Below are 144,179 nucleotides of genomic sequence, written 5' to 3' on the forward strand. Positions count from 1 at the left end.
TTTGTTGACGTGGATCGTTTTAGACTTTCTAAAGGTCTGTTCACAACAGTCTGTCGAATGAATGAATGAATGAATCGTTAGGGAAATTGACAGACTGAATAACACAGTTTTACATGAATATGAACTCTGTCCTGTCACTATGTTGTGTTCTTTATCCTATAGATGCAAAAAGCTTCTTAAAATAATAAACATAATGAATGAATGAATAAATGAATCATTCAGGAAACTAACTAAATAACACAGTTTTACATAAATATGAACTCTGTCCTGACACTATGTTGTGTTCTTTACCCTACATATGCAAAAAAGCTCCTTAAAATAATAACAATAATGAATGAATGAATGAATGAATGAACGAATGAATAAATGAATCATTAGGGAAATTGACGGACTAAATAACACCGGTTTACATGAATATGGACACTGTCCTGTCACTATGTTGTGTTCTTTATCCTACATATGCAAAAAGCTTCTTAAAATAATAACAATAATGAATGAATGAACGAACGAATGAATGAATGAATGAATCATTCAGGAAACGGACTAAATAACACAGTTTTACATGAATACGAACTCTGTCCCTATGTTGTGTTCTTTACCCTACAGATGCAAAAAAGCTTCATGGATGAAAAAAAATGAATGAATGAATGAATGAATGAATGTATGAATACATGAATAATTCAGGAAACGGACTAAATAACACAGTTTTACATGAATACGAACTCTGTCCCGTCACTATGTTGTGTTCTTTACCCTACAGATGCAAAAAGCTTCCTAAAATAATAACAATAATGAATGAATGAACGAACGAATGAATGTATGAATGAATAAATCATTCGGGACAGACTGAATAACACAATTTTACATGAATACAAACTCTGTCCCGTCACTATGTTGTGTTCTTTATCCTACAGATGCAAAAAAAAAAAAAAAAAGCTCCTTAAAGTAATAACAAGAATGAATGAATGAATGAATCCCTCGTGTTGAGTGTGTATGGTGGGTAATCTGGGTATGGCTGGTGTAGGAGGACCCACAGACCCACAGACCCCACCTCTCCTCTCCTCTGCTCTGCTCCGCTTCTTGGCGACTGGCCCTGTTTGCTTTTGCGCATTGGGAGCGACGTGGGGAGGCAGTTCTGCGGCTTTTGTTCCTCCTGTGATAAGTAATTATCCGGTTTGGCGGGTTTTGTGTGAGTGAAAGGGTGAGGACAGACAGGTGTGTACGTGAGTGCCCTGTGTGTGTGCTTCTGATGCCTCAGGTTTAGTGCTGGGTGCTGGGTGACTATAGTGGGTTGTGTGGAGGGTGGTGAGGTGAGGTGTGGTGTAGTGTTTTTCTATCTACGGACCCGCGCAAGTCCCGAATTTACATCGTTTTACACCGCAGGTGAGTAAATGAGCCAAATCTTACCAGTCATGTGTTGGTTGCAAAGGTGGGAACAGGCTATGTAATAGGTAAATTCATATCAGAACATTAGTGTATAATCGGGAGATGCTTACTGCATGCTGCACATGCTTTATGTTCATTTGCGTTTCTCAGATGCGATACTTGTTGCACCAGTTTTACTCCCATATCTGCATCGACGTATTTCCAGTTGTTTTTGGACTGGGATTTGATTTTCTAAGGGTTACACTGCTATGTTTTCTGGTGGTAAATGAATTCTAACTGGCAGTACCAATTAAACCAACAGTGGAAATGCTGGTTGGTGTTCTAAATTGAAACAGTTTTGAGGTACCATCTCATAACACTACTGTTAAAAGTGCTCACTGGTGAGTGTCCACCAACAATGAGCAGAGATCTTTGGAATTCCTGAAAGGCCATGTGCTATTTTGTGGTGTGTTAGTGTATGTGCTGGTATGAGTGGATTAGACACAGCAGCGCTGCTGGAGTTTTTAAACACCGTGTCCACTTTCTGTCCACTCTATTAGACACTCCTACCTAGTCGGTCCACCTTGTAGATGTAAAGTCAGAGACGATCGCTCATCTATTGCTGCTGTTTGAGTCGGTCATCTTCTAGACCTTCATCAGTGGTCACAGGATGCTGGATATATTTTTGGTTGGTGGAGTATTCTCAGTCCAGCAGTGACAGTGAGGTGTTTAAAAACTCCAGCAGCGCTGCTGTGTCTGATCCACTCATACCAGCATAACACACACTAACACATACCAGATGGACTACAGTCAGTAATTGTAGAACTACAAAGTGCTTCTATATAGGTGGTTTTAATGTTATGGCTGATCAGTGTATATAAATAATAGATCTTGAGGTTTAATAGCTGGGCTGAATGTATATGTTGACATTTGGAGCCGTGGTGTATAAACAGTCTGTACGTTTCTTTGTTTACTTCTCAGTGATTGAACTGTGTTGAAGTTCTGAAGAGTTCCTGTGGAATCCTTTTATATTTTCATCCTTGGAAAAATGTGGAGAATTTGGATCCTGCTCGCTGCTGTTTATTTTGAAGGTAGGATGTTTGTGTCAGTCTCAATCATTCACATGTAGCTGCAAGAGTGTTTTTTTTTTTAAGATTTGTACTTGATTGATTTCCTTCTATTCATTTACAATGTAGAAAAAAAAACCAAATACTTCTGCAGATACATGACATATATACTGAAGAGTAAAGATTCAAGTAAAAACTGTCAACATAAACCATAAACAAGCAAAAGAAGTAATAATAAAATAATAACGAAATGAAAAACATAGTAATACAAGCATGTATCCTCATAAACTTACATGCAAACCTACAAAAGAAAAAACTTCTCATTTTTAGAGAAAGCTTTTTTAATGCTGCTCCTCATAGGCTAATGTCACAGACCAAATACAGTATAATGAAGAACTACATAACATTCAAATATCTGGTTCTATCCTTTCCCCTTCCTCATTTTGCCAATCATGCATTGATGGGGTACCTGGACAATTTCCATTCCCTAAGAATTATTTGTCTTCCAGTCATAATACATGTATGGATCCAGCTGGCCAGAGATTTTGGCCACTGTATCAAGATGCAAGAGTCATTTTTTAATGCCACCACATTGTGATCCTTATTCTGGGTCAAGGTTCCTTGCAAATGAATTACGTGTAACTAAGCTCTCTGGACAAACAATAGCTTGTATCCATAAACAGCAAAGCAACGTTTTTAACTGTCAGCCTGCCCACCTGAATGAAAGTAAGTGAAACCAAGTTGTTTCTAAGGTGTCATTAAAGCGTGTAAAAGACAGTAGAAACACAGATAGTGTAGAGTAAAATTGCTCAGAATAAGGGCGTCACAGAGGGGCAGCAAAATACTCTTATGTTCATTCAGGGTCATGGTATCCTGGTCAGGGTCAAAATGTGTCTGATTTACTGGGAGAAAAAGCAGGAAACACTCCAGACAGGCCACCAGTCAATTACACGGCACACACACACACACACACACAAACACACACACACACACTGAAACTTTTCTAGTGGCTCCACTTGACCTGACTGTGTGACTTGTGGGAGGAAACCGGAGCACCCGGAGGAAACCCACACAGACACAAGGAGAACATGCAAACTCCAGGCCCTTCTTGCGGTGGGGCATCCTTGCTACCCGCTGCACGCTGCACCACACCATGTTATTATGTGCAGTTTTGGAATTGGAAACTCATGAAAAAGAATTGACCGAGTTTGCTGGGGTCACAGACAGTTTACTGGGCCTGATGTGAGGTATCACTGCTGAATTCCAAACACCTAATAACAGGACACAGTTGTATAAGATTGCAGGAATAACTGCAACAGTTAAAAAAGCAGTCCCAACTCTTACACCCGGCACAGAAAACAGCTTGGCTACAGCGGGCGGAGACACTGTAGGACTGTAGTAGATAACTGGACAACTGTGGTATGGTCAAATCAATAGTGGTCAGCTGCCTCTATTCTGATTAAGACAATGAAGCTTTATATTTATTTAGGGAATTAAGCTTCATGTGTATTTGATACAAAGCTCCAGAAACTTGGACTTGATCCATGCCTCTGGGCATTTGTTTATGAGGAGTTCTGCATGTTCTAGCAAATCCACGTGTATTGTTTCTTTCACCTTCACCACATGCAGAATGTGGATTGGCTATTCAAAATCGCCCCCAGGTCTGAGTCAGGTGTACGGTATCCTGTGATGGATGGGTTCCCTGTACAGGATGTACTTTTGCTTTGCACCCTGTGGGCGACACTGGCCCGACAGAGACTTGGACCAAGATAAAGGTGTAAAAAGAAATGTAGTAAAAAGAAATAAATAACTGAATGAATTTATTATTTGGAGTAACAAGTAAAGCCCTTAAAGATGCGCCTCCAAATCCTAGCTAAATTGTGCACACTAAGACACCAAGAATCCTGACCTGATTGGACTGGTGTTATAACAATGATAATAATAATAATAATAATAATATTTATTTATAAAGCACCTTTCATACAGCTGTATGTAAAGTGCTTTACAAAACAGAAACTAGCACAGATACATTTCAATTTTAGGGATAAAAAAAGAAAACAATAAAAAAAATCTTAATTACAATTAAAATTAATAAGTTAATGAAAGAAACAACTTTCATTACATATAAGAAACAACTGTTGGGAACCCCAACAGACTCCAAAAACGTGGGACTACATGGACATGGACTGTTTGTCCCAACCAGGTATCACTGCTAACTAGAGGATGATTAAAAATGCGAGAAACTAAAATCTACTCGCCTGAAAATTGTTAAGAGGGAACCAACATGTTGAAGAACAGCTACTAGAACTTCACCCATAGACTAGTTTCAGTAATTGATGATATACACAGTTAAGGCATAACATTATGACCACCTTCCTAATATTGTATTCTGACACCTTTCTATCAGAACCAGCATGAACTCCTTCAGCAGTTGGAGCTACAGTAGCTCGTCTGTTGGATCGGACCACACGTACATCAATGAGCCTGTTCGTTCCTTGGACCACTTTTGATAGATACTGACCACTGCAGACCGGGACACACCCCACAAGAGCTGCAGTTTTGGAGATGCTCTGACCCAGTCGTCTAGCCGTCACAATTTTTCCCTCGTCAAACTCGCTCAGATCCTCACGCTCGCCCATTTTTCCTGCTTCTAACATCAACTCTGAGGATAAAATGTTCACTTGCTGCCTAATATACCCCCCCCCCCCACTAACAGGTGCCGTGATGAAGAGATAATCAGTGTTATTCACTTCACCTGTCAGTGCTCAGAATGTTATACCTACTCGATGTATAGTGTATATTAACAAGATACACTATACACCGATGTAATACATTTACATCTATTAAAAAACTTACATTGGTATTTTTGTTGTTGTTGTTCTTGTTGAAACTCGTAAAAGGATGTGGTTCTCGGGTGGCACTAGCCCACTACCGCTGAGATCCGACTCTCAGTGGTGATTTTAGGCCGATCGGGCATCTGCACGGACATGATTGGCTAATTTGCAGCCTAGCCACTTGTCAGTGCACTCTCTGTGCTGGTTCCCAGGCCAAGATAAAAATAGGAATACTGCATCAGGAAGGGGACCTGTGTAAGAAAAACTCCCAGTCTGGTGTGAGGACGAGCTTTAAATATGAGAGCAGCCGAATAAAAACAGGAACGCAGGAAAACAGGCCACCTTAAATCCACCTTAAATCTCAACTCAAGTCTCTGTTCCAGGAGTAAATATTTCCAATTCTACATTCTTAGCGTTTCCTTTTTCTCTGCAGGGTCGTGTGCAGCACCTAAGACCTTTTATCCGGAAATAAAGCACGGCAATCAGTTGAAGATCAAGCTGGCGAGCGGTGGAGAAAAGCTGGAGTTTACCCCTCCAGACGAATCGCAGACGATTAATCTGTACAGCAGATTTTCGTCAGCGAAAAGAGGGAAGGTTGTGGGTTCGGGAGAGGACCGACGCTTCGTCATTTATTCGGTCAACTACGACGATCAAGGAACCTACAAAGTGCTAAACTTTTGGAATTCTGTCTCTTCCACCTATTTTGTAAAGGTCGTCTGTAAGTAGTTTTGCTCGTTTTTATTTCTTTTTTAAGTCTTTCATTCAATGAGAGTCTAAAACTATGTTTCTTGATTCATTCTCAAGCCAAAAATTCTACCACCCACTGTGTGGTCGGCGAGACCCTGAGCATTTCCATGGACGGCCTTGCTAAGAATAACGTCACGCTGCGTTTCTCCGGTGAGGAATACAACCTCACTTTGGTAGAGCGTGGCAAACCTGTGGGTAACGCCCATCCTGATTACCTGGGACGGATCCTAGTGTCTAACGAAAATGTCCAGGTGCAAAACGTCAATGTGTCTGATGAGGGCAACTACACGCTCAGCGATGGTAAAGGTCGCAAGGTCCTGGTCGTCAATATGAACGTAGTTGGTAAGTTTCTAATAAGAATTCTATTATGTTTCCTTAAAACTGTCAGTCTGAACATTCATTCATTCATCGATCACCAGCCATGTCTAAAAGAGCGCTGATATCAAAGTTTTATCAGCTCCACTTACCATATAGAAGCACTTTGTAGTTCTACAATTACTGACTGTAGTCCATCTGTTTCTCTGCATGCTTTGTTACCCCCTTTCATGCTGTTCTTCAATGGTCAGGACCCCCACAGGACCCCCACAGAGCAGGTATTATTTAGGTGGTGGATGATTCTCAGCACTGCAGTGACACTGACATGGTGGTGGTGTGTTAGTGTGTGTTGTGCTGGTATGAGTGGATCAGACCTCACTGTCACTGCTGGACTGAGAATAGTCCACCAACCAAAATTACCCAGCCAACAGCGCCCCGTGGGCAGCGTCCTGTGATCACTGATGAAGGTCGAGAAGATGACCAGCTCAAACCGCACAAGGTGGACCGACTAGGTAGGAGTGTCTAATAGAGTGGACAGTGAGTGGACACGGTATTTAAAAATTCCACTCATACCAGCACAACACACACTAACACACCACCACCATGTCAGTGTCACTGCAGTGCTGAGAATCATCCACCACCTAAATAATACCTGCTCTGTGGGGGTCCTGTGGGGGTCCTGACCATTGAAGAACAGCATGAAAGGGGGTAACAAAGCATGCAGAGAAACAGATGGACTACAGTCAGTAATTGTAGAACTACAAAGTGCTTCTATATGGTAAGTGGAGCTGATAAAATGGACAGTGAGTGGTTTTAATGTTATGGCTGATCACTGCAAATAGAAGCTTAATAGGAGGGATGGGCGACACGCAAAATTGTCAAATGCCCCGAAATCAAAGCTCAACAAAAACGCCCTCGTCAGCATCACATGGAAATAATTCCAAACATTCCTGGACATAGTCTGAAAGATCAGCTTTCACCATGTTTCCCCATATGCATTTTTGGGAGTCTGGGAGCCAAAGCTTTCAACACACGTCTGCTGCTAACTGTTAAGTGCAGTAGAGGATCAATAATGATACCAACAGCCATCTGGTAAATAGAATTTGGTCCAGTAATGGTTTAGCATGGTCGTATTACAGCTAACACAAAACCTGTTCCTAATAATAATGCTTTCAGAATTCATATATTAAACCAGAGTCGTTTAATGAACACCAGAGTAAATTTAGGCTCCCAATTACATTTAGTGACCTCCCAATTACTACATTTGATCATGATTGTACCTTTTATAAGAAGGTCTGTATTGCAGATAACACTTTTATCTAAAGCGACTTACAGTTATAGATAAAGCCCTACCTAATTCACGGACCGTGAAACGAGCCTTTTCCCATCTAATATGCAATTTGCTGTTAAATTCTAAATGTAAGGTTTGTGTTTAGCCATTTAACATTTTTCATTTGTGTATTGTATGCAATATGAGGCGTCCTAGCAATCCTACAGTAATTAAGTTAGTGTAAGAGACCTTTCTGTGCTGTCGTGTGCTGACGTGTGACGTCTTTCATGTTTGATGTGTGTGTGTTACGTATTGGGAGCATTTTGTCCCATTGTGGATTTCATAATCAATAGAAAAGTGTGTTTCTCTACACACGTGATCGTCTCTGTGCTGCACCTCAAAAGAACAAACCAGTAAAGTTTTCTGCTCCCGATAGTTTGTCTACGTTCAGTTTATTTCTCAGTAAACTCTAAAGACGCCCGATTACACTAACAATTGCGTAGTCAAAACTGATTCTCTGGAACCGGACGGGGTGTGTGAAAACACAAACGAGTACAGTAGACCCTTGAGTTATGAACGGTTTACCATATGAACATTTCGGGTTACGAACGATCTTTTTCAACTTAACGTAAAAACAAATTTCGGATTACAAACTGAAATTCGTGAAACACGTGACGTCACGAACACGTTCACTCCAACCGTCTCTCTCTCTCTCTCTCTCTCTCTCTCTATATATATACAGTGTATCACAAAAGTGAGTACACCCCTCACATTTCTGCAGATATTTAAGTATATCTTTTCATGGGACAACACTGACAAAATGACACTTTGACACAATGAAAAGTACTCTGTGTGCAGCTTATATAACAGTGTAAATTTATTCTTCCCTCAAAATAACTCAATATACAGCCATTAATGTCTAAACCACTGGCAACAAAAGTGAGTACACCCCTAAGAGACTACACCCCTAAATGTCCAAATTGAGCACTGCTTGTCATTTTCCTTCCAAAATGTCATGTGATTTGTTAGTGTTACTAGGTCTCAGGTGTGCATAGGGAGCAGGTGTGTTCAATTTAGTAGTACAGCTCTCACACTCTCTCATACTGGTCACTGAAAGTTCCAACATGGCACCTCATGGCAAAGAACTCTCTGAGGATCTTAAAAGACGAATTGTTGCGCTACATGAAGATGGCCAAGGCTACAAGAAGATTGCCAACACCCTGAAACTGAGCTGCAGCACAGTGGCCAAGATCATCCAGCGTTTTAAAAGAGCAGGGTCCACTCAGAACAGACCTCGCATTATTCGTCCAAAGAAGCTGAGTGCACGTGCTCAGCGTCACATCCAACTGCTGTCTTTGAAAGATAGGCGCAGGAGTGCTGTCAGCATTGCTGCAGAGATTGAAAAGGTGGGGGGTCAGCCTGTCAGTGCTCAGACCATACGCCGCACACTACATCAAATTGGTCTGCATGGCTGTCACCCCAGAAGGAAGCCTCTTCTGAAGTCTCTACACAAGAAAGCCCGCAAACAGTTTGCTGAAGACATGTCAACAAAGGACATGGATTACTGGAACCATGTCCTATGGTCTGATGAGACCAAGATTAATTTGTTTGGTTCAGATGGTCTCAAGCATGTGTGGCGGCAATCAGGTGAGGAGTACAAAGATAAGTGTGTCATGCCTACAGTCAAGCATGGTGGTGGGAATGCCATGGTCTGGGGCTGCATGAGTGCAGCAGGTGTTGGGGAGTTACATTTCATTGAGGGACACATGAACTCCAATATGTACTGTGAAATACTGAAGCAGAGCATGATCCCCTCCCTCTGGAATCTGGGTCGCAGGGCAGTGTTCCAGCATGATAATGACCCCAAACACACCTCTAAGACAACCACTGCTTTATTGAAGAGGCTGAGGGTAAAGGTGATGGACTGGCCAAGCATGTCTCCAGACCTAAACCCAAAAGAACATCTTTGGGGCATCCTCAAGCGGAAGGTGGAGGAGCGCAAAGTCTCGAATATCCACCAGCTCCGTGATGTCGTCATGGAGGAGTGGAAAAGCATTCCAGTGGCAACCTGTGAAGCTCTGGTAAACTCCATGCCCAGGAGAGTTAAGGCAGTTCTGGGAAATAATGGTGGCCACACAAAATATTGACACTTCAGGAACTTTCACTAAGGGGTGTACTCACTTTTGTTGCCGGTGGTTTAGACATTAATGGCTGTATATTGAGTTATTTTGAGGGAAGAATAAATTTACACTGTTATATAAGCTGCACACAGAGTACTTTTCATTGTGTCAAAGTGTCATTTTGTCAGTGTTGTCCCATGAAAAGATATACTTAAATATCTGCAGAAATGTGAGGGGTGTACTCACTTTTGTGATACACTGTATATATATACAGTGTATCACAAAAGTGAGTACACCCCTCACATTTCTGCAAATATTTCATTATATCTTTTCATGGGACAACACTATAGACATGAAACTTGGATATAACTTAGAGTAGTCAGTGTACAACTTGTATAGCAGTGTAGATTTACTGTCTTCTGAAAATAACTCAACACACAGCCATTAATGTCTAAATAGCTGCAACATAAGTGAGTACACCCCACAGTGAACATGTCCAAATTGTGCCCAAATGTGTCGTTGTCCCTCCCTGGTGTTATGTGTCAAGGTCCCAGGTGTAAATGGGGAGCAGGGCTGTTAAATTTGGTGTTTTGGGTACAATTCTCTCATACTGGCCACTGGATATTCAACATGGCACCTCATGGCAAAGAACTCTCTGAGGATGTGAGAAATAGAATTGTTGCTCTCCACAAAGATGGCCTGGGCTATAAGAAGATTGCTAACACCCTGAAACTGAGCTACAGCATGGTGGCCAAGGTCATACAGCGGTTTTCCAGGACAGGTTCCACTCGGAACAGCCTTCGCCAGGGTCGACCAAAGAAGTTGAGTCCATGTGTTCGGCGTCATATCCAGAGGTTGGCTTTAAAAAATAGACACATGAGTGCTGCCAGCATTGCTGCAGAGGTTGAAGACGTGGGAGGTCAGCCTGTCAGTGCTCGGACCATACGCCGCACTGCATCAACTCGGTCTGCATGGTCGTCATCCCAGAAGGAAGCTGACGCACAAGAAAGCCCGCAAACAGTTTGCTGAAGACAAGCAGTCAAAGAACATGGATTACTGGAATGCCCTGTGGTCTCACGAGACCAAGATAAACTTGTTTGGCTCAGATGGTGTCCAGCATGTGTGGCGGCGCCCTGGTGAGAAGTACCAAGACAACTGTATCTTGCCTACAGTCAAGCATGGTGGTGGTAGCATCATGGTCTTGGGCTGCATGAGTGTTGCTGGCACTGGGGAGCTGCAGTTCATTGAGGGAAACATGAATTCCAACATGTACTGTGACATTCTGAAACAGAGCATGATCCCCTCCCTTCGAAAACTGGGCCTCATGGCAGTTTTCCAACAGGATAACGACCCCAAACACAACCTCCAAGATGACAACTGCCTTGCTGAGGAAGCTGAAGGTAAAGGTGATGGACTAAACCCAATTGAGCACCTGTGGCGCATCCTCAAGTGGAAGGTGAAGGAGTTCAAGGTGTCTAACATCCACCAGCTCCGTGATGTCATCATGGAGGAGTGGAAGAGGATTCCAGTAGCAACCTGTGCAGCTCTGGTGAATTCCATGCCCAGGAGGGTTAAGGCAGTGCTGGATAATAATGGTGGTCACACAAAATATTGACACTTTGGGCACAATTTGGACATGTTCACTGTGGGGTGTACTCACTTATGTTGCAGCTATTTAGACATTAATGGCTGTGTGTTGAGTTATTTTCAGAAGACAGTAAATCTACACTGCTATACAAGTTGTACACTGACTACTCTAAGTTATATCCAAGTTTTATTTCTATAGTGTTGTCCCATGAAAAGATATAATAAAATATTTGCAGAAATGTGAGGGGTGTACTCACTTTTGTGATACACTGTATATATACAGGGGTTGGACAAAATAACTGAAACGCCTGGTTTTAGACCACAATAATTTATTAGTATGGTGTAGGGCCTCCTTTTGCGGCCAACACAGCGTCAATTGGTCTTGGAAATGACATATACAAGTCCTGCACAGTGGTCAGAGGGATTTTAAGCCATTCTTCTTGCAGGATAGTGGCCAGGTCACTACGTGATGCTGGTGGAGGAAAACGTTTCCTGACTCGCTTCTCCAAAACACCCCAAAGTGGCTCAATAATATTTAGATCTGGTGACTGTGCAGGCCATGGGAGATGTTCAACTTCACTTTCATGTTCATCAAACCAATCTTTCACCAGTCTTGCTGTGTGTATTGGTGCATTGTCATCCTGATACACGGCACCGCCATTGGATGCACATGGTCCTCCAGAATGGTTCGGTAGTCCTTGGCAGTGACGCGCCCATCTAGCACAAGTATTGGGCCAAGGGAATGCCATGATATGGCAGCCCAAACCATCACTGATCCACCCCCATGCTTCACTCTGGGCATGCAACAGTCTGGGTGGTACGCTTCTTTGGGGCTTCTCCACACCGTAACTCTCCCGGATGTGGGGAAAACAGTAAAGGTGGACTCATCAGAGAACAATACATGTTTCACATTGTCCACAGCCCAAGATTTGCGCTCCTTGCACCATTGAAACCGACGTTTGGCATCGGCACGAGTGACCAAAGGTTTGGCTATAGCAGCCCGGCCATGTATATCGACCCTGTGGAGCTCCCGACGGACAGTTCTGGTGGAAACAGGAGAGTTGAGGTGCACATTTAATTCTGCCGTGATTTGGGCAGCCGTGGTTTTATGTTTTTTGGATACAATCCGGGTTAGCACCCGAACATCCCTTTCAGACAGCTTCCTCTTGCGTCCACAGTTAATCCTGTTGGATGTGGTTTGTCCTTCTTGGTGGTATGCTGACATTACCCTGGATACCGTGGCTCTTGATACATCACAAAGACTTGCTGTCTTGGTCACAGATGTGCCAGCAAGACGTGCACCAACAATTTGTCCCATAATGTTGTGTGCATTGCAATATTTTGAGCAGAACTGTGCTCTTACCCTGCTAATTGAACCTTCACACTCTGCTCTTACTGGTGCAATGTGCAATTGATGAAGATTGGCCACCAGACTGGTCCAATTTAGCCATGAAACCTCCCACAATAAAATGACAGGTGTTTCAGTTATTTTGTCCAACCCCTGTATATAGTGAGCGAACATTCGGACAGCGGACGATGTTTTTTCGGTGTTTTCTTTATATTTTGTAAAATTCAATATTAAAATGGCCTCAAAGAATGTGCAGAGAAAGTGTAGTGGTGAGAAAATGAACAAATCTATTACTATCTGTTGTTGTATAATTACTCCTGCCAGTAGGTGTCACTGTGTATCAGACAGAGGGGACAGTGAGAGAGAAGAAGGAATTCGGCTCAGTAAAGTATTCTTTCTTTTGTGTAATTACACCTACAAAATACAACACTACTGAAATAAAGAAGGAAATAATAGAGAAATATGAGAGTTATTGTTGTTTCTGGTAGATACATTTTATATATAAAGAATGAAATGTATTATGGTGTATGATACAGCACACGTACTGTACTGAAATGTGATGTGTGTTTATGTACAGTACTACTGTGTATTGTTGTTTATTATTGTTTATACAACAGTTAGTTCCGACCTTACAATCTGATTGGTTGAGAAGCGTTCTAACTGTGCTGATATTGGTGATAACAGCACGGTCTTTTCACACCACAACTGTATTACTCCGCTGACGCGTTGCCAGTAACGACAAGCTTCATGCACACAAACGCGCACACAAACGCGCACGCAGGCGACACCGACCTTATTCCCGATCACGTTTTAGATCCGTTATGTGATATACAATCTAGCGCACTGTGTAGGGAACATAAATCAATTGTCTAATTCACTATCTAGTGCACTATGTAGGGAACATACTGTATATCCGTGATCTGATACACAATCTAGTGCACTGTGTAGGGAACATTAATGTGTTTGTAACGCGAACAGTTAGCTTAATAGCCCAGTTAGCAGCTCCTAGAAGTTCTGTTATCACCCATAATCCTTTGGTGTGTGTGAGAGGTTTTTTATTTCTTTTTTTTTTCCCTTCGGAGGTTCTTGCCTTTTTCTTCTTCTTCTTGTTGTTCTTACCTCCCTAAAATGAGTTTTTGCAACTTGGGATGTCTGCTTCGTAGTGTTAAATGCTCGCCTTCGGCTCGTGCCTGCGACCAAATCACAGCCGTGATGTTATTGGCGATAACACACTCCCTCTCGTGTTCTATTGCTTAATTATTGCAGGAATGTCTATTCTATAATTTAAGATTTAAGGGTAAATATACGTGTATTTATAACAAAAAAGAGCATTTAAGACATTAGAGAGGTTAGGGGTTAGGGGGGGTTTGGGGGGTCTGTCACGGATTAATTCTGTTTACATTATTTCTTACGGGAAAAAACAATTAAGTTCGTAAGTCAAGGGTCGACTGTATTTCTGTATCTGTTAAGGTAGCTGTGCTGTGGATTGTAGCTTCCACTGATCCTATCATGTAATTTATGAGTGAAATGTGACACTTTTCTTTAATAATCTGTGAAATCTGTGATTAAAAAAAAAAAAAAAGGTCTGTAAAATTTTGAGTTTGAGCAATTGAGGGTTAAGGGCCTTGCTCAGGTGCCCAACTGTGGCAACTTGGTGGTGATGAGGCTTAAACCTGCAACCTTCTGAGCTAACACTGCTCTGTAGATGTGGGAAATGTGATTCTTATATATGTGGTTATGTAAAGGTAAAACATCATTTTGTAAAAACGTTTTTACATCCGACAACCATTCAAGTGGACACGGCTATTTTCTGGTCCTCATCCTTTGAATAGTGTAATCTGACAAACCCCCAAATAATATATTTTATAAACTTAGTGCTCATATATGTGTCTAAGTGATGATTGAATACACGATTTCTATTATCTTTGAATAGAAATAAAGCAGTGAGACATTTTGTCCACCCAGAACATTGCGGCTATATTAAATATTGTGGGTGTGTTGGTAAACATCTACAAAGCTCATAATTCTGTAGACGTGAATGCAGACTCGTGAACAGACACAGATCACAGGTGGGTGGTTTGTTCAGCTTTCGGACTTGACTCCTGGGATTTGGTGTTACGGGTTTAGTACAGCCAGTGATTGACAGTAGCTGTGTGTCGGCCACTAATAGAACACCGCTAATGGCTCTATAACACCAAACCTGAATAGAGAACACGTTTACAGAGACAGTAAGACAGCGGGGTGTTTTATATTACTGTAAAACCTCTTAAATTTGCTCATAGGGAATTAAAATCCATTCATAAGTCGTAATGCTTTCTAACCATTAGAAACCACGTTTTACACCGTGTTGTAATTATAATTCACATTACAACTCCTCATCCCCCACACAATCCAGTTAATCCACCTATCTGCCTATACATTTGCCTATATATATATATATACAGGGGTTGGACAAAATAACTGAAACACCTGTCATTTTAGTGTGGGAGGTTTCATGGCTAAATTGGACCAGTCTGGTGGCCAATCTTCATTAATTGCACATTGCACCAGTAAGAGCAGAGTGTGAAGGTTCAATTAGCAGGGTAAGAGCACAGTTTTGCTCAAAATATTGCAATGCACACAACATTATGGGTGACATACCAGAGTTCAAAAGAGGACAAATTGTTGGTGCACATCTTGCTGGCGCATCTGTGACCAAGACAGCGAGTCTTTGTGACGTATCAAGAGCCACGGTATCCAGGGTAATGTCAGCATACCACCAAGAAGGACAAACCACATCCAACAGGATTAACTGTGGACGCAAGAGGAAGCTGTCTGAAAGGGATGTTCGGGTGCTAACCCGGATTGTATCCAAAAAACATAAAACCACGGCTGCCCAAATCACGGCAGAATTAAATGTGCACCTCGACTCTCCTGTTTCCACCAGAACTGTCCGTCGGGAGCTCCACAGGGTCAATATACACGGCCGGGCTGCTATAGCCAAACCTTTGGTCACTCGTGCCGATGCCAAACGTCGGTTTCAATGGTGCAAGGAGCGCAAATCTTGGGCTGTGGACAATGTGAAACATGTATTGTTCTCTGATGAGTCCACCTTTACTGTTTTCCCCACATCCGGGAGAGTTACGGTGTGGAGAAGCCCCAAAGAAGCGTACCACCCAGACTGTTGCATGCCCAGAGTGAAGCATGGGGGTGGAACAGTGATGATTTGGGCTGCCATATCATGGCATTCCCTTGGCCCAATACTTGTGCTAGATGGGCGCGTCACTGCCAAGGACTACCGAACCATTCTGGAGGACCATGTGCATCCAATGGCGGTGCCGTGTATCAGGATGACAATGCACCAATACACACAGCAAGACTGGTGAAAGATTGGTTTGATGAACATGAAAGTGAAGTTGAACATCTCCCATGGCCTGCACAGTCACCAGATCTAAATATTATTGAGCCACTTTGGGGTGTTTTGGAGAAACGAGTCAGGAAACGTTTTCCTCCACCAGCATCACGTAGTGACCTGGCCACTATCCTGCCAGAAGAATGGCTTAAAATCCCTCTGACCACTGTGCAGGACTTGTATATGTCATTTCCAAGACGAATTGACGCTGTATTGGCCGCAAAAGGAGGCCCTACACCATACTAATAAATTATTGTGGTCTAAAACCAGGTGTTTCAGTTATTTTGTCCAACCCCTGTATATGTATATATATATATATATATATATATATATATATATATATATATATATATATATATATATATATATATATATATATATATATATATATATACATACACATACACACTGATGAGCCATAACATTAAAACCACCTTCTTGTTTCTACACTCACTGTCCATTTTATCAGCTCCACTTACCATATAGAAACACTTTGTAGTTCTACAATTACTGACTGTAGTCCATCTGTTTCTCTACATGCTTTTTTTTTAGCTCCCTTTCACCCTGTTCTTCAATGGTCAGGACCCCCACAGGACCCCCACAGAGCAGGTATTATTTAGGTGGTGGATGATTCTCAGCACTGCAGTGACACTGACATGGTGGTGGTGTGTTAGTGTGTGTTGTGCTGGTATGAGTGGATCAGACACAGCAGCGCTGCTGGAGTTTTTAAATACCGTGTCCACTCACTGTCCACTCTATTAGACACTCCTACCTAGTCGGTCCACCTTGTAGATGTAAAGTCAGAGACGATCGCTCATCTATTGCTGCTGTTTGAGTCGGTCATCTTCTAGACCTTCATCAGTGATCACAGGATGCTGCCCACGGGGCGCTGTTGGCTGGATATATTTTTGGTTGGTGGACGATTCTCAGTCCAGCAGTGACAGTGAGGTGTTTAAAAACTCCAGTAGCACTGCTGTGTCTGATCCACTCATACCAGCACAACACACACTAACACACCACCACCATGTCAGTGTCACTGCAGTGCTGAGAATCATCCACCACCTAAATAATACCTGCTCTGTGGGGGTCCTGACCATTGAAGAACAGCATGAAAGGGGGTAACAAAGTATGCAGAGAAACAGATGGATGACAGTCAGTAATTGTAGAACTACAAAGTGCTTCTATATGGTAAGTGGAGCTGATAACATGGACAGTAAGTGTAGAAACAAGGAGGTGGTTTTAATGTTATGGCTGATCGGTGTACATTAGTTGATTATTTTAATTATCAGTAATCGGGTAATTGGATATGACCAGATTGGGAGGAAAACTGGGAAAAATGCAAAATAAAAGGCATCATGATGTAACGTAAAGCCTCCACAAGGGGGTGTATGTGTAAAGTTCATCACGTGTTTGTACCTGTTAAAATGTGTTGATTTAATTATTATTATTTAGATTTTTTGTGAATATTCTCAGTACAGTAATGACACAGTTTGGTCGTGTGTGTGTGTTCTACTGGTATGTTACACAGCTGGGTCATGTGTGTGTTGTACTGGTATGTTGAGTGTATGTGGACATTGAAGTGTGTCAGGCACAGTGGTGTTGCTGGGATCTTTAAATACCTCAGTGACGGCGCTCCAACCAAAAATATAAAACCCGACGGCGTCCTGTTATCAGAAAGTGTCTACAGAATCCCACCACAAACGTTACTGCACTTGTATGAGAGCATTTCAAGAAAGATGTCCAGGCGAAATCTGGTTCTACTCTTTGTTATATCATTGCTTATTAATATATTATAATTAGTGCCCTACAAAATTTACTGAAAAATGTGCTTAATTTCACAGACCTCGTTATTAAAAATTCACAGATTTGACTGATTTTTTAAGAAAAAGAGACACATTTTACTACAAACATTAAATTACACTAAATTAAATTAAATTGAATTGAATGATAGAATAAATGGAAGAAACAACACACAGGATAGCTACCTTAGTAGTTAAAATACAGTAGAAAAATCTGTCATGTTTTTAGCTCCTTTACACTTCCACATCTTGGACATTTTGTCTAACCGATTGCTGGTGTAACCGAGCGTCTTTACATTTGACATTTTCTGCCATTTAGCAGACGCTTTTGTCCAAAGCGACTTACAGTATGCAGTCTAAGCACTTGAGGGTTAAGAGCCTTGCTCAAGGGCCCAACAGTGGCAACCTGGCAGTGGTGGGGTTTAAACCAACAACCTTCTGCTTACTAGTCCAGTACCTTAACCACTACAACTTCCCTTTTTAGAGTTTGCAGAGTTCATAAAGAGCTCATACAGAAAGAAATAAACTGTACATAGATAAACCATCACAGGACAGAGATGATCACGTGTGTAGAGAAGCGACATTCTATTGACTCTATTGATTATGAATTCATTAAAGGGACAAATTGCTCACACACACATCAAACATTGTCAGCACACGACAGCACAGAAAAAGTCTCTTACACTAACTTAATTGCTGTAGGATTGCTAGGACGCCTCATATTGCATATTGCGCCCCATATATCATACAGTACATGAATGAAAAATGTTAAATTGTTAAACAGCCGTGAATTAGGCAGGGCCTTAATTATAATGTGTTTCTGTTATTTTGTCTTCACTTCAGTCTATGTGCAACTTGCTTTTTGCTTTTTATATTTGACATTGACTAATTTGTGCTGGTCATAGTACACTGTATGACCAAACAGGGTGCGGACGCTCGACTGTGATCTTGGTGGGTGTGCCAGTGACTGCATTTTTTTGACTGATTAACGTACGAATGCCCTTTGGTGTACAGACTAAGCGTGCCATGTACGAGGGTTCTTTTTATTACTCTATCTATTAAGAATTGTAAAAACAAATGACACCCCTTTTCTACATGTTCACCTTCTGATGCATTTGTCCAGCGTCGTACCAACTTTTTAATGCCGTCAGCACTAAATGTTTTCGGTTGAGCTCGTAGCCACTGATGCGCCGCTGCTTTCACATCATCATCACATGAAAATCTTCTTCCCCTTAAAGCTTCTTTGAGCGTCCAAAAAGGTGGAAATCAGATGGAGCTAAATCCAGACTATAAGCGTCTCTCAGTCTTTCAGACACGACTGATTACTCCTTAATATACAAGTGTGGAAACTTTTTGAAGATCCGTCGTATTATATGTTTTATTCTTTTTCTGTAGAGGATTCGTTTTCTCATGTTGTTCCATTATTTTGCTCTGCAGAGCGTCATGAACACTTTAATGCAGCCCCTCTTACGTACCTGCTCCTGTTGCTGGGTATACCAGCCGGTGTTTGCTGTTGCTGTAGAAAGAAAATCTTTAAAAAGAGGTATCAGTCCACCACGTCCACTACCGTCACCACCGCCGTGAAGTATGACAGCTCGGTTACTCCAGCAGGACCCCCACCAGCCTACCACAACCCTGCTGATCCAGCAGGTCCCACACAGGTAACGTACTTACATGTGTACACACACAGTACAGACATGAGCGGACCAGGGTTACGATTTTAAGGGTTTAAGAATTACTTTTAGAAGTTCTAACATGGGCTGATCTCCACTAAACAGATTCAAACTCCAATAAACAGAAGTGATGCAGCAGCAGTGTTGCTGGGATCTAAATCTAAAAAACTAAAACGATCGAATTGAAATATAACTCATTCTGGTCAGGACTGTGGAGGGTCCAGTTCCCCAGAATCACTGGGTGCAATGCTCAAACACACCCCAGACCGGTTGCTAATCCATCGTCGGGCCTTAGGATGAAGTTCCATACGTGACCCTTCATTCTTTCATCGGTGGTTATAAATACAGCTCACAAAGCAACCCGTCTGTATGGAACACTTTTCTTTCCTCAAGGTATCGGGGGGAAAAAAGCCAAGCTGTCACCTTGTGCTGTGGGGAAAGTGCTCAAATAGTCACTTATAATTTAAATTTAAGGTGCCAGTTTCTTGCACAGCCAGTGGCTGTGTTAAGCTCGCTCGACTGTGTACACGTGTGTCAGATCTGTTTTTCTGTCGTTCTTGGATTACATTTGACATACTTTATTTTCGACCCTGACAATGAGACCACTGTTCTTGTTCTTTGTAATGGGTGCTGTCAAATTTGACCTGTTTTTTTATTCGGGCACTGAGAAGTCACCAGCTGGAGTCAATTATAATCACTAACGTTGGATTTTGGTGGCCGTGCCACAAAGTTAAATGACATTAAACAGTAAAATGTAAAATCTGTAAAATCTAAGCTGCTGTATGTACCACAGTACGAGGGATCATGTTACAGTGTGGCCAAAACACCTGAGATTAATACTTAGGAAAGGTGTCCACATACTTTTGACCATTAGTTGTATTAGTGCTTCTTTGCTATTTTAAACGTCATTATTTTTTGTGCTTTCCGTGTGATTTTGATGTCTAAATTGCTTTTATTTTCAGGTTTATTACCCCTACGGTGGACCTCACCCTGCTGTAGGTCTCTCTGCTGAGTGCATGCTTGTGTTGTTAGTGTGTGTGTGTGTTTGTCATCAGTCTTCATCCATCACACACACCATGTCATGTATGAAACATACGTTTAACCCAACGGTCCGGCCGGCAGCAATTTTACGCCTCGTCATCTCCCCGTGTTTACACCGGAAGCGTCATCATTGCAGTTAATATGACAAGTAAACTGTGTTTGTTCTTTGTGATGGTTGCCGTCTATTTACAGAGGTTTGAATGGACAATTTCCCAGGAACCTAAAGGAGCTCAGTGTTTTACATTTGCAGCACTGTCGCCTCACGGCAAGAAGGTCCTGGGTTCGATCCCCAGGCGGGGCGGTCCGGGTCCTTTCTGTGCGGAGTTTGCATGTTCTCCTTGTGTCTGCGTGGGTTTCCTCCCACAGTCCAAAAACATGCAGTGAGGTGAATTGGAGGCACTGAATTGCCCTATAGGTGAATGTGTGTGTGTGCCCTGCGATGGACTGGCGCCCTGTCCAGGGTGTTACTGTGTGCCTTGTGCCCATTGAAAAGCTGGGATAGGCTCCAGCCCTGATTGGATAAGCGGTTGAGTGAGTGAGTGAGTGAGCACTTGGCAGACACTTTTATCCAAAGTGACTTATAGCACTGTGACCGTATACAGTCTAAACAACTGAGGGTTAGGGGCCTTGCTCAAGGGCCCAACAGTGGCAACCTGGTGGTGGTGGGACTTAAACCACCCACCTTTTAGTTCAGAACGTTAACCACTAGGCTACAACGCCTCGGTGCTTAAGTCTTATTGGTAATCTCCTCACTGCTTCGCTCCTAGTTTGCACAAAGTTAAACTTTGCTCAAACGTTTGCTGCACCTCCTGTAGCCGGAACTCGCCAGAACCGCTGCCCGTCTGACCGTAGGATTAACTACCCAGACGTCATCGTATCTAATCACAACATTATAACAGTTTGATGTCATTAGTAGACTAGTGTTTGTATAGAAACTGTCCCTGACTGATGTGAGCGGGTCTGTGTGTTATTGTGTCGCTATGTATGTTTATTAGACAACATCAAGAAGTTACAGCGTCCTTGGGACTATAAAAGTTGGGACACTTATGTTTAAAATAATGTCCTGACCGGCGCCCAGGTGGCGCGGCGGGATATTCCACTGACGCACCAGCACCGAGTTTCTGAACTCCCAGGTTCGAGGCTCGGTGTTGCCACCGGTCGGCTGGGCGCCATCTGGCGGGCATAATTGGCAGTGCGTGCAGCAGATACTAATTGGCCACCGTATCTGCAGGGTGGGGACCGGGCTATTTGTGGGTGGGTGGGTCTTCATGCGCTGTGTAAGGACCCTGATTGGCAGGAGGCACGGACGAGAAGAGGAGGGCTGTACACGTGTAAAGAAGGCGTGGGCGGCGGTGCGCTCTCCTCGGATGCAAATCTGGAGTCTGTCAGCAGCGGAAAACAAATTGGATGCACTAAATTGGGAGGAAAAATGGGGAGAAAATGCATAAAAATAATAAAATAATAATAATAATAATGTTCTGACTAATTAAATGTCAGGATTTAATCGGTATTTAACCCTGGTTAGTTAGCACTTCTATGAACCACCGTTGGCAGCCAATCATCTTTTCAGTTAAATTTAATTGAAAAATTACAGTTTTGACCAATACGGAATTCTGCAGGTCATAAATAAATCCATTAATAAAAAAAAAAAATAGGGATTAATATTTGGCATTAAGTTTATTTGGGATTAAGGTCATGTTTTACACTTCAGTTCCATTCATGACACAAACGGTAGTTACTCATTACATATATAATTACACAATGCCAAACACCGCCACCGCCACAGTAATTTTGTATCTCCACGAAACCCACACAGACACGTGGAGAACATGCAAACTCCATACAGAAAGGACCTGGACTGTTCCACCTGGGAATCGAACCCAGAACCCAGGACCTTCTCACTTTCAGGCGCCTGTGCTACCCACTGAGCCACTTAACTGGGCCAGTCACGGACAAACATATTCTAATGGAACGGTGGGGCGGTCCGGTTTCTTTTCTGTGTAGAGTTTGCATGTTCTCCCCGTGCCTGTGTGGAGTTTCCTCCCACAGTACAAAGACGTGCAAGTGAGGTGAACAGGAGGTACAAACGTGTCCATCACTGTGTTTGATATTAAACTTAAACTGGTGAATCTTGTGTAACCAGTAACTACCGTTCCTGTCATGAATGGAACCAAAGAGTGTAAAACATGACGTTAAAATCCTAATAAATAAATAAAGTGAGGGCACTGCGGGGCGCTGCATATTTTGGATACTAAACCCCTAAACACTACAGAAACAGCACCATGAGTTAAAGGATGCTCAGCTGTACAGACTAACACTGTTCCATGTTGGTTTGCAGAACTACAATCCAGGCTATCCTGTTCAACCTGAGAGTGCTGTTTACCCTCCTGCTAATCCCAGTCTGCCTCCACAGCCACCACACAGTGGTCAGCCTGGGCTGTATCCTGTCATCTCTCCCAATCCTGTAAGTGTCCGTTAATGCTATTTATTTATAAAGGTCGCGTCACTTAACTTGCGTACACTATATTGCCAAAAGTATTCACTCACCCATCCAAATCATTGAATTCAGGTGTTCCAATCACTTCCACGGCCACAGGTGTATAAAACCAAGCACCTCGGCATTGAAGTCCAGCGTGGTACCGTGATGCCACCTGAGCAACAAGTCCAGTCGTGAAATTTCCTCACTACTAAATATTCCACAGTCGACTGTCAGTGCTATTATAACAAAGTGGATGTGATTGGGAACGACAGCAACTCAGCCACCAAGTGGTACCACGTAAAATGACAGAGCGGGTCAGCGGATGATGAGGAACATAGTGCACAGAGGTCATCAACTTTCTGCAGAGTCGATCACTACAGAGCTCCAAACTTCATGTGGCCTTCAGATGAGCTGAAGAACAGTGTGTAGAGCTTCATGGAATGGGTTTCCATGGCCGAGCAGCTGCATCCAAGCCTTACATCACCAATCGCAGTGGTGTAAAGCACGCCGCCACTGGACTCTAGAGCAGTGGAGACGTGTTCTCTGGAGTGACAAATCATGCTTCTCCGTCTGGCGATCCGATGGATGAGTCTGGGTTTGGCGGTTGCCAGGAGAACGGTACCTGTCTGACTGTATTGTGCCGAGTGTAAAGTGTGGTGGAGGGGGATTATGGTGTGGGGGTGTTTTTCAGGAGTCGGGCTCGGCCCCTTAGTTCCAGTGAAAGGAACTCTTAATGCTTCAGCACACCAAGAGATTTTGGACAATTTCATGCTCCCAACTTTGTGGGAACAGTTTGGGGATGGCCCCTTCCTGTTTCAACATGACTGCGCACCAGTGCACAAAGCACAAGGTCCATAAAGACGTGGATGAGCGAGTTCGGTGTGGAAGAACTTGACTGGCCTGCACAGAGTCCTGACCTCACCCTGATAAAACACCTTTGGGATGAATTAGAGCAGAGACTGTGAGCCAGGCCTTCTCGTCCAACATCAGTGTCTGAGCTCACAAATGCACTTCTGGAAGAACGGTCAAAAATTCCCATAAACACACTTCTAAACCTTGTGGAAAGCCTTCCCAGAAGAGTTGAAGCTGTTATAGCTGCAAAGGGTGGCGACATCATATTAAACCCTATGGATTAAGAATGGGAGTCACTCAAGTTCATATGTGTGTGAAGGCAGACGAGCGAATACTTTTGGTAATATAGTGTAACTTGCTGATCCCTCATTCAATAAAAATGTGAGCTTCTGTCTTGTCTGTCTTTGTGTTAAATGCAACATTACCGATGGATACAAGTTGAAAATAATGGTCGTGTCTTTTGCTTCCTTATAGCCTTTCAACTCAGAATATAACAGCCAGAACCCTGTTTATCCTCCTGCATCCGGACTTCCTTCTCCTCAGCCTCCTCAGTGGGGAGCCGCTCCCTACAACCCAACGTCTCCGGCTCCAGTTCCGGTTCCAGCTCCAGTACTGTTAACTTTGTCTTTTACTTTGCTACAAATTCTTTTGAACTCAAAATCATTGTTATTATAATGAATCTTTGTGCTAAGAGTCTCATCTCGGGTTCACAGGGTTTCGGTCCGGTGATGTATCACGCTCCTGCTGGTCCTGAGCCAATCAAATCAGAGATCTCGAGACCTGAAGCGTCTGCTTCCACTCCACTGCTCCCCCCTTCACAACCTGGGGTAACGATTCAGCCCTTTTTTACTTTGCAGATCTTGTAATATTTTGTAAAATGCACAAACCAAAACTTGAAGCTTTGTGGAACTGCAAAATCACAAAGAAAAGATTTCCAGTGTTTTTACTGACTGGCTTAGTTGTAGTTTGTAAATACAGCGGAACCTCGATTTAACAGACCTTCATTTAACGGATATCGGATTTAACGGACAAAATCTGGAAAACCGAACGTTCAGTGGTTCCAGTAGTTCAGTAATCGTCCGTTAGCTGGCGCTCGTCTCTCTGTTTACATGAGTGAGAGTCTTTATTTTGTCGGGAGTCTCGCTTTGTTCTCGCCTTTTTTTCAGTGTTTTAGACAAGAGAAGTGCTCAGTGAGAGAGGAGCATCTAAGTACTGCTGAAAAGTTAGAACTTATTAAGAAGTGAAAGCGGTGTTTCTGTAGCTCGTGTATGTGAGGAATATGGTGTGAAGTTAAATCCAGGTTCCTCTGTACAAACAATTGTTGAATTTGCCTGCTGTAACGAATGGGCTACGTGACAAGAGGGCCGGACAAGATTAACACAAGACATGAAGAAGACTAAACACTAAACAAGAGTTCTTAGCAGGAGCAAGAACATAAGCAAGAACAGCAAAATTGTCTCAGTTGAAGGATCCACAGCTGCTCCCTTAAATGCCCAGTGCATGACCTGCAACAAGGAGCAGCTGTGGATCATTAGCTTTATTGACCAATCCTTGCAAAGGAACCAAAAACAAGACCGCCTCCAAAATGTGCTCCTGGAGAGAGGGGAGTGGCAAAAACATGAGCTCCAGGAGCATTAAGAGGCTTGAAACTTACTCAAAATAGTTGGGACAGGGGCATATTTATCGCTGTTACATCAACTTTCCTATTAATGACACTATTTAATTGTTTGGAAACTAAGGATGTTTGTCCATTTTTGCTTGATGCAATTCGTTTCCTGTCTGAGATGACATTAGCTTTCTGTATATAATTGTATAGAATTGATGTCTGGCTTTCTCTTTGCGTATTGGAGTTTCAGGTTGCATTTCTTGATGCAGAGACGGACTGTGTTAAGTGACAATGGTTTTTCGACTTTGTCACAGTAGCATGATGGTTTTTAATGCAGTTGTAGCTTAGCGGTTAAAGTACTGGACTAGTAATCACTAGTAAAGGTTGCTGAGTCAATTTTAACCACTGCCCTTAACCCTGAATCTTTTTACATTATTATGTATGGTTGGTGGTAAAAAACCTAAATTATTTGCAGTAAGAGGGATTTTTTAACTGACTGGCATTTCTGTCATTAAGTTTGACCTGCAAACACTGAGACGTTGGTGGATCCTCCTTTTATACCAGTCATGATTCCCTCACCTGTTACCAATCCACCTGCTTATTATGACATTTTTTGCACGGCGCAGCTTCAGTATTCTTCAGTATTCTAAAATATTCTCGCCTTTTTTTATGTTTTAAGGTAAAAACACTAAAAGCAAAACATTAAAAGCAATTTCTTTGTACTTTTGTCAGTTAATTAAACATATCCAGAGAATTAACAAATCACTGATTGTTATTTTTATTGCATTTTATATCACGATATCTTTTTTTTTTATTTTTTATTTGTGCTTGTAAATATCTGTGTCTGTTCCTCTACTTCTGTTAAATTAGTGTTGAAATTCTAACAATAAATTAAATACTAATTTAACAAAATTATTTATGCAGGTCAAGTCAAATTTATTTATATAGCTCTGTTTACAATAGACATTGTCTCAAAGCAACTTTACAGAATCCAGGACCAACAGACCAAAAACCCCTATTGAGCAAGGAACAACTCCATTAAAATCACAGGAAGAAACCTTGAGAGGAACCAGACTCAGCAGGGACCCCCATCCTCCTAAACTAAATTAAATTGAACTGAAAGTTATAACTAGCAAAAAATAATGTGAGTTCTTCATTGTTCAGTCTGTGATAAAGTCCGTTGTAAGTTCTGGACATTTTTGGTGCAAACACGCCAGGTACTCGTCACATCTAGTAGGAGCAGCATTGTTGGCACTGCAGTTTCGACTTGCAGTCTTTAACCTCGAGAGGGTGAACTTTTAAAAGTATTTATCATGTTATTAGATCTTTGTTTTTTATTCCTGTACTGCACTGTTAAGAAATTAATAATGAGTGTTGTTAGTGCTGTTGTATATAACATTTTGTTTGGAGTAACTACCTATTACTCTGCATAGATAGCTAACAACGTTGGCCAGTAAATGTTTTCTAATCAGTAAAAACTGATCTGCTTGTAAATACAGCGGTACCTTGAAACTAGACGTTCTGGGAGTGGCGTCGAGTTTTAAAGACGTTGAGTTTCAAGGTATTTTTCCCCATAAGGATGTTTGGGAAACCTGTTAATGCGTCCATGGTCGTGTGGAGCTGCAGATATTTTAGGCTCATGCAAAATAATGAGGTTGTTTTTAATACTTGGACACTTAAAATAACTCAGATATAATATAAACACACTGAAATACAATTACAAACAGTTAAACATCAATAAAAATACAATAAAAGCTGCACTTTAGTTTTACTTCTTTATTGTTTCATTATGCTTCTAAATCGTGGAGAGGCTTGATCTTGGAATACCGTATTCCCTTCAGTAAAGGCGCATTCACATGAGAAGCGACAAAATGTCAAGTTTAAGAGTGCGTTGAGTATCAAAGATTTCGAATTTAGGGGACGTCAGGTTACAAGACCCCACTGTATCTACAGTTAAGGTCAAAATTATTAGCCCCCCTTATGAAATCAAATAAAACCTTTATCCTTCCAATGACATGGGCCATAACCTTAAGTGTTTATAGTTTGTGTGCGTCCACAAGAACAAAGACAACATCTGCATAAGGTCAAATGAACATTTTTATTGGTTTGCTGAACTGAAACAAGAAAAAAGCAAAAAATGCAATGGTCAAAATTATTAGCCCTCTAACAACTAATAGTCAATAGTGTAGCCTTTCTGATCCAAAACTGACAACAACCTCTTCTGATAATTTCTAACCAAGTTGGCACATGTCTCCTGAGGGATTTTAGCCCATTCTTTCGTGGCAAATTGTTCAAGATCATGCAAATTGCTTGGTCTCCGAGCATGGACCCGAACCTTAAGCTCCCTCCACAGATTCTCGATCGGATTGAGATCAGGGCTCTGAGAGGGCCACTCCAGAACCTTGATTTTGGTGTCTTTCAAAAAGTTTTTGACTAACTTTGATCTATGCTTCGGGTCATTGTCTTGTTGGAAGACCCAGCGACGACCTAACCCTAGACTGGCAGCAGATGTCTTGATGTTATTCTTCAAAATATCCACATAATCCTCTTTTTTCATGGTCCCATGCACCCGAACAAGGTTTCCTGTCCCTGAAGCAGCAAAACAGCCCCACAGCATTATGCTTCCACCAGCATGCTTCACTGTGGGGACAGTATTTTTAGGGTTGAAGGCCTCGCCCTTCCTACGCAAACTAAAGCAGCATCCATATGCCCAAACAGCTCAAGTTTGGTTTCATCAGACCAAAGGACAGACTTCCAAAACTCACCCTTATGTTTCAGATTGTCTCTGGCAAAGTTCAGTCAGGCTTTGGTGTGCCGCTGTGAGAGCAACGGGGTTTTTCTTGGACGATGACCACGAAGTCCACCACGATGAAGAGCCCTCACAACAGTCTTGCATGAAACATCAAGTCCAGAGGAAGCCAACTCAGCAACAATCATCTTTGCAGAGGTCCGGGGATTCTTGTTGACATCTCTGATTATTTTTTGCTGAAAAGTTTTGGAAATCTTGCGTTTTCGACCACGGCCAGGTTTATTTTTAACAGACTTTGTTTCTTTGTGCTTTGCGATGATGCAATGCACAGCTGTTCTAGAAACCATGAAACGCTTGGAAATGGCAGTATATCCTTCCCCCTGAAGATGAAGGTCCACTGTCTTCTGTCTGAGGTCCAGACTGATTTCTTTGCTTTTTGGCATGATGATATTGCTTCTTACAAAGATTATTGAGCAACCCTTGAGTATCCCTTTCATTCAAGCAGTCAAATGATACTAACTCTGCTTCTTGGATTCACTTAAATAAGGTTCAGTGCTAATTGATTGCTCAGGTGTGTTTTCAAACCTATTTGACTGCTCAGGTGTAGTTTCAAACCCAGTTCATTTGTTTTGAAAGCACAAAATCACATGGGGGCTAATAATTTTGACCATCTCAGTTTTCACCAGATTTTTCATAAAGAAATCTTGAATATTTATTTTACATTCTAAAGTGTACCAAAATGGGGCCATATCATTGATGAATGATTTACTATATGAAATTTTATGAATATTGCAAACATTGGGCAGTATTTTAGGGAAATATTCAAAATTTCCTAGGGGGCTAATAATTTTGACCTTAACTGTATATCTGTTCCTGTACTTTAATTTGAACGTCATGTTCACGTTATCTGTCTCGTTTGCCCAACAGGCAGGGCAGCCTCCAGTTCCATATACCGGCGATGTTCTGAGCTCCTCGGACTCTGCTGTTCAATTCAACATCGACGTAGGAAAGAACACCACTTCCAACTTCCTGTAGTTTCTTAGTCTTCAGTAAATAATACAAGAGCCGGGTCATTCAGAGCCTCATCTGGACCAGAGACGACAAACCATGTTGTTCCTCAGGCAATATTAATCTCATAACAGGAAAGAAAGATGCTGCTGCATTATAAAGGGTTGATTTTTTTCAAGGGACGTTTTAAATGCTGATTTTAGCTTTATTCTTAACATATCAGGGCGTTAGTGTGTGTCCTTAAAACTCATATTATGAGAGAAACTCGGTACATTTACATTTTCAGCATTTAGCAGACGCTTTTATCCAAAGCGACTTACACAGTGAGCGGAACACAATGAGCAATTGAGAGTTAAGGGCCTTGCTCAGGGACCCAACAGTGGCAACTTGGTGGTGGCGGGGCTTGAACCGGCAACCTTCTGTTTACTAGTCCAGTACCTTAACCACTGAGCTATCACTGGCGGTACTGACCTAATAACAGTAGTTAAGCTGGATTAAATGACGGATTCCTGCATTCATTACATAAATGTGATTTTATCTGCACTTAAGTCATAATAAAATACAGATACATAATCTGTAAACCAGTAATAACATAAGGATTGGATTTGTTCCATTATCTTCCCCCTCTTATTAGTGGTGGTCACAGAAAAATTAAAGGAAGACACCTTGAGAGGATCCAAACTCGAGGACTTCCATCCTGTTTGGGTGGCCTGGAGAATAATTTGAATGAATTTAAAGTTCCTCCTATGGCTGCCTTGATAAAACCATGCAGAAGGTGGATTGATCGCTCTAAATTGCCTCGAAGTGTCAAATGTGTGAGTAAGTGATTTCCAATTTCCAAGTGTCTGATGCCTGGCAGTCGACTGTGTCACCATCCAGGGTGTTTTCCTGCACTGTGTTTAGTGATTCCAGTCAGTGCTGGTCCACAACCACCCCAACAAAAAAGCATTTACTATAAATGACTGAAAATGACGGAATAATTAATTAAATAAGTAATTGTCCTAAAAATTATATTTCCACTTCTATCTGTGGCTGTCATTTCAAGTTTCAGATTTATATTTGACATTTCGTCTGCTAGAAGCAGCATTATTTGGGTCTACAGTATAAAAGTGTAAATTAAAAGTGAAGGAGAAGCAATTTCTAATTTGAGATTGATCTAAAAAATAAGGATTAATAAAAACGTAGTGAAAACCTAAAATGTAAAAGTTATTTAGTGTTGAATTAGTGTTGAAATGCTAACAGTAAATCAAATACTAACAATAAAAAAGAATTACTAACTAAATTATGAATGCAGGTCTAACAATACATAATTATTAGTCTATAATAGCCAACATGTAATAAGTTCAAAATCTAGCCACCAAAAATAGACTTTAAAAGTATTTACCATGTTATTAGATCTTTGTATTTTTACTGTACTGTAAAGAAAAAAAACAAAAAAACATGAACGTTGTTAGTGCTATGACATTTTGTTTGGAGTTCACCACTTTGTGCACTGATATTATTCTTATATAAGCTGTTTTTATTTTGATAACCTATCGCCAACAGTAACTACCTTCTACTGTACATAGCTAACTAACAGTGTTGGTCAGTAAATGTTTTCTTATCTAAACGTTGAATGTTGATAAATGAATGTGAATAAGCGAACTGGTTTCATGGGTTTATTTCACATGCAAAAAAATGCTGAACGCTCGTGATCTTCCATCCCTCACACGGCGCCGCATCAAGAACCTCCACTCAACACTAGCTGATATAACCACATGGGTGAGGGATTAGTTTATCAAACCTTTATCAAGCGCTACAATACAGAGTTACATGAAAAAGAAGCCTTATGTTAACCATGTCCAGAAGCAGCGTCGACTTCTCTGGGCTCGGAGGCATCTAGGATGGACCATCACACAGAGGAAACGTGTATTGTGGTCAGATGAATCAGCATTCCAGGTCTTTTTTTTGGAAAAAGACAAAAAGGATCCAGACTGTTATCAACAACAAGTCCAAAAGCCAGAGTCTGTCATGGTATGGGCGTGTGTCAGTACCAGGGTCTGTCATGGTATGGGCGTGTGTCAGTACCAGGGTCTGTCATGGTATGGGCGTGTGTCAGTACCAGGGTGTATCATGGTATGGGGGTGTGTCAGTACCAGGGTCTGTCATGGTATGGGCGTGTGTCAGTACCTGGGTCTGTCATGGTATGGGGGTGTGTCAGTACCAGGGTCTGTCATGGTATGGGGGTGTGTCAGTACCAGGGTCTGTCATGGTATGGGGGTGTGTCAGTACCAGGGTCTGTCATGGTATGGGGGTGTGTCAGTACCAGGGTCTGTCATGGTATGGGGGTGTGTCAGTACCAGGGTCTGTCATGGTATGGGGGTGTGTCAGTACCAGGGTCTGTCATGGTATGGGGGTGTGTCAGTACCAGGGTCTGTCATGGTATGGGGGTGTGTCAGTACCAGGGTCTGTCATGGTATGGGGGTGTGTCAGTACCAGGGTCTGTCATGGTATGGGCGTGTGTCAGTACCAGGGTGTATCATGGTATGGGGGTGTGTCAGTACCAGGGTCTGTCATGGTATGGGGGTGTGTCAGTACCAGGGTCTGTCATGGTATGGGGGTGTGTCAGTACCAGGGTCTGTCATGGTATGTGGGTGTGTCAGTGCCAGGGTCTGTCATGGTATGGGGGTGTGTCAGTACCAGGGTCTGTCATGGTATGGGGGGGTGTCAGTACCAGGGTCTGTCATGGTATGGGGGTGTGTCAGTACCAGGGTGTATCATGGTATGGGGTGTGTCAGTACCAGGGTCTGTCATGGTATGTGGGTGTGTCAGTACCAGGGTCTGTCATGGTATGGGGGTGTGTCAGTACCAGGGTCTGTCATGGTAAAGGGGGGGGGGGGGGGGGGTGTAAGTGCCCTTGGTAAAGTTAATTAACACTTCTGTGATAGCATAGTTAATGCAGAAAAGTAAGATAGAGAAAAAATAATTAATCTAGAAAGTTTTTTATTCATCAGTAGCCAGTTTGTGCCATTTATGCATTTTTCCTTTTGTAGGGAGGCACAATGGCTCGGTGGGTAGCACTGTCGCCTCACAGCAATGAGGTCCTGGGTTGGTGCTTTCTGTGTGGAGTTTGCATGTTCTCCCCGTGTCTGTGTGGGTTTCCTCCCAATGTCCAAAATCATGCAAGTGAGATGAACTGGAGATACAAAATTGTCCATGACTGTGTTTGACATTAAAGACTTAAACTGATGAATCTTGTGTAATGAGTAACTACCGTTCCTGTCATGACTAACCAAGAGTGTATGACGTTAAAATCCTAATAAACAAACAAATAATCTGGCACATCAGCATCACTTTTTGCAAGAAGAAACAACCAGACTGACTTTGTTGAAGAGGTTTAAGGTAAGATGCTCATTTTTGTCGTTGCTTTTCTAAACTTGCAGCCATAGTAACATACAGTTTTACATAACATTCACGAGTCATTCTATAATTTGGGGTACATTCCATGTCCAATGATAATAATTATATTTATTCTAACTATTTTCTTTAAAAATGTCATATTTTACCTATTAATGGAAAACATGTTGTAATATCACAAAAACATTATGCGCATCATATGCTTCATTTAGCTTGAAATTTGTCATGATGTTCCTAAATGAACAGTTTTTGCTGTGTCTGTTTTTTAAGTTGAGGATGCCTTGGTTTCAAAATAATGAATAAAATTATTAAGGGCAACAACATCTATTTTTTTTTAACTTATTTCAAAAGTTTAAATACTAAAGAAAAATAATATTTTTTAAATTGAGTTTCTCTTTTAAATAATTGAAATATCTTTATTTATTAATGTCCCCAAAAGTTCTGTCAACTAAGTTACTAACAGAACTCCACTCAGCAACTCAAAAATGGTTTGTTCTAAAACTACGTGACCAGCATTACATGATATCATTTATCTCTGTGGAGGGTATATTGAACAAACTGTGGTGAATGTTCTCTTATTTTTAAAAATATTTTATCTATAATAGAACATTGTCAATGAGTATATTAATTGACCGTCAACTATGTTACATTGTTATGGTTAATTTTTTTTTTATAATTTTAATTCAAATGTATGTTCAAATTAGACATTACTCTGTTCAAGAAATGACATGTGGTCAGCCAGGCAAGGTCTACCACTGAAGTTATGGGTCAAAATAGGGAAATTGTCAACTATGTTACCTGTCAACTAAGTTACCTAGTAGTCTACATCTACTGTCCCTTTAAAATAAAAATACAAAAAATTAATGTTTAAGCTTTGCAAATAGTGGATATGTTACACTAAAGGAATATATTAACTTGAACCACTGATTGTTCTGTTGAGAAAGAACATTGTTTTTGTACTTTTTGGTGATGTGAAATGTACCCCAAATTATAGAATGACCCTCACCTTAATTTTACTACCAGGATTGATTTGCATACTTTTACATAAGAGTGACAAAGGTGTATAAAATAAGTCATAAACTTGTACGCGAACGTCCCCTTGTGGAGGCTTTATGTTACACCTTATAAACCACCACAGTGGATTGTAGAGCAGAGTTTGTTTGTTTATTAGGATTTAACGTCATGTTTTACACTTTGGTTACAATCATGACAGAAACGATAGTTACTCATTACACAAGATTCATCAGTTCACAAGTTTAATATCAAACACAGTCATGGACAATTTAGTGTCTCCAATTCACCTCACTTGCATGTCATTGACAACAATGTAGTGGAAAAAAATAACCCAAATACCTCTGGTTGTATAAAACGTCTGTAGTCTGTGATATAATGGAATAGCATCCCATAAACAAAAAACACATCACAGTTTCATATCAACAAGTCTTTAAACTTTATTTAATAAATAAAGCATAACAGTAGATTCAAATGTAAAAAAATTCTTCCAGACAACATAAGTGTGGTTATTATAAGATTATTTCTACCTCTGTACTGGAGCATGATGCAAAATATCCACATTATTACACTCAGTAAGACTTTATATACAGACTCCACAGTACTGCATAATAGTTTCATTGTTTTACAACCTCAAATTAATGCAAATGTGATGCAAATAAAAAAAAAAAAACATTCACTTTACATTTACTTTGGATTTTACTGTATTTAATTGCAGACAGAACAAACCCGAGATATTTCACGTTTTGTCTGGTCAGCTTAATTTCATTTGTTAATAAACGTCCATTCCTGCATTTAAGGCCTGCAACACATTCCAAAAAATGCAGGGCTAGTCTCTGAGGAACAAAGATGATCAGAGGATCCAGTTTGTCAACAAATGTGTGAGAAAATGATTGAAATGTTTAAAAACAATGAACCTCAAATAAAGATTAAAAAGGATTTGAATATTTCTCCCTCTGCAGTGCATGATATCATTAAACCATTCAAGGAATCAGGAGGAACTTCAGTGCGTAAAGGACAAAGACAGAAACGCAGGGATGGATGTTTATTAACAAATGAAATGAAATATCTCAGGTCCATACTGTCTGCAGGGAAAAGTCAGTGTGTGTATGCATTTTCAATACCGTCACAGAGCTGGCACGTGCACAAGTGCCTGATCATTTTTTACCCACACTGTTGATCAAACGATGCTTTGCTTTGGCGATTATCGATAACTCAGTCATTAACATCCCTGATTAACACTTTTTAAACCAGGTATCCTGTTTTATTTATTTGGTAAGAAGCACAATTACTCTGATGTTATACACCGATCAGCCATAACATTAAAACCACCTCCTTGTTTCTACACTCACTGTCCATTTTACCACTTACCATATAGAAGCACTTTGTAGTTCTACAATTACTGACTGTAGGCCATCTATTTCTCTGCATGCTTTGTTAGCCCCCTTTCACCCTGTTCTTCAATGGTCAGGACCCCAACAGGACCACCACAGAGCAGGTATTATTTAGGTGCTCATCTATTGCCGCTGTTTGAGTCGGTGTTCACAGGACGCTGCCCACGGGGCGCTGTTGGCTGGATATTTTTGGTTGGTGGACTATTCTTCGTCGAGCAGTGACAGTGACAGTGAGTGCAGAAACAAGTCGGTGGTTTTAATGTTATGGCTGATCGGTGTATATATTATATACATATATAAAAGTTCAGATTAGAACTCCAACAACGTTGATCAAACGATGCTTTGCTTTGTTGATTATCGATTACTCAGTCATTAACATCCCTAATTTTTAAACCAGGTATCCTTGTTCTATTTATTTGGTAAGAAGCACAATTACTCTGATGTTATATTTTGATATAACATCTCCCTGACCAGGTCACATGACCTAGAGAACCAGAATATTGGGTTATACATAAATTGTTGTTTACACAAAACAACCAAAACGGCCAAATGTCATTATTAGCCCGAGCACATCCACTTAGCTAACTCATCAGTCAGTGTCAGTTAGAAATAAAGGACCAATGAGAATCTCTGTGAGAGACTGTGAGAGTAAATATGTGGCCAGCATTGTGATTGGAAGGCCAGCACGAGGGTGGTACAAGCGGTGAGAAATATGGAAATTAGCAACAGTCGGATGCAAAAATGCAAAAACAAAGACAAGATCAGAGTTGGTTGGGTTCATTGTCCGTCACTGCTCTTTCATTTTGTTCTCCACCTCTCCGAGCCTTCTCTCCATCCTCTTGACCTTCTCCTCCAGATGGGCGTTGGTGTCTCCTCTGAAACATGAAGGTCCGACGCCCAGCAGGACCGAGACGAGCACCAGAGCAGCTAATCTTGTGGCTGTGGTTTCAGTACTCGCACCAGTATCGCTCAGGATCATAACGAATGCAGCGACGGCTAAACCGACCTTCAGCCAGAACAGGGTTTGCCTCACGACACCCACAAGGATGCGGATCATCAAGGAGAGCAACCAGTATCCAATCACAGCTAGCAAGGCCCACTGAGCCACGAAGATCACACCTTCAGGGGTGATGTGCTTTACAGGCAGATCAACTGGGGAAAAAGAGAACAGTAAAGTTAACATCATGAATCTCAATCGTTAATTATTATAATGCAATAATGCAAGTTTTACTGACAGTCAAGTCCAGCGGCGGTCAGCAGTTCAGTGATGTAAACAGCGGCCACGTTCAGAGCACTAGCTGTAGCTTCAGACATCACCTTTATTACATCCTTTATGGTCTGTTTAAAGCAAAAAGAAAATTAAACAATTAAAATAGTTGGTTGTTGAATCCCAAGTTATCTAGTAATTATTTGTGACCTGTTTTCCAAAAGGTCCAGTGGATTCAGTAAGTATTCAGACCCCCTGAATGATTTTTGTGTTTGAAATTAGATTTTACATGGACAGAATTGCCATTTTGACCCAGAAATCAACAGTTAATACAGTAAAGCAAGAACATTTTAAGAATGAATGAATAAAAACACAGACATTTCTTTCATTTCGAAAGTATTCAGGCCCTTTGCTGTGGCACTTCAAATTGTGGTCAGGTGCAGGTCAAGTTTTGATTTTGAGATAAAAGTCGAAATGATTATGAGAATAAACTAGAAATATTATGGACAAACAGTTGTGCAGCCGTCATAGGCTTGTCAGTTCAGAGAAGCACAGGTCTCAGTACCTGGATGTGGTTATCCAGTAACCCGCGATTACTTTGGGGTGGTTGTTTGTACTGTACGCTTCCATCCACATGACATGACGACTAAACCCGTCAATGCAACCATTTACAGCGATGCCATATGGCTTCAGTTTATTGTACGAGTCCATAAGGCTCGGTTGAAGTACTGGCGACGATGCAGACCCCGAGTGCACCGGTGGCGCACGTTCTTCTAACTAAACACAGTTTATTGCAAAGCCGTTTCAGCCTCCTCACGCTAATAACACGCTGGTGCTGATGTGCAGGAGATTGTGGATTAGCCCTAAGTAGCCCTTTGCTGTGGCACTTCATATTGTACACCCTGTCCCTACATTCTAGACTCTAACTTTATGTTTTCTAAAATACACACACATACATATTGCATCACAAATAGTGCAGAACACATTGAAGATGTTATTGATTTCTAATGAATATTCTAATTAAATAAAATGTTAAATTTACTGAAAATATGCATTTGTGTCCAGACTTTAGGGACACCCTGTAGTTGGGTAAAACTCTTTGGGTAAAATATCAAGCACTATATCACCAACATAATAGCATCCTTATGGTGAACCATGCTGGTGGCAGCATCATGCTATGTGAGTGCTTACAGCAACAGGGACAAGGTAAGAATTGAACGACTGACAAATAAAGCCTAACACAGAAACCTCCTCCAGAGTGCACACAAGCTCAGACAAGATGAACGACACAAAGCCTCCTGCCAAAACAACACTGGAGTGGCACAATAAGGCCAATAAGTCGTCACATGACCTAAAGATGGCAGTTCACAGATGCTCACAATTCAAATTGAAAAAATTTGCCATGAACAATGTAATAAACTGCATGAATTCAGGCGTTCCAAGAAAACTTGCAGCTATAACAGCTGCCAGAGAGGGTATGAAGGGTCCTGGACGTCTGGGGTCGGGGCAGTCTGGTGCTCTCATGTTTGTCAGATTTACTGGCACTACATGTTGGCTTCTTGCCTCTAGAACTGAAGCTGCCCACCACAATGTAATTATTGTAATTATTAGGCTGTAATAATTCGGGGTGCCAGAGTCTACAGCTACTCTCTATAAAACTGATATTTTACTCGTAACGATTTCACATTGTAACTACATCTTCTGTTGTTTTACCCCGAGGTGGTTCTGACAGAAACGTGTTTACCCTCTCGAAGGTTAAAGACTGCAAGTCGAGACTGCCATGCCAACAATGCTGCTCCTGCTAGATGGGACGGGAACCTGGTGTGTTTGCACCACCAATTTTTATTTTTTTTGCTAGTTATAACTTTAAGTTCAATTTAATTTTGTGTGTGTATGATTTGTGTAAATCCTATTTATTTAAATAAATAAATATTTTATCCTCCACGCCACCCAAGAAGGATGGGGGATTGCCACTGTCGCCCTCGGCTTGCTCAATAAGGGTTTTTGGTCTGTTGGTCCTGGATTCTGTAAAATTGCTGTAGGGTTGGGGGATTGGTGTAGATTTACTGACCATACTCTGAGTCAGGTAGATTTAGTAATCTAGTGTCAAAGTCTGGCCGAATTATCAGTTGTGTTACTAAGCACCGCTAGGCTACAGCTTGCGGTATCAAGGAGTAGGTTGTCTGTTACAATCAACATGAGACAAAAGGTAAATGGAAAAATCTGACCCAGAAACTTGGTACTGGACTAGTAATCAGAATGTCGCTGGTTCAAGCCTCACCACAGCCAGGTTGCTGCTGTTGGGCCCTTGAGCAAGGCCCTTAACCCTCAACTGCTTAGACTGTATACTGTCCCAGTAATGTAAGTCGCTTTGGATACAAAGCCTGTGCTAAATGCTGAAAATGTAAATGTACATCGATCAGCCATAACATTAGAACCACCTCCTTGTTTCTACACTCACTGCCCATTTTATCAGCTCCACTTACCATATAGAAGCACTTTGTAGTTCTACAATTACTGACTGTAGTCCATCTGTTTCTCCACATGCTTTGTTACCCCCCTTTCATGCTGTTCTTCAATGGTCAGGACCCCCACAGAGCAGGTATTATTTAGGTGGTGGATCATTCTCAGCACTGCAGTGACACTGACATGGTGGTGGTGTGTTAGTGTGTGTTGTGCTGGTATGAGTGGATCAGACACAGCAGCGCTGCTGGAGTTTTTAAATACCGTGTCCACTCACTGTCCACTCTATTAGACACTCCTACCTAGTCGGTCCACCTTGTAGATGTAAAGTCAGAGACGATCGCTCATCTATTGCTGCTGTTTGAGTCGGTCATCTTCTAGACCTTCATCGGCGGTCACAGGACGCTGCCCACGGGGAGCTGTCGGCTGGATATATTTGGTTGGTGGACGATTCTCAGTCCAGCAGTGACAGTGAGGTGTTGCTGTGTCTGATCCACTCATAGAGAATGATCCACCACCTAAATAATACCTGCTCTGTGGTGGTCCTGGACTTTGAAGAACAGCATGAAAGGGGGATAAAAAAGTATGTAGAGAAGCAGATGGACTACAGTCAGTATTTGTAGAACTACAAAGTGCTTCTATATGGTAAGTGGAGCACGTTCTTGTAACTTCATAACAGGTCTAGAAGGGTGCACTTACTTTTAGCAGGGTATCCACCGCATCTTTACCGACCAGTGAAACCAGGTACTTGTGCGCGTTCTCGCACAGGCTGCCCGCAGACGAGAGCGCGCTCCGCCACACCGTCCACACCGTCTCAGACTCACAATTACATCCGGGTATCGCGGAGAGAATAAACAACAGCGTGAGCCCGAACCGAGCCATTTTAATCCGCAACACCTACACAGACAGGCTGCTTTCTCTCTGGTGTAGTTATAAAGTTTAGTTTAGTTTAACCTGTAATAACTTTATAAACTTGGAATGGTTTGATCAGCGCTGAGACTGGAACTAGAAGCGCTTAAATCCGCGTTCGCGATCAGTTCGTGCACGCGCATTTACAAGCTCCGCCCACCAACAGAGAGCTACTGTGGCGTCAAATCCTGAGCACAACAAACTGAAACTAAAAGCTCGAGTTTTGAGCTTAAACCTTCATAAATACAACGTTTTTAAAATAAAAATAAGTTTATGGTTTATTTATAATTTAGATCTAATTCTGGAATGTTTTGGAATAGATTATAAATGATTTTAATTTCCACTTTCATGTTTAGTCTGATATGTCACTGTGTCACTTGATGCCAGAGATGTTCACAAGTCACAAAATACGAGTCTGAGTCGAGTCACGAGTCAAGTCACGAGTCAATATAATCTACACAAAACATATATTGGAAATGTAGCGTAGAAATAAAGAAATAATCTGTAAGTTCAGATAAAAAACAACAACAGATTAGCGAGTGTATTTAGCCGTTTTACTTTGTGCCTTTACTTTCCTCCTCATTGTGTAAATGAATGTAATTTCTGTAACAAGAAGGTTCCAGTTAAAAGCTTCAACTGATACGTTTTGTTTTCATTATAGAACAAAAGCGCTCGATAAATCACGGCACAGCGGCCAAAATCCCAAACACAGCAAAAACAATCATAACCGCTGCTTACCTTAGCTTCTGTTCTTCCAGATGCTATTACATTTATAAGCGTGCGTCCCATTAGGAACAGAATCCGTTATTTTGTAAATGTGCTTATAATTAAAAACCTCCAAACTTTTCCCGGTCGTGAAGTAAAACAGGAAGTCGTTAGAAAGCCGATCAAACGTTTCATTACCACGTCATCTGTGTGACGCAAACTGAATAAATGCAAATAACAGCATTTCTTACTAACAATTACAATCAGAAGCTCTGATTGGTTCAGGAAGCGTCTTTCAATTATTAGCGCCGATTCTGTAGGAGCGTTCCATTCACCCCATTTGTTCCTGTGAAGTGCACTACGTAGGGTATTCCACCATTTTAAGTAGGGAGCGACGCTTCATGACTACGCCGGAAGCTGGCTGGAACATTTACCCATTGCGTGTGTTGCCGGTTAAGACGGCCGGAGCATTATTATTATTATTATTATTATTATTATTAGAGAGCAGAAAATGACACGATCAGAATGATGTAGGATCATATATATATATATATATATATATATATACAGTGTATCACAAAAGTGAGTACACCCCTCACATTTCTGCAGATATTTAAGTATATCTTTTCATGGGACAACACTGACAAAATGACACTTTGACACAATGAAAAGTAGTCTGTGTGCAGCTTATATAACAGTGTAAATTTATTCTTCCCTCAAAATAACTCAATATACAGCCATTAATGTCTAAACCACCGGCAACAAAAGTGAGTACACCCCTAAGAGACTACACCCCTAAATGTCCAAATTGAGCACTGCTTGTCATTTTCCCTCCAAAATGTCATGTGACTCGTTAGTGTTACTAGGTCTCAGGTGTGCATAGGGAGAAGGTGTGTTCAATTTAGTAGTACAGCTCTCACACTCTCTCATACTGGTCACTGAAAGTTCCAACATGGCACCTCATGGCAAAGAACTCTCTGAGGATCTTAAAAGACGAATTGTTGCGCTACATGAAGATGGCCAAGGCTACAAGAAGATTGCCAACACCCTGAAACTGAGCTGCAGCACAGTGGCCAAGATCATCCAGCGTTTTAAAAGAGCAGGGTCCACTCAGAACAGACCTCGCGTTGGTCGTCCAAAGAAGCTGAGTGCACGTGCTCAGCGTCACATCCAACTGCTGTCTTTGAAAGATAGGCGCAGGAGTGCTGTCAGCATTGCTGCAGAGATTGAAAAGGTGGGGGGTCAGCCTGTCAGTGCTCAGACCATACGCCGCACACTACATCAAATTGGTCTGCATGGCTGTCACCCCAGAAGGAAGCCTCTTCTGAAGTCTCTACACAAGAAAGCCCGCAAACAGTTTGCTGAAGACATGTCAACAAAGGACATGGATTACTGGAACCATGTCCTATGGTCTGATGAGACCAAGATTAATTTGTTTGGTTCAGATGGTCTCAAGCATGTGTGGCGGCAATCAGGTGAGGAGTACAAAGATAAGTGTGTCATGCCTACAGTCAAGCATGGTGGTGGGAATGCCATGGTCTGGGGCTGCATGAGTGCAGCAGGTGTTGGGGAGTTACATTTCATTGAGGGACACATGAACTCCAATATGTACTGTGAAATACTGAAGCAGAGCATGATCCCCTCCCTCCGAAAACTGGGTCGCAGGGCAATGTTCCAGCATGATAATGACCCCAAACACACCTCTAAGACGACCACTGCTTTATTGAAGAGGCTGAGGGTAAAGGTGATGGACTGGCCAAGCATGTCTCCAGACCTAAACCCAATAGAACATCTTTGGGGCATCCTCAAGCGGAAGGTGGAGGAGCGCAAAGTCTCGAATATCCGCCAGCTCCGTGATGTCGTCATGGAGGAGTGGAAAAGCATTCCAGTGGCAACCTGTGAAGCTCTGGTAAACTCCATGCCCAGGAGAGTTAAGGCAGTTCTGGGAAATAATGGTGGCCACACAAAATATTGACACTTCAGGAACTTTCACTAAGGGGTGTACTCACTTTTGTTGCTGGTGGTTTAGACATTAATGGCTGTATATTGAGTTATTTTGAGGGAAGAATAAATTTACACTGTTATATAAGCTGCACACAGACTACTTTTCATTGTGTCAAAGTGTCATTTTGTCAGTGTTGTCCCATGAAAAGATATACTTAAATATTTGCAGAAATGTGAGGGGTGTACTCACTTTTGTGATACACTGTATATATATATATGTATGTATACAGTGGGGAAAATAAGTATTTGATCCCCTGCTGATTTTGTAAGTTTACCCCCTTACAAAGACTTGAACAGTCTATAATTTTTATGGAAGGTTTATTTTAACAGAGAGAGACAGAATATCAACAAAAAATCCAGAAAAAAAACATTAAATAAAGGTTATAAATGAATTTGTATTTGATTAGGTGAAATAAGTATTTGATCCCCTAGCAAAACGTGACTTAGTACTTGGTGGAGAAACCCTTGTTGGCAAGCACAGAGGTCAGACGTTTCTTGTAGTTGGTCAGCAGGTTTGTGCACATCTCAGGGGGGATTTTGGCCCACTCCTCTTAACAGAATCTCTTCAAATCCTGAAGGTTTCGAGGCTGTCGCTTGGAAACTCGAAGTTTGAGCTCCCTCCACAGATTTTCTAGGGGATTAAGGTCTGGAGACTGGCTAGGCCACTCTAGGATCTTAATGTGCTTCTTCTTAAGCCAGTCCTTTGTTGCCTTGGCCGTATGTTTTGGGTCATTGTCATGCTGGAAGACCCATCCACGACCCATCTTCAGTGTTCTGGCTGAGGCCAGGAGGTTCTCATTCAAGATTCTACGGTACATGGCCCCGTTCATCAGCCCCTCAATGCGATGAAGTCTTCCTGTACCCTTAGCAGAGAAACAGCCCCAAAGCAGAATGTTTCCACCTCCATGTTTGACAGTGGGGATGGTGTTCTTGGGGTCATATTCAGCATTTCTCTGCCTCCAAACACAGCGAGTGGAGTTGATGCCAAAGAGCTCAATTTTGGTCTCATCGGACCATCTCACATTCTCCCAAGCTTTCTCTGAATCATTCAGGTGTTCATTGGCAAACTTCAGACGGGCCTGTACCTGAGCCTTCTTGAGCAGAGGGACTTTGCGGGCACTGCAGGATCTCAATCCATTACGGCGAAGTGTGTTACTAATGGTTTTCTTGGTGACTGTGCTCCCAGCTCCCTTGAGATCATTGACAAGCTCCTCCCGTGTAATTCTGGTCTATATATATTGTCACACGTAACTAATGTTAACACATGCTGCTGATTTTTGTTGTCCACAAGTCATTTTTTGCAAGTCATGAGTGAAGACTGAAGAAGTCACTTGGATGAGTGATGAAACGTTTCTCTACAATAAACTTGTGTCTAGATGAACTGATTCAACTTTAAGGATGTCACTGTGTGTTTTGCCAGCGCTTTATCCTGGTCAGGGTCTGAAACACCCCAGACAGGTCGCCTCAGTCCATCACAGGGCACACACACACAGACTTACGGCATGTGTTTGGACTTGTGATAAGAAACTAGAATATCTGCATGAAACCCACGCGGACACAGGGAGAGCATACAAACTTCACACAGAAAGGACTCTGGACGCCTAGCCAGGGAATCAAACCCATGCCCTTCTTGCTGTGAGGCGCCAACGCTACCCTAATTTAATTTTTGATATCGTTTATTTTTTAGTTAATAAAGTAAATTAGAAGTGAAGGAGAAACAATTTCTTATTTGAGATTGATCCAAAAAAAGAGAAATCTAAAATGTTAAGGTTATTTGATAAAATGTAGCTATTAACTCTTTGTGCTTGATAATAAAATGTAAACTATGAATTAGTGTTGAAATACTAACAAGAAATTAAATACTATCAATAAAACATTACTGACTAAATTATGTATGCAGGTCTAACAGTTAGTGTACAGTAACCAACATGTGATAAGTTCAAAATCTAGCCACCAAAAATAGACTTTAAAGGTATTTATCATGTTATTAGATCTTTGTATTTTTACTGTACTCTTGTACTGTACTGTAAAGAACTAAAAATAAAACATGAATGTTGTTAGTACCATCCGTGCATGTGCTCCATGCAGAGAAACTTTGGCTTCATCTGGTGGCTCTGAAGGAAACTGCCTCTGTTTAACAGCCTCAGCAGCTAAACCAATAGATTTCCACCATTAATTATCATGCACACGCTGCTCAGGTGGCGCAGCGGTAAAAACACACGCTGAAACCAGAGCTGGGATCTCAAATACATCGTATCGAATCGAGTTTATATATACCGATCAGCTCTGTGTACGGCGAGCCACACCCTGATCAGCATTATTCCTCAGCCCTGTGCAAGCGGCATCAATCAGCCAGCAGGGGTCGTAATTGCCCCAGTTATGAGGACCCATGATCCAGCTCAGCTATGAACAACAGCCAATCATTGCTCATGCAGCCGCCCAGCCCAGCCGGGTGGCAGAGCTGAGTTTCGATACGAAGTATTCAAGCTCTGGTGTGCTAGCGTACTTTACCGCTGCGCCACCTGAGCGGCAAGAACTTGATGACTGATGATTTTGAAAATGACTGCAGCCTTTTTGTTTGATTGTGTTTTTGCTTTTTTTCCCTTAATAGATCGGCCATGTTTAGTGTTACCCTCAACACTATTCGTGTTCTATCAAGTTTCTGTAAGTGGGGAAGCACTTATTTTTTCCTCATTATTCCTCTATTCTGTTCATACGTTTTTGTACAGTAATAAAGTAGAAGCACTGAGATGAGTAGAAGATGGTGAAAGACCTCAGCCACCTCAAACATCAGACTCGTCAGTGAAATGCTTCCACTCACTGAAGGCCAACACGGAGAGACGAAGGAGAAGTTTGTTTCCGCAGGTCTTTCGGAGCTAAACCAGGACTCAAAGTAAGACAATACAGCAATAACATAATTGTAAGTCATCTGTTTTTACCCCATAAATAATCCCATAAATTAAAACACATCATCGTGTCTCACATCAACAAGTCTTTAAACTTTATTTAATAAATAAATTGTGACACAGTGAACATGTCGATGATGTGTAACAATAAGATGAACAAAAACACGGAGCAGAACCAGTTCAGAACATTCACAATGTAGTTTTTAAGTCATTATTAATATAAAATGGAAATGTGAAATGTTTCAGACAACATGAGTGTGGTCATTATCATTATCATTATCAAGATCATTTCTACCTCTGTACTGGAGCATGATGCAAAATATCCACATTATTACACTCAGTCAGACTTTATATACAGACTCCACAGTATTGCAAAGTAGTTTCATTGTTTTACAACCTCAAAACAACACAAATGAAATGCAAAGAAAATACAAAAAAAACATTCACTTTAGGTTTACTTTGACTTAATTGCAGATATTTCACGTTTTATTTGATCAGTTTTTATCCATTTGCTACTTAACATCCATTCCTGCATTTCAGTCCTGCAACACATGATAAGAAAGTTGGGGCAGAAGCAGTTAAAGGCTAGTCTTTGAGAAACAAAGATGGGCAGTGGATCTCGAGATAGCAAGATGGCGGCGGGTTCAGTGCTCTCCCTTTAGGTGCTTAGTTTGGTTGTGTGTGTGTGTGTGTGTGTGTGTGTGTGTTCCACCCAACAACATTCTGCTGGGCGAATAACATCTACACCAACTCCAAGAGATAGGATCATATAGCGAGCGGACTGTTACAGTCGTGTTTCTTTGCCTTAATTGTACTTAACAATGCATAATGCAGAATGGAGATGATCAATGCACGGGTTTTATAAGTGTTTTAGTGTCTTTTTTATGAGTTTTTACAAGTGTTTAAACCCCTTGCACCTTAAGAATTGCACTTTTCAATTTTGTTGTACTGGCACAATGACAATAAAGACATTATATTCTATTCTAAAACAATGGTACTCAAAGTATGATTGGACTGGATTTGCATATTTCTCCCTCTACAGGGCATAATATCATTACATGATTCAGAGTATCTGAAGGAATTTCAGTGCATGAAAGGCAGAAACTCAGGAATGGAGGCATATTCACAAATTAAATGAAGTTGACCAGACACAACATAAAATATCTCCCATGTTTTTATCTCCAAAAGTCCATGTTTCTTTTTCTGATTTGGGGTTTTATATTTTATGCATATTTTCAAGTTTAAAACAGATTAGAACTCCTACTGTACACAGAACTGGGACACTTGAGTTTCAGATCATTTTTTACTAACAGTATTAATCAAACTATGCTTTGCTTTGTCGATTATCGATTTTTCAGTCATTGACATCCCTAATCAACACTTTTTAAACCAAGGATCTATTTTCTTTGTGTTTGGTTGAAAGGGCGATGACTTTAAAGTTATATTTTGTCTCTCAAAATAGTTTTGCCATGAAATATTTTGAAATATATAATATATACACTGATCAGCCATAACATTAAAACCACCTCCTTGTTTCTACACTCACTGTCCATTTTATCAGCTCCACTTACCATATAGAAGCACTTTGTAGTTCTACAATTACTGACTGTAGTCCATCTGTTTCTCTACATGCTTTGTTACCCCCTTTCACGCCGTTCTTCAATGGTCAGGACCCCCACAGGACCACCACAGAGCAGGTATTATTTAGGTGGTGGATGATTCTCAGCACTGCAGTGACACTGACATGGTGGTGGTGTGTTAGTGTGTGTTGTGCTGGTATGAGTGGATCAGACACAGCAGCGCTGCTGGAGTTTTTAAACACCTCACTGTCACTGCTGGACTGAAAATAGTCCACCAACCAAATATATCCAGCCAACAGTCTCCCGTGGGCAGCGTCCTGTGACCACTGATGAAGGTCTAGAAGATGACCGACTCAAACAGCAGCAATAGATGAGCGATTGTCTCTGACTTTACATCTACAAGGTGGACCGGCTAGGTAGGAGTGTCTAATAGAGTGGACAGTGAGTGGACACGGTGTTTAAAAACTCAATCAGCACAACACACACTAACACACCACCACCATGTCAGTGTCACTGCAGTGCTGAGAATCATCCACCACCTAAATAATACCTGCTCTGTGGGGGTCCTGTGGGGGTCCTGACCATTGAAGAACAGCATGAAAGCAGGTTACAAAAGCATGCAGAGAAACAGATGGACTACAGTCAGTAATTGTAGAACTACAAAGTGCTTCTATATGGTAAGTGGAGCTGATAACATGGACAGTGAGTGCAGAAACCAGGAGATGATTTTAATGCAAAAATCTCATTATTAGACCAAGTAGAATTAAAGGACCAATGGTGCAATGGTCTAATGCGCCAGCCCACTGCTGCCGAGATCCTGCGCTTGTGAAGGGTGTATAATTACAACCTCTGCCTCTGGGTGAGGCTTTTACAGTGCGGCTCTTCATTTGCTTTCTGAGGACAAAAGATGTGGCCGGCACTGTGTGTTGGAAGGGGCGTGTGATAGAAAGTACAATATGGAAATGCAAAAATGCAAAAATGCAAAAACAAAATGCAAAAAATAAAAAGAAAAGATGAGAGTTGGTTAGATTTGTTCGTTCGTCATTCCTCTTTCCTTTTCTTCCCACACGGAAATGTAATATATGACATATATGCCCCCATATCAATAATGGTTTTTCCACATATGTTACATGTAAGGTGATATATTATTATCACATTCACGTATCCTCTGGATATATCCTTTGGATCCTGAAATGCAGGAATAGATGTTTATTAATAAATAGATAAACCTGAAATATCTCAGGTTAATCCTGTCTGCAATCAAATAAAAGTCAAAGTCAATGTAAGAATCTCTGTTTCTTTTTGTTATTTATTATTTGCATTTTCCACGCTGTCCCAACTTTTTCGGATTCAGGGTTGTAGTTAGTACAAATATGGGCATATATGTTATATATGAAAATGTTACATATGTACATGTATTACATTTGCGTATGGGTTATCCACCTCTCTGAGCCTTCTCTCCATCTTCTTGACCTTCTCCTCCAGATGGGCGTTGGGGTCTCCTCTGTAACATGAAGGTCCAAAGCCCAGCAAGACGACAAGAACCACAGCAGCTAATCTTGTGGCTGTGGTTTCAGTACTCGCACCAGTATCGCTCAGGATCATAACGAATGCAGCGATGGCTAATCCGACCTTCAGCCAGAACAGGGTTTGCCCCACAATACCGACGAGTATATGGATCATCAAGGAGAGCAACCAGTATCCAATCACAGCTAGCAAGGCCCACTGAGCCACGAAGATCACACCTTCAGGGGTGATGTGCTTTACAGGCAGATCAACTGGGCAAAAAGAAAACAATTCACATAGTAAGTATTAATTGCCAATTATTAATTAATATTACTATTTATAACAAGTTTTACTAACTCTTAAGTCCAGCGGCGGTCAGCAGTTTAGTGACATAAACAGCAGCCACCTTTAGAGCACTAGCTGTAGCCTCAGACATCACCTTTATGGCCTTTTGTGTAGTCTGTTTAAAGCCAAAAAGAAAAATTAACAATTACATTACCTATTTGTGACTTTTACCGACTTTTGTTTGTGACCTGTTTCCCAAAACTTGAAGGATTCAGTAAGTATTCAGACATGGTTTATTTTGGGTGTGGTCATTTTAAGAAAGACAATTCCTCTTATTTTCAGGGGTCACTCTATGGTTTGTTTATCATACAACCACTAATGTGACATTTTGGACAGTTCATTTCCAGAAACTTGTGGAACTGAACCATTATGAACCATAAATTAATCTTCTTTGTTGGGAAACAATTTAATAGCAGTTAAATAACACTTCTATTTAAAAGAAAATATTCTGTTTTAAGAAGCTCCAGCATTGTAGAAGGTCATTAAAAGTAAAGTCAATGTTCAATGCTGATTTGGCTTAATAGTGTTGGTCAGTCTGTGTCATATTGTTAAAAGAAAATTAAAATTTGTTTTCCATGCATTCACACTAGCATGTTCTGTGGCTCAATTGAGTGTCATCAGTACACACAAGTTGGCAGCCAAATGATAAAGTATTGCAAAGGAATATCTTTGAAATTCTTCCTCATAATGTTAAGGTTTCTATATTTTGGTTTTTCACTTGTCAGGGAAAATGAAGAGATAAAAAAGCTTATTATTATTATGTGGGTATTCGTAATGTAATGCTACATGGCCCTCACTGCCTGTATAGGTAAATGAGTGAGTGACCACATAAAAAAAGGTATCAGTTTCTGTGCCACCCCTGTGTGAGCAATGGTCTCAGTCTGGCCACCCCTATGCAAATTGTCTGGCTCCGCCACTGCTTGTACAGTGATGATATATTGGTTTAAACTTTGTCATATGTCTGCTTAGAAGTCTACATTTATAGCATAATTGTAAAATGTTGTGACGTCACAATTTTGTATCGCAGTTGTAATAGTAAGAAGGATAAAATACTTATTGGAGCACATCTGACTTGTGTGGAAACACGTTCCTGGGATTTTACTACAAGTCTAGAAGGGTGCACTTACTTTTAGCAGGGTATCCACAGCATCTTTACCGACCAGTGAAACCAGGTACTCGTGCGCGTTCTCGCACAGGCTGCCCGCAGACGAGAGCGCGCTCCGCCACACCGTCCACACCGTCTCAGACTCACAATTACATCCGGGTATCGCGGAGAGAATAAACAACAGCGTGAGCCCGAACCGAGCCATTTTAATCCGCAACACCTACACAGACAGGCTGCTTTCTCTCTGGTGTAGTTATAAAGTTTAGTTTAGTTTAACCTGTAATAACTTTATAAACTTGGAATGGTTTGATCAGCGCTGTGACTGGAACTAGAAGCGCTTAAATCCGCGTTCGCGATCAGTTCGTGCACGCGCATTTACAAGCTTCGCCCACCAACAGAGAGCTACTGTGGCGTCAAATCCTGAGCACAACAAACTGAAACTAAAAGCTCGAGTTTACACAAAGTATACCCAGTTAACTCAGTTATTTCCAAATGTGGTAATATTGGGAGCTCTTGTACTTTTTGTGATGATGCTGAAGAGACCGTTATTCATTTGTTCTTTCAATGCAAAATAACGAAAACATTTCGGTCTGATTTAAAAGATCATTTGTTTAAACCAACTAAAGCTACGCATTGTTGTAAGCTTAAATATATAATATGATACTATAATAACGATTCCAATAGACAAATAGAATATATTGTTAATTTTTTTTATTCTATATGCCAGTGGTTCCCAAACTTTTTCTGGAAGATGAAAATCTGTCAGGGTCCCCGTCCCAACTTTGTTGAAATAACTTAAAAGATCATGAATGTTCCTTTCACCTTTATATCAGTCATTTCTGTTGTACTTGACTTTATCAAACCACTTTTGACATATCACTAAACTGCTCCTTCAATCAGTCTGCTATTTCAAAAATAAAAAATAAATACAATTTGCAAACACTTTGCAAAAAAGACTTTGTAAGAAAGTTCAATCTGTGCCAATTTGTGAGAGTTCAAGTCTTATCACTGTATTAGTGGCTGTTTTTCTTTTTTTATCCCTGTCAATTACCTCTCCATTCTGTACATCTAGACCAGGCTTGAGATCTACTGTTTCAGTCTACAGGTCATCACCATCTACTTTTTACAGTCCCCTCATCATTTTTCAAAAAAAGCTTTGAAGCTGTTTAAAATGTGATTCAGTTCCTGTATTGATGTTCAGCTTTACAGGGCAAGTGACTGATAAACCACACTGACCTTATTCTGATGATTTGCTCTGAATGGTATCAGTCAGGTTTATGTATCTGGACAGGAGCTGCTGATACTGATGCTCAAGCAGTTTTTCAGGTGTTCATCAGTAAGGATGGACCCATATTTACACATTTTCATGTGGGAAAAGGCAATTCCAAATTGTCCAGCAGAGGCCCTCGACTTCATATCAATGTCAGATTGTAGGTTGAAATTTCTCCCTCACAAAACTTTATAGATTAGCGCTGCTTTATGCGGATGCGGCGTAGTCATGGTAACAAACCGCAATGATTCCTGACAGACCTGAAAACACGGTTTGTTTATCGACCACCGTAAAAAAAATTCCGACGTTAAAACATTGGTTCCGCGCTTAATTTCAGTCAGACGCGCCCCCCTGTCATGCTTCTGCGCCCCACACTTTGGGAACCGCTGCAGATGCCAAGTTTTTTATTCATAAAGTAAAGTTTTTAGGCTCCAGACCTACGTTACCTTTGCTTTAACTGGAATTTAATTCACTTCTGCAATCTTTAAAACGTACCCAAAATAAATAAAGCATTAGGTTTATAGATTACTTTAAACGTTATTTTGGGGAGGGTTGTGATGAAGGTTGAATGGCTTTCTTTGTTGTTTATGTGTGTGTGTGTGTGTGTGTGTGTGTGTGTGTATGTGTGTATCTGTGCTACCCCCATATTTTGTTTAGTTTGTTTATAACAGAATGTGATGTTTATAGTTTATTGTGCTGATACTATATCCTGATCAATATTGTATATACAATGATTGTTTTTTCCTTTGTTAGTTTTTGAAATGCAATAAAAAAAATTAAAATTTAAAAATAAAAACAAAAAACCAACCAAAAAAAACAAACACTAAATGCTCGAGTTTTGAGCTTAAACTTTGACAAATACAACGTTTTTAAAATAAAAATAAGTTTATGATTCATATTTACAGTTTTTAATAACTGTTTACACACATTTTCAAAACTCTGTGTCTATTTTTCAAAACTCTACACACAAAACCCCCAATTGCTCACACAAAATGCAAAATGCCTCAAATCTCCAGAAAAATTACACACAACTTTCAAAATGTCATAAACACATCTCAAAAGCAAGCATTGACCTCACATTACAAACACTTTTGTCATAATATGACATTTTGGATACATCATGTACACACTGTTGTTTAAAACCTAAAGCTCTTCTGTCTTTCATGGGATTCTATGTTTATTTCCATACAAATGTGCAGAGAGAAGGTGAAATATACTCACAACACACAGAAGCAGTATTGAAACCAAAAACATTTACTTTTTCCAAATCATTTGCTGCTCTGAATGCAGTATTTACATTTACATTTTCAGCATTTAGCAGACGCTTTTATCCAAAGCGACTTACACAATGAGCGGAACACGATGAGCAATTGAGGGTTAAGGGCCTTGCTCAGGGACCCAACAGTGGCAACTTGGTGGTGGCGGGGCTTGAACCGGCAACCTTCTGTTTACTAGTCCAGTACCTTAACCATCGAGCTATCACTGGCCTATTATGTGCTGTACAGTATTTGTACAGCACATAAGAAAAAAAAAAAATCCAACCACCACATGTAGTTGGAGAGAAACCAAACACATCTATGAAAAAGCTGATTTCAAACAAATAATTTTATTTTTACCAAAAAATTAATTGTGTGTGTGTGTGTGTTGGTTAGGGGGAGGGTAGGGGTTGGGGGGTTGGGTGTGTGTCTAGGCTTCATCTCTCCTCCGGGCTCGAACCCGAACTCCTTGTGGTCTGCCTCTACCTCCAACTCTCCTGGCTCTCTCTGCATTGTCATTCATTGTTCAAAACAGACATCTTGACATGTGACCTAAGCTAAGCCAATGATTCATTGGTGTTCAATAAAGTAATGAGTGTTTGCACATGTGAGGAGTGAGAGTGAAGCACTGGTGATTTAGTGTGGCATTTTGATAGGTTGTGTTTGAAAAAAGGAAATCATGTTACTTCCTGTTGGATTTTTGTGTATTAGGTACCAAATCGTGTGTGGAGTTTTGCAAAATGTGTTTTAGGAAACTGAAAACTGAGTCAGACACTGAGAATTAGTGTATGGTTTTGCAGATTTGGTGTGCGGTTATGGTGTTTGAAGGACATGTTTAGAAAGTTGTGTGACAAGCAAATATTTAGTGTGTAAGCAGTTGAAAAAAACTGTAATTCTGGTAAATTTATGATTTACATTTAATTCTGGAATGTCTTGGAATATAAATGATTTTAATTTCCACTTTTGTGTTTAGTTTGATATGTCACTGTGTCTCTTGCTGGTGGTAAATACCCCATCCTTAAACTATAAATAAACTATTATAAACTAACCTATAAATAAAATAAACTAACACATGGATAAGTTTTTTATTAACAGAGAGTGTTGCGTCAGGAAGGGCATCCGGCTCAGAAACTGTGCCAAATCAGGTATGCGGACCAGATCCGTTGTAAGAACCTCTGGGGTTCCACTGAATCTAATTACACTGAATTATTTCACCACTAGAGTGCGAGCATGATTAAGGTCAACAAACTGTTTAATTCTCCAGAAAGTTCAGAGCTGAAGTCCACTAAAGCGGAGGTGCCAAAACCTTCTGGTTCATCCACACTACATAGATTAAATGGATCCGTACATCCATGTGGAAGGACACTCTCAACCTATTTGGGTATGAATCCATCCTTGCAGATCACGTACACCCAGACATGCTGATGGGATCTTCCAGCAAGACAGTGAGACACGTCACACGACTGGAAATGTCCCACATTGGTTGAAAGAGCATGACCGAGACTACCAAGTACTACCCTGACCCCCTAATTCCCCAGACATGAACCCAGTTGAGCATCTGAGGGACCTGGATGGAATGCAGTGCAGTCAGCATGGCTCCAGATACCTGTGAGAACCTACCAGGACCTTATTGAGTCACTCCCAGCTCATCTAGCTGCTGTTTGTGCTGCACACACCGGTTACTCTGGATATTAGCTGCTGGTCATAATAATGACACCTGCAATACAGGGACCTACAATTCGACCTTTCTGGATCTCTATTAGTTGGTAAGTTGCTCTGAAATCTCACATTAAGGTACTTTTGACCTCTGTAGCTGGTATGTGATGTCTGGATGTTTAATATAACTCACATGTACAGTTGTTTTCGTAACTGCTCCTTTTTTCTGGTGTTTCTGTTTTATCTTCACCACCCCTGAACTTAAAGAAAAGGGAAGAACATCTTACTGGATCATCTCCACGACAACTCACTGTGGGCATTTTCACATGGGCATCATTTATTAACAGAAGTTAATCATTGTCCTTCATTGTCTGAATCGCTGTTAACAGGACAGTGTAAAGCGCCTACATGGTCCAATAGTCATGAATGCCTAAATAAATATATATTTAATATTTTACAATTAGGTTATAAATGTAGACTTTTAGAAGCAGACAGGTGAGGAAGTCTCAACACACACCCAAAGTAATGGAACTAGTTTTCTGTTCTGGCCATCGTGTACACGCGCTCATTGGTCGTCATCGTCCTCCATGAGATTTTCTACATTTTTGATCACGTGTTTCTTTCTCATTCTTCAGTGTCCAGGCTTCACGTCTATATGTGGCTACTGGCCAGACCAGTGCTTGTTATTATTATTATTGTTATTATCATTATTGTTATTATTATTATTATTATTATTGTTATTATCATTATTACTACTATTATTATTATTGTTATTATTATCATCGTTATTACTACTATTATTATTATTATTATTGTTATTATTATTATTATTACTACTACTACTACTACTATTATTATTATTATTATTAGCATTATTACTACTATTATTATTACTACTATTATTATTATTTGCATTTTTACTATTATTATTATTATTATTATTGTTATTATTATTATTATCATTATTACTATTATATTATTATTGTTATTATTATTATTGTTATGTTATTGTTATTATTATTATCATTATTATTATTATTTTTATTACTATTTTATTTATACAAAATATTGAGTTTTAGGCAGATACACGTAACACTGCTTTTAATATATACACAGATCAGGCATAGCACTATGACAACCTTATTGTGTTGGTCCCCCTTTTGCTGCCAAAACAGCAAATTTTGGGAAACAGGGAATTTGGAGGCCAAGTCGACACCTCAGACTGGTTGTTGTGCTCCTGAAGCATTTTAGCTTTGTGGCAGGGAGCATCATCCTGCTGAAAGAGGCCACAGATATCAGGGAACTGTTACCATGAGAGGGTGAACATGGTCTGTAACGATGCTTAGGTAGGAGCTACGTGTCAAAGTAACATCCACATGGATGGCAGGACCCGAGGTTTCCCAGCAGAACGTCGCACAAAGCATCACACCGCCTCCGCCGGCTCGCCTTCTTCCCATAGTGCACCCTGGTGCCATGTGTTCCCCAGGTAAGCCATCCACATGATGTAAAAGAAAACCTGATTCATCAGACCAGGCCACCTTCTTCCATTGCTCCGTGGTCCAGTTCCAATGTTCACATGCCCAATGTTGGCGCTTTCGGTGGTCAGCATGGGCACCCTGACTGGTTACACAACAAACTGTAATGCTGCAACTGTGTATTCTGGCAGCTTTCTATCAGAACTAGCATGAACTTCTTCAGCAGTCCGAGCTGTTGTAATCAATTTTTCCATTTTTGAAAGTGTTGTGCTTGGATGATAAAGAAAGTTAAAAAGAAAAACTTAAAAAGTAAAAAGAAATAAAAACTATCAAAGATAAAACCTTTTTTAATTAAAAAACAACTTCATTTCATGTTTACAATCCTACAATTAAAATCACAGCGTAGTTTGGGATCCAATTTCTGTAGTTAAGAAGAGACAACACAACATGCAACTAACGACGATCGCAGGACTGCGACTGTGGCTCTGCATGCAGAAGAGAATAGCACGTCTGTTGTTCAGATGAGGAAATACTGCCAGGACGGGGTGAAAGAATTTGTGGGGGTTGAAGGTCACCAGCTGCAAGAGTGGATACAGCGAAGCTCTTACTGCACATTCACGAGCACTCGAGTCACACAAACATGAGCCTTCTGATCGCAACCCGAGTTATAGTGCGGTGTCCAATATTTACTGAATGTACTTTATAAAATGTTAACAAACTTTAATTATACCAACACACACTGTCCATTATATAATGCAGTACGTTTCATAGTGCTAGCTACATATTATAGACTTATAAAATAAAACATGTGGTCACTGAATGGTTTACTGGCATCTCCGGACATCAGTGGTTCATCACTGGTCCACAAGCTGTAAGAGAAGTAGAAGGAAAACCGTTAGACAGCCATAACATTAAAACCACCTCCTCGTTTCTACACTCACTGTCCATTTTATCAGCTCCACTTACCATATAGAAGCACTTTGTAGTTCTACAATTACTGACTGTAGTCCATCTGTTTCTCTGCATACTTTTGTAACCTGCTCTCACCCTGTTCTTCAATGGTCAGGACCCCCACAGGACCACCACAGAGCAGGTATTATTTAGGTGGTGGATCATTCTCAGCACTGCCGTGACACTGACATGGTGCTGGTGTGTTAGTGTGTGTTGTGCTGGTTGAGTTTTTACATACAGTATCCACTCACTGTCCACTCTGTCTGACACTCCTACCTAGTCGGGTCACCTTGTAGATGTAAAGTCAGAGACGATCGCTCATCTATTGCTGCTGTTTGAGTCGCTCATCTTCTGGACCTTCATCAGTGGTCACAGGACGCTGCCCACGGGGCGCTGTTGGCTGGATATTTTTGGTTGGTGGACGATTCTCAGTCCAGCAGTGACAGTGAGATGTTTAAACTCCAGCAGCGCTGCTGTGTCTGATCCACTCATACCAGCACAACACACACTAACACACCACCACCATGTCAGTGTCACTGCAGTGCTGAGAATGATCCACCACCTAAATAATACCTGCTCTGTGGTGGTCCTGTGGGGGTCCTGACCATTGAAGAACAGGGTGAAAGGGGGGTAACAAAGCATGCAGAGAAACAGATGGACTACAGTCAGTAATTGTAGAACTACAAAGTGCCTCTATATGGTAAGTGGAGCTGATAAAATGGACAGTGAGTGTAGAAACAAGGAGGTGGTTTTAATGTTATGGCTGATCGGTGATTATGGTTGGTTTAGGTTTGAAATAGCTTAATGTTTTAGGTTGTAGATGTAAACTTAAGACACTTGACTGTGGAATTTGCTCATTACTCAGTACAGATTAAGCAATGCATTCACTTTTAGACCACCTTCCTAATATTGTGTTGGTCCCCCTTTTGCTGCTCCATACACAACAAACCGTGCTGCTCTGTGTATTCTGACACCTTTCTATCAGAACCAGCACGAACTTCTTCAGCAGTTTGAGCTACAGTAGCTCGTCTGTTGGATCGGACCACACGGACCAGCCTTCGCTCCCCACGTGCATCAATGAGCCTTGGCCGCCCATGACCCTGTCACTGGTTTACCACTGTTCCTTCCTTGGACCACTTTTGATAGATACTGACCACTGCACAAGAGCTGCAGATTTGGAGATGCTCTGACCCAGTCGTCTAGCCATCACAATCTGGCCCTCGTCAAACTCGCTCAGATCCTCATTATGTGGCAGAGAATGTTCATAGTAGGATTTACCTAGACATGATGTTTTTACTGCACTTACCAAATAGTTGGTGAATTGTTGCCTCTCTTTGTAGAGAATGCAAGCGAAAGCTGAGGAGATGGCCGTCTGCACCATGTACAAGATGAGAAGAATGAACTTCATTTCAAAACTGAATTTCTAAAGAAACAGATTCATTTATAAAGTCATTTAAACAAATTTCATCAGGTAAAAGAGACAAAAAAATGTGTCTTTGACGTGGCACGTGAGTCCTCTTACGGTGACGTAATGTTTGTAATCACATGTTTGCCCAGAGGTCGCCAGGCAGGACGTCGTTGGGTGTTTCACCATGTCAACCATGAAGATGATCACGGCAATGACGGAGATAAATGCAGCTGCTACTGTCACCACCAAGCACACAAAAACCTAAAGGTACAAAATTACACAATTACACGTAACATGTCTAAAAATGTCCAAACTAATTATTCACTAATGAGTAAAATTAGTAAAACGAGTACAACCCCAAATCAGAAAAAGTTGGGACAGGATGGAAAATGCAAATAAAATAAAAACACAGAGTTTCTTACATTTACTTTGACTTTTATTTGATGTCAGACAGGATGAACCTGAGATATTTCATCTTTTATCTGCTCAACTTCATTTCATTTATTAATAAACATCCATTCCTGCATTTCAGGCCTGCAACACATTCCAAAAAAAGCAGGTGGTTTTGCATCGTCTTGTTAAAAAATGCTGGACGTCCCTGGAAAAGACGACGTCTTGAAGGCAGCACATGTTGCTCTAAGATCTCAATGTACTTTTCTGTATTAATGCTGCATCACAGACGAGTAAATGACCTTTACCAAGGGTACAGTAAAGTGTTAAGTATGATTTGTGCAGTAACTCTGTATTGTAGAGCTTGATAAAGGTTTGATAAACTAATCCCTTAGCCATGTGGTTATATCAGCTAGTGTTAAGTGGAGGTTCTTGATGCGGCGCCGTCTGAGGGATGGAAGATCACGAGCGTTCAGATTAAGCTCGCACCCTCGACCTTTACACACTGAAATTCCTCCTGATTCATTGAATGGTTTAGTGATATTCTGAACTGTAGAGGGAGAACATGCAAATCCCTTCCAATCTTTCTTTGAGGTTCATTGTTTTTAAACATTTCAATCATTTTCTCACACATTTGTGGACAAACTGGATCCTCTGATCATCTTTACTCATCAGAGACTCTCAGCCTTTCCTGGATGCTGCTTTTGTACCAAACCATGATCACAATCACCACATCATTATTTAGTGTTTTCACCTCATTAAGCTCTAAATTGCCCCCGTCCCAACTTTTTTTTGGAATGTGTTGCAGGCCTGAAATGCAGGAATGGATGTTTATTAATAAATTAAATGAAGTTGAGCAGATAAAACATGAAATATCTCAGGTTCATCCTGTCTGACATCAAATAAAAGTCAAAGTCAATGTAATGAAGTCTGTATCTTATATTATCTGTAATGTCACGACTTTAATACTCTACACGCAACAACATGCAGACTCACCAGTACGATGCTGTTACGTTTTTCAGTTATTAACGCAATAGCTCCTGAAATGATGAACTGAAAAGAAAAAAACACACACAGACGTTTAATGTACATCAGGTTCTTTTATATTGGTATCAGTCCACGATCAGTTAAAGAACATAAGTGATGGTTTTTAATAGTAAGACGATCTTTCTTACCGTAATGGCGCTCCACCACGGCACACCAAACATGAAAACATCAGTGAGCTCAGCAGAGATCAGAGGCACCGAGTACGAAATAATCATGAACCCCAGCATGACCTGTGAGATCTGACAGAAACACATGACCGGTTATCGAGTCTTCATGTGTGATATGAAGTTATACCTCAGCCACAGAGAGCATAAAACCTTTACCCCCATTTTACTCCCAATTTAGCATAGTGGACACCTAGTGGTGCCCAAGGAGGGGGTGACTTGACTGACACACACTCCCCTCCACTTCTGTGCAGGCGCCCTGGGCAACCAGGATCCTTATGCAGCCCCACCCCTCTGTTTAAATCCGGTCATTTCCCACCCAGCAGACTGGAGGCCCATTGTGCCTGGTAGAAGGCGCCCAGCCGACCGGTAGCAGAGCCGAGATTCCAACCTGGGAGTTGAGAATCTCAGCGCTGGTGTGCTAGCGGAATATTTTTGTATTTGTATTTTTTTTTACTAATACAATTGTGTCCAGTCAGAGTAAAAAGTTAACACACACATTTACAGGACTGTATGTGTGTGGACAAATGATGTTTTTTTTTTGTCCAACTTTTTGTCCAAAAATCTGAGCAACCAAGATTATTAATTTGATGATGCAGAAAGTCTGTTATTGTTATTTAATTGTGGTGAGGCGTCCTCATTCCTGGTTAGTAAATATGTTCAACTCTTAAACCTCAGCCCTCCAACCCCCCTGAGAATGCTTTAACCTTAAAACCAATAAAGTACATTATGTTAACTTATATTGTTTACATTTTGTAATATTACAAGGCTGTATTTGTAGCAATATTGCCAATCACAATCACATTTATACTGGCCATTTTGATTCAAATAAAGAAGTATCGACAAAACCTGAAGGTAAAAATTTGATGAGGCAAAATTTTTAAAGAAAGTAAAAGCATGTGGTAAATTGTAAAAGCTTAGCTTAGCTTGTGTTCTTCAAAATGAGACCAAACTTATATCCGTGTGTTCCATTAGGATAATAAAGAAACAACAATTAAGACTGGAACTGCACATCCGAACACAAGTTCTGCTTTTGTTCTGGTAATATAGCAGCCGGCACAGCGGGTGGAACTTGTCATAAAGTTAGCAATAACAAAGCCCGCCCATTTAAAGGGACGATATGATTGGTCACTTTTACGGTCATTCGAAATTGGCGTTCTTTCTAGAAACAACAGAGGACGACAAAGGGGCTTCTTTAATTTAACCCTTTACATTCTAACACATTGAAGAGGTACGTATAAAAGATGTATTTGCTTAGATTTGTATTTGTTTAAATGTGTATTGTTAAATTTTGAGTAGATAAATTAGAACTGATCACATGTTAGATTATTGTATACACCGATCAGGCATAACATTATGACCACCTTCCTAATATTGTGTTGGTCCCCCTTTTGCAGCCCCATACACAACAAACTGTGCTGCTCAATCAGAACCAGCATGAACTTCTTCAGCAATCTGAGCTACAGGAGCTCGTCTGTTGGATCGGACCACACGGGCCAGGCTTCGCTCCCAACCTGCATCAATGAGCCTTGGCCGCCCATGACCCTGTCGCCGGTTTACCAATGTTCCTTCCTTGGACCACTTTTAATAAATACCGTCTTTTGTCAAACTCGCTCAGATCCTCACGCTCGCCCATTTTTCTGCTTCTAACATCAACTTTGGGGATAAAATGTTCACTCGCTGCCTAATATAACCCCCCCACTAACAGGTGCCGTGATGAAGAGATAATCAGTGTTATTCACTTCATCTGTCAGTGCTCAGAATGTTATGCCTGGTCGATGTATATTATATTATTTTAATTAAACTAGGGCAGCTGTAGCCTAGCAGGTAAGGTATTGGACTAGTAATCAAAAGGTTGCTGGTTTAAGCCCAACCAGGTTTCCACTGTTTGGCCCTTGAATAAGGCCCTTAACCCTCAATTGCTTAGACAGTATACTGTCACAGTACTGTAAGCTGCTAAATGCTATAAATGTATGCCCATTCTGTTGCCATATACTGTAAATAGGACTAGTTTGACAACTTTTATTAACCTGTACATTGAACAGTGGACTCCAAACTGTTCTACTGAAATGAAAAGTGTCTAGCCGGTCATATATAATCCAGGAACCACCGAAAGCTGCTGGAATGTAGACACACCGAGATACTTTACATCACTACGGGCTTAGTAAGAGTGCAGGAAAAAATGTTCCTGCACCGACTGTTTCTTTGTCTGTGTGTTCAGCAACAAGGTTCAGTAATGCTTCACAGAGTCAAATCTGAAGCGGGAGCTTTTTTCTGCTTCATACACGTCCTTTACTAGTGTACGTGGGTTACACTCGATACGTTCACTTACCCCTATAGATTTGGGATCTCCTTTCTGGATGCTTTTTCTCAGCGCCTCCTGTTTTTGTGCTAATTTATTTACATTTTGGTCTGTATCTACGTTGACGGATAGGTCACATGACACCGTTAACGCCATTGTCTTGTAGTGCCTAAACAAACAAACAAACAAACAAACCAACAAAAAAACAAGGAGCATGTTAGTGAGGTACCTTTATTAGAGATACTGAGACAGGAAGGTTGTGTTTATACAATCATATAAAGTGCTGTGACAAGTATTTGCCCCCTCCCAGTTTCTTCTATTTTTGCATATTTGTGACATTCAAGTACTTTACTTAATTGTTATACTGTACAATTTTCAGTGCACAAAGCATCACAGACATACAGTGGGGGAAATAAGTATTCGATCCCCTGCTGATTTTGTAAGTTTACCCCCTTACAAAGACTTGAACAGTCTATAATTTTTATGGAAGGTTTATTTTAACAGAGAGAGACAGAATATCAACAAAAAATCCAGAAAAAAAACATTAAATAAAAGTTATAAATTAATTTGTATTTAATTAAGGGAAATAAGTATTTGATCCCCTACCAACCAGCAAGAATTCTGACCCCCACAGACCGGTTATGTGCCCATGAGGCACACAAATTAGTCCTGTCCCTGTATAAAAGACTCCTGTCACAGAATCAGTTTCTTCCGTTCAAATCTCTCGACCACCATGGGCAAGACCAAAGAGCTATCAAAGGACGTCAGGGACAAGATTGTAGACCTGCACAAGGCTGGAATGGGCTACAAGACCATCAGCAAGAAGCTTGGTGAGAAAGAGACCACTGTTGGTGCGATCATTCGAAAATGGAAGAAATACAAGATCACAGTCAATCACCCTCGCTCTGGAGCTCCATGCAAGATCTCACCTGGTGGGGTAAGAATGATTTTGAGAAAGGTGAGGTCAGTCCAGAATTACACGGGAGGAGCTTGTCAATGATCTCAAGGGAGCTGGGAGCACAGTCACCAAGAAAACCATTAGTAACACACTTCGCCGTAATGGATCGAGATCCTGCAGTGCCCGCAAAGTCCCTCTGCTCAAGAAGGCTCATGTACAGGCCCGTCTGAAGTCTGCCAATGAACACCTGAATGATTCCGAGAAAGCTTGGGAGAATGTGATATGGTCAGATGAGACCAAAATTGAGCTCTTTGGCATCAACTCCACTCGCCGTGTTTGGAGGCAAAGAAATGCCCGGTGGGGATGGTGTTCTTGGGGTCATATCCAGCATTTCTCTGCTCCCAGCTCCCTTGAGATCATTGACAAGCTCCTCCCGTGTAATTCTGGACTGACCTCACCTTTCTCAGAATCATTCTTACCCCACCAGGTGAGATCTTGCATGGAGCTCCAGAGTGAGGGTGATTGACTGTGATCTTGTATTTCTTCCATTTTCGAATGATCGCACCAACAGTGGTCTCTTTCTCACCAAGCTTCTTGCTGATGGTCTTGTAGCCCATTCCAGCCTTGTGCAGGTCTACAATCTTGTCCCTGACGTCCTTTGATAGCTCTTTGGTCTTGCCCATGGTGGTCGAGAGATTTGAATGGAAGAAACTGATTCTGTGACAGGAGTCTTATATACAGGGACAGGACTAATTTGTGTGCCTCATGGGCACATAACCGGTCTGTGGGGGTCAGAATTCTTGCTGGTTGGTAGGGGATCAAATACTTATTTCCCTTAATTAAATACAAATTAATTTATAACCTTTATTTAATGTTTTTTTTTCTGGATTTTTTGTTGATATTATGTTTCTCTCTGTTAAAATAAACCTTCCATAAAAATTATAGACTGTTCAAGTCTTTGTAAGGGGGTAAACTTACAAAATCAGCAGGGGATCAAATACTTATTTCCCCCACTGTAGAACATTTGTACGTTTTATATACTAGGTATAGTCAATTTATCTTCTGCTGCTGGGGATCCCAGATTTTTTGCAGTCGAGGTGGGTATATCTCTGCTCACGCCTCCTTCGACCCGCGCACAGCCCTTAGCAGAACCCTTTTCCATGCATGCACTCTGCACAGGCGCCTCTATCCACCAATCAGGGTCCTTACACAGCGTTTGAAGACCCAGCCCACATATTCCGGTCATCCCACCCTGCAGGCATTGCCAGTTATGCCCGCGCTGGTGTGCTATGCAATAGTGGGCCGCATTTGTACGTTTGATATTAGACAAAGACAAACCCAATTAAACACAAAATTCTTCTTTAATAAACGACCTGACCTCATGTAAAACAGTAATTATCTAATAAATCAAGCAGTTAATCAGATTTAATGGTCAGCTGGGTTACATTTTACTAGCCACACCCAGGCATGATCACTGCCAGACATGTTGAATCTGAACATCACTAGATTAGAACCTGTCTGGTAATGTGAAGCAGGCTGGGAGGTCAGTTATGAAGCCATTGCTGAGGCTCCATTGCTAAGGCTCTCAGACTCCAGCGAACCACAGTGGGAGCCAAAATCTGGTACAGTGGTGAACCTTTCCCGGAGAAAACGAATCCAGGAGGTCACAAAAGAACACTGCAAGCCTCACTCAGCTCAGTTAAGGTGAATGTAAATTATTCCACAATCTATGGGAGAGCTGCAGGGCGTACTGCCAACAAAAACAACACAACGGCTTGCCTGGCATTGGCGAAAAACATCTAGGTGACCCCCAAGACTTTTGGATAAGTATTTTGTGGACTGATGGGTCAAAGGTGGAACTTTCTGAAAGACTTTGACCATCAGAACACCATACCAGGCAACCATGGTGGTGGTAGCTTGATGATCTGAGGCTGCTTTTCTGATTGGGTCAGATTGGAAGCAACATCACAATGCTCACCTTTGTTGTCTGAATATTCGGAATATTTTGATGATGCACCCTCATGAAAACAGTAAAGGCAGGTTATGACAGGACAGGGCTGAGAGAAAGGACTCAGAATATGAGGAAGACCAAGAATAAACAGGCAATGAGACAGAGGGCATCGGAGAAAGCTAATCCATCTGTGCAGCCAACCATCACAAAGTGACGGCGGCATTGTAATATAATAATAATAATAATAATAATAGTAATTCTACTAGCACACCAGTGCCGAGATCCTGAACTCCTCGCTTGCCACCGGTCGGCTGGGCGCCATCTAGCGGGCATAATTGGCAGTGCCTGCAGCAGACACGGTTCTGCTCGGGTGGGATGACCGGACTATGTAGGTGCGGTCTTCAAGCGCCGTTTAAGGACCCTGATTGGCAGATAGAGAGGCGCCTGTGCAGAATGCATAAAATGTACTCAGAGTAAATGTTGCTTCGTTACTTGTGTTAGTAAAAAATTTTTTTCTTAACAATAGGGGGGGGGTCTCTCCTGTGTAATGCAAACAGGACAAGTGGATTTATCTCACAATAGTTGTTTTTAATTAAAATATAATAGAAAAAACATGTTGATTCCACATTTAAAACATTTAGGGATGTAATGTGTCATTTAAGTACAGACCATCCCATAAAACCTTCTCAAACTGTATAACCACTGAAGTTGGCATTAATTGTGGATTCTATAGACCAGCCTTCTTTTCATCACCAACAAATACCAAACAACATCATACTGCAAATCTCATAACTCACAACAAGTCACGGTTACAAGTGTTGTGACTTTCACTAAATGACCCAAAGAAAACCTTCAAGATGTAAGACAATTCTGGGAATAATGGATCTTTGAAGGTTTTTGGCAGCAAAGAGTAGGTAAAAGAAGCCTATGTTCTGAAGAATTGTTCATGTTCTGAACTGTTATTAATAAAGATTGAGAAGTTTGGATCAGTTGTACTTTTGTTTGGAATACCTGAAACCCTTTTTTTGAGGAATACTTGATGCGGCCCAGCCACTCCTAGACTCTACCTCCAGCGGCCCCCAGATAAATTGAGTTTGAGACCCCTGGTGTAAAGGGTTCCGTAGGAGGCAAGGACGGATTAAGGATAGTCTGGGCCCCTGGGCAAAGCTCAGTTAAGTGTGTGTATGCATTCAAACTGCTTTAAATTTAAATAATTGCAAAGCTGCTAAATTGATTTGTGTCTCTGCGCTTAAGAGAAATTGAACATAATAATTTTGAAACAATACAAATTCAGAAACATTAAGTAAGGGCCTGAATCGCATATTTGCAACAAAACGTCTGTTATGAAATATGGTAGCTTGCCTGGCAATTTGTAGGTCCCTAGAAAGTCAAGGAGCCATGGTAAACGACTTCTATGGAAGTCAAGGGCCCCATAGCAGGGGCCCTCGTGATCAAGGGCCCTCTAATGGTATGCCCTGCTCTTCTCTAGGGCCCCCTGGTAGGGGCTCTCATAACCAGGGCCCTCTAAAAATATGCCCCCCTCTTTCCTAGGACCCCTAATAGCCAGAAGTCGAAGTCAGAGCAGTGCCACAACGCCTCATCCATTTTCATAAGGGGCCCAAAAGCATGGCTAGGGCCCAAAAGCATGGCTAGGGGCCCCAAAAGCATGGCTAGGGCCCCCAAGAGGCCCTGGGGTTAAAGTCCCTAATAGTCAGAGGATTCTTAAAATGGAGGGCCCTCGGAAATAAAAATATATTGTATCATAAATGTTGATAGGCATCGCAAAATGTTTTGGGCCAGGGCCCCCCCGGGGCCCCCTGACCTCAAGGGCCCCCGGGCGCTGGCCCCACTGGCCCGGTCAGTAATCCAGCCATGGTAGGAGGCGTGTGCAGCAATATACCCACCTCGACTGCAATCAGTTATCCCCCAGCAGCAATGTGGTTTACAAGATGTAACGTAAAGCCTCCACAAGTACCGCGTTGGGGTACAAGTTCATTTCGTGCTTATTGCCTGATAAAACTCATTTATTTAACAGTTTATTTAAATAATTATTTAGCTCATTTCTGCCAATCTCAATGCCAGCAAAGTTAAACAGCCCTGCTCCAAGAATACTGACCGCAGCATTCAACTTTAAGATTATTACAATAATGGAAAACATTTATGTTAAAAAAAAAACTAATATGAATATCAGGATATATTGATTTAGCTTTACAATTAATCATTTAGTCTACATACATGTGCAAAGCTGCACACTATTCCAACTGCGCACTAATCCTACATACTAATAAGTGCAGTTCAGGACCCAGCCTGACTGAATTATTGCTCAACCATCGATCACAATCAAACCACGACACACAAAACCTATTCCTAACAAAGAGTCACTCCTGAAATATAAAGTTTAGTATGTGTTTAGTTTAATAATCATCGCTTAGTTTAACTCACCTAAATGCGCTCCGGTTCTTTAAGCGCGCCCGCAGCTCCAGTACCTCTGATCCAGATGTGCTCCAAACTTTCCGTTTGAATTACACTGATACAGAACAAATCTGACTCGATCAACAACACGAAGGGGCTACGTCCCGCCCAGTTCCCCCTCTTTTGGACAAGAAGTGGTCTCTCCAGCACCCCTCCTCAATTCCAGAACCTGCGCACTTGTATTTTGTGTGGGTGTACTCCCCAAAACCCGAGCGCTTGGATCCCTCCTGCAGCTGTGATCTCTCCTCCAGCTGCGCCTTTGGACGCAAGAACCACCAGAAGAAAGATCTGCTGCGGTCAAAGTAAGTACTTATTGTCCATTAAACCCTAAAAACGTGTCTAATAAATGTAATTTGTGATGTGGCATGTTGGAATGAACTGTGTGTGATGCGCATTTCATGTCACACGTTGTTTCTTATGCTGGTTTTGTGCGCTGATGTTTTTCTGACGAACCCTCCAGTGTTACAGCATTTATGCATGTTTGTATTTTAAGTGTGCAGGGGGTATAAAGTAATAAGCATGGACAAGGGGTATTGGGATCTTAAATCAGGACGCAAATGTTGAAGATTTGCACTAATTAGTAAATCCATTACAAAACCATTCGTGGCCTACTGACTTTGGGACTGCAGGAGAGGCAAACTGTTCAAAATTCAGCACCCACAGGACAGAAGTATAAATCAGAAAAGCCTTTTCTTAAAATTATGTTTTATTTATTGAAGGAAAAGGTTTATTCAACACGTACTAAACATGTAGCTTCAGCGACTGCAACCAAACACTTGGTTAACTGAAGAAATGTGCCACCTTTGCAGAGTTGCTTTAATTTTGCCATGTTAAAAGGCTTTCAGGGGGCGGCACGGTGGCTCGGTGGGTAGCACTGTTGCCTCACAGCAAGTAGGACTAGCAGTTCATGTCCTTTCTGTGTGGAGTTGCATGTTCTCCCCGTGTCTGTGTGGGTTTCCTCTGGGTGATCCGATTTCCTTCCTCAATACAAAGATGTCCAGTTCAGGTTTGCTGGAGATACTCAGAATTGGCCAGTCTTTCGCCCAGTGAACCATACCCACAGCGACCCTGGACAGGATCAAGCGGTGGTAAAACAGACAGTAAACGAATGAAGAAGCTTTTAAGCATAAAGACTTCAACTGTGCCAGCCACTCTAAAACCTTTATAGATGTGGACTTGCTCTTCTGAATCAATGCCTTGTTGTTTTACCAACTGAGCCTGACCAGCCTGTCCGTCCCTATTGCTGAGAAACATCCACAACACCATGATGCCACCACTATCATATTTTAAAGTGAAAACCAAACACGCCACTAAGAATTCAAACCGAAATGTTTGAACAAGGCAGTGTGGCTTCTTTGGTTCTTCTGTTCCAATTCTTTTGACTGAACGAAGCTCGGGGTGTGTTCAGCACCACTGGGATCATCTTGTATCCCTCTAATCTGAGCCCCGCCACGATTGAGGAGAGCGAACTGACACACGCCCCCTCCGACACGAGTGCAGTAGCTGACTGCATCTTTTCACCTCCACGAGGCGAGTTCATATGCGGATCAGCCTTGTGCACGGAGAGCCACACCCTGATCAGTATTATTCCTCGACTGTGTGCAGGCGCCATCAGTCTGCCAGCGGAGGTCGTAACTGCATCAGTTATGAGCTCCCTATCCGGCTACCTATCCTGTATGAACAACAGGCGGATCAATACGCTGTATTCGAAATCCCAGCTCTGGTGTGCTAGCGTATTTTATCACTGTGCCACTTGAGCGGCACATAGTAAGTTCTTTGATTCATTTTAATCCAGACAGTTGACCTTTATGTCTTTATCATACTGATAGACCTTACAAATAGATTTATAGTTGTGCAGTACCTGATAATGAAACAATTCAAATATTTTTTTAGATTTTGAGTATTAACAAACAAGCGAGTAAGTAAGTTCCAGAGTTCCAGATTTGTCTAACAGTACCTGGGTGTAAAAAAGACACACAGGCGACACTGTCCACTGTCAGATGAGCTTTACATCACCATAGGCTTAAACACTGGCGTACCCATACTCCTGTTTTTCACTGTCCATGTGTTCGCCAACGTTTGCCCCCAGGTCTGTCAGTGATCATTAGATTGTGACTGAGACGTCTTTAGATGTAGCCAATCATCACCTCTAATAGTAAAATTAGGAGGCCAGAGCCGCTCAGGTGGTGCAGCGGTAAAATACGCTAGCACACCAGAGCTGGGGTTTTCGAATACATCCGGCTGGGCTGGACGCCTGTTGTTCATAGCGTTAGGGGCAAGTCGGATCATGGATCCTCAAAACAGGTGCAATTACGACCCCTGCTAGCTGATTGATGCCGCCTGCACAGGGCTGAGGAATAATGCCGATCAGGGTGTGGCTCTCCGTACACAGTGCTGATCGGTATATATGAACTCGTGAAAAACGCAGTCTGTACTGAGCACGTGTCGGAGGGGGCGTGTGTCAGTCGAGAGGCGTCCTCAGTCTGGGTGGAGGGTTGAATCAGTGGAGGACGCAATCAGGGTGATTGGACATGACTAGATTAGGGGAGAAAATTGGGGAAAAGGTTGGAAAAATAGAACTTTCTACTTGACCTTCTAGCTTTAAAACACATCATTTAACTGGTCAAGGAACTTAAATTTTTTTTGCTATTTTATTTATGCATTTTTTTTTATCCTTCTTTACTCAATTTAGCGTAGCCAATTCGTTCTTTCGCTGCTGGATACTTCGGTTGTGTCCGAGGAGGGTATATTTGCCTGACACACTCCCTCCGACGTGTGTGCAGTCCACTAACTAGGGATGTAACGATACCCTCTACCCATGATGCGATGCGATTCATGATACTGGGTTCACGATACGATTTTTTAAAAACTAAATGAAATTGAAGACAAATTATGACAAAGTTTCCTTTTATTATTTCTCTTAAATAAAATAAAAGACTGTATTTGTGCTTATCTTTCATTTATCTAAATAATGCATGTCCTTTTATTTCTGAGGTAGCTACAAACTATGCTAAATAATGCTTATTGTGTAAAACAAACTGAAATTACATTTTAAAACATATCCCACATTAAATAAATAAATGAATAAATAATATAAATAAAGAGTAGAGAAGTGTCCTCACATAAATGCATTTGGCTGGAAAATTCCGAACCTGGCAACCCTGTAGTGACGTCAGCCAGGCGAGTTGAATGGCGCCAGCGCCCTCTGCTGTTTCAAGTGAATATCGATTCATCTTACATTAATAACCGATTCGAATCGTGGCACATGTGCACTGATTTTTAACTGTCTTGTGGTGCATCGTTACAGCCCTACCACTAACCACTTCTTATTTGCCTGTACTTGGGTGAAATACAGTACAGTACAGTGCGAGACCCACACACTGATCTCCGTGCCCCTCCACTTTCTGTACAGGTGCCTCAGGATACCAACCAGGGTCCTTGAACAGCCCACTTTGTCTGTTTTTTTTTCACACGGCGGACTTAATGGCCAATTTTGTGCCCGGTAGTGGGCGCCCAGCCGACCCACGGAGTTCAGAATCCCAGCACTGGTGTGCTTGCTTAATATCCCACTGCATCACCTGGGAGCCCCTCAAATTTTACAATTATTTGGACAGAAAATATGTGTTCCAAGCATTTAGAGACAGGATATGCTAGCATGCATTCTTCCTTGTCCAGCAGGGGTGCCAGAGTTGAGTGGGAATTGAATATGTCCAAATTGGAACAATGCACAAGGAGAGAAAAACCCTAAAACTGTTGTGCCATACATACAATTCACAAATACACCGATCAGCCATAACATTAAAATCACCTCCAAGTTTCTACACTCACTGTCCATTTTATCAGCTCCACTTACCATATAGAAGCACTTTGTAGTTCTACAATTACTGACTGTAGTCCATCTGTTTCTCTACATGCTTTGTTAGCCCATTTTCACCCTGTTCTTCAATGGTCAGGACCCCCACAGGACCACCACAGAGCAGGTATTATTTAGGTGGTGGATGATTCTCAGCACTGCAGTGACACTGACATGGTGGTGGTGTGTTAGTGTGTGTTGAGCTGGTATGAATGGATCAGACACAGCAGCGCTGCTGACCTCACTGTCACTGCTGGACTATGAATCGTCCACCAACCAAAAATATCCAGCCAACAGCGCTCCGTGGGCAGCGTGGGCAAGGTCTAGAAGACGACCGACTCAAACAGCAGCAATAGATGAGCGATCGTCTCTGACTTTACATCTACAAGGTGGACCAACTAGGTAGGAGTGTCTAATAGTGGACAGTGAGTGGACACTGTGTTTAAAAACTCCAGCAGCACTGCTGTGTCTGATCCACTCATACCAGCACAACACACACTAACACACCAGCACCATGTCAGTGTCACTGCAGTGCTGAGAATGATCCACCACCTAAATAATACCTGCTCTGTGGTGGTCCTGTGGGGGTCCTGACCATTGAAGAACAACATGAAAGGGGGGTAACAAAGCATGCAGAGAAACAGATGGACTACAGTCAGTAATTGTAGAACTACAAAGTGCTTCTATATGGTAAGTGGAGCTGATAAAATGGACAGTGAGTGTAGAAACAAGGAGGTGGTTTTAATGTTAAACTTTAACTGTATGTTTAATACTACTGGGACGGAGCTTTCAGAGCTACAACTGTAGAAAATATAATCAAATCATGTCTGTATATAAAACATCTGCATTTGTTACTCTTTTAGTGTTAAAAATCCGCTTTAACTAATCATTTATTCAGCTCTTTGTCTTGTCCCCTAATAAAAAAACACTCCAAAGGTCCTGTTTACACAGAGCTTCATTTTTCTGTTTACTAGCAGTTATGTTGAAATCTGTGGCGCTGGGTCTCGCTCCAGAAACACTTCCAGTTTACATTCCACATCCAGCGGTGCCTGCCAGGGACAGAACATGTGGATTTAATTAAACCTCTCTCACTCAGCATGACTTTTCTTCATGGGTCGAGTCCAAGATCCCCCAACCTCCACTGTAAAAACCTCTAGCGGAGAAATAAATGAGGTTAACTTACTTCATGTAACAGCGGGTTATGGGCTCGGTCAGCTGTTCCTCTGTAGAGCTTCTTCTGAACAATACGAACCTGAAAGAGAATATTTGGAAATGTAAAGCAGCTAAATTAAATGTAAGTTGTGGCTCCCCGTGTGTACATTCAGTTACTATTTGATTCGAACCCTGGATCCCAGTGATTGTCAGCTAGTGTAATTTAGCACCGCGCCACCCGAGCACCTAATGAGGAATCGATTAATGATTTATTAGTGCTGGGCGGTTCTTCATACCGTATAGATTGTCCATATATCGCCGTACAGTTAATACAACAGCTGTAGCTTCAATAGGATGCAAATCGTGTAAATTTAGCAGACGCTTTTATCCAAAGCAGGGGCGGCTCGTTCATTAGGGCGATCGGGCGACGCACCACCAAAGGGCGAAAGGGAAGAAATTTTTCTATCACATTCAACCAGTGTTAAACTAGCTCTGAAGGTTCTGGAGTCTGTCTTGCCTCGGAATATCGTAGTCCAATCAGCGTCGAGTTGTGTTCCGTACAGTACAGTAAGAGAAAATCACCCCGCATCGCTCTCATAGACTCTCATGTTAAAGCTCTTTTTTTCGAACTGCAGGCGCTGCAATACATTTTGAATGACTTCCGGAGGGGCTCGCACTTACGTGCCTGCGTCAGACGTAATCGTTCCTTATTTGGAAACTAAAGGTGGTGTTCCGTATTTTTATCAATGGGAGAGAAATGCAGCAGATTAGACTGAGACAGGGTGACAGGTATGAAACAGAAGGAAACTGTTGCTACAGTGGGAATTAGAAAGCGTTTGGTTATTATTTTAAGTAGTGTTCACTTTTAGTCTTAGTAACGCCGTGTGTAGGGCGAAAGTAAAGTAACACAAGCAGGTCCGGCACTTTTCTCACTGCCCCCCTAAGCAACGCAGTCCAGAACCGGGGCTGCATGTCAGTGTGAAGATGGATTATGTAAAAATATTGTTTGCACTATTGAGAAAAAATGTTACATGATGTTCTTTATGTTGTTTTGTCTAAAATATGGTTCTGATTTATTATTATAAAGAATGAAAATAATAAATGTTTAACAGCCTAAATAAAACATTTTGATAATGTTCCCATGATGGTGTAAGACCTGTTATATTTTTTATAGGTGCAACCCCATCCTCCACCCTATGCCTTCCACCAACCCGCCAGCCCAGGGTGTTCCTTATTTCCAGTTCTGAAAGTTGACAACCCTAATTGGAGCAGCTAGCACCTAAAATAAAATGCTGATGAAGACTTTTAGAAGAGCTTTACTTGATTTTATGATTAATGGCAAAGCTGCTCTCTCTCCATGTTCAAAGTTATTTGTGAAGGCAAACTGACAGATGACTTAAGATGTTAATTATTTAAGCTTTAATTTACCCATTGAACGGGTCACCTTGGCCATCATCGCAACAATTGCCCCCCCTGAGAGATTTGGCAGGAGCCGCCACTGATCCAAAGCGACTTACAGCACTGCAACTATACAGTATATTGTCTAAGCAATTGAGGGTTAAGGGCCTTGCTCAGGGGCCCAACAGTGTCAGCCTGGCAATGGTGGGGCTTGAACCAGCAACCTTTGGCTTAGTCCAGTACCTTTACCACTAGGCCACACCTGCCCCTGAGTTAGTTCCACCTGGCCATGATGCGCCGTGCAGATTAGATACAGCTCAGGTAGCGTTAGCATAACAGTGTTAACAGATGAGAGAGGTTTCCTCAATATGGTGAAAGAAATAAACAAAAACAGGCTACAAAAGCCGAAATCATTCATGATCCAATTCAGGGTCACGGTGGGTACAAATTACTGGGCGAAAGGCAGGTAACACCCATGACAGGTCGCCAGGCCATCACAGAGCACACACACACAGACCAGGGGAAACTTTAGTAGCTCCAGTTAACCTGACTGCATGTCTTTGGACTGTGGGAGAAAACCAGAGCACCCGGAGGAAACCCACACAGACACGGAAAGAACATGCAAACTCCACTTAGAAAGGACCCAGACCGCTCCACCTGGGAATCGAACCCAAGACCGTCTTGCTGTAAGGGTCACCATGTTGCCACATGTCGCCACGGTGCCACCAATGACATGAAATCTTCCCCAGACCAAGTGTCCTCTTTTTTTTTGGAAAACTAAAATATGGTCACCCACAAGTTCATTAGGATTGTACTGTAGCTCCGGTGCTAAATTTAATCAGCAAACACGTAGTTGTTAGTTTGATTACAGATGAGTTAGTTCCAAAATCGTGGTTGTTTATTTGCTGAATCAGTGTATTAGATGGAGGATGAAGAGAGGGAGACCAAATATGCACCGGAAGAACCTGCCAAAGAAATGAGGCGTGTCGACAGTTTAGAACAGACTAAAACACTGTAAAATATACTGCACGGTCTGTCGAGCCACGGCACAAACAACGACAGTACGAACGCAGTAACGATCCACACATGCGAGGACACGATTCCTCTACAGACAGTCGAGAGAGAAGCTTCAGATCGATAATTAAAACTCTGGATTCCAGGTTTGTCTTACAGGGAGAAAATACTTCAGGTCAGTCACGAAACCAACGTTATAAGTGAACTAGAAGCGGAGAGATTTAAAGTCGTCCAGTGGTCAGGTTGTACAGCGAAGTTTGCAAACGTTTTATCCATTAAAGGGAGAGCTGAGGGTAATTGTATAATACTTACATATTAACCCTCCTGTTATGTTTACGGGTCAAATTGACCCGTCTTATTATTTGGTACAGTGGTAGCCTAGTGGGTAGAGCTTTGGGCTATCAACCGGAAGATTGGCGGTTCAAATCCAGGATCTGCTATGCAGCCACTGTTGGGTCCTTGAGCAAGACCCTTAACCCTGTCTGCTCCAGAATTTCATTGTACTGTACATCTGTATATGTATATATGACAAATAAAGTATATATTCTATCTTGTTCTTCTATTAATGTTTCAAAATCTAAAAAGATATAGTTAAAAGTATTTTTTGGTATGAAACTTCATTGATTTCACTTATTAAGCCAAGCAGAAGGAGTTAATAATGAGATATAAATAATGATTATTGGGATTTTTTGGTTTCTGACACTTTTGGATAATTAAACATGCCCCGGGTCAAACTGACGAGAAACGAACATAACAGGAAGGTTAAATAAAATAAAAATTTTATTTATTGCAACTGTTTCATGCGTCCTGATTCCATCATATATTGAGTCATTTTGTGGGGCCGAGCAAAGCTTGGTATATAAAACCTTCAGTATATACATGCTGAAATTAAAATGTTAAATATTCTATGTACTTATGACAGTAGAATCAGCCACAGACGTATAAAAAACATACCGTAATATACCGTGAAACCGCCAGAAATACCATAATACACATTTATGGTTGTACCGCCCAGACGTATGATTGATCATTACATATATAAAACCCCATAAAGTATCAGAAAAAACAGCTAAAGGTCATGATGATATTTTACCACGTCTTCAAACCTTTCCAACACAAAAACAGAAATATGTAAGATGAATTACACTGATCAGGCATAACATAATGACCACCTTCCTAATATTGTGTTGGTCCCCCTTTTGCTGCCAAAACATCCTGCAACTGTGATGCTCTGTGTATTCTGACACCTTTCTATCAGAACCAGCATGAACTTCTTCAGCAGTTTGAGCTACAGCAGCTCGTCTGTTGGATCGGACCACACGTGCATCAATAAGTCTTGGCCGCCCATGACCCTGTCGCCGGTTTACCACCGTTCCTTCCTTGGACCACTTTTGATAGATACTGACCACTGCGGACCGGGACACACCCCACAAGAGCTGCAGTTTTGGAGATGCTCTGACCCAGTCGTCTAGCCATCACAATTTGGCCCTCATTCAAACTTGCTCAGATCCTCACGCTCGTCCATTTTTCCTGCTTCTAACATCAACTTTGAGGATAAAATGTTCACTTGCTGCCTAATATATCCCCCCCACTAACAGGTGCCGTGATGAAGAGATCATCAGTGTTATTCACTTCACCTGTCAGTGCTCAGAATGTTATGCCGAGCTCTTACAGACTCTGTGCACACAGATGGAATTTACCCCTCCTTCATTTATTTGCTACCACCATATGCTCTGGGATTAATGAGTCCTGTCTGTCCAACATCCTATTAGGCAACCATCTGTTGCTATTTTGTACAAGCACAAAAGGCTGTTTGACACCCGAGCTTAAAAAAAAACGTATGAAGCCAGAAAATATATTCAGTGACATAACTGTGTTTGGCTCATGGAAGCGGACGGTCTCTGACTCAAGTTTACTGGTATAAACTGGAGCGCAGTCATTTATTTGATGTCAGACAGGATGAATCTGAGATATTTCATGTTTTATCTGCTCAACTTCATCTCATTTATTAATAAACATCCATTCCTGCATTTCAGGCCTGCAACACATTCTCAAAAAAGTTGGGACAGTAAAGCATTTACCACTTAAAAGAGGTTTTGGCACCGAGGAGACCAAGTGATTTAGTGTTTCAGCTTTTATTTTGTCTCGTTCTTCCTCTAAACACGTCTTAAGATTTGTAATGTGTGCAGCAGGTGGTTTTGCATCGTCTTGTTGAAAAATGCTGGACGTCCCTGGAAAAGACGACGTCTTGAAGGATCTCAATGTACTTTTCTGTATTAATGCTGCATCACAGAAGTTTTAATGACCTTTACCAAGGGTACTGACACACCCCCATACCATGACACACCCTGGTACTGACACGCCCCCATACCATGACAGACCCTGGTACTGACACACCCCCATACCATGACAGACCCTGGTACTGACACTGGATGGTCCTTTTCGTCTTTGGTCCGGAGCACACGGTGTCCATTTGTTCCAAAAAAGACCTGGAATGCTGATTCATCTGACCACAATACATGTTTACACTGTGTGATGGTCCATCCTAGATGCCTCCGAGCCCAGAGAAGTCGACGCCGCTTCTTGACATGGTTAACACAAGGTTAACAAACACCCTCCATAAGATCATGTGTTTATTATCGTTTATATGTTTATCTGTTTCAGATGGCAGAGACTCGAGTTCTTCCTGCATTCAAACTGCATCGTCCCTTCAGGTTTTATGATCCTGAGGTGGTAGCGGTAAGTGACTTACAGTTTCACTCTTAAATGTAGCTACAAAACTGACCGATTGACCAAATTCAATTGAAAATTGGGTTCAGTTTGACTGGCCACACTCAGGCACCATGACTGCCCGACCTGTTGAATCTGAACATCAAAAAGCAGCACATGATGCCACGTTCTAAGGAGATTTAAATACACATGCACTCTACCAGTCTGGAAAGTGTAACAAAAGCTCTGGGACTCCAGCGAAACACAGCGAGAGCCATTATCCACAAATGGAGAAAACTTCTAACAGTAATGAACCTTCCCAGGAGTGTCCAGCCTAACAAACACCAGCAAAGAAAAGAACTTGTAAAGAGCTGCAGGCCTCATTCACCTCTGAAACATTTAAATTAGTAAAAAAATGAGTTTTTGTAAACATCACTCTGTTGTTATCTCTCTTTTATTGTAGGTTTTGACGTTGTTATTAGGTCTGTTCCAAATGCTTCTGGGATTTCCAGTTTACTACATGAGTACCAGCATAAAAATGCTGTATATGTGCCCGGTCTTTGTTGGAGCAGCGGTATGTTCCTTATTTAAATTATTTTTATACATATACGGTATATAGGATGATCTACACTGTGGCTAATACTATTGGTACACTCAAACATCACCTTTTATATTTATTTTTTTAAACATCACATTAAGTCATGAAACTGATTGCTTGGTTGATACATCGACAGGCCTCTCAGCGATGGATGGATGGATAGACGAACGGATGGACGGATAGATAGATAGATGGATGGATGAACAAATAGGTTAGATGGATGGATGGATGGATGGATTGGTGGGTGGATGGATGGATGGATGGATGGATGGATGGATGGATGAATGGGTGGATGGATGGATGGATGGATGGATGGATGGGTGGGTGGGTTGGTGGATGGATGAATAAGTGGGTGATTTGGATGGATGGATGGGTTGATAGATGGATGGATGGGTGGATGGATAAATGGGTGGGTGAGTTGATGGATGGATGGATGGATGGATGGATCGGTGATTGGGTCGGTTGGTGGATGGATGGATGGATGGGTGATTTGGATGGATGGATGCATGGATGGATGGAGAGGTAGATAGATAGAGATGGATCGATGGAATTTTTGGCCCCAGTAGCTGAAAAAAAAGAAAAGAAATAAAGATGAACTAATACAAATATACAATATGCATGTATACAATATATGATATGCAAATCAATGCAGAGGATGTGCAATTTGTGTGTCTTATTAACAATGTATACACACATATGTATTATCCATTTCCAGATTTATATATATATATTGGCAGATGCTATTTGCACCCCTGTGTAATCATCCATGTAAGCAGCAAAGTGTACAATTTGCACCCTGGTGTAAGCAGCAATTTATACTATTTACACCCAGGTGTAAATATCACAAGATTACAAATAATTTTGCTATTTTTTTTATATTATTTTCAGATTGTATTATTTACATTATACATTATCTACACTCAGGTGTAAAATAGCAATATATACTGACATGCCAAAAGTGTAAATGTAAATGTAAAAAAAGTCTTGGTACAGGAACTAGTATCATGTTAGGTACTCCTTTAGCCTGGCTAAGTGCAGCAGGCATTGGTTCCACAAGTGGACGGAAATATCTGGAGGGGTGTTGACCTGTGCCATCTGGATAGCCACCCACAGGTCAGTATTTGTAGGTGCAGGATCTCTGGTCCCTCTATGACATATTCCCAGTACATGTGACACTGGGACCCACCACCCGTCTGGTACCCACAATCTTGCCTCACTCAAACTCCATTAATTTGCATCGCCTTGCCATGAGCACACTGGCCAGTGGTCAGCCTTACTTACAAGATAATACCTCACAACTTGGGCATTCCCAAGTCGTCCCCAGGTAACGCCACTTCATGATCAATTTACTGCTATCTCTTGACCTTTAGCATGTCCATGTATAGTGTTTATATACTGGTGTGAAACTGAAAAATATACAACCTGAAGCAAACAGCAATTTATACATCCATGTGTAAAAAGTTTCTGTTAAGCTGCTTTGTGACTATGAGGCTTGTCACACATAAAAAAAAGTACATTTAAATTAGCAGTGGTGACACTGATAATTCCAAAGAGCTTTTGTTGGAAGTGTTCAAACTTTCAAAGTGGCGCTTTTTCTGCAACTCCGCCCTACAGCAGAGCAGTCGTTGGTAGACATGCGCAGTTGAGTTTGTTTGCTCTTTTTCTTTTTGGGGTACGAATAGCTGTACTGTGTGGGGAATGCTATGTGTACCCGGGTGCAAATAGACACTCCGATATATATTATATTTTTTAAATATTCTTTTCATCTTTGAGCAGCATGTGACTGTGGGATCGTTTGCGTTGGCATGTGAAAGAAATCCCAGCAAGCACCTGGTAAGCTTTTATTTTTATTAGTAGAAAATATTATGTTTTTTTATTCATTCATTTATTGTCCCCAAACGATTACTAAGAGTAGCCATGAATTAAACATTGGTGGTGGTGGGGGGAGTTCCTGCAATTCTACATTTACATTTTCAGCATTTAGCAGATGCTTTTATCCAAGTGAGAGGAACACAATAAGCAATTGAGGGTTAAGGGCCTTGCTCAGGGACCCAACAGTGGCAACTTGGTGGTGGCGGGGCTTGAACCGGCAACCTTCTGTTTACTAGTCCTGTACCTTAACCACTGAGCTATCACTGGCCCAATTCTAAAACATTAATGGGTGTTGATTAGTATTAACACTAATGGATGCTAATATTGGTGCTCCAGTCATTATGTTTTCCTCTGTGTTTTGCTTTCTTCTAGATGAAGAGCTGTTTGTATTCTGTGTTTTTCGGTCTGCTGGTGGGAATAAGTGCCATCGCTGTCTATAGCTACGCACTGGATGATATAAAGTCCATGGAAACGTGCAGTCCAGATGAGATGTACAGCTGTCCCAAAGCTAAATTTGTTGTGAGTTTCTGAACCTTTAGGCATGTGGGCTCTGTTCTGAATGCAAGCAGAATCTATTTTTTAATAGTTACTAATAGTTGGTTTTGTATCACACCTCTCATCTTTTGTCCATCAGTCTCCAATCTCTAAACAGCAGTCAACATTCATACCTGTAGCATTAATGTTATGATGTACAACACAAAAGTTTGCATTATTATTTAGGTTTTAGAGCCACATACAGCAGCTTTAGTGATTTTTATACATGAAGATTCCAGGATTAGACCAGTTTCTGACATTCTAAGCCGGTCTATCACTGTAATAATGCCATATGGTCACATAGACGTGTAAATGAAAGTCAGGATTTTACAGAGGTGATGTTACATACTTTTAATTATGACTATGAACCTTTTATAATGTATTAATGTATAATATAAGTTTATAATACAACCCAAAATCAGAAGTTGGTGCAGCATGGAGTTTCTTCATTTACTTTGACTTTTATTTGATGTCAGACAGGATGAACCTGAGATATTTCATCTTTTATCTGCTCAACTTCATTTCATTTATTAATAAACATCCATTCCTGCATTTCAGACCTGCAACACATTCCAAAAAAAGTTGGGATGGGGGCAGTTTAGGGCTAGTAATGACGTGAAAACACTAAATAATGATGTGATACCAAACAGGTGATTGTGATCATGGTTTGGTACAAAAGCAGCATCCAGGAAAGGCTGAGAGTCTCTGATGAGTAAAGATGATCAGAGGATCCAGTTTGTCCACAAATGTGTGAGAAAATGATTGAAATGTTTAAAAACAATGAACCTCAAAGAAAGATTGGAAGGGATTTGCATGTTCTCCCTCTACAGTGCAGAATATCATTAAACCATTCAAGGAATCAGGAGGAATTTCAGTGTGTAAAGGTCGAGGGTGCGAGATTAATCTGAACGCTCGTGATCTTCCATCCCTCAGACGGCGCCGCATCAAGAACCTCCACTCAACACTAGCTGATATAACCACATGGGTGAGGGATTAGTTTATCAAACCTTTATCAAGCTCTACAATACAGAGTTACTGCACAAATGATACTTAACACTTTACTGTGCAAAAAAAGAAGCCTTATGTTAACCATGTCCAGAAGCGGCGTCGACTTCTCTGGGCTCTGAGGCATCTAGGATGGACCATCACACAGTGGAAATGTGTATTGTGGTCAGATGAATCAGCATTCCAGCTCTTTTGGAAAAAATGGACCCGTGTGCTCCGTACCAAAGACTAAAAGGATCCAGACTGTTATCAGCAAGGCGTGGGGTGTGTCAGTACTAGGGTCTGTCATGGTATAGGGCGTGTCAGTACCAGGGTCTGTCATGGTATGTGGGTGTGTCAGTACCAGGGTCTGTCATGGTATGGGGGTGTGTCAGTACCAGGGTCTGTCATGGTATGGGGGTGTGTCAGTACCAGGGTCTGTCATGGTATGGGGTGTGTCAGTACCAGGGTCTGTCATGGTATGAGGGTGTGTCAGTACCAGGGTCTGTCATGGTATGAGGGTGTGTCAGTACCAGGGTCTGTCATGGTATGAGGGTGTGTCAGTACCAGGGTCTGTCATGGTATGAGGGTGTGTCAGTACCAGGGTCTGTCATGGTATGGGGGTGTGTCAGTACCAGGGTCTGTCATGGTATGGGGGTGTGTCAGTACCAGGGTCTGTCATGGTATGGGGGTGTGTCAGTACCAGGGTCTGTCATGGTATGAGGGTGTGTCAGTACCAGGGTGTGTCATGGTATGGGGGTGTGTCAGTACCAGGGTCTGTCATGGTATGGGGGTGTGTCAAATGGTAAATCTGGTAGCTGTTCCAACTTTTTTTGGAATGTGTTGCAGGCCTGAAATGCAGGAATGGATGTTTATTAATAAATGAAATGAAGGTGAGCAGATAAAAGATGAAATATCTCAGGTTCATCCTGTCTGACATCAAATAAAAGTCAAAGTCAATGTTAGAAACTTTGTGTTTTTATTTTATTTGCATTTTCCATACTGTCCCAACTTTTTCTGATTTGAGGTTGTACAATATATTACAGATTTAAATAAATATGGTTAAAGGTTGTTGTTGTTGTTATTTTTTACAGGACTATTTCTGCTCCATCACAGCGCTGCTCCTGGTTTATGACATGGCTGCTCTGATTCTCCAAGGTTTCCTTTCATTTTCAGCTATAAAGGGTCTAAAGATGAACTGAGTTAAACACACACACACACACACACACACACACACACCCACCCACACACACACACACACACACACACACACAAACATGTATTCAGAATGATGGAAACAATATTTACCCCTTTTATGATCACCTCTGCTGTTTTAGATTCATATAATAGGAACCAACATATTCATCTGTAACAGCCGTTTATCTGCTACTCTATCCTGCAACTGCTCAGATCCGGGTTTGAATCTTAGCGATGCTATGAGCCGGCTGGGCGTCTGCACAGACACGATTGGCCATGTCTGAGGAAGTGGGGGGTGGCTGAAACCTTGAGATGGATTGACACTCTGTCCAGGAAACTGGACACACTGTGACCCTGATTAAAAAGCTGTTGATGAAAATGTAAATGAAACCCTTGATTACTCACTAACTGTGTAACCAGATTTATTTAATAAGTCACTTTAGCTAATAGTCAGGCCATGCCAGACGTCTAAAATATAAATCACACATATCTCAAATCTTATCATCAAATTCAAACAGTCACTATCAACTAGGGCTGGGTGGTATGACCATACATTTGTATCGTGGTATGTATTTATTTGTGTATGACCGGGACGTTTTATACATCTGTGGCTGATTCTGTCATAAGTACATAGAATATAAAACATTATAATTTCAGCATGTGTATAATGAAGGTTTGAGACTATAAGCTGCTCGGACCCACAAATCGACACGATATATGATGGGATCAGGACGTGTAAAACAGTTGCAATAAATACAACTTTTATTGTTTATTTAATATGTAAGTATTGTACAATTCCAATCAGCTCTCACTTTAATGGATAAAACAACGTTTGCAAACTCCACTGTACAACTTGACCACTGGTCTGTTGTAGAAAAGTGGACGACTTTAAATCTCTCCGCTTCCAGTTCGCCTCTAACGTTGGTTTAGTGACTGACCTGAAGTATTTTCACCCCGTAAGACAAACCTGGAATCCAGTGTTATAATTATCGCTCTGAAAGCTTCTGTCTCGACTGTCTGTACAGGAATCGTGTCCTTGTGTGTGTGGATCGTTACAATGTCGTTGTTTGTAACAGTCGTGGCTCGACAGATCGTGCAGTATATTTTACAGTGTTTTAGTCTGTTCTAAACTGCCCACACGCCTCATTTTCTTTGGCAGGTTCTTTCGGTGCATATTTGGTCCTCCTCTCTTCATCCTCCATCTGTTTTTGTTTTTTGTTTTTTTTTCTAACTAGTGAGCTGTATCTAATCTGCACGGCACTCCATAGTGCGTTTAGCGGCGAACAATATTATATGATCTACTACCTACTGAAGCCTACAGCTGTTGTATTAACTATGTTATGGTATGGCGGTATATGAAAAATCCATACCGTATGAGGAATCAAACCGAATGTACTGTCATACCCCCAGCTCTACTGTCAAGTATTTACAGGAACGCTATGTATCATGGATAAAGAAAAGCCATTTCTAAAGCCGAGACTCCACTGAATCACAGTGAGAGCAATTGTTTTTAAACAGCTTAGCAAAATCTAAAGATGGATAGCCTCAGATAAGGTCAGTGCTAAAGACTCAACAAGAGACAAGCAATAATAAGATTCATAGATAGGTTAGAAGGAGTAAACAACGTCTAGTGTTTAATATAAATAAATATCATCAGCAGCTTTAGAATGAGCTGATATTATATAGACAGACAAACTCAATCAGGCATTTCACAGTAAGAACATTAGCTATGTCTAAACATTATGGCTCCCTCTAGTGTTCATCATGAGGAGTCACATTAAAAGGCTGAAAATTCCTTGTTAAAGCTGAGCCAGCATGACTTGTCATTATTAAGTGAACCATGAATTTAACTCTTTAAGAATTTCGGACACTAATTCTACTTGGATTTAGGAGAATATCACGTGACTGAGCTACAGTTAAAGTGTCATTGGGTTACACAGCAGAACAATCAACAATAACGAAGTCAATAAGCAAATCATTGTGGTTTACAAAACATGGTTTTTACACCGATCAGCCATAACATTAAAACCACCTCCTTGTTTCTACACTCACTGTCCATTTTATCAGCTCCACTTACCATATAGAAGCACTTTGTAGTTCTACAATTACTGACTGTAGTCCATCTGTTTCTGTACATACCTTTTTAACCCCCTTTCATGCTGTTCTTCAATGGTCAGGACCACCACAGAGCAGGTATTATTTAGGTGGTGGATGATTCTCAGCACTGCAGTGACACTGACATAGTGGTGGTGTGTTAGTGTGTGTTGTGCTGGTATGAGTGGATCAGACACAGCAGCGCTGCTGGAGTTTTAAACACCCCACTGTCACTGCTGGACTGAGAATAGTCCACCAACCAAAAATATATCCAGCCAACAGCGCCCCGTGGGCAGCGTCCTGTGACCACTGATGAAGGTCTAGAAGATGAGCGACTCAAACAGCAGCAATAGATGAGCGATCGTCTCTGACTTTACATCTACAAGGTGGACCGACTAGGTAGGAGTGTCTAATAGAGTGGACAGTGAGTGGACACGGTGTTTAAAAACTCCAGCAGCGCTGCTGTGTCTGATCCACTCATACCAGCACAACACACACTAACACACCACCACCATGTCAGTGTCACTGCAGTGCTGAGAATGATCCACCACCTAAAAAATACCTGCTCTGTGGGGGTCCTGACCATTGAAGAACAGCATGAAAGGGGGTTAAAAAGGTATGTACAGAAACAGATGGACTACAGTCAGTAATTGTAGAACTAAAAAGTGCTTCTATATGGTAAGTGGAGCTGATAACATGGACAGTGAGTGTAGAAACAAGGAGGTGGTTTTAATGTTATGGCTGACCTGTGTAAGCCGCGTGTACAATAAGCTTTGTTTAATGATACAATAATAAAGGAACAATTACTATTTTACAGCAGTGTATAATAAAGCATCCTAAATAAAAGTGTAACAGTTGCTTATATTTTATTACATTTTTAATAAAAAGAACCTTTTAAAAGTGAGTCTGTGTGCTACTATACAAACTACATACATACACTGATGAGGCACAACATTATGACCACCTTTCTAATATTGTGTTGGTCCCCCTTTTGCTGTCACATACGCAACAAACTGTGATGCTCTGTGTACTCTGACACCTTCCTATCAGAACCAGCATGAACTTCTTCAGCTATTTGACCACACGGGCCAGCCTTTGCTCCCCACATGCATCAATAAGTCTTGGCTGCCCATGATCCTGTCGCCGGTTTACCACTGTTCCTTCCTTGGAGCACTTTTGATAGATACTGACCACTGCAGACCGGGACACACCCCACAAGAGCTGCAGTTTTGGAGATGCTCTGACCCAGTCGTCTAGCCATCACAATTTTTCCCTCGTCAGACTCGCTCAGATCCTCACGCTCGTCCATTTTTCCTGCTTCTAACATCAACTTTGAGGATAAAATGTTCACTTGCTGCCTAATATACCCCCCCCACTAACAGGTGCCGTGATGAAGAGATAATCAGTGTTATTCACTTCACCTGTCGGTGAAAATGCTAGTGGCTTTATAAACCTCTCCACGTATTTAATGCATTTCCTTACCCCCACTCCCTAAATTAATCAATGTGGATTTGGGGTCTTTACTTTATATAGCCTATTAGCGTAAAAATTTTTTAATGCTCCTGTATAGTTTCAGATGTAGTGCTTATGTGTCTTTGCAATGGTAAACTTTATTTAACTATTTTAGAACAGGCTTTTACACTAGTGGTCATGATGTGATGACCAGCGACTGTGGCACCAGATGTAACCCCACACCTGCGATGTTTAAGGGAATTAACCTAATAGCAGAAGACTTAGGCTGAACAATAATAAAGCTTGAGATTAATATAAAACAATGAAACAAAACCAAAGCTGCAGCTCAATATGGAACTGAGAAAAGAAAATACAGGCTGCTGAACTCACTGGAGCGGAAACACTGCCCTCCACATGATCACTACAAAACAAGGACAACAAAGGGACAGCACCGGAGAAGAAAGACTGCTCCAGCTTACTGGTCTACTAGCGAGTTAAAAACTACGAGCTCTTAATCCGGGTATCACTGGCATACTGGAGTTTTTGTGTGCATTCTGCTTACCGATATGCAACAGATGCTAATATGACACACGCATGCAATGTATTATATATTTGAAATATAGCCTTCAAATGACCCTCCAGGGTTTTCTGTAACTTCTACACCTGCACCATTGACAGCATCATAACAGGAAACATCACAGCCTGGTTCGGAAACAGCACCAAGCAGGATAGGCAGAGGGTGATGCATTCATCTGAGCGCATCATCCGGACCGAGCTTCCTGACCTACAGTCCATATATAGGAAACGATGCTGGTCAAGGACCAAGAAGATGGAGTCTAGAGTAGTTTTTGAGTTTTTTTTGTGTATTTAATGGTGTGTTATGCAAACTATTTATACTAGACTCTATCCAAACCCAATGTAGTATGCACAAATCCAGCATTTTCAGTACTGCAAAGATATGTAAACCATATGCTACATGGGCCATGATTCACAGCATGTTACAAGAACTCACAATGCACTATTTATGGTGCCATTATTTATCATATGCAACGTGGCAATTTAATCGACTTCAAGTGAATTGAACCGAGTGTTGTACAAACAAAACAATCAATTTTGCATACGGAAACTATACGGTGTGCTGATATGGGACCAGTAAGGCCTGTGCAGTATATAATTGTAATTATTATTATAAGCACTAGGTAATAATTATTAGAAATAATAATAATAAGGAATCGACTTATACGAGTGGCTCAGTTGGAAGCACTGTTGCCTCACAGCAAGAAGGTCCTGGGTTCGATCCCCAGGTGGGGCGGTCTGGGTCCTTTCTGCGTGGAGTCTGCATGTTCTCGCCGTGTCTGCGTGGGTTTCTTCCGGGTGCTCCGGTTTCCTCCCACAGTACAAAGACATTCAAGTGAGGTGAACTGGATATATTAAATTGTCCATGACTGTATTTGACATGGGGTGGCACTGTGGCTAAGTGGGTAGCACTGTCGCCTTACAGCAAGAAGGTCCTGAGTTCGATCCCCAGGCGGGGCGGTCTGGGTCCTTTTTTTGCTGAGTTTGCATGTTCTCCCCGTGTCTGTGTGGGTTTCCTCCCACAGTCCAAAAACATGCAGTCAAGTTAATTGGAGACACTGAATTACCCTGTAGGTGAATGGGTGTGTATGTATGTGTGTCTGCCCTGCGATGGACTGGCGCCCCGTCCAGGGTGTTACTGTGTGCCTTGCGCCCATTGAAAAGCTGGGATAGGCTCCAGCACCCCCCCAACCCCTGGTGGTTAAGGTACTGGACCAGTGAGCACTGTAACTGTACTGTAAGTCGCTTTGGATAAAGGCGTCTGCTAAATGCTGAAAATGAAAATATAAATGTGAGTGATTGTATTTGACATTAAACTTGTGAACTGATGAATCTTGTGTAACGATTAACTACCGTTTCTGTCACGAATGTAACCAAAGTGTAAAACATGACGTTAAAAACCTAATTAACAAATAAATAAAATCGACTTATACATGTGATTCCATGTGGGACAAGTGTGGCCTAGTGGTTAAGGTACTGGACTAGTAATCCAAAGGTTGCTGGTTCAAGCCCCACCACTGCCAGGTTCCCACTGTTGGGCCCTTGAGCAAGGCCCTTAACCCTAAGTTGCTTAGACTGTATTCTGTAAGTCGCTTCGAATGTAACCAAAGTGTGTAAAACATGACGTTAAAGCGGACAAAATTGGACAAAAGCGCCTGCTAAATGCCAAAAATGTAAATGTAAATGTAAAAGATTCCTCGATTCATTGAATCAAATTCAAAGTACAGTACTGTAAATGAATCAGAATCGGAGTCGACTCCTGATTCGGACAGTTAGAGATAATGGAACGTTCTTGTCACTTTAGGGCTTCCAGTGAGTCAGCTGAGGCGATGGGCGATACCAATACGAACGAACAATTCACTCGCTCTTAAAGGCTTAATATGGTTATAAAAGTATTACTAAACCTTAATCAGAAGTCAGACATTGTTATATAATAGAAGTGTATTAAAATGAATAACAATTGAGTTTAAAACGAAAAAAAGATGTAGGTATACACCCCCCCAGCCAGCGATGTGAGTGGAATGTGCCGGAATATGGCGGCGTTATCTGTCAGCAAGAAGTGAAACTTTGAAAGAGAAGATTGAATATTGTGATAAAAACGGCGTTTTCTGTTTAATCTCTTCAGCTTTACGTGTGCGTTATCGTACTGGAACTAATCCGGACTGTACTTTCCGTGGTCGCGTTCGCTTTCACGCGTTATATGTCGGTGTTTGGTGTGTGTGTGGCTAAAGCTAATTAGCCTCGACACGGCAGTAAAGTGTCCGTCCGGCTGCGGAACTGCTGTTTAACACCGCGGAGCGATCGGCGTTTCGCTAATTAATAAATCATTTACCCGCAGAGGCGCCGATAATCACACGTATGTGTATGATTTACGATCGAGCATTGCGCTTCCGTGTTCGCTGTACGTCACTGGCCTTCGGTTCAGCTCGGATGTTGATCGATGTGCTTTCTGCTTCTGATCACAACAGTCTGATTTGCTAGCACTGTGTAAGTATCGTTCTATTTTATTTATTTAAATATTAATATATTGTTGTCATAAATAAGCCACAACCATGTTACAACACGCACTCTTTATATAGCAGCTGTTCTGAGAAAAATAGTGCTCGAAGTTTAATCGATAATCGACAGAGAAGGCATTATTCGATTAATCGTGTTGATTAAAAATTCTGTTAGTCTTTGCCCACAGCTCACCCTTTATTCCAATCGAGAGTGAAGTAGTGTGGGCTCTTCCATAACCCCCCAAAAGAGGAGAACATCCGACCCCAAAAAGGAGGGCATCAAACCCCCCCCAAAAAAACATCAGACTCCAAAAAGGAGGACATCAGACCCCAAAAAGGAGGGCATCAGACTCCAAAAAGGAGGGCATCAGACTCCAAAAAGGAGGGCATCAGACCCCAAAAAGGAGGGCATCAGACCCCCCCCCCCCCCCCCCCCCCCCAAAAAAAAAACATCAGACTCCAAAAAGGAGGGCATCAGACCCCAAAAAGAAGGGCATCAGACCCCAAAAAAGAGAACATCAGACCCAAAAACAGAGGGCATTAGACTCCAAAAAGGAGGGCATCAGACCCCAAAAAGGAGGGCATCAGACTCCAAAAAAGAGAACATCAGACCCAAAAACAGAGGGCATTAGACTCCAAAAAGGAGGGCATCAGACCCCAAAAAGGAGGGCATCAGACTCCAAAAAAGAGATCAGACCCAAAAACAGAGGGCATCAGACCCCAAAAAGGAGGGCATCAGACTCCAAAAAAGATAACATCAGACCCAAAAACAGAGGGCATTAGACTCCAAAAAGGAGGGCATCAGATCCCAAAAAGTAGGGCATCAGACTCCAAAAACAGAGGGCATCAGACCCAAAAACAGAGGGCATCAGTCTCCAAAAAGGAGGGCATCAGACTTTAAAAAAGAGGGCATCAGACCCAAAAACAGAGGGCATTAGACTCCAAAAAGGAGGGCATCAGATCCCAAAAAGTAGGGCATCAGACCCCAAAAAGGAGAACATCAGATCCTGAAAAGGAGGGCATCAGATCCTGAAAAGGAGGGCATCAGACTCCAAAAAGGAGAACATCAGACCCCAAAAAGGAGAACATCAGATCCTGAAAAGGAGGGCATCAGATCCTGAAAAGGAGGGCATCAGACTCCAAAAAGGAGAACATCAGACACCAAAAAAGGAGGGCATCAGATCCTGAAAAGGAGAACATCAGATCCTGAAAAGGAGGGCATCAGATCCTGAAAAGGAGGGCATCAGACTCCAAAAAGGAGAACATCAGACACCAAAAAAGGAGAACATCAGACACCAAAAAGGAGAACATCAGACACCAAAAAGGAGAACATCAGATCCTGAAAAGGAGAACATCAGATCCTGAAAAGGAGAACATCAGACACCAAAAAGGAGAACATCAGACACCAAAAAGGAGAACATAACAGTGGGTAGTCAGGATCATGTCTACAGCACATTTAACAACATTTATTTATTATTTATTTATTAGGATTTATTAGGTTACATTCATGACAGGAGGACGGCTCGGTGGCTCGGTGGGTAGCACTGTCGCCTCACAGCAAGAAGGTCCTGCGTTCGATCCCCAGGCGAGGCGGTCCGGGTCCTTTCTGTGTTGAGTTTGCATGTTCTCCCCGTGTCCGCGTGGGTTTCCTCCGGGCGCTCCGGTTTCCTCCCACAGTCCAGTTAGAACCGTCCGGCAGAACGTGCATCTCTGGCTTTATATTTATGTGAAACAGCTTCAGTTTGGAGAACAAGGAGCACAAAAGCAGAAACAACACAGAACATCATGATCTGACGTGGGTCTCATGACCGTGTCGTGTACCATAGTGCAGACTACAAGAGCTGGTCAAAACAGGTTAAAGTCAAAAGATGGTCATCATGTATCTCACAGCAGTAAATTCACTGAATTCTGCAACTGCTATTTTTCTGTTATTACTCAACCCTTACTTTGTGTTTTTCTGATCTTGTATACTGTAGACCCTTGACTTACGAATGTAATTGGTTCTGAAGTTCTGTTCTTAAATCAAAATGTTCGTTAGTTAAACCTATTTTTCCCCATAAGAAATAATGTAAATAGAATTAATCTGTGCCAGACCTTCCAACCCCCCCCCCCCTTACCCCTAACCTCTCTAATGTCTTAAATGCTCTTTTTTGTTATAAATATGAGCATATTTTCCCTTAAATCTTAAATTATAGAATAGATATTCCTGTAATAAACAATAATAAACAACAATACACAGTAGTACTGTACTGTACATAAACACACATCACATTTCAGTACAGTACGTGTGCTGTATCATACACCATAATAAATTTCCTTCTTTATATATAAAATGTATCTTCCAGAAACAACAATAACTCTCATATTTCTCTATTATTTCCTTCTTTATTTCAGTAGTGTTGTATTTTCTAGGTGTAATTGCACGAAAGAAAGAATACTTTACTGAGCCGACTTCCTTCTTCTCTCTCACTCACTGTCCCCTCTGTCTGATACACAGTGACACCTACTGGCAGGAGTAATTATACAACAACAGATAGTAATAGATTTGTTCATTTTCTCACCACTGCGCTTCCTCTGCACCTTCTCTGGAGGCATTTTAATATTGAATTTTACAAAATATAAAGAAAACACAGAAAAAAACACCGTCAGTTGTCCGAATGTTCGCTCACTGTGAGAGAGAGAGAAATGGTCAGAGTCAACTTGTTTCGTGACGTCACGTGTTTCGCGAATTTCGGTTCGTAATCTGAAATTTGTTCGTACGTTGAGTTGAAAAAGATCGCTCGTAACCCGAAATGTTCCTATGGTAAACCGTTCGTAACTCGAGGGTCTACTGTATATTGTGGAACAAAATATCAGCTGGTAAACGGACACGTTTCTGTCCTCGTATCACTCAGCCCTGAAAAAGGCAAATGAAGTATAAACTGGTATCAAATTGGCTGTAGGGGAATCTGAATGAAAAACAGTCAGAGAAATTTACTTATACTTACTGGGATTTGCTCTGCCTCTTAAATATTTGCATCATTATTTAGATAAATAAAAGATAAGCACAAATACAGGAAATTAATTTCTTTTTTAAAGAGAAATAATAAAATAAACTTTGTCATAATTTGTCTTCAATTTCAGTTTTAAAAAATCGTATTGTGAATCGCATCGTGGGTAGAGTGTATCGTTACATCCCTACTGATGAATCTTGTGTAACCAGTAACTACCGTTTCTGACATGAATGTAACCAAAACATGACGTTAAAGTCCTCGAACGAACTGGGAACACTCATCTACCTGCGCGGTACACTTCTGTAAATATAACAAACATTTAAACACCTCAGTCGATGCACAACAAACACCTAAGCAGTTAACACGACCTCTGACCTGTCTATGCACCTTGTTTATGCACCTTTCCCTTCCCATCCCTTCTCCCCACACTGGAGATGTAGCCTGACGGTGTTTCGTTATACCGTACGACCCCGTATTGTATAATGACGATAAGGTTGAATTGAATTGAATGTAAGAACATTGTGCTTTAATAGGGATTAAAGATGGATCTACCTCAGCTGAGTGAGGCGAGGTCGCAGTAAAATAAGCCAACGCTAAACCACTTAGAGCATTCAGTGTCATATATGCATGAGTAACTAAATAAGACACCAGTAATATGTTTCTCTAGCTCAGACATGAGCTGAAACTGCTTAGGAGACACAGGAGATGTAGAGACATCTGAGCAGCCGGAACACATTACAGTAGTAATCCAATTAGTCCGATTAGACATTTTCAGCCTGGCAACAGTCCTGGCAGGGGATTAAATAATCCTGCTCTCAGACATCCTGCTGTAGTAGACTTTAGAACTCAGTAAGGATTTGGGAATGAATTTATTTAAAATGTAGCTTAAGAATTTGGACTCGCACTGGTTTGAGAAGGCTTATACCTAAAAGTTAGGACACCCCATGAGAACCTTTGTTTTTTTTTAACGTATTCAAACATGAACATTTGAGCTTCATTTGAACAGTACTGAGAGATGGAGCTTATATAACTAAACCAAATAATGTTAAAAATGACATTTATTACTATTTAAAATGTCTAAAATTAGAATCCGGTGCACCACATCAGCTGTAAGGATTAGAACATCGTTAGAGAACACTGGAGTCTTATTTAAACCTCAGACGTTAGTTTGGTTTGCTCTTGATCGTTGAAGTGAGTGGTATCACCAAGGTGAGATCTAAAGAGCTCTCTGAGGCCTTCAGAAAGAAGCTTGTAGATGCATATGAGCCTGGGAAGGGATTTAAAACGATCTTAAACAGTTAGAAATCAGCCGTTCCACTGTCCGGAAAATCATTTAAAACAACTGCCAGGATGGTCAGGTCAGGCCGTCCTAGCAAGTTCAAGATGCATAAAGAAGCTCCAATAATCCTACAATGTCTTCACGGGACCTACAGGAGCTCCTGCCACAGTTGATGTCAAGGTTCATGCATATACCATCAGAAAGAGACTGCACACGTTTGATTTTCATGGGAGGAAACACTAAAGTTTGCCAGAGGACTTCTGGAACAATGTACGTTGGACAGATGAATCCAAAGTTGAATTATTTGGGCACAGTAACAGAAGACATGTTTGAGCACAAGAACCTCATACCAGCTGTGAAGCACGGAGGTGGAAATGTGATGGTTTGGAGCTGCTTTGCAGCAGCAGGGCCTGGCAAGCGCTCCATTATAGAATCCACGATGAATTCTTCACTGTATCAGAGGGTGCTCGAGGAAAATGTGAGACCATCTGTCCAAAACCTGAAGTGGTGGAGGTGGACCATGCAGCATGACCCAAACGACCCAAAACATTCCAGTAAATCCACCAAGGAATCAATCAAAAGAAAGAAACGGAGAGTTCTGGAATGGCCAAGTCAAAGCCCGGATCTTAATCCTACTGGGATGCTGTGGGGGGTGATTTGAAATGGGCTGTACATGCAAGAAACCCCTCAAACCTCGCACAGCTGAAGAAATCCAATTTCGTCTGCTGCAGGGCGTCCAGCCGACCGTTTTAGAATCTCGGCGCTGGTGTGCTAGTGATTTTGTTATATGTTCAGAACCCCAATTTCAAAATAAATTGAATCGCTTTGTGTATCATCGTAATCCACAGCTGTACTGGCAAATCGATGGATAAACTTCAAGATCTCAGCCAGTCCGAGTTGCAGGACCTGCTGGATAACTCGGAGCGGGTGGAGGCGATGGCGCTGGAGTCTGACGAGGTGAGATTTACAGCTCGTTCATACGGACAACAATGCCCTGTCCGTATCAAGTCCTAGAACGTATTTTCTCTCTTATTCATAGATCCAGAACATTCAGCTGGAAAGAGAAATGGCTCTGGCTTCCAACCGCAACCTGGCCGAACAGAACCTGGACGCCAAACCACAACTGGAGCGAGAAAAAGCGCGACTGGTGGAGAAGTATCACCAACTGGAGGAAGTGAGGGATCGCTACAAACAACACTGCACACTTAAAGGTAAAGCACTTGGTGTTCTAATAGACTCAGATCTCACCTCCCTTCACCAGCCATATCAAACCATCACCAAACAGCCTTATATTATCTTAAACATAGATCCAGAATCATCAAGGGTCTGGTGTCCCAGCAAGATCTAGAGAAGCTCATTCATGCTTTTATTTCCAGTAGGGTGGACTATTGTAATGGTCTTCTAACCGGACGTCCCAAAAAGACCATAACATTAGAACCACCTCCTTGTTTCTACACTCACTGTCCATGTTATCAGATCCACTTACCATATAGAAGCACTTTGTAGTTCAACAATTACTGACTGTAGTCCATCTGTTTCTCTGCATGCTTTGTTAGCCCCCTTTCATGCTGTTCTTCAATGGTCAGGACCCCCACAGGACCCCCACAGAGCAGGTATTATTTAGGTGGTGGATGATTCTCAGCACTGCAGTGACACTGACATGGTGGTGGTGTGTTAGTGTGTGTTGTGCTGGTATGAGTGGAGTGTTTAAACACCTCACTGTCACTGCTGGACTGAGAATAGTCCACCGACCAAATATATCCAGCCAACAGCGCCCCGTGGGCAGCGTCCCGTGACCACTGATGAAGGTCTAGAAGACGACCGACTCAAACAGCAGCAATAGATGAGCGATCGTCTCTGACTTTACATCTACAAGGTGGACCGACTAGGTAGGAGTGTCTAATAGAGTGGACAGTGAGTGGACACGGTGTTTAAAAACTCCAGCAGCGCTGCTGTGTCTGATCCACTCATACCAGCACAACACACACTAACACACCACCACCATGTCAGTGTCACTGCAGTGCTGAGAATGATCCACCACCTAAATAATACCTGCTCTGTGGGGGTCCTGTGGGGGACACAGTCAGTAATTGTAGAACTACAAATAAAATGGACAGTGAGTGTAGAAACAAGGAGGTGGTTTTAATGTTATGGCTGATCGGTGTACATTTTATCATTAGATATCATTTATCTCAGGAATGTTTGAATGCTTTTAATGTTTCCTTAGGTAAATAACTTTGAATTGCCACCGTGTATAAAAGGTGCTATACTAATAAACCTGCCCCGCCTAGTGTTGGTCATAGGAAATCCAAACTGGCCTCCTCAGTTCTGACCGCACCCTTAATAGTATTATTTCGAGATCACATGACCAGGCGTCAGCACCCCTGTGGAACACGGTGTGATGTAATTACTTAACCAGACTGTCCAGTTTCCTTACACGTCAGCGTCACGTGTGCTCTTATTCCCTCCAACCGGTTTTTCCCCTTCTTACGTCTGTTTCTCCATGATGTCACTGGGAATTAAATGGAATTTACTTCTCACCAGTCTTCATGTACTCGATCTGAGCTTTTTAAGGTGGTGCGTGGTAGATGCACGGGTGGAAAAAGCAGCCGAGCAGCAACAAAAGTGAGAGCAGAGCTGGAAAGTAGAATCTACATTGGTCGACGCATATTTTAAGTCGATGCGTCGTTTTTAAAACCATGCTTATAAATTATCCTTTTTAATTTCTACGACGTCTCCATTCATATAAGCGTTCGTATGATTCCCTCAGCACTACTCGCCGTGTGCAGGACCTCGGTCGTATCTGGTCCGGTCACTGGTTGGCTGCATTAAGCTCAGATTGTAGAGCTTTCAAAGTAAAGCTCCAAGTTTTCCAACCCAAATCATCAAAAGATGGTGATACTTAAAACTAGGGATGCATCGATACCATTTTTTCCCAACCGAGTACGAGTACGTGTATTTTTGTACTTGCCGATACCGATACCTATTTAGAATACCGTTTTTTTTTAAAACAAAAACACACGTGAGAAGTGACGAGAAGTTTAATGATACCACGTCCAAAAATGCACGTCAACAAGCAGCGAGTGATCAAAGTGTTTGTGCGCTGACGTGATGAAATCAAGGAGGAAAAATAAATGAATCTGAGTGGATTTGGCAACACGAGCAGCACGGATCGTTCTGTAGTGAGTTGGAGGTTAATAAATATTTTTGCAATGTCGGTGTTTTGTTGTTATGTTCTGTAGAGAACGATCAGGTCAGAAATACTGTAAAACGTGTGTGTGTGTGCTGATGTATTCTGATATAAACTATATTATCCCCCGGTCCCACCTGTTTACGCTCCTCTCCTGCGTTTCCCCTCGCACCGTATCCTGCGTTCTCATTGGCTGTTCGACGTGTCACTCGTTCCCAGTCGCACATCTCAGATCGGATATCTGACGTGCTAGAAAACTCGATCCGGTCGCCGAGCGAAAATCAGGGCAGAAATCGTGTGGTGTGAACCGGGCATAACGCAGCGACGTGCACTAGGCTCACGGTATCGGATGTTTAGTATCGGAGCCTCGTTTGCGAGTACGAGTACGAGTTAATGAGCGCGGTATCTGGCAAATACCCGACACCAGTATCGGTACTCATGCATCTCTAGTTAAAACTGGCACAAAACTAAAAGCTGGTTTGTTCACTGTGTAAAGCTTTGATGGTACCACAGCAGCACCGGCGCCATGTCGCACGTCTATATTGTTTCATTACGCTTCTTAATCGTGGAGATCTTGGAATACCGTATTCCTTAGCGAGTTCAGTCAGACCAAAAAGCTTCTCATGTGAATGCGCCGTAATGCCGAACACTCACCACTCTGTTTACACGGCTGAGAATGTGAAGTAAGTGTTGAGTGAATGTGGAGGTTAGAATCTGGGCTCATTCGTTAATGTCGTTACCGTACGTCGGACTTAATGAGACGTGGCTACATCTAACTATTTTATTTCTGCTGTAAGTTGAAGCACGTTGCTTTGTGTACGGAACACCATAAACACGTGCTGCACTTGAGAATGTGATAATATAAACATAAACCCTGTTTACATTTAGTTCTGTGTTATATTATTATGCCGTACAGTTTGTTGTTAAAATGAAAGAAGCTTAAATGAGATTGTTATTGTGAATATGAAGTATTTTAGAATACATTTAATGTGGTAAGAAATAAAGCCACGTTTATCTTGGATACATTCCAGAAAACATTAAATATTTAAATTATAAAGACATGATAAGATGTCTTGCCAGAAAATGACACATAATGTGCTAAACATGGCATTAAAATACAAATAAATAAATAAATATATAAAATAAATAGATGAATTCCATATTTATCAGGTCAAAATGATAAATGAAAAGCAAACATTATTGAATGTGATTAACCAATTGTTTGTTTTTCTTTTTAATATTAATAAAAGTGCTTTTTTTACTACCTACATGTACTTGATGTTCTGTTTTCTGCTCTCTGTAGATGGAATTATGGGACAGTCCTCTCCTGAGGGATTATTAGCCCGTCTACAGGTAGAGGGCGCCAACACAGAAGCAGAGTCAGAGGTGAGGAGGCACTAATGCCAGGTTCACACCACACGACTCGCACGGTGTTCAGGACGGCTGTACGGTTCACACTACACGACCGGATCTCTTGTAATCGGGAGTCTTTTAAATCGCTGTGGTTTTCACACTACACGACTGATCGGCGATAGGGGGTCACACGCTACACCGTCTATCACCTGGAGGAATCACAGGACGAGTCTGTCTGCTCTCCCAAACTACGTTCCGTCACGAAAACACACGCGAGAAGTGACGAGGGGTTTAACGACACCACGGCCAAAAACGCACGTCAACAATAATCGAGCAATAATCATTGTGGACATGAGCAGGCCTGTGGCATTGCTGCCTCATACACAGAAGGGTTTCATTAATATAAAAATGTATTAACAATTATTTACAATTTGAGCCCTGGTAGCCTGTATCTTATGCCTAGGGCTCTACTAAATTCACGGGAAAATGTCCTCAAAATCACAGATTGCACAGATTTTTAAAGAAAAGAGCCACATTTCACGGCCGTCATTGAATTACACGGCCTTATAAATTAAATAATAGAATAAATGGAAGCTACAATACACAGCACAGCTCCCTTAATGGTTGAATGTAAGTCTGTAAATTCCAAAAATTCTCATCCGTGTTTTTATGAATTAGGCAGCACTGGGTAGCACTGTCTCCTCACAGCAAGAAGGTCCTGGGTTCGATCCCCAGGCGGGGCGGTCCGGGTCCTTTCTGTGTGGAGTCTGCATGTTCTCCCCGTGTCCGCGTGGGTTTACTCCGGGTGCTCCGGTTTCCTCCCACGGTCCAAAGACGTGCAAGTGAGGTGAACTGGAGACACTAAATTGTCCATGACTGTGTCTGATATAACCTTGTGAACTGATGAATCTTGTGTAATGATTAACTACCGTCTCCTGTCATGAATGTAACCGAAGTGTAAAACATGACGTTAAAATCCTAATAAACAAACAAACGGGGCGTGAAATGAGCCGTTTCCCGCGTAATATGCAATTTACTGTGAAATTCAAACTTTAATGTGTGTGTTTAGCGATTTATTGTTTTTCATTCACGTATCGTTCGGGTGCCTCACGTTTACGGGTTAATCTGCACTATGAGGCGTCCTAGCGATCCTACGGCAATTCAGTTAGCAATCGGTCAGTCAAAACGTCCAAGGTGTGGAAGTAAAGCAGCTAAAAACACGACTCGGGTAACTGAGTCTGGAAAACTAACAACCCATTCTGTGGACACAAAGGAGAGGTCAAAACACGGAGGAGAATTTTCATATTTGAGACGGAACATGAAGCCTCGCACCGTCGCCGGATGTTCTAGGTTTATATTTAACCATTAAGGGAGCTGCGCCGTGTATCGTAGCTTAGTTCAATGACTGACAATAACCCACGTTAACATCCCTACTTCGCAACAGTGTGCACAAAACATTTTCATCCTAAACATTTGGGAATTGTTTTTTGTTTCGTCTTTATTTGTCATGTTTTAATATTCTACCTTTATTAGAAAGGCGCAGTTGTAGCCTAGTGGTTAACAGGGCTCTAGACTAAGTTTTTGCGCTGGTTGCACTGGTGCGCCTAACTTTTTTTCTTAGGTGCACCAGCACAAAAACTTTCGACCGCATCGCATTTAACACCTCAGTTTTACAGGTTCACTGTCCATATAGGCAATATTGACTTATAAATGATTAACTAACAATCTGGTCAACCAAATTGGTCGCACTCTAGAGCCCTGGTTAAGGTACTGGACTAGTACGTAGAAGGTTGTGGTTCAAGTCCCACCACTGCCAGGTTGCCACTGTTGGGCCCTTGAGCAAGGCTCTTAACCCTCAATTGCTTAGACTGTATACTGTCACAGTGCTGTAAGTCGCTGTGATTAAAAAAACGTCTGCTAAACGCCGAAAGTGTAAATTGTCCTCCTAAAATGGGACACGGTCGCGAGCCCTGGACAGTTCTGTCGATCATTCTGCCTGCATTCTCATATCTGCTCTCTCTTCCTCTCTCTCAGGTCCTAGCTGACGAGTTCCTCGAAGGTTCCTTGGCCTTGGACTCCTTCCTCGAGCGCTTCCACTCTCTCCGCTGCCTGGCCCACAAGCGGCGGGTCTGCGTGGAGAAGCTGCAGGAGACCCTGCGGCACAAGGGCCAAGGAGCCGCGGACCCCGGCGTGACGGCCCAGCCGGGCGCCCAGACGGACGCCGGACCGGTACCCCCGTGGCAGCATCAGCCGCCCCAACAACCGCCGCAGCAAAAACCCGGCGTGAGCGCCAACCCGCCCAACTGTGCGCCGCCGTACACGTCGTACCCGGCCCCTCCCCCCAGCCAGCCCTGTCCAGCCCCGGCGGCCGCACCCTCCAACCCCACCGGTGCGTTTCAGCCGTACTCGAATCAGGCCTCGGCTTTCCCGGCGTCCTCAGGCTACCCCGCTGTCCGACCTGGCTTCGTGCCTTCGTGCCCGTACCCCTCACAACCCGCATTCCCCTCCACCCAGGGGCCACCGTTCGGCCAGTTCGGTCCTTCCAACGCGCCCTACCCTAATCCGTATCCGTACTCGGGTTACGGGTACCCCATGGGCCCTCATATGCCATCTTCCCAATCACCTACGAGTAGGCCGATTTATAGGCCCGGGTTTGGGGTACCTCAGCCATACTCATGAACTTCAACTCCCCCCCCGTTTCACTAAGCCATTCTGTCTTTTTTCTTTCACCTGTCTGTCTGTCTGTCTGTCTGTCTGTGCCCCTTAAACACCAAAATACTGCTAATTACGAGCTTACTGTTCTGGATTTACATTCTAATTAACGGGATTAATTAACAAATCCCACTTATAATAGGGTACATTTTTGTGAGGTATAGGGATGCACTGTATGGGCAAAAGTATTGGGACACTTCATCTATTTCAGCCACTACAGTTGCTATCAGGTGTAGTAAATCACTCATATAAAGCAACCGTTTAGGGAAGGTCAGTGGTTAAAGTACTGGACTAGTACTCTAAAGGCTGCCGGTTTAAGCCCCATACTCTCGGAGTCGCCACTGTTGGACCCCCGAGCAAGGCCCTATAAACCCTCACTGGCTCAAATCCTATTCAGGCATAATTGTAAAACCCGTCTGGACGCTCCGGAATGAACCGGAACATCAACTGATGCTTTCTGGCCATACAGATGCTCTTATCATTTAAATGAATGGGCATAAATTCCCACAGACATAGTTCAAAGTCTAGTGGAAAGCCTTCTCAATAGAATGGTGGGTAGTACTGCCGCCTCAGAGCAAGAAACCCTTCTTCGGTTTCCTCCCACAGTCCAAAAACATGCAGTGAGGTGAACTGGAGATGCGTGAATGGAACCAAAGTGACGATAAAATCCTTATAAATAAATACATACAGGTCAGTCTGTTTAATAGCATTTGTTTTTGGAATGAGACGTCCAACAAGCTCATGGTCAGGTGTCCGAATACTTTTGCTCGGATAGTGTACTGTGGGAAGTCTGCCGCTATAATGACATTTGAAAAGAACTTGGAGTCAGATCATCACTCAGAATTGAGGCGCCTCAGCAGGAGCATTTTAAGGGATCTAAATATTTAGACACGCCCTCTTCTCGGGAGTGTAGAGAGATCGCTGGGTTTTCAGACCGACCCGTACTCGGTGCAGTGGTGTATCCGTTACAGATTGACCTCTGGTGAGGTTATTTAGATGATTAAAGCTGCGGTGTGTAATTTTTTATTAAGAAGACAGCTAGTCTAACACGATGACGTACTACGAGCCTTCAGTGACCAACCTTAGGTGCTACTCGGGTCCATTCCGCCTGTGTTACGTACACGGAAAGTGGTGCACCGGCTTTAAATCTGACCAGTCGTGCTCATGCTTATGTGCTCCTAACGTCCAGATGTAGAGCAGGTGCAGGTATGTTGTTGGGGCGGCTGGTCTTTGCCCCTTTAATATAATTCCCATCATTTGCTCATTTTAATTCTAATCAGTTTTATTGATTCATAACAGCACAGAACATTTGACTTATTATGTTATCACTGCTTCCATTTATCCTAAAAAAAACCTACATTTAGGTTAGTCAGTTTGTCCTCCGCTGTTGGTGGGTCCCTGATTGTAGGTGAGGAGGGTATTTTGCCGCTCACGCCTCCTCCGACTTGCGTGCAGCCCTTTGTGTAACCCTTTTTTACCCATGCATTCTGCACAGGCGCCTCTCTATCTGCCAATCAGGGTCCTTACACAGCGTTTGAAGACCCCGCCCACATAGACCGTGTCTGCTGCAGGCACTGCCGATCATGCCCGCTAGATGGCGCCCACCCGGTCGACCGGTGTATCCGGGAATATCCTAAATAACCTAAAATGTTAATACAAAGTCAAAATTTGGGAAGCGGGGCGGAGGTTCGCGTGGCTTTGCACGAGTTGCTTCCAGAATTCCAGAATTCCAAGAATTCCAAAAGTTAGGTCCTGAGACGTGGATCCGTCCACATAGGCTTGTCACAGGTAAACGTCATATTTGGTGGGACGATGGGGATTAAACCAGGCTCACTGGGGCTGTACGCCACACACACTACCGGCTACACTGAGAAAAATCGTTAATGTAGCAGTGATATCAATGACAAACTGAGAATAACCATGTTTATCTAGATTATGTATTATGCTTTAAATTAATGACTTGGCATTGGCAGCTTTTCTATACTTGGCATCTAAATTCTAGTTAGCATTTAGACATAACCTTTTCCCACTGAATTACCAGATGTGTAAGGGGTTTGTGTGTCTGTCCATCATTCAGTTCCGTCGTTTTTCCTCCCTCTGCTCTTTCCCCTCCTGACACTGAGATCTGAGATGTGTAGTTTGCTACCCCAAACGTTCGGTTCGAGGATCGCACACGATATTCGACGATGGGTTCGACCACGCGCCCATTTTTCTCTTCTGGACACGCCGCTCCACCCCGGACTGGATCCCGCCCCCCCCCCCCCCCGGCTGTTCCAGCATGTTTTTAGATCGTTAATAGTGACTCTGGTTTATAACTCATCCCTTTCTGTTCTGTTTATTTAAGTACGCACCACAACGTTGTTACACTACTACACTCGTTCATAAGCGTCTCGTAGGATCATCATGAACAGAAAAACCCTCTGAACTTTGTTCTTTCGCACCTTTACTTTACTTTACTTTACTATACTGAAGACAAACTGGTATGATTATCACATTTTCAGGTATATTTCGGTTTGGTAGCTGTTATTCACACACTGTTACGATGATCTGTAGTGAATACAAGAGTGCAAATCCGTCTTCGTTTCCCTTCGTCTGTCTGAAGAACCGATTCAATCCTGTTTTTACACTTTTTGGTTCACTTTACACCCTTTATTATTCAATATAGAATCGGAGATCGTTGGATTTGTGTAAACGGATACGACTAATAGTGTTAAATAAGGAGAACCATGTGAGATGAGAGTAATACAGACGTATCTTTATCTGCTATAGCACATTTCTCTGTATGGTAATCAAGGCAAACGTATATAACAGCACGTCTATGTGTTCTGTACCTGCTCTGAGAGTGAGAATGGTTGCAAAACTACACTTGCACTTGCTTGTTTCCGTGGGTCCCTAAACGTCTGAAATGGTGTTAGGCTTGTAATTGTATGTACCATTCTGCACTTTTTAAACTCTTTATTGAGAATTTTATAAACTAATAACATAAATTGTCTACATCATCACCTTCCGATGCATTTTTCTTCCGATTTATCGTAGTCAATCTGTCCTTCGCTGCTGGTAAAACCCTAATTGCAGTGCAGGAGGGTATATTGCTGCTCACGCCTCCTTCGACCCGCACACAGCCCTTAGCGGAACCCTTTTTTCACCCGTGCATTCTGCACAGGCGCCTCTCTATGTGCCAATCAGGGTCCTTACACGGCGTTGGAAGACCCCACCCACATAGCCTGGTCAAAAAATATTTTTGGTTGAGCGAGTCGTCACTGATGCGCCGCTGCTTTCACATCACCACCACATGAAAATCTTCTTCCCCTTAAAACTGCTCTGAGCGTCCACAAAGGTGTGATGGGTGAGTTTTACTGTCGACTGAACGACTTCACTCCCTACGGTTCGGAAACTCACTTTCAGTGTCACTACTACAGGGAAAGACTGGGGTGACTGGACTGCATCACTTCCCATCTTAAATAGCTCATTCTGAAGGATATATTTCTGCACTGCAGGGATTAATCTGTGCCCAAATCAGAGTTTTTATTATTCAAACAGGCTTTATGAGGGCGTGTGGGACGGTTATCTTCAGTGTGATGTCCTTAAATGAGTGACACCAGTTTAAAGTGTCACATCTAGCAAGTGATTTTGTTATTAGACAGTGGTGTAAACCAGCGCTCCCCAACCTTTTTTGCACCACGGACCGGTTTCAAATAAAATATAATTTCCCAGACCCCCAGGAGTGGGGGGGATTTAAAATAGAACAACTGTACTACTCTCAAATGAGCTGCAATGAGACGCCGCTCCCACCTAGGGGTGATTGGAGGCAATAACACCTGTAAAAAAAGTAGCGTTTTCACTGCTGATGTAGCGATCTGTATTTATTCTTTCTGTGCGGGCCGGTAATAAATGACTGGTACCGGTCCACTGTAAACTACAGCCTAATAACTGTGACTAAGCCTAGGCTTCGGAGCCTTTTAGCACAGAGTCATGGTTATAAAATATGCCTGTAAATATAATAATTAAACCTAAAATTCTGCTTGTTTGAACCCCCGACCAGTGAACTGGCTGGTTAGCTCGCCAGCTTGTTCACAATTTATTAATGTGACGTTCATAAAATCACTTAAAAATTATGTTGAATAAATTGCAAGAAATGTAAGGAAGTCTTTCATGCTAAAAATCTACTTATTATTAAAACCGATCACTGAGAATTCTAAAAGGCAAAAGCTAGAAGGTCATTTAACAGTGCATAATATCATTAAACGATATTTTTGGCAGGACTTTTGGCGTACTGTTCACTACATAGTGATAAAGCACTAACGCGGTGGGTGGGACACTAATTTGGCGTACTGTATTTTGGGACGAGACCCTGGGCATTTACTGTTACTGGAGGATTTGAGAGTGCTTCAAAGAGTCATAAGCTTAAAAATAATGAGTTATTATTTAGTATTATTTATTCTTATTTACAAATGCTATTGAGATGATATTAAATGACCTGTTCTGTTCAGAGGCAGTTTCAGGGTACAAACCTGTTACATCTAGCAGACGCTTTTTTTAGCAGACTGTCACACGCCCCTCCGACACGTGTGCAGTAGCCGACTGCATCTTTTCACCTGCACGAGGCAAGTTCATATGCGGATCAGCCTTGTGCACGGAGAGCCGCACACTCAATCCCAGCTCTGGTGTGCTAGTGTGTTTTACCGCTGCGCCACCTGAGCTGCAGCAGACGCTTTTATCCAAAGTGACTCCTGTACAGTGACTATACTGTCCAAGCAATTGAGGGTTAAGGGCCTTGCTCAAGGGCCCAACAGTGTCAACCTGGCAGTGATGGGGTTTGAACCAGCGACCTTTCGATTACTAGTCCTGTACCTTAACCACTCGGGTACAACTCGACACACACGTTCATCACTTAGTCCAGTCTAACGATGACAATCACCGTACATGATCTGTACTGTTACTGACCAGAGCGTTCGGCCAATCTGGTTTCATCTCCAGCTGAATGAAATATAAAAGAGTTTTATTTAAATATAAGATAATTTGATTTGATCCCTGTACGTTTAAAAAGGTATTTACTGTTGCAATCATGAGAAATCAGTAAAAGCATTGAACCGTATTGTTTTATACACCGATCAGCCATAACATTAAAACCACCTCCTTGTTTCTATACTCACTGTCCATTTTATCAGCTCCACTTACCATATAGAAGCACTTTGTAGTTCTACAGTTACTGACTGTAGTCCATCTGTTTCTCTACATGCTTTGTTACCCCCCTTTCACCCTGTTCTTCAATGGTCAGGACCCCCACAGGACCACCACAGAGCAGGTATTATTTAGGTGGTGGATCATTCTCAGCACTGCAGTGACACTGACATGGTGGGTGAGTGGATCAGACACAGCAGCGCTGCTGGAGTTTTTAAACACCGTGTCCATGCACTGTCCACTCTATTAGACACTCCTACCTGGTTGGTCCACCTTGTAGATGTAAAGTCAGAGACGATCGCTCATCTATTGCTGCTGTTTTAGTCGCTCGTCTTCTAGACCTTCATCAGTGGTCACAGGACGCTGCCCACGGGGCGCTGTTGGCTGGATATTTTTGGTTGGTGGACTATTCTCAGTCCAGCAGCGCTGCTGTGTCTGATCCACTCATACCAGCACAACACACACTAAAACACCACCACCATGTCAGTGTCACTGCAGTGCTGAGAATGATTCACCACCTAAATAATACCTGCTCTGTGGGGGTCCTGACCATTGAAGAACAGCATGAAAGGGGGGTAACAAAGCATGCAGAGAAACAGATGGACTACAGTCAGTAATTGTAGAACTACAAAGTGCTTCTATATGGTAAGTGGAGCTGATAAAATGGACAGTGAGTGTAGAAACAAGGAGGTGGTTTTAATGTTATGGCTGATCAGTGTATAATTTCCCTTTAATTTGCTGTTGTTGTGTTGTTTATAGTTTACGTCCCGTCGTATGTGTGTATTTATGTTCTGCTTCTGAACTCTTTACTCGCACCGCAAACCATCGACACTATACGGTGCGTCCGGCAAAGGAATGCCCCCGTATCTGCACCAGGCTTGTAAATAGAGTAAAAAACAAAGGTGATGGGTGAAAGGTGAAATTAAACCTGACTGTTAATCATGATTAAAATGTTTGGGAGTGGCTTTGAAAAGAAAAATGATATATAGAGAATTTTATAGAGCTGAAGCAGCGCTGAGAGTTTGTAGTTAGTGCTCACGTATTCCTTATTTTATTTAGGCGGATCATTTTTACTGCACATTTCATGTTTAAGATGTTACAAACATGATTAGAACAGGAGAACTGAATAAACGGAGCCACGGCGATGGTTTCATGGTATGGACGTACCTTATGCATTTACGTTTCCTCTCGTTTATAATAACGATGGTTGATTGATTATGGTTGGCGGATCCGAGGTGAATCCAGGCTGTATTTCTCTTTACGTATGTGGCGTTCACGTGTTGACTGGAATGATCATCTCGGTTCATGTTTCCACTCCATACAAACAGCTTTAGTATGAACAGCGCAGGACCTGAGGGCCGAGAGCCGACCAACCGCTCGGGGTACTGAGGCACCCCCCCCCCCCCCCCCCCCTCCTAATCATGCCTCAGTGCACTTTTATTATTGAGTTGATAATCAGTATGTAAGACTCAGGTTTGGCGCTAAACCCCGTCGTCTCTGGCCCATCCTCAGGACCTGGGGTGTGGGAGAAATTCGGCATAGGGAAATAATTCGGTCGCACATGAATGGTAATGACTGTCCTGTTCAGTGTAACATGTTTATTTTTATTTTCTTTAGTGTGACGATTAAACACTGAAGTTGATCAATTAAACTGTTGTGTGTTTGTCTCTGTATTTAATACAGTATATATATAGTATATTTCTCATGATCTTCCATCCCTCAGACGTCGCCGCATCAAGAACCTCCACTCAACACTAGCTGATATAACCACATGGGTGAGGGATTAGTTTATCAAACCTTTATCAAGCTCTACAATACAGAGTTACTGCACTAATCATACTTAACACTTTACTGTGCAAAAAAAGAAGCCTTATGTTAACCATGTACAGAAGCGGCGTCGACTTCTCTGGGCTCGGAGGCATCTAGGATGGACCATCACACAGTGGAAACGTGTATTGGGGTCAGATCAAAAGACCAAAGATGAAAAGGATCCAGACTGTAATCAGCAACAAGTCCAAAAGCCAGGGTCTGTCCTGGTATGGGGGTGTCAGTACCAGGGTGTGTCATGGTATGGGGTGTGTCAGTACCAGGGTCTGTCATGGTATGGGGGTGTGTCAGTACCAGGGTCTGTCATGGTATGGGGGCGTGTCAGTACCAGGGTCTGTCATGGTATGGGGGTGTGTCAGTACCAGAGTCTGTCATGGTATGGGGGCGTGTCAGTACCAGGGTCTGTCATGGTATGGGGGTGTGTCAGTACCAGGGTCTGTCATGGTATGGGGTGTGTCAGTACCAGGGTCTGTCATGGTATGGGGGTGTGTCAGTACCAGGGTCTGTCATGGTATGGGGTGTGTCAGTACCAGGGTCTGTCATGGTATGGGGCGTGTCAGTACCAGGGTCTGTCATGGTATGGGGGTGTGTCAGTACCAGGGTCTGTCATGGTATGGGGGTGTGTCAGTACCAGGGTCTGTCATGGTATGGGGCGTGTCAGTACCAGGGTCTGTCATGGTATGGGGTGTGTTAGTACCAGGGTCTGTCATGGTATGGGGGTGTGTCAGTACCAGGGTCTGTCATGGTATGGGGCGTGTCAGTACCAGGGTCTGTCATGGTATGGGGTGTGTCAGTACCAGGGTCTGTCATGGTATGGGGGTGTGTCAGTACCAGGGTCTGTCATGGTATGGGGCGTGTCAGTACCAGGGTCTGTCATGGTATGGGGGGTGTCAGTACCAGGGTGTGTCATGGTATGGGGCGTGTCAGTACCAGGGTCTGTCATGGTATGGGGTGTGTTAGTACCAGGGTCTGTCATGGTATGGGGGTGTGTCAGTACCAGGGTCTGTCATGGTGTGGGGGTGTCAGTACCAGGGTGTGTCATGGTATGGGGCGTGTCAGTACCAGGGTCTGTCATGGTATGGGGTGTGTTAGTACCAGGGTCTGTCATGGTATGGGGGTGTGTCAGTACCAGGGTCTGTCCTGGTATGGGGGTGTCAGTACCAGGGTGTGTCATGGTATGGGGCGTGTCAGTACCAGGGTCTGTCATGGTATGGGGTGTGTTAGTACCAGGGTCTGTCATGGTATGGGGGTGTGTCAGTACCAGGGTCTGTCATGGTGTGGGGGTGTGACAAAATAAAAGCTGAAACACTAAATCACTTGGTCTCCTCGGTGCCAAAACATTACAAAGTGGTAAATGCTTTACTGTCCCAACTTTTTTTGGAATGTGTTACAGGCCTGAAATGCCGGAATGGATGTTAATTAATAAATGAAATGAAGTTGAGCAGTATGTTAAATTTACACTCTACTAAAACAGGAAGATGAATAACAGCGTTGGAGTTTCTATACGCTCAAGTAAACCGAAAATAAAACATAAAAGTGTTAAAAAAGATTTTAACATTGTTAAAGTTGTTTTAAAATTGTGTTATTGTCTTATTTATTTATTATTTGTTTATTTGACAGTAATATTCTGTATTCGACTGTATGAGCGCATTATAATATGAAATATGAAGTAATTATTGAAAACGTTTCATCACTTCCAAATTTAAATGAAATTGGAGTAAAAAACAGGTTGTTTGACTCACTTTCCAATCGTACTGAAATACAGTGAATCATAATCGAGGCTCCTGGAGGTGTCGTGGGGATTTTTTGTGATCCAACCAGCCTTTACGGGCCGGTCGACACCCATACGGCATGGTAAACCGACACGGCGGCACTTGAGAGAGACCGAGAGAGTGAAGGAGGGGAAGAGGCGGCAGGGAACAGGTTGTAAAACATGAAGAAGAGATGAGCAATAGTAAGATGAGAGAAGCGAGAGAGGCGAACGGGTATTAGCGTCGTTACATCAGGTCTGTCGTTCGTTCTTTCACATCGAGTCTGATTCATTTCTGTCCTCGTAAACGTTTGTGTTGTGTGCTGGAACAAAGGCCTGAAATCTGATGTTTTCTAGAGATCTGAGGACACAAACGCAGCTCAGTGAAACATTCACTTTTATTTTATTTAGGTTTTCCAGACAGTTCACAAAATTTTAGACAGTTTAGCGACTCGGCTGATGTTTTATTATTATTACAAGGAAGAAAAATGAGTGTAAAGGTTCTAAAAGTGTCAAAATAATACAACAAAACCCTATTCTCTAAATGTAACACGTCTATATTTACTATCTTATTTAAATTAAAGCTGTCCTCTCAGATGTAATTCTTTTGGCTAACATTTGTCAGATTTAATATCCACATTTGCATATTTTTCTTGATTTATTTAATAATCTTATAATATATCATATAAACCCTGGCTATTTCACATCAAATCTGAATAGCTAAAAGCTCGTGGTAAGTGTTTTACCCTCTAAATAATCCTGAATTTGCTTTAGGTTTGGGTTCTTCTTTAAATTATTTATTAATTTTCTTTGTAGATAAATTGGAAAATAAACTGAACTGTTACACCAAGCTCTGCAGCACTAACCATGAAGATACAATTAGGCAGATTCGTGGAAAATTACAGCTATACCTTGAAACTCGACATCAGTTGGTTCTGGGTTGGTTTCCCATAAGGATGTTTGGGGAACCTGTTAATGCGTCCATGGTCCCGTGGAGCTGCAAATATTTTAGACTCATGTAAAATAATGAGGTTGTTTTTGACACTTAAACACTGAAAATAACACAAATATAATATAAACACACTGAAATACAATTACTAACAGTTAAACATCAATAAAAATACAATAAAAGCTGCACTTTAGCTTTACTTCTTTATTGTTTCATTATGCTTCTTAATCGTGGAGATGCTTGATTCCCTTCAGTAAAAGCAAAATAGCTTTTGCACTCGCTGTTTTAACGTGACTTACTGTAGTAAAACAGCGAGTGAGGAATGTGATTAGTGGAGGAACTTATGAGCAGTAATAATGAAGAGAAGTTTAGTGCTCCTGTCTCCTTCTTTTACTACATTAAACCACGTTAAGCTTTATTTTCAACCAGAAGCGTTTTAGACTCTGGGAGAAGCTGATTCTGATTCTCACCGTTTCTCAGAAGCTGGAGCTGTAACACAAGTTTAAAAGTGAAACAGGGAGGAGAATCCAGATAAACACAGATACATGTGGAGCTGTAACCCTGGATCTGATGCTTATTCCACACTGATGCAGTTTCAGCTCAGATTCACACGCTGATGATGAAGCGCTGAGAAAAGCGACTGTTCATTGTTAATTTGAAATTAAATAAATAAATGTTTAAAAAAACAAACTGAACACGTTGAGTTTATGGGGACAAATTTCTCAACAAGGGGTGTTGAGTTTTAAAGATTGTGAGTTTAGGGGACATCGAGTTACAAGGTATCCAACACAAAATGTTAACATAGTAAATTAATATAATACATTTAAGCTAATCTGTTATATAAAAAGGTAAATTTTAATAACAATAACTATAATGAAACCTTCCAAACGTGTACAGCTCAGGGTGAGGATTTGTCTAACATTATAAAGATCACACAAATGTCATTTCTAACCACAGAGCAGTCGGTGTGTTTAGGTTTTACTTTTTCTTCTGTTACTATACAAGAACATTAGTTCTTAAGTTTATATATTAACATAAATAATCAAACGTGCACCAGTTCAGTTTACATCATCGTTCCTAAATGTGATTTGAATAATTAACCACTATAAACATTCTTTGCTCTGTGTTTGTGTCTGTATTATCAGCTGTTGTGTTTTTTGTGTTTAAATAGTTGCTGTACTGCAGGATGCACCTACATTTCATTGCTAACCCTGTGGAACGTGTTTTTTTTATTATAATTTAATTGTAAAATACATTTACATTAGATTACATTAGATTACATTAGATTAGATTCAGCTTTATTGTCACTGTGCAGAGTAAACAAGTACAGAGCTGATGAAATGCAGCAGCATTGAACCAGAAGTGTAGGATAGAGATGATTTACATATAATACAGTTAAAGTGCAGAAGTGACCAGATAAATGGAACGAGGAGACACAAGTTAAAGAATATTAAACAGATAATGTTGATATTACAACATTATTTATGTTGTTTTATGATATGATGGTATATCATACATTTTTTTCCCCATTACAAAACACAGAGAATACAAACGTTTTCTCTTAACCTGAAAGCTTCCACCATAAATAAAATAAAACCACACTGATGTGTGATGTGATGCTACATACGACTCAGACCCAGTAAATAGTTTCTATAAAACATATAGGTAAAAGATTATAGGTATAAATCTAGCTTAAAGTATAATACCACAGCAAAGAAAAAAATGCAATTCTTCATAATTTAAATATATTACATTTATATTTATGTTTGAATTGAATTTAAGGTTTAAGATTACATTTGTTAAATTTAGATTGACTAATTATAAAGTATAATTAAGAAATGTTAGTTAGTAAACTAGCAGATGCAGACGACCTTAATTAACATTGTTATAAGAGTGTTATTAACATTGAATTCATGGTCATAATGAAAACCGATATAATAATGATTAATATAATATTAGTAGAATAATATATTAATATAATATAATGTTATTAAATGTATTTCTCTGTCCATTCTTTGTATTATAACACCTTTAACTTCTTCATGTTTCATCTGTGCAGCTTTCGACCCTCTCACTGTTCTTAATATCTGTAAGTTACAGTTTTGCCCTCATTTACGCTTATTGACCTTAATTGTAGATCATGAAGGTTACAGCAAACTGTTCACTTTGTTCCCTTAATAAAATCTCTGGCTTGTATTAGATGTTTTTTTTTTAAAATAAATTAAACGTCCTTTTGTTGAACAGTGCAAAGTGAGACTGTAAAAAAAAAAAACATTAAAAAAGTAAATAAGATAATAAAATAAAAATAAATTAATGTATATATATATATATATATATATATATATATATATATATATATAAATTTAACAGTATATATATATATATATATATATAAAATAATAAAATAAAAGTAAATTAATATATATATATATATATATATATATATATATATATATATATATATATATATATATATAAATAAATAAGTAATATACACAGAATATACACCATATATAAATTAAATAACAAAATAAAAGTAAATTAATGTATATATATATATATATATATATAAAGAAGTAATATATATACAGTGTACATACAGAGTATATAAATTAAATAATGAAATAAAAGTTAATTTATATATATATATATATATATATATATATATATATATATATATATATATATATATATATATATATATATATATATATATACTGTATATATATACTGTGTATATACATATATATACATAAGTAATATATACAGAATATACACAATATATAAATTAATTAAAAAAATAAAAGTAAATAATATATATATATATATATACAGTATATATATAGTGTATATACAGAATATATAAATAAAATAATAAAATAAAAGTAAATTAATATATATATATATAAAGGAGTAATATATACAGAATATAAACAATATATAAATAAAATAAAATAAAAGTAAATTAATATATATATATATATATATATATATATATATATATATAAAGAAGTAATATACGTGTGTATATATAGTGTATATACAGAATATATAAATAAAATAATAAAATAAAAGTAAATTAATATATATATATATATATATATATATATATATATAAAGAAGTAATATACGTATATACAGTGTATATACAGAATATATAAATAAAATAATAAAATAAAAGTAAATTAATATATATATATATATATATATATTTATATATATATATATATATATATATATATATATAAATAACTAATATATACACTGTATATATATAATATATAAATTAAATAATTAAATAAAAGTAAATTTATATATATATATATATATATATATATATATATATATATATATATATATACTGTATATATATATTTGCTTCTTAAAGGCCAAGACAGCAAGGATGAGAAGAAGCTTCTTTCCACAATCTATTCAGGCCCTCAACCAGATTAGCGAGTAGGAGCACCCACTCACAATACAGATACAGACTTGTGTATATATACAGACATGTACTGTATATACTGTATATATAAATATGTGTATGCATTGATGTGTATATATATGTGTATGAGCGTATGTAAGTGCACATGTAGATGTGCACATGCATTCACATATGGACACCTACATGTAGTCATTTCTCACCATTGCACAACCCTGGTTTGCACTTTACGGACACTGTTTTTACTTAAGTTTTGTATCACTTAAACTTTTCTGTATTTTTTGTACTCTACGTGTTCTTTTTCTCTTTTATTTAGTACTAATGTGACCAGGCAGTTGTTAAAGCATTTCACTGCTATAGTTATACCATGTCTGACCTGTATGTGACAAATAAAAATTTGAAACTTGAAATGTCGCGTACACTGTATATACTAACACACTTCATTTTTAAATCTTGCTTGGAAAGAAAAAAACTATTTTTTTTGTAAATATTGTAAAAATATTATATAGTCAGCTCCAGAATGAAGGGTATTTAAAATAAATGCTTTATTATTGTAATCTAACACTCTCATTAAAAAAAAAATCTAACCTTTAGTTCTAAGGACACTTTACATTTTTCTTTTTTTCTATTCAGCATTCACAGGAAATGCACATGAATGGAAATTTAAATTGAATATTCAGAGTGCATCACCAGTTCACATATTACACTTGATCTCCACAACATAGTGATGTAAAACATGTTCGTCCTCTTGCTTTGGTGCTCTGTGAAGCTTCAGTTCCACTTCTGTAAGTATTGAGTGAAGATTAGTGGCAGAATATTAATGGTTGAGGATTAAAAACACTGCTAAACATAATACGTTTTTACAACATACAGAATAACACATTCTTAAAATATATTGAGAAGCCACATGAGATACAAATCAGTCACTTAAGTCTTATTATTATGAGGGACAGTTATGTTGGGTCCATGAGACAGGACCACCAGGTGCCTCCTCCCTAAATATACAATTATTTATACTGATTTCATTTCTGGTTTACATTTAATATAGGAGACATAACAACATAGCAAAGTACATGTTTAATTTTATACTTTTTAACATGTCTCAGTGTCACCAAGCTTCTTTAATGGTCTTATTTAAAGAATTAAACCATTATTAACTATCCAATTATTTTAATTAAAGTGAATGTTTGTGTCATTCTGAAAATATAAAGTTACTGTTGATTGAATAATGTTTTATTATTTTATAGTAACACATTAACAGTATTAGTGTTGTTATAACCCAGTATTAGAGTAGTAATGTAATTAAAACCCACATTTAGATTATTATTGTTGTTAAAACCCATTATTACAGTATTAGTGTTGTTATAACCCACTGTTAGTGTATTAATGTTTTTATAACCCACTATTACTGTTGTTACAACCCACCACTAGAGTATTAGTGTTGTTATAACCCATTATTAGAGTAGTATTAGTGTTGTTATAACCCACTAATAGAGTATTAGTGATATTATAACCCACTATTAGAGTATTAGTGTTGTTATAACCCAGTATTAGAATATACGTGTTGTTATAACCCAGTATTAGAGTATTAGTGTTGTTATAACCCATTATTTGAGTATTAGTGTTGTTATAACTCAATATTAGAGTACAGTGGTACCTTGTAACTCGACATCCCATAAACTCTAAATCTCTGAAACTCGACGTTTGACATGTTTAACTTTAAAAAAAAAAATTATTTATTTAATTTCAAATTAACAATGAACAGCCGCTTTATTCAGCACCCGGCTTGAACGGTAAAACTTTTTCAAAATGTGTGTATGAGATGATCCAGGGTTACAGCTCCACATGTATCGGTGTTTATCTGGATTTTTAACACCCTGGCTTCTCCCAGAGTCTAAAACGCTTCTGGTTGAAAATAAAGCTTAACGTGGTTTAATGTAGTAAAAGAAGGAGACAGGAGCACTAAACTTCTCTTCATTATTACTGCTCATAAGTTCCTCCACTAATCACATTCCTCACTCGCTGTTTTACTACAATAAGTCACGCTAAGTTTTGTGCGCCCCCGTCACACTTCATAGGTTTTGTCACTTCTTATGTGAATGCGCCGGTGCTGAAGGGAATACAGTATTCCAAGATCAAGCATCTCCACCATTAAAAAGCATAATAAAGCTAAAGCGCAGCTTTTATTGTATTTTTATTGATGTTTAACTGTTTGTAATTGTATTTCAGTGTGTTTATATTATATTTGTGTTATTTTCAGTGTATAAGTCAAAAACAACCTCATTATTTTACATGAGACTAAAATATCTGCAGTTCCACGGGACCATGGACGCATTAACAGGTTTCCCAAACATCCTTATGGGGAAAAATACCTTGAAATTCAACGTCTTTAAAACTCAACGGCACTTCCAGAACACTATTAGAGTATTAGCATTGTTATAACTCATTATTAGAGTATTAGTGTTGTTATAACTCATTATTAGAGTATTAGTGTTGTTATAACTCATTATTAGAGTATTAGTGTTGTTATAACTCATTATTAGAGTATTAGTGTTGTTATTACCCAACCATGCTGTTGTACGAGTGTGCACAGATTCATGCAGATCCTCTCACACACATCTGTTTTATTTATTCATTATTCCTCTCTCTCTCTCTCTGTGTGTGTTGAAACACCCCCTGATTTCAGTCTTCATGGTGTTTTAGAGTAAGTTTAGGATTTTTTTCTCTGCTTTGAAGTGAGGAAGTGTTGCAGCGCTGCAGCGGTGCAGATAGAGAGCAGAACTGAAGATCTGAAGATGGAGAATGTGACTGATTGACAGATTCTGGGGGAGGAGAAGTGAAGGAAGGATCGTTTTTACACCTCTGCCTGTTTCCTTTCACTTCATTAGTCCTCTCGCTCTCTCGGCATCATTCCCATGTGTCTTCAGCTCAGGTAGGAACTGTTAAAAATGTAAAATATTTATAACTAACATCTCTGTGTGATGCATTTTTACATTTCTGCTCTTAATATTAATAACAGTTCAATATTATAGGGTTATTACTTTTAATAATAGTAATTCTGCTTATGATCTAAACTGTCCATTTACTTCTGATCACTGACTTTATGCAAAAAATCTTTTACATTAGTGTTGTTATAACCCACTATTGTAGTATTAGTGTTGTTATAACCCATTATTAGAGTATAAGTGTTGTTATAACTTACTATTAGAGTATTATTAGTGTTGTTATAATCCGCTTTGAGTATTAGTGTTGTTATAATCTGCTTTGAGTATTAGTGTTGTTATAATCTGCTTTGAGTATTAGTGTTGTTATAACCCACTGTTTGAGTATTATTATTAGTGTTGTTATGACCCTTATTATAGTATTAGTGTTGTTATAACCCACTATTATAGTATAAATGTTGTTATAAACCACTGTTACAATATTATTAGTGTTGTTATAATCCGCTTTGAGTATTGGTGTTGTTATAACCCACTGTTATAGTATTATTGTTATTATTACCTACTATTAGAGTATTAGTGCTGTTATAACCCCCTATTATAGTATTAGTGTTTTTATAACCCCTATTATAGTATTAGTGCTGTTATAATCCTCTATTAGAGTATTAGTGTTGTTATAATCCTCTATTAGAGTATTAGTGTTGTTATAATCCTCTATTAGAGTATTAGTGTTGTTATAATTCTTTTATTAGAGTATTAGTGTTGTTATAACCCACTGTTATAGTATTATTGTTATTATTACCTACTATTAGAGTATTAGTGCTGTTATAACCCACTATTATAGTATTAGTGTTTTTATAACCCCTATTATAGTATTAGTGCTGTTATAATCCTCTATTAGAGTATTAGTGTTGTTATAATCCCCTATTAGAGTATTAGTGTTGTTATAACCCTCTATTAGAGTATTATTAGTGTTGTTATGACTTACTATTCGAGTATTATTAGTGTTGTTATAACCCTCTATTAGAGTATTATTAGTGTTGTTATAACTTACTATTCGAGTATTATTAGTGCTGTTATAATCCTCTATTAGAGTATTATTAGTGTTGTTATAACTTACTATTAGAGTAGTATTAGTGTTGTTATAACTTACTATTAGAGTAGTATTAGTGTTGTTATAACTTACTATTCGAGTATTATTAATTTTGTTATAACTTACTATTAGAGTAGTATTAGTGTTGTTATAACTTACTATTAGAGTAGTATTAGTGTTGTTATAACTTACTATTAGAGTAGTATTAGTGTTGTTATAACTTACTATTAGAGTAGTATTAGTGTTGTTATAACTTACTATTATAGTATTATCAGTGTTGTTATAACTTACTATTAGAGTAGTATTAGTGTTGTTATAACTTACTATTAGAGTAGTATTAGTGTTGTTATAACTTACTATTAGAGTAGTATTAGTGTTGTTATAACTTACTATTAGAGTATTCTCTCTCCTGGCCTTCATGATCATTAATGATCCATGGCGACACGGTGGATAGCAGCTCTGTACATCCTTCTGTTTTCAGCCATTTTGATTAGCGTTGATATCGTAGTGTTCATTGTCTCGGTGATGTTGTCGATCCATCGTGTTGCAGGTCTTCCACGTCTGCGTTTTCCACTAACGTCGCCGAGCATGATATCTTTCTCCAGTGATTGGTATCTAGCAATATGTCCAAAGTACGATGGTCGTGTCTTTGCTACTTTTGCTCATAATCTTATTTCGGGTTTGATTTCATCCAGTATGGATTGGTTAGTTCTCCTGGCTGTCCATGGCACTCGGAGAATCCTTCTCCAACACCACATCTCAAAACTGTCTATCTTCTTCCAATCAGCCTTCTTGATTGTCCAGCTTTCACATCCATACATCGTAGTTGGGAGCACCAGACAGATTATCAGTCGTACCTTGGTTCTACGTCTGATGTCTTTGCATTTCCATATTTTGTCCAGATCTTTCAGTGCTGTCTTGCCTTTGCTTTCGGTCAGTACAGTTGTGTCATCAGCATACCTCAGATTGTTCACTGTTCTGCCGCCTATTTTGATGCCTCGGTCATCTTCATACACCCCTGCATTACGTATGATCTGTTCTGCGTATAGGTTAAATAGTTGTGGCGATAAGACGCAGCCTTGCCTGACGCCCATGCCAATCTGGAACCAGAGTATTAGTGTTGTTATAACCCACTATTAGAGTATTATTAGTGTTATTATAATCCGCTTTAAGAGTATAAATGTTGTTATAACCCATTATTAGGGTATTAATGTTGTTATAACTTACTATAAGAGTATTAGTGCTGATAGACTTGGGGTTCATCACAGGTTACAATTTTTTAAACTGAGTAGTAATCTGGTAAGCGGTGATCACTGTGATCGGTGTGATGAACAGATCTATTAGTAACGCAGAGTTTTTATTTTATTTACAAACAAAGCATTTTTTTATTTTAATAAAAACTGAGCATTGTCAGTGTGTAAAATTACAGTCGTTCCACTGAGGCCCAGCATGAGCCAAATCCTGCACCTGACTTTTACTACGGTTTTACTCCACGACTTGATTTATAACTAGGTTTGATACTCACAGTAAGTAGTTTTATTGGTTATGTTTTACTTCTAAAATAATCATCTTTTTGGTAAAGCTTTCTTTTAAGGTGCTCTAGGTTCTAGGTATTAACCAGCCAGGTACAAAGTCTGAAGTTCTGGGTAATACTTTGGGCCCGACTAAATTCATGGGAAAATGTGCTTAATTTTATGGACCTCATTTTTTAAACATCACAGATTTTACAGATGTGTAAAGAAAAGAGCCGCATTTCACATCAGTCATTAATCTACACTCATAAATGAAATGACAGAATAAATGGAAGCTATGACACACTTCCTTAATGGTTGAATGTAAACCTAGAACATCCAGCGACGGCCTACCCGAGTCGTGTTCTTAGCTGCTTTACTTCAACATCTTGGACGTTTTGACTGAGCGATTGCTAACTGAATTGCCGTAGGATTGCTAGGACGTAACCAGCAAACGTGAGGAACTTGAACGCTGCATGAATTAAACATGTTAAATCGCTAAACACACACACTAAAATTTGAATTTCACATTAAATTGGGAAAAGACTCGTATACTAACTAACATCTTAGTGTATTTCCATCTTGTTACCCAGAATAATTACCCAGTACTTATGAGTTTGTGTCTCACACTTACCTGGTTAATAACTAGAACTTAGTGGAGTGTAAAAGAAAGTGTTACCAACATTAAAAAGTAATTCATAAATATCTCAAAGGGTATAGATTTTTATTATATTCATGTTTCTGTTTTAGTCCAAGACTTGATTTATAACTATATTTAATACTCACTAAAAGTAGTTTTATTGGTTACAAATTTAATAAAATGTAAGTAATCTGGTGTAGAAAGTTGATCGCTCTGGTTTAGGCAGATTGTGTCTGTGGGTAAGAAATAGAATCTTAAAACTAAAAATTAATTTTAGAAATAAAAATAAAGCTGATATGCTCAGACGTCGTATGTTTTGCAGCTTTGAAATGTTTTACCTGCTAAAATAATCATCTTTTTGTAACACTTTCATTTAGTACTAAGCGATTTGACTGAGCAATTGCTAACTGAATTGTCGATCACTCTGGCGATCCTACGGCAATTCAGTTAGCAGTTGTAAAACATATGACGTCTGAGCATATCAGCTTTATTTTTATTTCTAAAATTACTTTTTAGTTTTAAGATTCTATTTCTTACCCACAGACGCAATCTCTCTATACCAGATTACTTCCATTTTATTACGTTTGTAACCAATAAAACTACTATTAGTGAGCATCAAACATCGATTTAACATTTTCCATCCGTGTAGCGTTTTTGTAACACTTTCTTTTAGTACTAAGTGATTTCACTGAGCGATTGCTAACTGAATTGCCGTAGGATAGTGCAGATTAACCAGCAAACGTGAGGCACTTGAACGCTACACAAATGGAAAACGTTAAATCGCTAAACACAAACATTAAAGTTAGAATTTCACATCAAATTGAATATTACTCTGGAAAAAACCTGCTAAAATAATCATCGTGCTCTAATTTCTAGATAATAACCAGGTATTAAATGTGAGGTACAAACTCTAAAGTTAGGTATTTATGGTAAATTATGGTAATGAATTAAAGTAATTATGTATTTGGTACCATCACATTTACCTGATTCATATCTGAAACACGTGAGACGTCTCAGTGTGAACTGCATTCTTACTTTCCATCTTGATACCCAAAATATTTACCTAGACACCTTTGTGTCTCACATTTACCTGCTTAATAACTAGAACTCAGGGGCGTGTAAAAGAAAGTCTTACCAACATTTTTGATGATCCACTTCTGTTGAGCCCTTATTACAAACTCCTGGTTGTGAAACTCTTGTGTGGAGCTCCAGCTTATTGAAATAATCATTGTCCTTCCTGTATATGCAGATCATAAAGGCGTAGGAAACATTTATTTATGAATCAGTATTTCTGACGAGAGACTGTAAATGTGGAATAACTCATCGGTCTAAACATCTAACGTTTTATCTCACATAAACAGCATCCGCTACATCTATAAATTCAACAAAAAATTATTAAATCTAATTATTTTAGAAAGCCAGCCAATGCCTATATAGAGTTGTTAACAGCCATCATTCAGCCAGTTATTTAAAATGAGTCTGTTCACATTATCTGGTAAAAGTGAGGATCTTATTTTATCTAATCTAATCTAATCTAATCTGAACCATTTTTAGATGCAACATGTATAACGTTATGTCCACCCACATCGTTAACTATATTACAGCGTTTATACAGTCCATTGCGATCCATTTAACAGCAGTGTTTGTAATGTTCCCACAGCGTGTACAGTTCATGAGCTTTCCATCCAAATTCATCTGAAATAAAGTTAGACCGAGTCTGAGCTCATTTAGCCTGTAACGTGTATCCGTGAGCTCAGACACCTGACAAGACAAAGGTGCTCTGACCAAAGACTAAGACTAAGTTAATAACTGTAATTTTGTCTAGTGATGATTTCTCAGGCTTTTTGAAAACAAAAAGGATTATTCAAACCCCCCCGGATATTTCACGATATGTAGCAGCAGCAGCTCGAGTCATTTGTAACTCACGACCGCAAACTGGAAAAAGACCGGTGTTATCATACAGTATAAACACAATGTTACTGCGATAAGGCACCACAGAGACACAAATTTACGTGACACAAACGCAGCCCAATAAAAATAGTTTGATTAAAAAAAAATTATTTTTATAGAGATTAAAATTTTAACACATTAATTAACACATTTAATGATAGCCCTACAATAAGTAGTAGTACAACTGTCACCTTATGTCAAGAGGAAAGTTGTCGGCTGGGTTTAATGTAATTCATGAACCAGCAGTAAGCTGATCTATCATGAATCTGAAGATGCTGGAACAGGCGACGCTGCAAACATGAATCCTTTATCCACACAGAAACCGTTTCCAAATTGGGGCCTTAAAGTGTGACTAGAATTTATCAAACAAAAAGCTGGACAGAGGATGTTAAAAATCTGTCATGATCCGTAGAGAATCCCATACACTTTCCTACTGGAATTATTATGGCGGAGTCTAATGGGTTCAGTCAAAGTAACTCTTTATATACAGACAGTGTAAAATTCAAAGCTGTAGTCATATTTACTAACAAGGATTTGTGAGGCCATGTCAGAAAGTTTAATGATGTTGTAGAGCGTTTTAATTCATCCGCTTAAATAATCCACCCAGCGAATAGCAATAATGTTATAAAAGAACATTTACTCACGAACTTTCTTAACTGCTTATCCAATCAGGGTCGCGGGGGGTGGGGGGGCAGGGGATGCTGGAGCCTATCCCAGCTTTTCAATGGGCGCAAGGCACACAGTAACACCAGTCCATTGCAGGGCACACACACACACACACACACATTCACCTATAGGTCAATTCAGTGTCTCCAATAAACCTGACTGCATGTTTTTGGACTGTGGGAGGAAATCCACCCAGACACAGGGAGAACATGCAAACTCCAAACCCAGGACCTTCTTGCTATAAGGCAACAGTGCTACCCATCGAGCCACCACCCTAAAAGAATGTTCAGTAACATTAAATATTGTGGCTGCAAGTGGCAGGTCAGGATGTCCATCAAATGTGACCCATCAGCTAGTGGTGGACTATAGCACAACAGAACGCTGCACCACCCGGGTGTGGCCTGGTTTAAATTATACAGCATAGCAGTATTTACGGATTTAACAGAAGAAGAAGATTTGATATTCATAATGATGGTCAGGGTATATTTTTATCAATCGCTTTATCATGGTTAGGGTCGCGGTGTGTCCAGTCTTACCAGGAAACACTGGACACAATGCAGGAATATCCTAGACAAAGCGCTGATCCGTTGTAGGGCTTCGGCCAATCCACCTTTCTCAGACATAGCCGACAGCATTTCTGAGATACGAACCCAGATCTTGAACCCAGAGCTGTGTTGGTCTACCATAATTAACTTTTTAATAAGTGTGAAAAGCAGTCTGGTTAGAGTTGGTACTACGGGTTGGTTAAACTGGATACATCAAAAATTAAAGCTAATATAAAAGGCCAAATTATTATGTATTAAACAGCTCCTGTGTTCTTTAAAATCGACACTTTCTTTACTGAAATGTTCTGTAAACACTAAACAATCATTTGTATTTTTATATCTGATATTTTTATTCTGCTGTCACAAATTATGATGCATTTTATTACATTTTATTTACCAATAAGACATTAAAACATGAATCCACTTCAGCGTGATGTCACATCCATTCATATAACAGTAAAATATTACTTTAAATGATCATACAGTTTTTTCATTACTTAAATTAAGACTAATTTAAGCATTAAAAATAATACTAACAATCTAAGAATCATTTTTTTCTTTAAACAGCTATTAAATGTTACACAGTTTGCTTTAAAATAAACATTTCCTGACAAAATGTGTAGCTCTTTATTAAAAAACCATGTAAACTTCACATTTACAGCATTTAGCCGAGACTTTTATCCAAAGCAGCTTACAATCATGACTGAACATGATTTGAGCAATTGAAGGTTAATGGCCTTACTCAACAGCTAGAGCCAGCAACCTTCTGATTACTAGTCCTGTACCTTAACCACTGAGCTACCACTGCCCAATTACTCAACTACTACAGCCAATCAACATAATTATCTGTCACATTGATCTATCACTGAACACACAGTCTAATTCTAATTATCAAACTTATTTTATCATATTCATTTCATCCTGCGTATTTAACCCTCGGGTTCTGTCTGGGGTCCCTGAGGCCCCGGAGCCTCTTCAACAGCTCACAAAATATCCTGAGCCTTTTTCAATCAGCTCAAACTTCATGACTGTTCCTAAAGTTAGAACTACATTTAAAATTAATATTGTGTTTGAAACAGCCCCTAATTTATTATGTTTGGTCTCTTAGTGAGAGTACATGATTAACGCAAGTGGTGTTGAGGGTACAGCTGAGTCTCTCTCTGGGTAATTTGGTTAATTCATTAGAATTTAGAACCTCTGGGACCCCAGTTTAAAAAGGCAGTAACGTCAAATCATGTTCAGTCATGACTGTAAGCTGCTTTGGATAAAAGTGTCGGCTAAATGCCGTAAATGAGAAGTTTACATGGTTTTTTAATTAAGAGCTAAACATTTTGTCAGAAAAAGCTTATTTTAAAGCACAAAAGCCGCATAATGAGCCAAAGCATTAAAAAATCATGTGACATTTAATAGCAGTTTAAAAAAAAATTTTTTTTTAGATTGTTATTATTATTTTTAATGCTTCAATTAGTCTCATTAAAGCCGAGGTGGTGTTAAGGGTACAGTTGAGTCTCTCTCTGGGTAATGTGATTCATTCAGAACTAAATGTAATTTTATTTTGCTCACAAAACTCTGGGCCCTCCGGGACCCCAATTTAAAAAGGCAGTAACGTCAGTGTCAACAAAACACAAGCATTAAAATGATGAAATTATGATTGTTTGATTTTAATGGCTTTACTTGTAACTAGGTTTGAATGAGTCTATAAGATCAAAATTTAGAAATCAGTTTGGGTAGTTTGTACCTTTCCTTATAAACTTTTTAAAGCTTACTGCGAGGATGGAAGGAAAATAAAACATAACTCTTGTATTATTTACAAAGAAAAAACACTGAACAGCTTATTAAACACGTGGGAAACAATAATAATGAAATATTTATTCTATGAATGAATGTCACATTAATTATAATTGTGTTTTTACAGATAATTATGGAGCTCGTTTTCTTGCTGCTGTTAATTCCTGCTTTTCTTGCTCAAGGTAAGTCAAGCTTTCATTAAAACTGAAGCATATCCAGTGCTCATCTGTTATATTACACGTCGTCAGGATTCAGGATTGCACTGGATTGCGCTTACTCACTTTCTTAACCGCTTATCCAATTTAGGGTCACAGTGTTTTCAATGGGCGCAAGGCACACAGTAACACCCTGGACGGGGCGCCATTCCATCGCAGGGCAGACACACATACACACTCATTCACCTATAGGGCAATTCCCACACAGACACGGGGAGAACATGCAAATTCCACACAAAAAGGATGTGGACTACTCCACTTGGGGATCGAACCCAGGACCTACAGTGACACCCACCGTGCCGCCCTTAAATTACAAAATAAAATACAGAAACAGGTTTAATTTCTTTTTAAAGTGTCTCCATAGTTCTGGCTATTTAGTGTCGTACTTGTTGTGATTTTAGTTAACTTGTTTAATTTTTAAGCTAAATCCCGGCTGTAAATGTTGTAATAGCAGCCAAAAATGTTTAACATAACTCATATACACTGAATAGGCATAACATTATGACCACCTTCCTAATATTGAGTTGGTCCCCCTTTTGCTGCCAAAACCGCCCTGAAACTGTGCTGCTCTGTGTATTCTGACACCTTTCTATCAGAACCAGCATGAACTTCTTCAGCAGTTTGAGCTACAGTAGCTCGTCTGTTGGATCGGACCACACGTGCATCAATGAGCCTTGGTCGCCCATGACCCTGTCGCCGGTTTACCACTGTTCCTTCCTTAGAATACTTTTGATAGATACTGACCACTGCAGACCGGGACACACCCCACAAGAGCTGCAGTTTTGGAGATGCTCTGACCCAGTCGTCTAGCCGTCACTATTCGGCCCTCGTCAAACTCACTTTGAGGATAAAATGTTCACTTGCTGTGTAATATAACCCCCCCACTAACAGGTGCCATGATGAAGAGATAATCAGTGTTATTCACTTCACCTGTCAGTGCTCAGAATGTTATACCTGCTCAGTGTAATTTACAGGGTGCATTTAGCTGAGATCCACTTTATTTTATAAACTACTATTTCATGTCATATGAATCTTTTCAGCAGAGCAAATTTATTCAGTTAAATGTGTTGCTGTAATTCTGTAACATATTTAGAATAGAATAGAATAGAATAAAAACTTTATTTGTCACTGTACATGGTACAAATACTGTGCGGCAGTAACAAGAAAACAACACGCGGCAACACACAGACAGACATTAAACATGCCATCAGTAACAGAAGCAAAGATTTGAGGTGCAAAGTAGCACAAATGAGGAGTTCTTAAGGGTTTGGGTGGGGGTGTGCAGAGGGAAGAAGCTGTTCCTTAGCATGCTAGTCCGAGTTTTTATTCTGTATCTTCATCCTGAAGGCAGAAATCTCAAAAAAAATTTATTATATTTAAAATAATAACGCTGTACTGTATTCACTTACTGTTTGGTATTTCACGTTGCCACAGTTTAATTGATGAATTCATTTCAGTGTAGATTCTGAGACTCTGAGGCCGCGCTTTTTTGCAGGTCGTGCGGCTGCAGAATGCAGGGACAATAATGCCTGCAAACTAATAAAAAAGATGAACAGTGCTCGAGTGCAAACTGCAGAAATAGCATGTGCAGAGCGTGTGAGCTTGTGAACAAAGCCACAGATTTTGATATTGTTCCATGACGTAACGTGATGAGACAAAGTCCCTCTGCAGCAGAGACGGTGGATATTTGTGCCGTTATTTGTGCTGTTACGGGACGATATTCAGTCAGTGGTGGATTAATCGAGATATCGATCTGAATGAGCTGCTGATATAAGCATTTCTGTACAATGTTTAGTTGGTACCTCATAACTAATAACAGTTTAAAGTTCATTATAGTCAAAGTTTACCTTATAAATATTAAAGTAAATAGAAATGTGTTGCGTGTAAGAGGAACGTCTGCAGATACGAGTTCCTACCACAGATCTTGTTGCACAGTAATAAACTGATTGTGTTTTTTTGTTGAGATTTGAGATTTACTAGCCTTTAAATCTAGCACATCTACACCAGCACACATATAATTATGTCTTGCACAGGTTTTACCCACATCTGCATTTTTATTCTCTTTGAACATTGATAAAATAAGATAAGACTTTTTTGATCGCTGAAAGGAAATTAACTCATTACAGCAGTACAAGAGGAGGGGGGTAAAACAGAAAGGAAGCGACAACTAAGTGAAAAACCTTACACACATAGTGTAGTTTCCTTTTAAAACAAGTAATGTACTTTGTTATATACTGCCTAGCCAAAAAAAAAGGTCACACACTCTAATATTTGGCTGTAGCGCCTTTAGCTTTGATTACAGCACGCATTCGCTGTGGCATCGTTTCCACAAGCTTCTGCAATGTCACAACATTTATTTCTGTCCAGAGTTGCATTAATTTCCCCCCAAGATCTTGTATTGATGATGGGAGATTTGGACCACTGCACAAAGTCTTCTCCAGCACATCCCAAAGATTCTCAATGGGGTTCAGGTCTGGACTCTGTGGTGGCCAATCCATGTGTGAGAATGATGTCTTATGCTCCCTGAAGCTCTTTCACAACCTGAGCCTGATGAATCCTGGCATCGTCATCTTGGAATATGCCCGTGCCATCAGGGAAGAAAAAATCCATTGATGGAATAACCTGGTGGTTCAGTATATTCAGGTAGTCAGCTGACCTCATTCTTTGGGCACATAACGTTGCTGAACCTAGACCCTGACCGACTGCAGCGACCCCAGATCATAGCACCGCCCCCACAGGCTTGTACGGTAGGCACTAGGCATGATGGGTGCGTCACTTCAGCCGCCTCTCTTCTTACCCTGATGCGCCCATCACTCTGGAACAGGGTAAATCTGGACTCATCAGACCACATGATTTTCTTCCATTGCTCCAGAGTCCAATCTTTATGCTCCCTAGCAAATTGAAGCCGTTTTTGCCGGTTAGCCTCACTGACGAGTGGTTTTCTTGAGGCTACACAGCTGTTTAGTCCCAATCCCTTGAGTTCCCTTCACATTGTGCGTGTGGAAATGTTCTTACTGTCACTATTAAACATTTTCCTGAGTTCTACTGGAGTTGTTCTACCATCTGATTTCACCAAACGTTTAAATGATCGCCGATCAACATAATTCAAGATTTATTTTCGACCACATTCCTTTCTCGAAGATGATGACCCCCCCCCCACTGTCCTTCCACTTTTTAATAATGCGTTGGACAGTTCTTAACCCGATTTTAGGAGAACATCAGACCCCAAAAAGAAGAACATCAGACCCCAAAAAGGAGAACATCAGACCCCAAAAAGGAAAACATCAGACCCCAAAAAGGAGATCAGACCCCAAAAAGGAAAACATCAGACCTCAAAAAGGAGAAAATCAGACCCCAAAAAGAAGAACATCAGACCCCTAAAAGGAGGACATCAGACCCCAAAAGGAAAATATCAGACCCCAAAAAGGAGAACATCAGACCCCAAAAAGGAAAACATCAGACCCCAAAAAGGAGAACATCAGACCCCAAAAAGAAGGACATCAGACCCCAAAAAGGAGAACATCAGACCCCAAAAAGGAGGACATCAGACCCCAAAAAGAAGAACATCAGACCCCAAAAAGGAGAACATCAGACCCCAAAAAGGAGGACATCAGACCCCAAAAAGAAGAACATCAGAGCCCAAAAAGGAGAACATCAGACCCCAAAAAGAAGAACATCAGACCCCTAAAAGGAGAACATCAGAGCTCAAAAAGGAGAACATCAGACCCCAAAAAGAAGAACATCAGACCCCTAAAAGGAGAACATCAGACCCCAAAAAGGAGAACATCAGACCCCTAAAAGGAGAACATCAGACCCCAAAAAGGAGAACATCAGACCCCTAAAAGGAGAACATCAGACCCCTAAAAGGAGAACATCAGACCCCAAAAAGAACATTAGACCCCAAAAAGAAGAACATCAGACCCCAAAAAGGAGGACATCAGACCCCAAAAAGAAGAACATCAGACTCCTAAAAGAAGAACATCAGACCCCTAAAAGAAGAACATCAGACCCCTAAAAGGAGAACATCAGACTCCTAAAAGAAGAACATCAGACCCCTAAAAGGAGAACATCAGACCCCTAAAAGGAGAACATCAGACCCCTAAAAGGAGAACATCAGACCTCAAGCATTAATATTGATACTGCGTGTACAATTTTACAGTTATTTTATATGTACTCACTGTGAGGGACTACGCACCTATGATTTCCACTCACCTTTACACTTGTGTTAATATGACGTGACAATAAAAGTGATTTGATTTACTTGTATTCAATTCGCACATGTGGGATATTTAGAAATATAAAGCAGTTATTTATAGGAAAATGGATCTTGCTGAAGACCCAAGAGCACGTTCATGCAAATGTTATTATACACTAAATAAAATAGTTAAATTGATACCACATTACTACAGGACATTAAAGGCCCATTACACACACATTAAAGGCTCACTACAGGACTCTCACTTACTAAAGTGGATGTTAAACCATGTATCTAATTATTGCCATTGTTGTTTATCCACTTATGCACATGCAAACCCATTAAATGTGTCACCGTGGCTCGGTCGGTGTCACTGTCGCCTCACAGCAAGAAGGTCCTGGGTTCAATCCCTAGGTAGGGCGGTCCGGGTCCTTTCTGTGTGGAGTTTGCATGTTCTCCCCATGTATGTGTGGGTTTCCTACAGGTGCTCCGGTTTCCTCCAACAGTCCAAAGATGTGCAAGTGAGGTGAACTGGAGACACTAAATTGTCCATGACTGTGTTTGACATTGAACTTGTGAACTGATGAATCTTGGGTAAAGAATAACTACCTCTCCTGTCATGAATGTAACCAAAGTGTAAAACATGTTAAAATCCTAATAAATAAATAAATCTGGCTGTTTAATTTGCTACTGATTATAAAGTTCCATGTATCTAATAATCTACATCTCCCTTCTGTTACAGAATCAAACATTAATCCTACAAACGGCACAAATGTCACTAATACATCCAGTCCATCAACTCCTATTCGAGTATCCACACCCATGAAGCCCACACAGATTCAGCAAAACCTGGGCACCGTCCGGGTCCAGTGGGAGAAGGAGAAGCCGTGTCATGGCAGCATGGTCTTCTCATGGAATTTCACAAAAAAAACAGTACCTCTGTCCTTCAGAATCGCTTCTACTGGAAAAAAATTAGCCGGTGAGATGTGTGAGGACAGAGGATGTGGGAGCGTCCTCAGTTTTCTGCCCTCTAGAGACGAGGATTGTTATATCGTTGAAGAAAACCTGACTGTGACTCCTGAAAGATGTAAACCAGAGCTGATCATCTGCAAAGGTACGTGTGTTTGTAAGGAATATTATTTCATTAAAAGATAGAATCTTATTAATCATAATTAGGTTTACATTATTAATTTGTCTTGTTTAGTGAAAGCCAGTAAGGAGCTGGTGGTTTATAAATCAATAACCGGTGCGTTACTGGTGCTGATCTTGGCTGTGATTCTTCTGCGATATGCACGGCCGGCGTACGAGGCCTTTCTCAAGAGATGTGAGTCCCAGAGACCTTTATATACAATTAAAATAATTATTATAATTATGTTAGTATATTTTAGCTTAAATTGTTAAAGCATTTACAGCAGATTCAACGTTTAAATGTGAATCATATTTATATATATCAGCCATAACATTAAAACCACCTCCTTGTTTCTACACTCACTGTCTATTTTATCAGCTCCACTTACCATATAGAAGCACTTTGTAGTTCTACAATTACTGACTGTAGTCCATCTGTTTCTCTACATGCTTTGTTAGCCCCCTTTCATGCTGTTCTTCAATGGTCAGGACCCCCACAGGACCCCCACAGAGCAGGTATTATTTAGGTGGTGGATCATTCTCAGCACTGCAGTGACACTGACATGGTGGTGGTGTGTTAGTGTGTGTTGTGCTGGTATGAGTGGATCAGACACAGCAGTGCTGCTGGAGTTTTTAAATACCGTGTCCACTCACTGTCCACTCTATTAGACACTCCTACCTAGTTGGTCCACCTTGTACATGTAAAGTCAGAGACGATCGCTCATCTATTGCTGCTGTTTGAGTCGGTCGTCTTCTAGACCTTCATCAGTGCTCACAGGACGCCGCCCACGGGGGCGCTGTTGGCTGGATATATTTTTGGTTGGTGGACTATTCTCAGTCCAGCAGTGACGGTGAGGTGTTTAAAAACTCCAGCAGCACTGCTGTGTCTGATCCACTCATACCAGCACAACACAAACTAACACACCACCACCATGTCAGTGTCATTGCAGTGCTGAGAATCATCCACCACCTAAATAATACCTGCTCTGTGGTGGTCCTGTGGGGGTCCTGACCATTGAAGAACAGGGTGAAAGGTGGTAACAAAGTATGTAGAGAAACAGATGAACTACAGTCAGTAATTGTAGAACTACAAAGTGCTTCTATATGGTAAGTGGAGCTGATAAAATGGACAGTGAGTGTAGAAACAAGGAGGTGGTTGTAATGTTATGGCTGATCGGTGTATAAGTATTTTGTCTATATTGAATCTTGCAGTTTCAAAGAAGCACCAGAATCGCTGGATTGGTCCGACTCAGAGTCAGAGTGGTGAGTTATTTCTCTCTGTACCACACACACACACACACACACACACACACACACACACACACACACACACACACACACACACACACACACACCTACTTTCAAACACATGCACATTTCAGTAAAGGTTGTGACCCAAATCTGCTGGTGGCACAGATACTGACGGTTTCAATCTGAAGCTCAGAATTAACACTTTCTTATAGACAGACAGATACTTAATTGATCCACAAATTGAAGTTAATGTCGTCTTAAGCTGACTTAAGCTGATGTCCATGAGTACTCTCTAAAATTATTTACTAATTGCAAATTAATAATAAAAAGGCGGCACAGTGGCTCGGTGAGTAGCAGTGTCGCATCACAGCAAGAAGGTCCTGGGTTTGATTTCGAGGTGGAGCGATCTGGGTCCTTTTTGTGTAGAGTTTGCATGTTCTTCCCCTGTTTTGGTGGGTTTCCTCCGACAGTACACAGACCTGCTCTACTACTCAAACTGCTCACTGTTCTGTTCCTCCAGCCAACAGTTTAAAACAATATAACTCTTCATTTTGTCTGAACTCATGTACATGTAATTGTACATTAAATTATAAACTAAAATAAATAAAAACAAATAAAAATTTACATATATATATATACAGTGTATCACAAAAGTGAGTACACCCCTCACATTTCTGCAAATATTTTATTATATCTTTTCATGGGACAACACTATAGAAATAAAACTTGGATATAACTTAGAGTAGTCAGTGTACAACTTGTATAGCAGTGTAGATTTACTGTCTTCTGAAAATAACTCAACACACAGCCATTAATGTCTAAATGGCTGGCAACATAAGTGAGTACACCCCACAGTGAACATGTCCAAATTGTGCCCAAAGTGTCAATATTTTGTGTGACCACCATTATTATCCAGTACTGCCTTAACCCTCCTGGGCATGGAATTCACCAGAGCTGCACAGGTTGCTACTGGAATCCTCTTCCACTCCTCCATGATAACATCACGGAGCTGGTGGATGTTAGACACCTTGAACTCCTCCACCTTCCACTTGAGGATGCGCCACAGGTGCTCAATTGGGTTTAGTCCATCACCTTTACCTTCAGCTTCCTCAGCAAGGCAGTTGTCATCTTGGAGGTTGTGTTTGGGGTCGTTATCCTGTTGGAAAACTGCCATGAGGCCCAGTTTTCGAAGGGAGGGGATCATGCTCTGTTTCAGAATGTCACAGTACATGTTGGAATTCATGTTTCCCTCAATGAACTGCAGCTCCCCAGTGCCAGCAACACTCATGCAGCCCAAGACCATGATGCTACCACCACCATGCTTGACTGTAGGCAAGATACAGTTGTCTTGGTACTTCTCACCAGGGCGCCGCCACACATGCTGGACACCATCTGAGCCAAACAAGTTTATCTTGGTCTCGTCAGACCACAGGGCATTCCAGTAATCCATGTTCTTGGACTGCTTGTCTTCAGCAAACTGTTTGCGGGCTTTCTTGTGCGTCAGCTTCCTTCTGGGATGACGACCATGCAGACCGAGTTGATGCAGTGTGCGGCGTATGGTCTGAGCACTGACAGGCTGACCTCCCACGTCTTCAACCTCTGCAGCAATGCTGGCAGCACTCATGTGTCTATTTTTTAAAGCCAACCTCTGGATATGACGCCGAACACGTGGACTCAACTTCTTTGGTCGACCCTGGCGAAGCCTGTTCCGAGTGGAACCTGTCCTGGAAAACCGCTGTATGACCTTGGCCACCATGCTGTAGCTCAGTTTCAGGGTGTTAGCAATCTTCTTATAGCCCAGGCCATCTTTGTGGAGAGCAACAATTCTATTTCTCACATCCTCAGAGAGTTCTTTGCCATGAGGTGCCATGTTGAATATCCAGTGGCCAGTATGAGAGAATTGTACCCAAAACACCAAATTTAACAGCCCTGCTCCCCATTTACACCTGGGACCTTGACACATGACACCAGGGAGGGACAACGACACATTTGGGCACAATTTGGACATGTTCACTGTGGGGTGTACTCACTTATGTTGCCAGCTATTTAGACATTAATGGCTGTGTGTTGAGTTATTTTCAGAAGACAGTAAATCTACACTGCTATACAAGCTGTACACTGACTACTCTAAGTTATATCCAAGTTTCATGTCTATAGTGTTGTCCCATGAAAAGATATAATGAAATATTTGCAGAAATGTGAGGGGTGTACTCACTTTTGTGATACACTGTATATTAGGGCTGTCGAAGTTAACGCGATAATAACGCATTAACGCGATCTCAATTTAACGTGATTAAAAAAAATAGTGCCGTTAACGCAAATTCTATTTGGCCCTGCGAGTCATCCAGACATCCCAAGTTGTAAAAACTCATTTCCGGGAGGTACCCAGAAGATTACACACACACACACACACACACACACACACACACACACACACACACACCCCGGACACGCCCCCTCCCCGGGACCACAAAAAAAACGGATTTAGGTTCCCTACATGGTGCACTAGATATTATTTTAGATATGAATTCATGTTCCCTACTTAGTGCAGACGGTATATTAAACTATTGGTTTATGTTCCCTACACAGTGCACTAGATTGTATATTAGATAACGAATTTAATACGCGACCGGGGAAAAAAGTCTGTGTCGCCTGCGCGCGTGTGTGCGCTCTCTTCGGTGCTCATTCTAGATTCCGGGAGATTTTATCTGATTTGTGGGCATCAGGGAGTCGCTATGTATATGCGGGAGACTTGGAATGTCTGCATATATACGAAGTCAAGGGTCTCTGCTGGATAGTATTACTGCCTAGTATGTGAGTGAATAAAACTCCCTTACAGTTTTCTCTTGTCCCAGCAGTTTTTAACATCAGTACATTTAGCATAAAATGTGTTCACCATTTTAATTGTAACATTTCACTTAAAAATCCTCGTTTTCTATAACATTTACATAAAAATGCAATTAATCGCGATTAACTATATGAAATTCTGAGATTAATCGCGATTAAAATTTTTATTAATTTGACAGCCCTAATATATATATATATACAGTGGTGCCTTGAAACATCAGTTGGTTCTGGGAGTGATGTTAAGTTTTAAAGGTGTTGAGTTTTAGGGTATTTTTCCCATAAGAATGTTTGGGGAACCTGTTAATGCGTCCATGGTCCCGTGGAGCTGCAGATATTTTAGGCTCATGTAAAATAATGAGATTGTTTTGACACTTATACACTGAAAATAACACAAATATAATATAAACACACTGAAATACAATTACATTTTTTTTTGTTGTAACACAAGTTTAAAAGTGAAACAGGGAGGAAAGCCGCTCAAGCTGAGCACAGAATAAAGTGGCTGTTAATTAGTAATATGAAATTAAATAAATAATTTTTTTTAAAACAAACTGAACACGTTGAGTTTAAGGGTACAAATTTCTCAACAAAGGGCATTGAGCATTAAAGATTTTAAGTTTGGGGGACGTTGAGTTACAAAGTACTCACTGTATTTAAACAAATAAAGAATGGATCAAATGAGGCCGCTCAGGTGGCGCAGCGGAAAAGTACACTAGCGCACCAGAGTTGGGGTTTCGAATACATCGTATCGAATCTCAGCTCTGCCTTTACGACTGAGCGGCTGCATGAACAACGATTGGCTGTTGTTCATGGGGTAAAAAGTCGGATCATGGGTCCACATAACTGGTGCAACTGCGGCCCCTGCTGGCTGACTAATGGCGCCTGCACAGGGCTGAGGAATAATGCTGATGCGGGGGTGCGTTTCCAAATGCTGTATCCAAGTTATTGTGTCATCAATGGCCTTAACGATTTAGAGTTGGAACGGCGTTGATATCTCGAACTTTCAAACACTAAATGGAAATGAAGGGAGCAAAAAAACAGGCGTGGCAGGTGGGTGAATGTGCGGATCCATAAATTGTATCCATGTCCCGGTGTCATCAAGGGCCCGGACGATTTAGAGTTGGAACGGCGTCAATATCTCAAATTGCGGACGAAAAAACACAGACAAAAAATGGGTGGAATATAATAAGAAAAAGATAAATAATAAGACTAACGGATAACAATAGTGTGACTGCTTACTGCAAACACACTCATTATTTTACCAGTTAAACAGACCACAGAACAGGAAAATGTTTACAATGCAAATACAAAACAGAAATTATTTCCAAGCTTCCAATCTTCATGCACCTTTTAATTTAGAGGGGTTCTTAAAAGAAACGCCTTAAAATGTATTTGAAAAGTTAAAATCATGTAAGAATTGTTAGGAGATTATATTAGAAGGCTTTCTATCTATTTATTTATATTTTGGTTTGGTTTATTTTCAGTCTCCTATCACAGAGGGCAGCAGGCTGGTAAACCCAGTGATGACACGATGAAGAGACAATCCTTTCCTGGTGAGTGTTCATCACAAATATACAAACAGCACCGACTGAGTCCACATGTGTATCAAAGCTTCAAGTTGTATTTAGTGGCAGTAATCCTTTACATTAATATCTGCTGCTGCTGCACCGTGACTTCTGGACTTCTGGTGTCTCTAGGAATGTTCAAGGTCTTTAAATTTAGTGTTTGATACTCAGTCATCATTAAAACAGCCCACGGGTGTCGAGTTTTAGCACAAGGTCTACGGAGAAAACGTTCAACACTCTGAGAGGTTCATCAACTGATATTTTCTTATTCTTGAGTCCTAATGAGGCAATTTAAACCTAACAAGTATATTATGTTGGTGTGTGTTTTCAGGCTTGGAGAGACTCACAGTGAACAGCAGCAGAGAACCTTCGTCTAACAGGAACAGCGACTACGACTCATACGGCTTTAACTAACCCCGGTTCCTGATGTACATGGTTTTGTGAATATTCTCAGTTTGAGACTTTAGAAGTACTGACTCTGACTCTGAGGTTCCTCTTGGCTGAGGTTCTTGAACTTGTGCTATGCGGTCACTGGTACGAGCCTCTCCGTCAGCCGTTTCGCTTTTGTCTTTCACAGCACTGTTTTAGGTCGTGGTTTTTTCCTATTTCGATCTGGAAATTCGGCTAATAATGCATTCATACAGTTTATAATATTTAGTCTACGATGGCATATTAGGGCCACTGTAAAAAATATTTTTAAGTTTTAATTTTGAGAATAAAGTGAAAATATTATGGCCAAAAAGTGTGCACAGTTGTCAGTTCACAGAAGCTCGGGTCTCGGTACCTGGAGGACAGCCTCCAATGCGCATTACTGTGATTATCCAGTAACCCGCGATTACTTTTGGGTGGTTGTTTGTACTGTACGCTTCCATCCAAATGAAATGATGACTAAACCTGTCAATGCAACCATTTATAGCGCTGCCATACGGCTTTAGTTTATCGTACGAGTCCATAAGGCTCAGCTGAAGTATTGGCGACGCGCACGTTCTTCTAAATAAACACAGTTTATTACAAAGCCATTTCAGCGTCCTTACACTAATAACACGCTGGTGCTGATGTGCAGGAGATCGAGGATTTTTTTATTTGTGAAACCGATACGAAAGTATAACTTTACTAAATCATGAACATCCCACATTTTAACACAAGGAGGTCGCTGTGGCCATAATATTTCCACTTTATTATCAAAATCATTTCAACTTTATTCTCGAAATTGAAACTCAAAAATATATAAATTGTTTTTTACAGTGGCCCTAATACGCCGTCATATTAATCAGACAGAAGTTCTTCATTAAAATTCTGTCTTCAGTGGTAAAAAAAAACACTTTATCTTGTGGTACAATGTTGTCGTCTGCTGTTGTTAAGCGGAAACACAAACGAATAACTAATAGCTAAATAAGTAAAATTATCTCCTTGTTATGTCCAACAGTAAAATAACTTTAAAAATTTATCAACCAAAATTATGGCCAAAGGTACAATGGAAGGAGGTCCATTTATTTTTCTTTAGATATTTTCTTTATGCATTTTCTCCCTTTTTCTCCTTTGTCCGACTGCCCGATTGAGTCATGCTTCCTCTCCACCAATGCTGATCCCTGCTCTGTTTGAGGAGAATGAAGCTAACCCACGCCCCCTCCGACATGTGGGCAGCAGCCGTATGCATCTTATCACCTACACTTTGACGAGTGCAGTGCAGCTCAGCGTTGTGTATGAAGAGACACACCCTGAGAGCGCTCTTTTCTCATCTTTGTGCAGGCGCCATCAATCAGCCAGCAGAGGTCATAATTGCACCAGTCATGAGAGAGAGAGATCCTGTCCGGCTTAGTCCCGCCCATTTCTAAACAACAGGCCAATCGTTGTTCATGTGGCCGCTCAGCCTTAGCCGGCAGGCAGAGCTGAGATTTGATACGATGTATTCGAGATCCAGCCTCTGGTTCCAGCATGTGTATTTACCGCTGCGCCACCTGAGTGGCCAAGAGGTCCATTTTTTGACTTACAGTGACTTACAAATGTGTTTTATTGTCTTTCGTTTTTAACCCTTTAATGGTTGGGTGTAAATACTTGGGTAAAAATAAGCTGTATTTTAATAATCTTGTTTGGGTCATATCTGCTGGTTGGTTGATGTATGATAAACTTAAAAATATTAGTAGACGACACTGTGGTTTTAAGTAAACAGCTTTTCTAACCTACATGTCAACTTGAAGCTAAAAGCTGAAAAGTCTTACATGAAAAGCTGCATTATTTTTGTGATCATCTCAACTGTTTGGTAGAGACTCATTAAAAATACTGTGTGCACTAGCAATTAATAAATAAAATTTATAAATATTAATAGTTTGTTGTTGGTTTAGTCCAAAGAATCTAAGTTATTTTCTTGGTGAGACCATTAAAATGTGAATTTGCCCATATTGTGTAAACGCCGATGCTTTGATGTTAATTATTGCACTCTTCTCAGACGCTTCAGTTTATAATGTTAATAATCTATTTTTTAATAAAGGTTGCATTTCTATGATTGTATTTTATAAATAATAAAGTTGATTAGATAACGCTGTGCTCGTCGAGCTTGATTCCTCTCGCACATCTCGGGGCGGCGGCTGAGAGAGTGAACGCACTGGTGGAGGTTTTACATTATGGGGTTAAAAGAGCAGGTGAAAGTGGGAGACCGGCGGAGAGGGATGCGACGCGAATGCGCGGCTCTGCAGCGGTGTGGTTTCCTGTCACATTTGGACTCACTTCCTGTTTGTGTTATTTCTGTCGTTCGAGCTCTCTGTCACACTAAAAATACTGCAGCTACTCGCAGCGCTCCCATCAGCAGCTTCTTTCACAAATCACTAATCTCACTCATTCATCCATTCTCTTATTTTTCACACAACATCAGTACATGACATTAATAAGCATGTTAATATGGAGTTAGTCGCTTATCAACTGTTATACCAGCTTCACATAGATGTTATAAATATAAGTAACAAACTATTTTTAGGCAGTTGTAGGGAAGTAGTAGCCTAAGTAGGTTAAGATACTGGACTAGTAATCAAAAGGTCACTGGTTCAAGCCCCACCACTGCCTGGCTGTCACTGTTGGGCCCCTGAGCAAGGCCCTAAACCCTCAATTGCTTAGACGATTTACACCGATCAGCCATAACATTAAAACCACCTCCTTGTTTCTACACTCCACTTACCCACTTACCATATAGAAACACTTTGTAGTTCTACAATCACTGACTGTAGTCCATCTGTTTCTCTACGTGCTTTGTTAGCCCCCTTTCATGCTGTTCTTCAATGGTCAGGACCCCCACAGGACCACCACAGAGCAGGTATTATTTAGGTGGTGGATGATTCTCAGCACTGCAACTACAGCAGCGCTGCTGTGTCTGATCCACTCATACCAGCACAACACACACTAACACACCACCACCATGTCAGCGTCACTGCAGTGCTGAGAATGATCCACCACCTAAATAATATCTGCTCTGTGGTGGTCCTGTGGGGGTCCTGACCATTGAAGAACAGCATGAAAGGGGGCTAACAAAGCATGTGGATAGAACGTCACTGCTCAGGGCTTTTGTAGTGGGTTTACATTTACATTCACAACATTTAGCTGGAGCTTTTATCCACCTGCAGGAGGCGAGTTCATATGCGGATCAGCTTTGTGTACATCTTGACCAATGCATTATTCCTCTACTCTGTGCAGACGCCATCAATCATAATTGCATCAGTTATGAGGTCCCTATGCTCCCGCCCTGTATGAACAACAGCCAAACATTGTTCATGTGGCTGCCCAGTCCAGTCGGATGGCAGAGCTGAGATTCAATACGATGTATTCGAAATCCCAGCTCTGGTGTGCTAGGGTGTTTTACCGCTGTGCCACCTGAGCGGTTGAAATCTGTTGTTTTTGCAATAACAGTCTGGACTGAATTACTTTACACACATAATGTTTTCCATTCATGACCATTACGGACAAGTAGTTACTGGTGACCCATGATTCATCAGTTCAAGTTCGATACCATCATGGCCAATTTTGTGTCTCCAGTTCACTTGACTTGCACGTCTTTGTACTGTGGGAGGAAACCGGAGCTCCTGGAGAAAACTCCACCTGGGAATCGAACCTAGGACCTTCTCACTATGAGGCGACAGTGCTACCCACTGACCAAATGCACCCTTTTATGACATGATAATGCTGAAAGTGTTGACCTTAGTGCCTCTTCAGTTAAATAAGCATTAGCAAGTTGGCACTGATGTTGTACGTATTTGTTAGCACTGTTAGCAATGTGTGCTAATAATTAAGAGAGGTGTCCACATACTCCTGGCCTTATTGTGTGTATGTGCATCATGGACAAAGCAGATTTTACATTATTGGTTCCAGTTATTCTGCTGATTTTAACAGCGACGTATCTGTAAAACTATTTCTTTCTTTGTGTGAATATTCGGAGTGGGTGGTTAGATGTGCGCCGTCTCTTCCTCCTCCTCCTCGTGTTAGAGAGGATTAGCTGTAGTTTAAATGAGGTTCAGGCTGAGAACAATGACATCTGACAACAGATTACATATCCAGATTATTTTAATCCTTCATCATCCATTTCTGTCAGGCACATCACACCGTCAGAACGATGCTGACCGACTGGGATTAACGTTAAATACACGTACAGCAGAGCTTATAACAGAGACTTTTATACTCGATAATGCTTCAGTATCATGCTGTAATACAAACCAGTTTTCATAACAGTTGGGACACTTTCTAAAGTTCTGCAATTACTGACTGTAGTCCATCTGTTTCTCTACATGCTTTGTTACCCCCCTTTTCATGCTGTTCTTTAATGGTCAGGACCCCCACAGGACCCCCACAGAGCAGGTATTATTTAGGTGATGGATCATTCTCAGCACTGCAGTGACACTGACATGGTGGTGGTGTGTTAGTGTGTGTTGTGCTGGTATGAGTTTTTAAATACTGTGTCCACTCACTGTCCACTCTATTAGACACTCCTACCTATTTGGTCCACCTTGTAGATGTAAAGTCAGAGACGATCGCTCATCTATTGAGTCATCAATAGATATCTGTTTGAGTCGGTCATCTTCATCAGTGGTCACAGGACGCTGCCCACGGGGCGCTGTTGGCTGGATATTTTTGGTTGGTGGACAATTCTCAGTCCAGCAGTGACAGTGAAGTGTTTAAAAAAACTCCAGCAGCGCTGCTGTGTCTGATCCACTCATACCAGCACAACACACACTAACACACCACCACCATGTCAGTGTCACTGCAGTGCTGAGAATCATCCACCACCTAAATAATACCTGCTCTGTGGGGGTCCTGTGGGGGTCGCAGGCTAAAAAAGCATTTAGAGAAACAGATGGACTACAGTCAGTAATTGTAGAACTACAAAGTGCTTCTATAGTGTAGAAACAAGGAGGTGGTTTTAATGCTATGGCTGACCACCGGTCCTGTAATTAAATTGAAAATCACATTTTAAACAGAATTAAAGACACTGGTGGGATTAAAGGTAAATCATCAGTATGAATTATTCTCTAGACAGAATAAACAGGGGAGGGATGACAGAGAACAAGAGGATTATTTATTGTTTTAAATGAATAAATAAATCTGCACTGTGCAAATCTGCAGAAGTGAGAGAGAGAGAGAGAGAGAGAGAGAGAGAGAGAGAGAGAGAGAGCAAGACGGTGGAAATAAAGTTAGACGACAATCATTCAAGCCCCAAAAGCTTTAGATCAGAATTGATTCTTAAATTCTGAAAGTGGGAAGCGAACTAAAGCACTTTGCTCTTTAATTACAGTTCATTGTAGTTAAATATGAATAATAAAAACTATCACAAAGAGAACTTTGGAGTCTGGATGCTGGACTACACCTCTGCTCTCTGGTTCACATCTATAAGAGGACAGACAGAGGTAAGGAGAACTTTAAGAAACACACGTACCAATCACTGTACGATTTGCTCTTCTATACATTTTGGAAACAGTTATGTCAGATGAAGGATATTCTGTACTGTGTTTTAGGGATGAAGTAATGGGTGTGATCAGTCTCTTTGTGGTGCGGTGCAGCTCTATTACTCTGGATCTGAGCCTCCTGTTTTGGTTTGTGATGCTCTGTAAGTTAAGTGTTGCCCCACACATACTGTGAGCCCCACTGCTGCCAGGTTGCCACTGCTGGACCCTTAACCCTTAATTGCTCAAATTGTAGACTGTAAGTCAAAATTGTAAGTCACTTTGGATTAAAGTGTCTGATGTCAGACAGGATGAACCTGAGATATTTCATGTTTTATCTGCTCAATTTCATTTAATTTATTAATAAACATCCATTCCTGCATTTCAGGCCTGCAACACGTTCCAAAAAAAGTTGGGACGGGGGCAATTTAGGGCTAGTAATGAGGTGAAAAAACTAAATAATGATGTGATTCCAAACAGGTGACTGTAATCATGGTTTGGTACAAAAGCAGAATCCAGGAAAGGCTGAGAGTCTCTGATGAGTAAAGATGATCAGAGGATCCAGTTTGTCCACAAATGTGTGAGAAAATGATTGAAATGTTTAAAAACAATGAACCTCAAAGAAAGATTGGAAGGGATTTGCATGTTCTCCCTCTACAGTGCAGAATATCATTAAACCATTCAAGGAATCAGGAGGAATTTCAGTGTGTAAAGGTTGAGGGTGCGAGCTTAATCTGAACACTCGTGATCTTCCATCCCTCAGACGGCGCCGCATCAAGAACCTCCACTCAACACTAGCTGATATAACCACATGGGTGAGGGATTAGTTTATCAAACCTTTATCGAGCTCTACAATACAGAGTTACTGCACTAATCATACTTAACACTTTACTGTGCAAAAAAGAAGCCTTATGGTAACCATGTCCAGAAGCGGCGGCGACTTCTCTGAGCTCGGAGGCATCTAGGATGGACCATCACACAGTGGAAACATGTATTGTGGTCAGATGAATTTGGAAAAAATGGACTCCGTGTGCTCCGGACCAAAGACGAAAAGGATCCAGACTGTTATCATCAACAGAACGAGACAAAATAAAAGCTGAAACATTAAATCCCTTGGTCTCCTCTGTGCCAAAACCTCTTTTAAGTGGTGAAAAGGAACAACAACATAAAAAGTGATAAATGCTTTACTGTCCCAACTATTTTTGGAATGTGTTGCAGGCCTGAAATGCAGGAATGGATGTTTATTAATAAGTGAAATGAAGTTGAGCAGATAAAAGATGAAATATCTCAGGTTCATCCTGTCTGACATCAAATAAAAGTCAAAGTCAATGTAAGAAACTCTGTGTGTTTTTATTATTTGCATTTTCCATGCCGTCCCAACTTTTTCTGATTTGGGGTTATAGGCAAGGCAAGGCAAGTTTATTTGTATAGCACCTTTCATACACAGTGGCAATTCAAAGTGCTTCACATAAGGAAAAATTAAAAGTATTAAAACATTCCTGAGATCTAGAACCTCAGAAAGACTTCTTGCAAACATTTAGTTACAATTAAGAACATGAAATTCAAACAAGAGAGATAAGCAATTAAGAACATGAAAACTAAAGGAAAATATAGTAAAATATACCCTACAATTTAGAGAATATAAAATTAAAACAAGCAACAAAGACTCATACAGTACTCTATAAAAAATTATTAAGAGCATGAAAAACTAAAAGAAATATGGTAAAATGAGGGTAATAGCAAAATAGTAAAATTTCGAGCTCAATCATAGGCACAAGAAAAAAGAAAAGTTTTTAACCTGGATTTAAAGATTTCTACATTTGCGGAACATCTAATATCTCCTGCAGTCTGTTCCAGTTATATGCAGCCCAACAGCTAAATGCTGCTTCACCATGTTTAGTTTGGACTCTGGGCTCAACTAGCTGACCTGAGTCCATGGATCTAAGAGATCTACTAGGTTTGTATTCTATAAACATTTCTGAGATGTATTCTGGGCCGAACCCATTCAGTGATTTATAGACCAGTAGCAGCACTTTAAATTCTATTCTGTAACTAACCGGAAGCCAGTGTAGAGATTTTAGAACTGGAGTGATGTGCTCAGTTCTCTTCGTCTTAGTTAAAACTCTAGCAGCAGCGTTCTGAATGAGCTGTAACTGTTTAATGGTCTTTTTGGGAAGTCCAGTTAAGAGACCATTACAATAGTCCACCCTACTGGAGATAAAAGCATTATACAATAATGAGTAAATATAAATGAAAACCGTTATGTAGCTCCCATATCAATACATGATGTAACATTCTCTGT

The 144,179-nt window shown here is 40.8% G+C and overlaps 6 protein-coding genes across 6 annotated transcripts in view; 3 read left to right on the top strand and 3 right to left on the bottom strand.

Moving 5' to 3' along the window:
* Positions 1 to 34,073: 34,073 nt before the first annotated feature.
* LOC134315316 (uncharacterized) lies at positions 34,074 to 39,604 on the bottom strand. The gene is made up of 3 exons (XM_062996406.1): positions 39,422 to 39,604; positions 36,288 to 36,390; positions 34,074 to 36,204 (listed from the first exon to the last, which is right to left on the bottom strand). The coding sequence occupies exons 1-3, from the start codon at positions 39,602 to 39,604 to the stop codon at positions 35,840 to 35,842; spliced, it is 651 nt and encodes a 216-aa protein (XP_062852476.1). The 3' UTR covers positions 34,074 to 35,839.
* An 8,518-nt stretch (positions 39,605 to 48,122) lies between these two features.
* On the bottom strand, positions 48,123 to 49,987 carry LOC134315317 (uncharacterized). Its single transcript, XM_062996407.1, has 3 exons — positions 49,805 to 49,987; positions 48,690 to 48,792; positions 48,123 to 48,604 (listed from the first exon to the last, which is right to left on the bottom strand). Exons 1-3 carry the CDS (start codon positions 49,985 to 49,987, stop codon positions 48,228 to 48,230), a joined length of 663 nt encoding a protein of 220 aa, XP_062852477.1. The 3' UTR covers positions 48,123 to 48,227.
* Positions 49,988 to 55,770: 5,783 nt separating this feature from the next.
* On the bottom strand, positions 55,771 to 67,106 carry tmem176 (transmembrane protein 176). The gene is made up of 7 exons (XM_062996303.1): positions 66,993 to 67,106; positions 61,732 to 61,870; positions 59,364 to 59,474; positions 59,185 to 59,241; positions 57,913 to 58,059; positions 57,697 to 57,813; positions 55,771 to 56,308 (listed from the first exon to the last, which is right to left on the bottom strand). Exons 2-7 carry the CDS (start codon positions 61,855 to 61,857, stop codon positions 56,294 to 56,296), a joined length of 573 nt encoding a protein of 190 aa, XP_062852373.1. The 5' UTR covers positions 61,858 to 61,870; positions 66,993 to 67,106; the 3' UTR covers positions 55,771 to 56,293.
* A 107-nt stretch (positions 67,107 to 67,213) lies between these two features.
* Positions 67,214 to 83,105, top strand: si:dkey-9i23.16 (uncharacterized protein LOC571915 homolog). The gene is made up of 6 exons (XM_062996304.1): positions 67,214 to 67,324; positions 77,104 to 77,178; positions 77,612 to 77,722; positions 79,523 to 79,579; positions 79,991 to 80,137; positions 82,231 to 83,105. The coding sequence occupies exons 2-6, from the start codon at positions 77,104 to 77,106 to the stop codon at positions 82,336 to 82,338; spliced, it is 498 nt and encodes a 165-aa protein (XP_062852374.1). The 5' UTR covers positions 67,214 to 67,324; the 3' UTR covers positions 82,339 to 83,105.
* A 10,969-nt stretch (positions 83,106 to 94,074) lies between these two features.
* On the top strand, positions 94,075 to 103,482 carry vps37c (VPS37C subunit of ESCRT-I). The gene is made up of 4 exons (XM_062996305.1): positions 94,075 to 94,182; positions 94,265 to 94,436; positions 97,719 to 97,801; positions 99,803 to 103,482. Exons 1-4 carry the CDS (start codon positions 94,090 to 94,092, stop codon positions 100,445 to 100,447), a joined length of 993 nt encoding a protein of 330 aa, XP_062852375.1. The 5' UTR covers positions 94,075 to 94,089; the 3' UTR covers positions 100,448 to 103,482.
* Positions 103,483 to 141,959: 38,477 nt separating this feature from the next.
* Positions 141,960 to 144,179, top strand: part of tmem132a (transmembrane protein 132A) — a 10,670-nt gene continuing 8,450 nt past the window's right edge. Inside the window, exon 1 of the mRNA XM_062995346.1 lies at positions 141,960 to 142,041. Within this exon, the coding sequence (XP_062851416.1) occupies positions 141,960 to 142,041 (82 nt within the window). The remainder of the gene's footprint in view (positions 142,042 to 144,179) is intronic.

Source organism: Trichomycterus rosablanca, chromosome 5, assembly GCF_030014385.1.
Source record: "Trichomycterus rosablanca isolate fTriRos1 chromosome 5, fTriRos1.hap1, whole genome shotgun sequence".
Lineage (NCBI taxonomy): Eukaryota > Metazoa > Chordata > Actinopteri > Siluriformes > Trichomycteridae > Trichomycterus > Trichomycterus rosablanca.

Excerpts from the sequence above, each read along its gene's own strand:
- si:dkey-9i23.16 (XM_062996304.1), top strand. The coding sequence starts at position 77,104 with ATGGCAGAGACTCGAGTTCTTCCTGCATTCAAACTGCATCGTCCCTTC. Across the intron at positions 77,179-77,611 it reads ATGATCCTGAGGTGGTAGCG|GTTTTGACGTTGTTATTAGG; the intron begins GTAAGTGACTTA and ends CTTTTATTGTAG. Across the intron at positions 77,723-79,522 it reads CGGTCTTTGTTGGAGCAGCG|CATGTGACTGTGGGATCGTT; the intron begins GTATGTTCCTTA and ends ATCTTTGAGCAG.
- LOC134315316 (XM_062996406.1), bottom strand. The coding sequence starts at position 39,604 with ATGGCTCGGTTCGGGCTCACGCTGTTGTTTATTCTCTCCGCGATACCC. Across the intron at positions 36,391-39,421 it reads CGGTGGATACCCTGCTAAAA|ACCATAAAGGATGTAATAAA; the intron begins GTAAGTGCACCC and ends TGCTTTAAACAG. Across the intron at positions 36,205-36,287 it reads GACCGCCGCTGGACTTGACT|TTGATCTGCCTGTAAAGCAC; the intron begins GTCAGTAAAACT and ends CTTTTTCCCCAG.
- LOC134315317 (XM_062996407.1), bottom strand. The coding sequence starts at position 49,987 with ATGGCTCGGTTCGGGCTCACGCTGTTGTTTATTCTCTCCGCGATACCC. Across the intron at positions 48,793-49,804 it reads CTGTGGATACCCTGCTAAAA|ACTACACAAAAGGCCATAAA; the intron begins GTAAGTGCACCC and ends GGCTTTAAACAG. Across the intron at positions 48,605-48,689 it reads GACCGCCGCTGGACTTAAGA|TTGATCTGCCTGTAAAGCAC; the intron begins GTTAGTAAAACT and ends CTTTTTGCCCAG.
- vps37c (XM_062996305.1), top strand. The coding sequence starts at position 94,090 with ATGGATAAACTTCAAGATCTCAGCCAGTCCGAGTTGCAGGACCTGCTG. Across the intron at positions 94,183-94,264 it reads TGGCGCTGGAGTCTGACGAG|ATCCAGAACATTCAGCTGGA; the intron begins GTGAGATTTACA and ends TCTTATTCATAG. Across the intron at positions 97,802-99,802 it reads ACACAGAAGCAGAGTCAGAG|GTCCTAGCTGACGAGTTCCT; the intron begins GTGAGGAGGCAC and ends CCTCTCTCTCAG.
- tmem176 (XM_062996303.1), bottom strand. The coding sequence starts at position 61,857 with ATGGCGTTAACGGTGTCATGTGACCTATCCGTCAACGTAGATACAGAC. Across the intron at positions 58,060-59,184 it reads AACGTAACAGCATCGTACTG|GTTTTTGTGTGCTTGGTGGT; the intron begins GTGAGTCTGCAT and ends TTGTACCTTTAG. Across the intron at positions 57,814-57,912 it reads ATTACAAACATTACGTCACC|AAATTCAGTTTTGAAATGAA; the intron begins GTAAGAGGACTC and ends CTGTTTCTTTAG.